Raw genomic sequence first — 144,179 nt, forward strand, 5'->3', positions numbered from 1 at the left:
ATCATCCTCTGGAAGTTAATCTTCTGAATTGCAAACTGCATATATTGCATACGTACAAGGTATTAAAGCTGTAGCAAGCCTCTTTTAAAAGTGTCAAACATTTTCGAAAAAAAAAAATCGGCGAAGAGTCTGGGATTCGCTGAAGGCCCAAAGAAGCTATAGAAAAAAATGGCGCAAAATCGTGCATTATGCGCGTTTCCCCAGACGAATTTTGGAAGAATCTGGTGCCATCTCATACTTCAGAATAGCATTTATAAAATGGCTTTAAAAGATCTGCCAAGTTGTTTTCAATACATTGTAAGTCAAGTTATTTATTTTCAAACTACCACAGAACAAACCATTCATTTTTCTTATTATCAAGGCTGAGTTATTTATTTTCAAAATACTCCCCCCCCCCCCCCCCCCCCAGAATATCAAATGGTCGTCCCTTAATAGAAACCATAGTAAACATAGGAGTAGGAGCCTATAGCTACGTACATACTACCGTATCTGGACGAGGAAGACTGAATCACTGACTAGGTTCATCGGAAACTAGTTTCTTTTGATAACATAAAACCATTGATGTACAAAGATAGAGTATCCCGTTGTATAAAAATACGTCCCAGTTTCTCTGCTTTACAGTATAACTCCCCCACAAACGAAACGGGTCGCCCGTTGGCGAACAGCCACGTCCGATCGAAACTGAGACGTAAATCTGATGCCTCGTGTTAGGAAAGTACCACGCTCTCTGCAATTGGATCTATTTCTATTTGTTAACTAAATATTAAATTATGAAATAGTTGCCACTGGACGTAAAAAATATAACAGGCAGGTCATTGTTAATCAAAACCAAAATTATGAAATTAGTAGTTCTATAACAAATATAATTTGGATTCATTTTACAGCGATGAGCGACCGAATAACTGGACTGAACTTATGATTTTATGAGTGAGGAATATTCACCTTTTCGAAAATGGTTTGATTTATAATACTAACACTCTTTATTTCAAAGATATGGACTATTTCTTCCTTCGGGACATTCTTATTCATTTGTGTCACTGCGCATAATTTAGAAAATAGAGAGAGAGAGACTGATATCTGGTCTTCGAGTGGAGAGTAAACCCATAAATTATGCAACATTGAAGCAGAGGAAATTCATTTTTCTTCAGTATCCTGTTTTCGAAACAAAAGATCAGATTTCATTAATGTTAATGATAAAGAGGCGTATTTAAAGAGGGGAGTCTGGGGCTCGCACCCTTATGGAGCTACATACATGGTAAATGCATTGCCTTTTCACAAGCCCACTCCTTACGTGGGCCTCTGGATCCGTAACTGGGATATATAGTCACCAGAAACTTCGGACACCTCCGAAATAAATCAAAACTAGCACGGCTCACACTGCACAGCAAGCTATAAAGGGCCCCAAAAATTACTAGTGTAAAACCATTCAAACGGGAAAACCAACGGTCTAATCTATATAAAAAACGAGAAATGAGAAACACTTATGAACCACATCAACAAACGACAACTACTGAACATCAGATTCCTGACTTAGGACAGGTGCAAACAATTGCAGCGGGTTTAAACGTTTTAATGGTACCAAACTTATTTTTCAAGCTAATCAATATAAACAATATGTATAACAAGTTGCTTTCTTTAAAAAAAGGAATGCAATCGTGAACCTAAATGCCTGTTTGGTATATAAGATAATTGTTATATGAAGATGCATGGTTCACCTCTTTTCTTATATAAGATGTAGAAAAACTGACATGGATTCTTAATGATACTGCTGTTCAATGTTGGACATAATTTTCTTGTTAAAGAAATCATTTCTCTCTCTTCCGATAGATAACATTACAACATAGTAAATAGGAGGCAGCCACTGTATGTTCCATTCTGATGTGCTGTTTTGGAAATTAGAGGTAGCTTCCTGGCTAAAGTCTACATGTAAATGTGAAAACAGTCTTTGTTTTGAAGAAGTTTAATAAAATGAATCGTGATTATTTGTTTTTTTTTTGTAGTCAGTTGAAAATAGTTCAAAAGCCTAAGCTATATTCTTATTCGTTGATTAATCTCGAACTAAAACCGTGTTGGAAAATCAATTACACTGGTTTAAATGATTTTGTTCATTGGCGACCATATTCAAAATATGGTTGATCTCAATTTATTCATACTCAAGGCAGCAAACTCCAACAAGCTTTTAGAGTAGAAATAGTTTGAAACCTCAACTTTATACTTAAATCAGTTTGTTCAAACAAATCTCACTTTTTCATTTCATAACTCGTCCTTAGCCAAAATACAATGCAGTGGTTTATTTGTTGTTTTTATACGGTTGTGCGAAAGACAAAGGGAAGCAGAAATAGCAGTGCCCGAATACAGTATAGCTCATGTCCAGTATGCAATTAAAAAATCCTGTTTTTTTGCAATCGCATGTCCGTTGAATACTGATATTGATTTTGAGAAAGATAATTTATTACTAAGTTGTGCTATTTTTTGCTTATAAATACAAACGTTTTTGTATCGACTAATTTGTCTAGATATCGCTCTAGGCCTCTGATAACTAGACCCTCTAAATTCGCTTGCAGATTACCTCAACTCCTTGAAAACAAATTGACGGAATTCCCAGAAACTTGCACTGATTTTTCTTTAATTGGGACAAGAAGTTTTGCACATGCTACTTCAACTTTTAGTCTGATCTTGTGTGTGTGTAAAAAGGCCCCGAAATGACAAATTCAAAACAATTCATACGAGATAACTAACTGCCTGATGTCATCATGTTGCTTTTTATCATTGCTTTTGTTTCCTTATTTATATTTTGATAAACATGTAGAGCCTTAATTACTTAAATAGAAATTCATTATCTCTGACCATGTATTAAACTGGTCCGCCATTCCACCTAAATCTCCACTCCGAAGGTTAGTGTAGCAATAACTGAACACAACAGGTGTCAGTTTAACCCTATATTAGCATTTCACTACTGCTATTGTATATGCGTAATGAAATCCTGATGCATTGCGCAGAGGCGGATATAGGGGGGGGGGGGGGGGGGGGCAGGGGGCCCGGCCCCCTTTTGTGGGAAAAATTTGGTTGATTATATAGGGAATCACTGAAGCATGACTGGAGCGGGCCCCCTCTTAGGCAGTCAGTGGGTACCCTCTTATGAAGATTTCTGGATCCGCCACTGTTGCGCAATCGGGTGGTTTACTATTTCCTGTACAGATAATGTCCTGTAAATATCTCTTTTAACTTTGCATTCCGTGCAATTCTTTTAATTCACTGATACGGACTAAATAATAAGATATTTGAAGATTTTAACTGACCTATTTTGTCCGAAGGAACAAAATTTGCAGTCCCCGCATGCCCCATATGTGGCATTGGACATGGTGTTTGTGTGAAAATAAACGATGAGTATGCTTAACAGTTGCATGGATGTTCAAGAAACGCGAGAAATTTTTATGAAATTGCAGAATCTAAGGTTCCAACACCCTGGCAAAGTTGACCTTAAGTGGTTTTGGTTATTTTCCTATGTCCTTTTTCGGTCTTATAGCTTTCCAAGCATTATACATCCCTGGTTTTCAAATGTTTAGTTTTGAGCGCTCCTGATGAAAGTTAACACAGAAAAGCTCTTCGTATGCAAAACATTTAAATTCATGAAGAAACCTACTGGTGTGGGTTAAACCAATCTAAATAAGATTACACTCTTTCTCACATGTCGTTTTATGTGCGACATATCAGAAATGGGAGCGATTAAAGTAATTTGATTTCACCTGAGTTCACCCCGGTTTTTTTTATGGGGTTCGTGTTGCTCAATCTTTAGTTTTCTATGAAGTCCTTTGTGTCTTTTGTGGATTTACTTATATGGGAATACCTATTTTTAAAATAATTTAATGAGTATTTCTTTTCTCTTTTCTATTTTATATTTATTTCAGCCAAGATATGCTAAGTATATGCAATGGTTATACGATAGATTAGAAGATTATTTTATAATTAAAAGAAGACTGTGTCTGAGGACACGAATGCCCCCGCTCAAGCTTCAAACAAACAAAAATGGAACGGATGGATGGAAAGACGGAAAGATGGAAGGACGGAAATACGGAAGGACGGACGGTCAAGGGTAACATAATGTATCCGTCGCCTATACGTCGGGGACATACAAATGGCTCTATTCTGGATACTAAAACAAACAATCATACTCCAAACAAGTTTTGTTTAGTCAAGGATTGTATCCATATATATATATTTATAATATAATCCTTGGTTTATTTGACCGAGAGTAATTAACTTTCTATATACTTTCGGTAACCTTGTTGGTTTCTCCATAAGTAGTAAGATACCGTCTTGCAGCAGCTTTCTTGGTAAACTGATTGGATGTCATATTGAACGGTTTTGGTCCATAATTTGTTGCAGTAGCAGTATTTTGAGATTCAGAAATTTTCGGTTTTTGAAATCTTGAAATAGGAGATTTAGAATTCATTGAACTAGTGTTAGAATAACTGGTTCCTTGAAATATCTGAAATTTTGGTAAAGAGGCGACATCGGATTCAGTTTTGACGTCATCGTCTGCATTGCTGCGTAACGGGTTGTCATCAATATGGTCATTTGTCAAGTTCTCACTAGTTTCTTCTACATTTGAACTTATTGTAATAAGATTGTCCGTATCATCATATTTGGATAGGTTTGTTTCTTGGGTTTGTGTTTTTTCCTGACTACCGTCTATCGATATGTTGCCATCAGAAACATTTACGTGAGATGCCAACACTTTACTTCCCAAGTGACTATTACCTCGACTTTCAATATCATGAAGTTTAGGAACTTGAGTAGTCAAACGGGAATACCTACTTTTTGAAGAATAAATACTACTTCGTTTGTATTTGTCATTTGTTTTAGTTAATAAACGTTGATTGCTTACTGAAAGCGTTCCACGATGAGAATTCGCTATAGATATGTCAATGCTTTTGGCATCTGCAGTACTTTGATTTTCCTGAACACTTTGAGCAACTGAAGATTCGTTTTGCATATTTTCCTCCATAAGTGAATCAAGTTGTTCTATTTTTGATTGCATTTCAGTTGCTTGACTATAGGAGTCTCTAATTTCGAAACTCCCAGTTTCGGTTTTTGGAAAACTTTTATTTTTAAAGTGTGATAAAGATCTAACTTTGGCACCTGTCTTCCATTTTACTTCATATGTAGGGTATATCTTAGTACCACCCCCAGGTTCATAGTCCATATTTGAAAATGACTGCACTTTAGACGTTACATCTGCATATTTTCCCTTCCGTTTGATAGGTGGAAGGTATCGGACATTAAATTTTTCGCTTGGATCAAATGCAACCTTATCATAATAGCCCTGATCTTTCAGTGTATAATGAGGCTTCTGGTTGTGATAATGCGGGTTGAAAGAATTTTCGACATATTTTCTGTCCGTCGTTTTATTTTTCGTCTGTTTCTGCGTTCTCGGGTTAAACGACCTTTCAATATAATGACCGCTAGCTCTTGGTGTGTATACATATTTTTCATTGTACGACTTTTCAGCAAAACGAACTTCTGCTTTTCCTGGTGCATATGATGGATTGCCGCCAAATTTGACTTTTATGTCTTTTTTAACATTATCATCGTTTTGACTTAATTTCAATGCGTCAACAAATCTACCGTGCCAGTTTTTATTTATACCTCTTGAAATGGGATCACCTTTAAATGAAAGTTTCCAATCATCTCTTGAAACAGGAGAGTGGAAGTCAAGAACACCGAGAACACGTTCTTCCTTTTCTCTGAGATGTTCTATCGTCGGTTTGTCAGTGCCATACATTTCGAATGGCGATTTTTCTTCTAAAACCATGTGATTGGACCCAAACTTTGGATGGCTGGACAGAACCGGATATCTGATATCGGCCATAAACGGTGACCTCGAATCCATGTTTCCAAATGTTGCTTTATGGTGTTTTGGAATAAAGGGGAAAGGTTTATCTTTTGGTCTTGCGCCCTCCGATCTGTCCATAGTCATGATGTAATTTTTCTTTGGTGGTAGCTTTGGAAGGAAGTTGCTTCCACAAGATGTAGTTTCTTCGGCACATGCATGCCTCTTATGAGGATATGGATTTTTTTCATTCTCTTTTAATATCACAATAAAATCACGTTTTAAAAAATCCTGTTTAGCCGTACCCATTTTCTATAATTCTTAAGTCGTTTGTATACTATATGCTATATTTTATCATCACGTTTGAATGGACAAGCTGGTGGATTGGTGAACGTGTAATTGCACAAACTGCTGCAAATAGTATGCAGGTCCATTAAACACTTTAGAAATCACAATTTTAAAAGTTCTACCACATTTTCCCCTTTTTATCGTTGATTCAACACACATCAGTTTATATATCCTGTATTGACTATGGTTAATAAACTCCTTTCAAACTAACAACACGTTTAATAAATAAACATGTAAGAAATTTAAAAGTCAAACTAATATCTAAAATTAAACAATGTTACTAATTGTTATTACAAAGGATTTATGTACCGTGAATTATTTAAAATGTGCAGTATCAAATAACATTCAGGTGAAATTGTTAACATTTATTTTTGTAAATAATCAATTTCTGACGATTAATTAAGAACCGTGTGTTACTTACTATCTTGCCATTATTTTTAAACTTCAATGTGAAAAACAGACGATGTGGGGGTAAAGGTCAACAAGACAGCAACCCAATAGCAAAGAGCCCAAAAAAGATATCTTAACGGAGCAACAGATAGTCTTCAAAAATGGACAAGTGTCCATACTTTAGAGAATAAAGCAAGTCTTAAAAAGTTTCACATAAATTTAGCGAAGACTATCAAATATCTGTCATCAACGCTACAAAATTCCTACAATAAAAAAAAACTATTTTAAAATATGAAAAAAAAAACAACCACTGAAGAGGTTAATGATTTGGACTAGAAACACGATTGTCTGGGTGGGGTAATTCATTTCTGTAGTCTTTATCTTTTAGGCAATTTTCTCTGTTCTTTATATTTTTGTCCATTATTCACTTCTTTATATTTTAGCACCCCAGTATTCTCTATTATTAATTTTTGGGGCCTATATTTCTCTACTCTTTATTCTTTTAGCCAATTTTTCTGTGGTATTGGCCCATTATCCTAAATTCTGAAAACCCCATCCAGACCCTCATACATGACCTTTTTTGGCAATGGAGTGTTGGTTTTCACAATCTAATCCGACTGTTGGGAGGTTCACAGGAGAGGTACTTAAACTATTTGTTTATAATCACACTAGCATTTTGGCTGTGGTGATGGTATAAGGGGTGGTTCTTAAACCTTTGGTTTACAATACACTGGGCACTTTAATTGGCTGTGGTGATGGTATAAGGGGTGGTTCTTCAACCTTTGGTTTACAATACACTGGGCATTTTGGTTGTGGTGATGGTATAAGGGGTGGTTCTTAAACCTTTGGTTTACAATACACTGGGCACTTTAATTGGCTGTGGTGATGGTATAAGGGGTGGTTCTTCAACCTTTGGTTTACAATACACTGGGCATTTTGGCTGTGGTGATGGTATAAGGGGTGGTTCTTACACCTTTGGTTTACAATACACTGGGCATTTTGGTTGTGGTGATGGTATAAGGGGTGGTTCTTTGGTTTACAATTTTGTCTGAGGTGATGGTATAAGGGATGGTTCTTAGTTGGTTTGCAAAACACTATAGTTATGCCACTTATTTTAGATATGACTGATTCTGAAAAATATTAGGACATCATTATTGGTTACAACTGGCTTATTAACTAAAGTGAAGATTCTCCAATAAAATTTCCTTCGAGGTGTTTGTAATACTAATCGAAGGTGAATTTCTGAATCAAAGGTTACAATTTTGAAGGATTATGAATTCAGATGTAGATTAAATCCCTAGAAGAATCGAAAAAAGACATTGAAATTTAGATTTTGCTGCTCTCATTCTAAGCATATACCATTTAGAAGTAAGAGCACAGATGTCTCAGTGACTGGTGAAATGTCATCTTGCAGACTATAACATTATGATTTTTGTACCATAGATTTAGAACAACACAAAGTTCTTATTCATTTCAAATTCAGTAAATGGTAACATAATAGAAAAACAGAGGATATGGGGTATCCATCCATAACACAAAATTAATTACATGCACAGCAAAAAAACATACAAAAAGCAAAGGAACATGCAGCTCTTTTATTGCTGTTCTTCATCTCAAAGTTACAGCGAGGCCTTCAACATGGAGAAAAATAAATGGAGACTGTGTCTATGGGCCACAGATGCCACCGCTTGTAAATATGCATGAGTCAACTTCCACATACAGATGCAGGATTCACATAAGCATTGTGTATAAGTTTCATAACATTTGGTTGAGGCAAACTAAAGTAAGAGAACGGAAATGTAAAATTTTTCCATTTATAATGGGCCATAACTCAAGAACGGTAAAAGTGACGCCACCCAATTTCAAATTTGATCTGTGTTTTGTGGTAACATGCATTGTGTATAAGTTTTATAACATTTGGTTGAGTCAAACTAAAGTAAGGGAACATGCAGAAACGAAAAATTAAGAAATGTTTATGTTTATAAAGGGGCATCTCATGAACAGTAAAAGTGACGCCACCAAATTTCGAACTTGATCTGTGTTTTGTGGTAATAAGCATTGTATACAAGTTTTATAACATTTGGTTGAAGCAAACTCAATTTAGAGAATGGAATGAATAAACTGCTTCGCTGAGCGCAGCTAGGTACGCCCGCAGAGGTCCAACCCTGAACAGCTGGGGCAAAAATGGACACAATATTCAAGCTTGATTCAGGTCTGAATTTGGATTGTAATTAAATATTTGACATATAGGTTTCTGAATAAATGTAGTCAAAGAACTTGAAATTGGTTATATGAATTGAATTTATATTCAATTAAAGATTTCTTGCTGTTGTGCAATACTTAGTAATTCTGTTGTCAGACTGTAAACAAATAAAGTTCAATTAATTCTCAATGTCATATTAGAAATTTATGAAAATAAAAAGGGAGCTTACATCAATAGATATAAACAATTCACCAAAGTTTCATGAGAATTGGTGACAGCATTTTTGAGTCCGAAAACTGGAAAATCACCCCTTTTTTTAATGAATAAAACCCCACAACTCAGAAATGTAAAATGTAAAATTTATATAAAATTCTAAAGGGAGCTTACATCAATACATACAAACAATTCACCAAAGTTTCATAGGAATTGCTGAAAGCATTTTTGAGATTTTGTCCGAAAACTGGAAAATCCCCCCTTTTTTTATGAATAAAACCCTGTAACTCGGAAACATAAAATCTAAAATTTATAAAAATTTAAAGGGAGCTCATGTCAATAGATAAAAACAATTCACCACAATTTCTTGCAAGTTGGTGAAAGCATTCTTGACTTATTGTCCGAAAACTGGAAAATCCCCCTTTTTTTAATGAATAAAACCCCACAACTCAGAAACGTAAAATCTAAATTTTATAAAAAACGAAAGGGAGCTCACGTCAATAGATATAAACAATTCACCAAAGTTTTATGCAAATTGGTTAAAGCAGTTTTGAGTTAATGTCCGACATGTTGACGACGGACAGACGGACGGACGGACGGACAGAGGAATACCATAATACGTCCCGTAAACGGGCGTATAAAAATTCAGCAATTTTTTATGTTTATAAAGGGGCATAACTCTTGAATGGTAAAAGTGACGCCACCCAATTTCGAACTTAATAATGGTAATAAGCATTGTGTATAAGTTTATAACGTTTGGTTGAGGCAAACTAAAGTTAGAGAACGGAAACCAATTTTGGGGACGTACATGACGAACGGACAGGACAAGGGTAACACTTAATGCCCCCTCCGTTACGGTCGGGGCATAAAAAACTCTTACCTCACTGCAAGTTAAAGATGACCCCTAGCACTGGTTTGAGTGGAATTCTTTGCAAAATAATTTGGGTCGACTTTTTTAATATGTTTTGGCGTCTTGAACATGCATGAAATATTTGCCACCGGAAGTAAAGCAACCAACAATTAATTAATCAGAATATAGTTGAAAAGCTCTAAATTGACGACTCGTGTGAATTTGTAGTTTTGTAAGGATTTATGGCTTGTTGCAATTTGTATAACCTTTTGTGAAACAGGCCTGTACATTCCTAAATCTATTTTATTCCTGCCAAAGTAGGACAATGTCAAACAGACCTAAACAATTACACACAGTTACAACATGCCCTTTTCACATTGGGGTAACACATGTATTATTGTTCTTTACATTTTACATTTGAAAAAAAAACCACCTAAAACTTTAAACCCATACCTTCTTGCATTTATTCACACAAACAATGCAATAATTCCACTAGAAAGCAGTTTCTGGAATAATAAGTAACTAAGCAATTCCAATCAACATACGTGTGTACTGTATAGGTTGAAAATGACTGACCAATGAATTTTAAAGTAAAAACTTCTTTCTTTAACTGGCATAGGTAAGTAAGTATGGTACCTGCAGATAACAGCCTGTTAATATATAATGAACTGACAGTAAAATGTCTGTGAACAAGTGGTTAATAGATTTTCTGAGGGTAAGAATTTTACTTAGATTTTGATTGATCGATTTTTATTTGCTAAAGGATAATGTATCCTTTTGTGGTTTCAATGCTAAACATATTGAAAATCCACAGCCTTCCCCCTTGTACTCCCATATTTGACAATACAGTGCTTAATAGATAAATATAATAAAAGAAGAATGTGTCTGAGGGCACAAATACCCCCTCTCAAGCTTTGAAATTTTCCAAGTTAAAAAGGGCCATAACTCTTGGACGGTGACTCATTGTCCAAATTTGAACTCTCTCTCTGTGAGTTTTGGTTCTTAGCATTGTGTAGGAGTTTCATAAAATTTGGAGGAGGAAAACTTACTGGTAAGTAAGGGTGCAGAAACAAAAAGATTTGCAAATTTCAAAGTTATAAAGGGGCATAACTCTAGAATGATAAATGACTCACTGCCCAAATTCGAACTTTGTTTGCAAGTTTTGGTTTTTAACATTGCGAGTTTCATAAAGTTTGCATAAGGAAAACTTGAGTTAAGAGTGCTTAAACGAAAATGGGACGGACGGACGGAAAGACAGGACAGAAGGTCAAGGGTAACACTTAATGCCCCCATTGCCTACGGTGGGGGCATAAAAAAGATATCGATTATTATAAAATTGTACTTATTCAAGTACTCCTTCTAGGGTGCGCTCGACTTTAGTGGCTCAGCATGAGGTTGTTTGGATTGTAAAGGTTGTTTAGGACTTTTTGTTAACAATAATTGTAGCACATCATGGACAAGCAAGAGAGTAGTCTATTTTTACCATTTTATAACGAAAATCTCTGTAATAAAGTCTTGGCTTGATTTGCCACCAAATTCCTATTTTCTATTAAACGCAAAGAAACATTTAACAGTATTGCATTGAACATACATGTACAAAAAGGCACAACACTTCTTATTCTGTATTTTTACTGTTTTGATATTGTAGCACTTTGAAAATTTTGTAATACACAGGCCTACAGAAGGGGTCATCAACCTTAATATACAGTGGCAGGTATTTCATGCATCAACCTTAATATACAGTGGCAAGTATTTCATGCATCAACCTTAATATACAGTGGCAAGTATTTCATGCATCAACCTTAATATACAGTGTTTCATGCATCAACCTTAAGATACAGTGGCAAGTATTTCATGCATCAACCTTAATATACAGTGGCAAGTATTTCATGCCTCAACCTTAATATCCAGTGGCAAGTATTTCATGCATGTTAAGGACAAGAACTAACAAAACAATTAATTTAAAAAAAAAAACAGTTTATTAAAAAGAACAAAAAAACTTTTAAAAGTTGCCATTGGATTGGAAGTTTTGTTCATCGTAAAAGTGGCAACTTCAACTTGATAGGGAGTTTGACTGGAATTAAAAGACTTGAGGTGTAAATAATTAAACAACTTTTTTCTCTCTGTATATATAACATTTTATTTATATAGATTTGTAATACTACTAAAAAACAAAGTAGATGTAAATAAGTTCAAACATATAACAGTAACATACAACCCTGCAAAAAATATGTAACAAAAAGTGTTAATTTACAGCCCATGTAAGCCTCTTGTTACCAAGAAAATGTCTTATTAATAACCAAGTTAGGTTTCCTTTTGAAAAAAATCATTAAAGGTGTAAATTATGCTTATAGAACATGTTGGCCGCTGCCAGGGAGAAAATGTGTAGATTATGTGGTCAAAATGCTGCTTGTATAAAACAATGATGTCAATAGATTAAGGTAAGCCTCTTGTTGAAAGGGAGATAATTTGATATGCAAGTGAAAAATAAAAACAGAATTTTTCTTCACAAGATAATGGTTGGATAACATTTTTAACTTATTTAAGTAGTTTTTTCATAAAATTTGTTCATCATTACCTCTAAACAAATTTATTATGCATTTTGTTTTTTATTTTTAACTAGATGAATAAAATGCCTACTTGTGCTATTTTTCAGATCTGCTGTTTTTAAAGATAACATTGCTGGAATGTTGAAATTATTAATTGCATATGGATACATAATGCATATCTGGAATGTTCTGTTAAAAAAGCATTGTTAAGCTGTATGCACTTGTTAAAAAAAAATTATTTTAATACAAAGTGCCCATACTAAGATAAAATACATGTGAAAAATACTTTACTTTGTTCTTTTCTCTTATAACGGTCTATTTACGTAGCAAATTAAGCATAGCACAAAAAATAGGATTCGTATGTAACCTTCACATCTTAGTAATAAAAAATGCAATACTTGTGCAGCTATTTTTTCAATGCTGGTTAAAGCGTAAGCATGGAATGACACATTTATAGCATCAAACACCCTTTGTCTAAAATACCTCGTTACACATCATAATAATTCAACTTGTAAATCATTTAAATGCTTCAGTGGCTATATTTCTGTAAACCAACTCATTGTAGGAGATTCTTTTTTCACTTTTAGTCCTTTCTAGCGAATTTCACTACAATTTATTTTCAGATTTTCTAACTTAGTTGATGTATTGATATGAGATAAGATCAGATTTTCACATATTTGTGACAATTTATTTTCGCAAAAGTCTTGAAAATTTGTTAAACTACAGTATGTCATTTCTCACTTTCTTCTTTTCTTATAAAATATCTACTCTCAAGAATCTTTATTTGTCAATTTCTTCCTTTCTGAGCTTTCATATAAAATATCTACTCTCAAGATTCTTTATTTGTCAATTTCTTCCTTTCATTTAAAATCTACACTCAAGAATTCAGCTGAAGCATTGATACATATATCTAAAAAAATGTGTACATACACTTAAATGTGCGCACATAAAACAAACATGTTTGATTTTGACGTTTGGAATGTAATAATTGTTATTGCACAAAATGATATGATTGTAATGAAAACGTAATGCTCTTAAATTTAAAGATATGTTTGAGATTCCAGATAACTACAGCTGTCAGTTTCTTTACAAGTAAAAGAGGGCATTGACCACTTAGTGACCAAATACTGATTCTAAGTACAATGTGGCAGAAGTGAAAGTTTGGATATAGATCTACTTTCTAGGAAAAGCGCTAAACGATTCATTTACCAATAGTAGCAAAATACCCTGTTTAAACTTATTGTTTAATAAATGCATTATTTTTCAAAGTAATGAATACTAATTTTCATCAAATTACTAGCAGGCATGAGGCTTATGAAATATGTCATTTGTAAATTATTTCCCAACTTCATTCAGGAGAAAAAGTGGTCAGAATTGGGAGAAAAACCAATAATTTATGCATGTAATCTAATTTCAGGATTTTATTTCAATATGTAATTTCATAAAAATCTTTATCACTTTTGATATAATTGCTCAACAAATATTTAATTGCAAAACAAGTTTAATTTAACTTCAATACCATATTGCTAAAATCTTCAAAATTATTTTTCCCCATTTTATTATTTTGTCAAAAAATATATAAAAACAACATTCTTAGAAAGACTTAGTTACATAGAATAATAAGATATTTTGTTATTTAAATATTTGCATATATGTTGTATATATATATATAACATTCAACAGAAATAACAATTCATAAAAAGATGTACTATAGAAAAGTAACAAAAACATCACAAGTTTGAAAAATAAATTTAGATATGTAATATAAAGCAGACAAAAAGTCCTTTTTCCCTTAAAAACCACATAAATCTATTATTAGTACTTCTTCATAAATTAAGGTATATAATAAAACTTGAATATGATATGAAAATACAAATCAAATTTTGTAATGTCAAAAAATATGGACACATTCATAAAAAAAAACACCACTAAAGCACTTTTATTTCTACCTTGCATTGATACAAGTAAAAAGCAATTGTGTACGCTGTATAATCAATAATACTAATCCATTCCTTCACATAGTTATCTAACCTGAAGTCAGACCTGCCATCTTTCCCACTTTATGGGGGATATCCCCCATGAGAGGTGTTGACCTGACCCCTTATAAAACTCAAATATTTAGACTAAATACTTTAAAAAAGGCATTCAGAGGAGTAAAAAATACATTTTTAACACCTGTATACTCATTCAAAACCATAGATGTTCTAATTTATGTATAGGTATGCATTAGGTCCTTTTGTGCCTTAAAATCCCCCATGGCGATTTTGAGAAGTTGGCAGGTATGTGAAGTGTGAATCCTATATAACACTGTTTAAACCTTCATAAACTATGCTTTCACTATTATGGAACAATTTCAGTCCACTGGATCCCTGTTCTGCTTCTTGTCGATAGGGCCAGGGATGGTAGAATTCACATGACCAGCTTTCAGATCTAAAAGGACTTTAGTTATTGCATGAAAGCCTGGAACACTTTTATTTGGGCTATAATTTCGGCCATAAAGCTTACAAGCTTTAGCTATGTTTTGCTTCAGTCGTATCTATTATAAAACTTGCATTTAAAGAACTCTGTCTAAGTTATCTGTGCTTAACTTTCTTGATGAATTAAATTTCTGAAAGCTGAGTTTTTTATAGGTCTTACTGGAAGCTTAAGTTTCAAAAGGAATTATCTAAAGCGCCTGTTATTTTAACCAAAGTTAGGTATTCATCTTAACTGAGGGGCAGTAGGAGGGGAGTGTGATCCTGAATTCCTGAAAAATTAAAACATCCTCTCCCGGATCTTTCATTCCCGAGTCACAATAGAAGGCCCAATCCTGACGTCCTGAAAAAGGGCCTTAACTGTAGGAAACAAATAAAAGGTTGCATAAAAATAAGATCTGCATTTTAATACAGAAAAACTACTTCATAAGTACTAAGTGATTTAACATTATTGCTATCCAGATACTGAATTATGGGTAATGAACAAATTTGAAAACATGATTAGGTTGGTTGAATTTGTCACATGACCAATGAAAAACATGATAACAATCTGGATTACAGTCAGTAAACAATATCCCATAATCCCAAGCAGTTCCTGGAAAATTTGAGTGAGCATGATAATTTAAAAAATTCCAAATTTCTTCTTTAATTCTTGTTGCTTCCATTGTGGTTTTGTAACAAAATCTTGGTATTTCATTTTAAATAGTCTATCAAAGTCTTCTGGACTTAAGTGGATCTGAAATAAACAAAACATTTTAAAAAAATATAATGAAATATTTCTTAAGTCAACACGTTAAATATTTTCTCAGCACACTTGAGATTCAATAGACAAAGTATACGTAATTGGGGGATCATTTGGATTTTGATGAAATTTTGTATGCATTTAGAACTTGTTAATCTGCATCTGAATATTTACAAATAATATGATTTGTTTAGCCTTTACCATGTTTATAATTCCAAAGATACCGTAAATTTAAATTTGTGAAAAAGGTTTATAAATGTATAGAATGTATGTAAAAAAAAAGAGAAACTGCGAGCTACTGCTCACTGATGATACCCCCAGCCCAAATACTTGACGGTAAACAGGAAGTTGTTTAGTGATGAATCTGAAAACGCATCACATGGTATAGCCGACTTATATAAACACTGAAACCAAATTTCAGAAATCCTTGTAATGTAGTTCCTGAGAAAAATGTGAAAATTTTCAACTTTGATGTCACGTGTAAAATGATATTAATGTAGGTAAACAGGAAGTTGTTAAGTGATGAATCTGAAAACTCATCACACAGTATAGCTGACTCATATAACCCCGGAATCCAAATTTCAGAAATCCTTGTAATGTAGTTCCTGAGAAAGATGCAACGAAAAATATTCATTGGACAGATGGACAGACAGACAAACAGAGGTAAAACAGTATACCCCCCTTTTTTAAAGCGGGGGGTATAATTATACATATACATTTTTTCAATTTAAATTGCATTTGTCAAAAATTATTCATATGCATTTTTTCAATTCAAATTGCATTTGTCAAAAATCTGAAACAGTAAAACAAGTAAAGTTCTAGATGCATACAAAATTTCATCAAAATCCAAAATTATGTTTCCTTTGCCTTAAAGATATTACTGGCATTCCTGGCCTTAGTTTTCTATATTGGTATCTAGTCGTATGTATATTCACAATGATCCTATACAGAAATACTGTAAACCAATTTATTTTTGATGATACCTACATGTATCTTTACATTTAGTCCTCTCTAGCTGACTTTGCAGCCATTCATTTTCACAATTTTCTTTTTTTCTTCATGAATGTATATAGGAAAGATCCAAGTGTACATATTAGCGACGATTTATAATCATGTTATTTTTCTACTCACAAAAGTTGCCAAAAAAAAAATCCCTCACGAAAATTAGTTGGTTTACAGCAGTTTTGAATATCTTTTATATCATGGGAACAACACTATTGAAAACATTTCTGTTTAGATAAAACATCATTTCAGAGGACACTGAGGTTACAGAATGTTATTGATGTTGAATTTATGAATTGGCCCATTTAACAACTAAAACATTATTAACAAATCTATTTATAGACACATACCTCTTTACATGAAGGGTCCACACCATTTGGAAGTTCTTCTGCTGACACAGCTAATTGTTCTAGGGGGTATTTAGGTACAGAATCATAACTAAATTCTCCGTTGACATCAGCCTGAAACAAGAAGATCAAACATGCTAAACTTAACTACATATCACAGCAGTATAATAGGGTCTGGTTCTGGGCTCTTCAATTTCTGTATTCTTTAATTTTTAGGCCACTTTTCTCCACTTTGTTTTTGCCCATCATTCTCTATTCTTCATTTTGATTGCCCATCATTCTCTATTCCTTACTTTTTTTGCCAATTATTCCTTATTCTTTATTTTTTTTGTCAGTTATTCTCTATTCTGTATATCCCATTCAGACCCTCATATTAGTACTGATATTCTTACAGGTCAAACAAGTGAATTTGTGAGCTACTGCTCATTAATGATACCCCTGCCCGCTAAAAGTATAAGGTAAACAGGAAGTTGAGTGATGAATCTGAAAACGCATCACTAATATAAACCCTGAAAACAAATTTCAGAAATCCTTGTAATGTAGTTCCTGAGAAAGATACGACGAAAAATATTCATGGGATGGATGGACGGACTGACGGACAGACAGAGGTAAAACAGTATACCCCACTTTTTTGAAGCGGGGTATAATAACAGAAGTAAATATAAAATATTTTTGTCTATTTTCCTTTAAAGGTTTTCATATCAGGCCTAAAAAAGTATATACTTGTTTCCTACCTCCTGACAGAAGATAAAATAGGGAAGGTAGGTCCTACCTCCTGGCAGAAGATAAAATAGGGAAGGTAGGTCCTACCTCCTAGCAGAAGATAAAATAGGGAAGATAGGTCTAGGAGTTTAAATGATTATATTCTTAGATATTTTACAAAGATTATAAAGGGAAATGTTCTGAACTTCAAAAGAGTTTGATAAATCCAAAGTTTCTTTGCAAATAGCATTTTACCAATTGTGTAATTTGTTGTGACAATCTGCAATTTTACATTCGTTTGATGTGTTTGAGCTTTTGATTTTGACATTTGATAAGAACTTTCCATATTGAATTTTGCTTGGAGTTTAGTATTTTTGTTATTTTTCTTTTTACTGCATTCATCAATGAATTTTTTCAGTGGACAACATCAAAAGAGGCTCTGTAAGGTATTATTTATATATAGAAAGAGGGTCTTAATGGGACTACTTACTGCTTTCACTAATGTCAAGGCTTCATTTCCATCTCCTAAATGTTGCATTAATTCTTGGTATGATTGTCCTTTCTGAAAGAGAAATTGAATTAAATAAACTTTGATTTCTAATTCTAGCAAATTCATTACAAGGGCTGTTGAAGTGAGCTCATATGGACCTATCTTCTACAGGAGTACATTGATTATATATCTATATATCCTGATATGTCTGATTTACTGCTTAAAATTTCAATGTTTTAAAGTATTAAGCTGCAAAATATGATACTAGAATGTGTGTTGTCTCATTTCCCATCTTCGCATTATTTGTGGCCCCTCATGGGGGTGTCCAAGTAATCACATAATCACATTTTTTTGCCAATATAATCACATAATCATTAATCATTTTTTAAAACAAGATAATCAAATAATCAAAAATAGTCCTATATAATATCAAATACTCAAATAATCATGAAATGTTTGGTCTGGTAATCAAATAATCACTATAAAAACGGCCAAGTAATCACATAATCAAAAACCCCATGAGGAGGCTCTTATTTGCATGCAGCATTTCCTAGAATTATAATACAGCTCCAATGTTCAACAATAGCAATAATAAATACAAGCAAAATTTCTGAATTTACAGTATGGGTATTTGATGATATACTGTAAATTCAGAAATTATTCCTAGGTTTTTATTGTAGCCAAAAATGTGATTGGGTGAGTATCACAATAATAAACATCTATTCATGTGAAGTATAAATACATTATCTCATCATCAATTTGTTTTTAAATAAAAATATCTGATATTTTTGTTACTGTGAAAATAAATCAAGCAAATCGTATCATCAGATCTGCCAACCTTCATGATTTCTGGGGATTTCCCCATGAGAGGTGTTGACCTGAATTTTGAAAAGCTTGATTTTATAAATTGTACACCTCAAAACAGGCATTCAAATTAGGTAAAAGGGTATTTAAGCACATACATACTCATTCAAACAATATAGTAGTAGATCAAAAATACTTATGGCAATATAAGAACAGCATTTGGTCCTCTTGTGTTTAAAATCCCTCATGGAGATTTTGAAAAGTGGGCAGGTATGTATAATATGATGAATACTTACACTCCACATATCTCTGTCCCATAATCCAAAAAATCCTGTAAAAGTGGGTGGTTCCATTCCTTGTTTCACCATATACATAGGTGTGTCTGGGTCCCTTCCTGCTGGATCTGTATCTATATATTCCTGAAAAAGGTACCAGATTTAAATGGATGATACCACTTATTTGATCTTGGGAGTATATATGGATTTTATAATTTTTATACGCCAGTAACTATGTTTGGAACATTTTACTTCAAACTATACACTGTTGTTAGGATCAATAAAAGTAAACTTGCCTTTGACTTCAGAAATTCTCTAATTTGTTTTTCCAGAGTTGTAAGACTTTTGGAATGTCACTTTAAGGCAACTTTTATACACCTAACGATATCTTCCTGCAAGTTTTTCTTATTAAACTGGAACTGTCCGCATAGTGGGACTAATAAATCTTGACCTTCATACCTGTGCTAGTCTTGCCGCCTCTTTCTTCTCTTGTTGATTGGCACCACTTCCAATCCAGATATAAACACTATCCCACACATCTAATATCATTACATCATCTTCAACTAAATCTGGCTGTAAATACAACAAAATACATTACATCATATTCAAAATTGTCCTAATTTCTTAAAATCCAATAAAAATCAACTATATATAATTTTAAAATATTTTTACTGGTAAGAGTTCAATGATTAATGAACATGACTATTGACAATAAACAATGGAAGTTGATAAATTATGAAAATGAAAACACATATCACAGTAAAGCATGCTCACATGAAGTCGGTATAATATTTCAGGATGCTCTTATTTGTAGTTGCGTAGAAAAGTGTGACTCAATTTCATTAGAGGATAGACAGACAGAAATCATTATACCCCTCCTTTCAGCAAAAGGGGGGGGGGGAATTAAATTGAAAATGATAAATAAAATAAAATAGGAGGGCATCAATTTTGAGTTGCAGATAAGGATGAAGATATTGTTTTAAATAGACTCTGACATCAGAAAACAAAATAATGTTCTATCAATTTGTTAACTTAAGACAAACAGATTTTGATCCATAGTGTTATTTCTTACCTGTGCAAAATCTGGTATTTCATCACAGGTAAATTTACCTGCTGCATTTGACAATTGAAATAATCTAGCAGGATGTCCACTGTCAGGTTCCTGAAACAGACAACAGTGTAATTTTGACACTAAAATATTTTGATTTAATAACTTTCAGTAAAACTGGTTAAAAAATTAAATACATCAAAAACCAGATGAAGTGATATTTTGACAGCAGATATTGAAAAATTGGAAATTTTTGCAATGTTCTTATTACTGCTAAAATTTTCAAGGGATAGGTTAAATTTGTAAAAAAACAAAAACTAACATTTTAAAATTTTGTTAATGTAAATCGTGCAATAGCCCCCTCAACCCCACCCACCCATTCAGTATGGGTTAGTGTAGGATGGGAGAAGTCCAGTGACTGTATTCCTGTACTGTTTGTGCTGTCAAATCACACTATAAAGTGATGTGACTATAACTCGTTATTTAATGAGTAGGAACTAATTTATTTTCTCTTACACTTAAACTTATACAAAATTTCTCTGTAAAGGTACAAGCTTTGTAATTCACTCAAGCATAACTCTATTATTAAAGTAGATACCAGCTTAGAGGTTTGTCTAGTTTTCTAGTCCAGCAATAAACATTTTACACAGTGATTCTAAAAATCATTCAAAAATGAAAGAAATGTGAAGGTGGCTTTATGATCCCCTGTTATATATGTACCTGTAATCTTTTATCACTAGAGTATGGTTTTTTTCCTCCCAAACAGTTCCAGAAGTCCTCCTTCTCTTGACCCTCAAATACCATTGTAGGATTTCTAAATAATAAATCACATATTTATAAACAACAGTCAAATTCACCATTCATAGTTGTTGTCTAATCCTAAATCAATGGTATTTAATAGCATCTGCTTAAATTACATAGTAAATTGGTACAAGTGTATGGAGATACATTTTGACTAGTAGTGACTAATCAGTGACAGTGTAAATCAGTCTTTTGAGCAGCTGCACAATTGTTTTTTCCTGCAATGTGTAAACTACTGTAAACTAACTAATTTTCGTGAGCAATTTATTTTTGCGACTAGTTAAATAACGTGAATAAAAATTGTTGCAAATCTGTAAAAGTTATATCTTCCCTTATATAAATGCATCGAGTCAATCTAAAAATGGCAAAATTAAAACCCTGCAAAATGGGCTAGAAAGGGCTAAACGCGAAAATAAAGTTAGTTTACAGTATTTCTAAATCTTTCGTTCATCATGAAATGGCTATTTTACTTCTTGTTTGTCCATTCACATATACCCCTCTTTTGACTTCGGTTGTTTATTTATCATAAGGAGTACTAAATTAAGAAGCTTTGTCATACCTTGGAGAAGCACTTGCTATTCTCTTAGCCATCTCTCTCTCATCTCCTGTACTACCCTACAAGATTAGGTAAAATAATATTCAGAACTTAAACTAATTAAAATTTTCCCTAAAAAAATACTTGCTCTATATATTAATTATCTGCATGGCAGCTAGTGAATTGGAACCTATTTTTTAATATGAATTTCTTTAATGGGGTCCAAATTCTAATTTGGCGTATAATTTAATTAGCTGACATCATAATGAACATATATTAATAATTTTATTAACCAATCAATGTGCCTTTGAAGGGCAGATTAATTACAATGTAATCATTCATGATATAAGAAACAAACAAAACAGTAAATTACTATGACAATAATGGATTTTTGAAATAATAATTATATTGATTGTAAAATCATAAAATAGAAATGTCAACATTAATGTATCCATAAATTATTTTTTATTGTTGTTCAGTGGTTGTCGTTTGTTGGTGTGGTTCTTAGGTGTTTCTCGTTTTTTATATAGATTAGACCATTGGTTTTCCTGTTTGAATTGTTTTACACTAGTCATTTTGGAGCCCTTTATCGCTTGCTGTTCGGTGTGAGCCAAGGCTCCGTGTTGAAGGCCGTACTTTGACTATAATTGTTAACTTTTTATAAATTGTGACTTGGATGAAGAGTTGTCTCATTGGCACTCATACCAAATCTTCTTATTTATATAAGTTTCAAGTTGATGTGACCTCAACTTCATGGTAAACTACCTTAACCTTAAACTTTAACTTGATATGGGACAACATATAAACAGCAGGATGCACAGACCAGACAACATAATGCCCTTCTACTATTGTAGGCAGGGCATAAACATTTCACTATAGTAAACTTACCTTTCCTGACCAGATATATATAGCTTTCTTAGAGAATATTACAAAAACATCATTAGAGTTGAGTGATTCTGCATCTAAGTCAACTTGAACTGCTTTTGTGTTCAGTGGATTTGTACCTCGTACTTGTAACATGTACGTGTCACCAGGACCGTTCGTGCTCTTTTCTCCATTTTCCCAACCAGCTTTTCCTCCCTGAAATTGAAATGAAAAATAAAAGGTATTTTTATATAAATTTGGCGTTGCAGTCATAAAAGTTTTGAGTACGATTATCGTACTTAATTTGTTGTATTGTCTGTCATACAAGTTGGAAGTTTGGAGTGCAGTAAAACCTTATTCCAACAATCACCTTCCATTTGCAATGTGCTTGTAGCTGTTAATTACTGTGTCATGTGGTCTCTTGTGAAGAGTTGTCTCATTGGCTATCATACCACATCTTCTTTTTTATTTGTACTAGGTCAGCAATACTGTAAATTGGTTTATTTTTCACAGAGATTAAAATTAAATATCAAGATTTCAAAGACCCAACTTGTTCACCAGGTTTTATTTTGTGTTTTTCTTCTTCCATTAAGATCTGCTGTTGCAGTGTAAAGCAAACCTTACTTAATTAATAAAATCTTTTAAGATCAAATTACGTGACAAAATATTTCCACAATTTGATCTTTTTTTTTTACAAAATTATCAATATATTTACAGTATGACAGTCTATAAACAGATTTTCCCCAGAATTGGCCCAAATACAATATATTATGTTATTTTGCTTCAAGTTTTGCTCAGTTTAGGCCTTAGATTAATTAATTGATTGGTGTTCAACTTTACCTTCAGCACTATTTGCTTTTTATATGGGGAGGAAGCCGCAGTGTACAGACAGAAACCACTGACCTTCAGCAGGAAAACTGACAATCCTGGTCAATAAAGGTTTTGGCCTTAGAAGGGGCAGGTGAATCTTCGCAGCACTCATATTATACATTTCATCACCTTGTACAATACATCTTAATGGACAGTCAGATATTTTTTTGTCTTGTGCCAAAAATGCATAGCGCAATCATTGCAAAAATTTTACTGTTATACTGAATAATGGGCCTTGATCTTTGGAATATAACATTTAGTAGGAATAACTGACACCCCCTATTCTTAAAGAATGATGTTTTATTTATCTAACACTTTACAATTGTAATGATAATTACCATTTATAAATGTCTTACCTCAAAGATTATCATTTTGCCGTCAAATATAGCCATAAAATGTATAGGTTCTTTCCCTTGTACTACTCGTACCTGGAAACAGAAGTCAAAGGTCAATAATAAAATATCAGTTAAAGCATTATAACAACACAAACTGATGGTAGCAAATATTTTTTCTTCAAAGGCTATTCCATGCAGAATAAGGATATTGTCCGAAAACTGGAAAATCCCCCTTTTTTTAATGAATAAAACCCCATAATTAGTTAACATAAAATCTGAAATTTATAAAAACAAAAAGGAGCTTACATAATTAAATATAAACAATTTGCCAAAGTTTCATGAAAACTGCTGAAAGCATTTTTTAGTTATTGTCCGAAAACTGGAAAATCACCCCTTTTTTAATGAATAAAACCCCATAACTAGTAAACGTAAATCTGAAATTTATAAAAATCAAAAGGGAGCTTAAGTCAATATATATAAACAATTCACCATAGTTTAAGGAAAACTGCTCAAAGCATTTTTGAGTTATTGTCCGAAAACTGGAAAATCCCCCTTTTTGTAATGAAAAAAAAAACCCATAACTCGGAAACATAAAATCTAAAAATTTATAAAAGTCCAAAAGGAGCTCATGTCAATATATATAAACAATTCACCAAAGTTTCTTGCAAATTGGTGAAATTGTTTTTAAGTTATTGTTCGAAAACTGGAAAATCCCCCTTTTTGTAATGAATAAAACCCCAAAACTCGGAAACGTCAAATCTAAAATTTATAAAAAACTAAAGGGAGCTCACGTCAATAGATATAAACAATTCACCAAAGTTTTATGCAAATTGGTTAAAGCGTTTTTGAGTTAATGTCCGACATGTTGACGACGGATGGACATCGGTATACCATAATACGTCCCATAAACGGGCGTATAAAAATCATTGGAGGGCAGCTAGAACACAAGGAAAAAAATTATCATCTACTGTTTTAGTTACTCTAGGTACCCAGGGGGTATGTTTCCTATTTATAATATAGAAATGTAGCATTGCATGCCTTTTTCTGTGCTATGAAAAATATCAAAAATCAATTAAAACTAATTCTACCACAAAATATTTTCAGCTTTTAATCAGTTATGTATAAATAGAAAAAATATTGTTCTGCACATGTACATATTTGAAAAAAAAATTCAAAGTAGTAGATAAATAAACCAGAGATATGTCACATCTATCGGCATAAAATTCAGAAAAACACAATCTGATGGACAGCAACATTGCTTATGAATTCAGTCAGAGATATTCCATTAAAATGTATGTGGAAGAGTAGGAAGGGACTTTCAAAATATCCCTACAACCAAGAACCATTTTTTGGATAATTTTGCATAATGGTAATAGATGCATACTGAAAAAAGACCCATGAGCCACATTCAATAATTAAACTTCCCTTCCTATCCTCCCACATACATTTTGATGGAATAGCCCTCACTGGACCATGATCTTGTGGACAGGGCCTGCAAATGGTCAACAAACTGAGATTTTTGTAATATTGTCAGTAGTTCCAATTAAACTGACTTAAGTAGAAAACTTAACACTAAAAATTGCTTATTAATTGAAAGTGGCTGGACCATGACCTAGGGGCAGAGCCTTGAAATAATCATCAAACTGATAGTGATCTATCATAAGTAGATCCTATCAAACTAACTTAAGCAGAAAACTTAACATTGAAAATTGCTAATTAATTCAAAGCCACTGGACCATGACCTAGGGGGCAGGGCCTTAAAATAGTTGTCAAACTGATATGTACTGATAGTAATGCAACTTTATATCAAATATCAATGATCTATCACAAGTAGATCCTATCAAACTAACTAAAGCAGAAAACTTAACATTGAAAATTGCTAATCAATTCAGTCATTGGATCATGACCTAGGGGGCAGGGCCTCAAAATAGTCATCAAACTGATATGTACTGATAGTAATACAACCTTATAGAAAATATCATTGATCTATCACAAGTAGTTCCTATCAAACTGACTTGAGCAGAAAACTTAACAATTGTAGCCACCACCGGAAACGCAATCCCTATGTTGATGTGGCCAAAGTGAAAAAATACAGAATGAAGTTTTCACTATAATCTTGAACTTTATACTTAAGTAACATGTGATACATGTACATACCTGCACAGCTGCTCCACCTAAAGCATCATCCATTTCTACAGCTTTCAATGCTGATGTACCTCTCTCGTCTGTTGTTGATTTTGCTCCCTAAAAGAATCAATAAAAATTTAAAGCTATTAGGTGAAATTAAAGAAATTTATTTTTCATGTTTTCATTTGTTATTTTAAAATTATAAGGATTTAGAAATTTATACAAATAAATTAAATCCTTTTTATATAAATTTGTACTAGCTAAAATTTCTAAAACTATCTATTTATAAAATTGTGACAATTTCTGGCTTTTAATACAAATTTTTTACATGAAATTAAATGAACTAAAATAGTGTAACTTTTGACTTTCCATCTTTAAAGCCATTAGTTATGATGAACAGTAAATGCAAACATAGATATCTTTCAAGAATTATATAATTTATGTGAATCAATTGAATCCTGCCTGTAACTGCCTGTAAAATTGATGTACTTTATGCATACATAACATAACAATCTTTATGGAGGGCCATACCTGCCAATAATACATGACATAATTTTTGTTGTCTGGATGTGAACATGTGTATGGAAGGCCTAATACCTGCCAATAATATAGATGACATGATTTTTGTTGTCAGAATGTGGATGAGTATTGGAGCTTTATGGAGGGCTTTACCTGCCAATAGTACATGACATGGATGAAAACAGGAGTATAGAAGGCCTTACCTGCCAATAATAGACGACATAATTTTGTTGTATGACGGTGGATAGGTGTATGGAGGGCCTTACCTGCCAATAATAGATGACATGATTTTTGTTGTCTGGATGAGGACAGCAGTATGGAGGGCCTTACCTGCCAATAATAGATGACATGAACTTTGTCGTCTAGATGTGGATAGGAGTATGGAGGGCCTTACCTGCCAATAATAGATGACATAATTTTATTGTCTGGATGAGGACATGAGTAAGGAGGACCTTACCTGCCAAAAATAGATGACATGATTTTTGTTGTTGTCTGAATGTGAACATGTGTACGGACGACCTTACCTGCCAATAATAGATGACATGATTTTTGTTGTCTGGATGTGGATAGGAGTATGGAAGGCCTTACCTGCCAATAATAGATGACATGATTTTTGTTGTCTGGATGTGGATAGGAGTATGGAGGGCCTTACCTACCAATAATAGATTACATGATTTTTGTAATCTGGATGAGGACAGGAGTATGGAGGGCCTTACATGCCAATAATAGATGACATGATTTTTGTTGTCTGGATGAGGATAGGAGTATGGAGGTCCTTACCTGCCAATAATAGATGACATGATTTTTGTTGTCTGGATGTAGATATGAGTATGGAGGGCCTTACCTGCCCATAATAAATGACATGATTTTTGTTGTCTGAAAGAGGACAGGAGTATGGAGGGCCTTACCTGCCAATAATAAATGACATGATTTTTGTTGTCTGGATGTGGATATGAGTATTGGATAACATAACAATCTCCTCCAAAGAATTTTCCCATGTGATGTTTCTCTTGTGGAACCAAATCAAAGTTTTCTACTCTCCAAACCTAAAAATATATAAAGATTTTGGTTGATTGTAAAGTTGTGTTGTTACACCACTGTCACAGGTTAGAGTATGTATAAGTGCTCACAAACATGATTATTTTTGTTTTATGTTTTAGTATAAAAAAGGCTTTCGTTTTTCTATAATGAATTGTTTCACATATTGCCATCCTAAGGCCTTTATAGCTTACTATATGTTATGGGTTTTGCTCATTGTTGAAAGCCATATGGTAACATGTAATTGTTCACTGTTTGTCCTATAGTCTTTAACTGCTAGATGTCTCATTGGTAATCATACCACATCCTGAGAAAAAGCTTACAAGATTACAAGAATTTATCTTGATAAATGATACTTAATTGATTTGAACTACAAGTAATAACAAAAGCAATTATCCAAAACAATTAATTTTGTTAAAAATATACAGGTTTGCTGCTGAAAAAATCCATGAAAAAAACCTTTTCAGAAATTCTTTTCTTTGAAGAAAGCTTAAACTCCAGACATATATTACCTCAGCTCTTCCTGAACCATCATCAAACATTTGTGTCTCTGCAGCTAGTTGTCTGTTTTCATGAAGTGTTGTTGCATCAAACTTTGTCTGAATTGTTTTAGCTGAAAAGAAACACATGCATATGTTATCAAAGACAACTAATGTATAGGATTTATTATTCTGCTACAAGACATTACCACATAATCTTATTATACAGAAATACCGCCTCGGTGGTCTCATGGTAGAGTGTGTGCCTCGAGTGCAGGAGGTCATGGGTTTGAAACCTGGCTGGGTCAAACCAAAGACTTTAAAATTGGAATTTGCTGCTTCTCCACTAAGAACCAGGCATTAAGTAGTAAGAGCAAAAGACTGGTTGGCTCAGAGTCAGAATAATGTGTCCGGGTAAGGTAACATGTCTTCCTGCGGACTGTTTAATTTGTTACCTTGTGAACTAGCATGTTAAAATTCCCGCTCAGCGTGTCGGTCTAGTACAAAGCAGGGTAAAACTTCCGAAACAGTATAGAAAGGTTGTCAGGGTACGGACCACTTAGAAAATGTCACATTCAAAGATGGAAAAAATATTACAGACAATCTCAAACATCAGGAAAGCAAGAATTTTTTGAAAAATAAATTTGCAAATATGTTTCCAATCATTGTAAATTTTGTAACACAGTTATTTAGCAAACTCACCAACTCTATTTCTACTATAGACTTTTCCTTCTACTTTTGGCTGTGGCCAGTCTCTAAATAAACATTTAAAATCTGTAGGTTCTCCATCTTCTACAACTCTGGTAACACTAGTATTGGGATCTAACCCCTTCTTATTTATAAAACCCTAAAAAATAAACAACATATAAGTGTGGACACACAAACAAGTCTCATCATTCTCTAACACTTTTGTTGCAGGTATTAGTGTTTAATCCATTCTCATTTATATAAGGCCAAAAATAAAATTTTAATTATTTGATGTTGCCTACCTACCCATCTAAAACCGTGAAAAAGCAGCCTACCCTAAGAATGTTATGACACAAAGTTTGAATTCTTTTTTTACATAGTTTTCTTGTCTAAAACATGTAACTTATGTTGTTGGCCAAAAAAAAAGTAAAATTCCTACCTAACTACCCAATCCTACAAGACATGGGTAGGGCAACATCAAACAAGGAATTTTTTAATGGTGGCCTAACACTTTAGATGTTCAAAATATAAAAACTACAACTGAAAGTTACAATCTTCTAGAGTCTGAAAATTTCTTGTCAATCTGAATTAAACTTCAAAAATGTATACCGGGTAACTGTTGACTTGATTTCATAACTGTTCAATAGATTATATAAGGTTGAATGAAATAGCAGCATGCTGAAATTTCTGAATATTCAGTATTGCTTTACCTTCAAATTTATAACGCTGAACAATATATATTTTTTTTAAAGAGAAAATCAATCAAATTGCAAGTCATTAAACAAAGTTCCATTCATAAAAACCAAAAACAACATACTATTGCATTTCTCATAGCTTCTGATCTTTCTTTCTTAGATGAGCCTTTACCAATCCAGGTCCATAAACCTTGGCTACCATTGTCTATAATGTAGGAGTCCTGAAACACAATAATAACAAAATATTGGAATTAAGGTGGTACCTAACACTACAGGGAGATAACTCTGTAAAAATCAGCTAAACGTTTTAATTACGTTGTATTCTTAAGGAAATGTTAAGCTTATCAATGATCAAAATTAGTGTTTGTCAAACTGCTATATAACCAATGAATTTTTTCTGGTAAAATGGCTGGTTCAAATTTTTTGGAATTTTTATATTTTTGTCAAAGGGTCAAAGTAAACATTTTGTCAAAATTTTATGAAAATTAAACGAGCCAAATTAATATTAGTCAAAGTGTTGGGTACCACCTTAAAATTTATATCTCTCATCCTATTTCTATTGCTTGAAGATATCAGATAGTTTCAGCTATAGACATTGTATGATTAATTTCAAAGCACTCCCAGCAAGTCCTTCCGCACTGAAAATGCTTTTGTATTTTCTTATTAAATTTAAAATGAACTGTACAATTTTTCAGTTGCAATGGGAAATTCATAAGAAATCAAGAAAATTTGGCGTCATAATTAAATTTCGACCAATCAATTGCCGAGAACAAAGTTTTCTCTAGAGATGAGAAATATTTTTCTCACACTGGTCGTAAAATGTGAAAAAAGCATTAAAATTAGAGAGTCCTTATTATCATTGCAATCATTCTGTAAGAATAAAACACAGTTTTGAGTTAAATCACAAGATCTTTAAGTCAAACTTTGATCTTAATATACATGACTGCTTGGACATCATCTGGAAGTCTTCACAATAATCTGTTGCAGCCACAGGCTTGACACTTCTATTTGTTGAAAATTTTACATAGATTCGATTGAAGCATAGAAGAAATTCTTACAGCCCCGATAGTTTTACAAGCAAGGGCTGGTGGGCCTGTGGCTGAGGGTGAAGACTGTCCTGATCAACAGTCAGTCAATTAATCCAATATACATGATTGTTGGTTTTTTATGGTGCTGGCTAACGATGTTTCAAATAAATTTGTGTAAATAATTTCAAAATCAAGACGTAAACAATTCATCGGACTGAAAAGGTAAAAACAAAGTCAAAATATTTGTTATAGTTTTGAATAAATTTACTCATCAAAGTGGATGAATAGTTATGATCAACTACACAATTTTATTTGAAACACTTAATTCAGCAAATGTTTTTCTAAAAAAGAATTATTGTAATGCCTTCTTTTTTTTATTTCAATACTATAAATTAATTCAGTTATCTGTACTTCTTACCCCAGGATTCATATCTTTCCTAGAAAGTGGACCATATTTAACCTCTGATACTTACCCCAGTATGCATATCTTTCCTAAAAAGTGGACCAGATTTAACCTCTGATACTTACCCCAGTATGCATATCTTTCCTAGAAAGTGGACCAGATTTAACCTCAGATACTTTGAGTGTACCTTCATCTTCAGAACACCTGTAAAATTTAACAATAAAACTTATTTAGAAGTGTATCATAATTTTTATCCCTCAATGATTCTTCTTAATTCATGTTATTAAATACATCCCACAATATTCCTAACGCAATTGCAAGAAGTACCTCATTCAGATTGAAGCCAGTTGAAGTAGAATGTCCACTGAGGTGTTGTCCATTTTGGAAAATATACTGACAATTCATTATTAACTTTTACTTTCACTTTCATTTTAACTTTAACAAACCTATTTGTGACGTGATGTCTTGTTAACCTTTGTGTAACCCCATATGAACCTCATTTTATGTACTTCAGCATTTGTTTCTTACATGTGTACTTAAACATATAAATTAATGACTAGTGTACTAACACATATAATTTGATGCCGAGTGTTCTTACACATATAATTTGATGACTAAGTGTTCTTACGCATATAATTTAAAGATGAGTGTACTTACACATATAATTTGATGACTAAGTGTTCTTACACACATAATTTAACGATGAGTGTACTTACACATATAATTTGATGACTAAGTGTTCTTACACATATAATTTAACGATGAGTGTACTTACACATATAATTTGATGACTAAGTGTTCTTACACATATAATTTAACGATGAGTGTACTTACACATATAATTTGACGATGAGTGTACTTACACATATAAATTGATGACGAGTGTACTTACACATATATAATTTGGTGTGTACTAACACATATAATTTGATGCCAAGTGCAGGACTTACGCATATAATTAGATGACGAGTGTTCTTACACATATAATTTGTGGATGAGTGTACTTACACATATAATTTGACAATGTGTTCTTACACATATAATTTGATAACAAGTGCAGGACTTACACATATAATTTGATGACTAGTGTTCTTACACATATAATTTGAAGACGAGTGGACTTACACATATAAAATGATGACGAGAGTACTTAAACATATTTGATGACGAGTGTTCTTACACATATAAATTGATGATGAGTGTACTTACACACAATAATAATTAGAATAAATTTCTTAATTTAACGAGGAAAACTCAATTAATACTGACATGTTAATCTTCCCTGTGGCCTTCAAAAACTTTTAATACAAAAAGAGAACAACAAAAAAAAATAATACAAACAAAATAAAAAGCATAATGACTAGTGTACTTACACATATAATTTGATGACGAGTGTACTTACACATATAAATTGATGACGAGTGTACTTACACATATAATTTGATGACGAGTGTACTTACACATATAAATTGATGACGAGTGTACTTACACATATAATTTGATGACGAGTGTACTTACACATATAATTTGATGACGAGTGTACTTACACATATTAATTGATGATGAGTGTACTTACACATATAATTTGATGACATGTTTCCTATCCACTTTGTCATCTTGTCCTCCAGCTTCTTTTGATTGAATTTCATTTCTCTCATTTAATGGAAGGTGTTGTGAGAACATCTGAAGTTATAAACAATCATTCATGTAGAACCTCTTACAGGTTTGTATACTGTATATCTGGAAATTTTCACGATAGACTTTTACTGCGAAATATACTGTTTTCTTTCACTGTCCATTCAAATATATTGAACAAGGTTGTAAAACATAAATAATGAATACAATCATGTCAGGGCCTTTTATAGCCGACTATATGGTATGAGTTTTCTCATTGTTAAGGGTCGTACGGTTGCCTATATTAATTGCTTACATCCACTTTATTTGAACTTAGGTGAATAGTTGTCTCGTTGGCACATCTCCTTATTTTTTATACAGCATACATTTGTTAAACCCTTTATGGTCAAAACTGTGCAAAAACCCAGACGTGAAAATAAACAGATATATACAGTATTTGAACCTTTGAAATTTCTTTATTGCCTTTGATTTAGACTCACAAATCCTACATATTTTCATTTAAACACTTACAACTTTAAGTTTTTAGCGATCTCAATAATCACATTCTTTAGAAATAAGAATAATTTATAGGTAAGCTATCAGGTACACTACATATAACATGGATTTTGCCATTTTCACCAGTCCATTGTGAGAGTTGGCATAGTTGTTAGATGTCCCATCTGTCAACCCATTAGAGTGGACATACTATTTTCCACTCGCCCATGGTGGGAGTTGGCATAACTTTTAGATGTCTCTTGTGCCCACCAATTAGAGTAGACATGCCATGTCTTTTTTTAAATAATAAGAATTAATCATACAATATCTTGTAAAAATAACATACGGTATTGTATTGAAAGTTCTCACAAAACATGTTTAACTCCGCCGCATTTTTGCGCCTGTCCCAAGTCAGGAACCTCTGGCCTTTGTTAGTCTTGTATGTTTTTAATTGTAGTTTATTTATATGTTTCAGAGTTTAGTGTGACGTCCATTTTCATTAAACTAGTACTCATTTTTGTTTAGGGGCGAGCTGAAGCCTGCCTCTGGGTGCAGGATTTTCTCGCTGTGTTGAAGACCCATTGGTTGCCTTCGGCTATTTTCTGCTCTTTGGTCTTTAATCATGTAATAATTTGATAGGAATTGTCCCAGCAGGCAGTTTGAAAAAGTTAAATCCACCTGAACTGTGGTGTATACTAAGAAAAAAAAAATGATATTTTCATTCATTTTGAAAAATTTATCAGATTTAATGATCTTCTTTTACTTAAGGGGTCCCAACCCATATGGCTAATAATAAACTAAAACAAACATCTTACCTAACCCTAACCGTGAATGAACTCAATTAGACCGTCACATGTCAAACATGTGACAATAATATATATGTAAGAAGTCATTCCCTATACAAATATTAACTGCCAATGAGAATCTCATATAAATTAAATTACTTTTAATTCCTCTGGGTCCATTTTGTCTTCTGTTCCATCTTCCACGATAATAATGTTAGTTTTCATTTTACCTGCTCTCTCGTCTCGTAAACTGCTTGCATGCATACATCCCTAAAAATAAATATTTTAAAAGGTTAGATGTACATAAAATATAACAGAATCATGATGTAAGAAAACAAGAATATGTCTAGATACTATCACATTACCATGCTCAGTGTACCGCGAAATCAGAAGTATAGATTCCACCACTGCATCAAGTGTATTATGATATTTCTCCACTTGAGACACTTAAATATTAAAATTCAAAACGCGAGGCTCCACTAGATTAAAGAAATATCGTAATACACGAGATACAGTGATGGAATCTGTTTCTCTGATGATTTAAAGACGATATCTAAACAAGTTTATCCTTCCTTTTCAAAGATTTGCAGAAAATTGTGTTTTTATATGTGACGTCACCAGACATGGTCGCCTTTTTACATAACATCACAATAGGAATTCCCAAGAAATCAAGAAAATTTGACATCATAATAGAAATTTTGACCAATCATTTGCAGAGAACAGAAATTTCACTAGTGAACATTTTTTTCACAATCGGTTGGGGAATGTGTGAAACAGTGAACAAATTGGAGAGCCCTAATTCACATTTTAATGAACATGTGTTCTAAGTTTCAAAATGATGTGAATACAACTTCATGATATATGGTGAAACTATTTTTCTTAGTGGGTATCAATTTTTGTGGATTGTGAAACCATAGTTGTTTTGTTTTAAACTTGTGGTTTTAAGATTAACACTTTCAGACTCCATGGAAAATATGTATTTCTTTGAGTAATTAATCATTGGAGGGACAAAAAATGACAAGGAAAATGGTACCCTACTATCAAAAATACTTTTAATTTAATATGACAAATATTTTTTTACATACATCATATTGTCAAGCCAATCTAATCGATGCATAAAGAATTTGTTGGCAAAAAAACTAAAATAAAACTGATACAAACACAAACCGTACGGTGACCTATCATAAGTTGTTAATCTCTGTGTCATTTGGTCTCTTGTGGAGAGTTGTCTCATTGGCAATAATACCACATCTTCCTTTTATATTATTATCTTTATAGTTATTATACATACCATTCGTTTTTCTGTGACACTAGCCTCTTTCCCATTCCATACAAACAACACACGACCCAAATCAAGAATGAACACATCCCCATGATTCATGGCCGACCACTGCATACCTGCTGCCTAAAAATACAAATTAAAAACAGGTAAAGAAACTATGAAATTTTTTCTCCCTATTAAACCCAATACATCTAGATACATTTGTATTTGGACATCTTATTTGAATGATAAGGGAAATAACCACATATACAAAACCTTGACAAAATTGAACAACTAATCTGACGGAATCAAGAGTTATAGTATAGTACTCTATGTAGTACTGAAAACTTTTTCCTAGTAATTTTATTCTATTTTTTAAAATTCTCATAAATTTCATTCATTTTAACCCTTTTAAATCTCAATTTCATAAATTTTACATGGCAAATGCTATATATGACTTATCTAACCTTTTCCTATTTAAAGATTTGATGATTTGTTTAATATTTTCAAATTAAAAAACTCATTCATTTATATAATTTCACCAAAATGTTTAAACATATTAATTAAGCAGTTTTGGAAATATTAACATCTACTTGAAGTAAAAAAGAAAAAAAGGATTCCAATGTAAACTATGTAACACTACCAGTAGTATTCTAGCAAAACTCAAATAGTCAAAGCAAAGCAAAATTTTGGGAATTTCTCACATTTTCAATTTTCCTTAATTTGTAAGAAAGTTATCAACAATACAACAACATCAACAATGTAAGGATTGAAAAAGTTCTTTAAATTCATATTTCAAAATGGTATACAAATAAAATCTTTAACAAATTTAAACAAACTAGAAACAATTTTTTTTTTTTGTTTACTGTCAAATAGTGAAAATTCTTGTGTAAGCTGAAAGCCATTCAGTTTTATAAAGTTTTGTCATAAATTATTTTATGTACTGATACATTAAAAAAAAAATAGTAATCTTTGTTATGGTAAGTTTTCATTATAGCAAAGCTTTCAAAAGTAATTCAACATTTTAAAAAAAAACTGCAATAAAACATACATGTATATTGACTTTCATATGCACACAAATATAAATAAAAGGCATGGCCTTGAAAATTATTCCATTCCCCAGTAAATAGTCCGGAAACATTTCCTTTTATCATGTCTGCACAAAGCTATAGCCTCTCCAGAGAAAATAGTCCTGAAACATTTCTTTTTATCATGTCTGCACAAAGCTATAGCATCTCCAGAGAAAATAGAAAAATTAAGCAAGAAAAGAAGCCATTCTTCTGAATAAATATCAATTCCAAAATAGATCTATTCTTTTAATAGTCATTTTGCATAAGAATAAAAATGCCACTGGCAAAGTTTTCCATGACTCAACAAACAGTTAATACTATTTTCTTGGCCTAGAAGCCTAGCTGGTTGTGAAACAAAGTCTGATTTATTATTACATGAGTAAGGCCAATACTAAATAAATATGTGAGTTGAGGGTTTCCATATTATTTGAAATGCCTCAAAATGCCCACTCTCAATTTTTAATTAGTGCTTTTGGAAGTGAAAAGTGAATTTTAACAGTACTGCAGGTCTCCCCATATACTCTAGTTACAAAACTAGAGGCTCTCAAGAGCCTGTGTCGCTCACCTGACTCTACTTTGGTTTTAGAAATCATGTAAAGATAGATAAAAATCATAACAGATACCCAAATAATGATTGAGGCCTAATTTTGATTAATATTGGTCCCGTTATTTAATAAAATATCCTGGTGGCCATCTTGAACAGTAAATCGGCAACAAAGTAGCAACACTTGGTCAGCACTTCATAAGGAACATTCATGCCATGTTTGGTTTCATTCCATTCAGTGGTTCTCTAAAAGAAGACAATTGTATGTATTTCCCATAGGGTCCTATGTTAAACTAAGTCCCCCGCTGTCGGCCATCTTGGATGATGGATCGGCTGCAAAGTAACAACACTTGGTCAACATCTCATAAGGAACATTCATGCCATGTTTGGTTTCATTCCATTCAGTGGTTCTCTAAAAGAAGACATTTTTATGTATTTCCCAAAGGGTCCTATGTAAAACTAATTCCCCCGCTGGCGGCCATCTTGGATGATGGATCGGCTACAAAGTAACAACACTTGGTCAGCATCTCATAAGGAAGATTCATGCCATGTTTGGTTTCATTCCATTCAGTGGTTCTCTAAAAGAAGACATTTGTATGTATTTCCCATAGGTCCTTTGTTAAACTAAGTCCCCTGCTGTCGGCCATCTTGGATGATGGACCGACTGCAAAGTAACAACACTTGGTCAGCACCTCATAAGGAACATTCATGCCATGTTTGGTTTCATTCCATTCAGTGGTTCTCTAAAAGAAGACATTTGTATGTATTTCCCATAGGGTCCTATGTTAAACTAAGTCCCCCACTGGCGGCCATCTTGGATGATGGATCGGCTACAAAGTAACAACACTTGGCCAGAACCTCATAAGGAACATTCATGCCATGTTTGGTTTCATTCCATTCAATAGTTCTCTAAAAGAAGACATTTGTATGTATTTCCCATAGGGGCCTATGTTAAATTAAGTCCCCCGCTGGCGGCCATCTTGGATGATGGACCAACTGCAAAGTAACAACACTTGGTCAGCATCTCATAAGGAACATTCATGCCATGTTTGGTTCCATTCCATTCAGTGGTTCTCTAAAAGAAGACATTTGTATGTATTTCCCATAGGGTCCTATGTTAAACTAAGTCCCCTGCTGGCGGCCATCTTGGATGATGGATCTGCTACAAAGTAACAACACTTGGTCAGCACCTCATAAGGAACATTCATGCCATGTTTGGTTTCATTCCATTCAGTGGTTCTCTAAAAGAAGACATTTGTATGTATTTCCCGTAGGGTCCTATGTTAAACTAAGTCCCCCGCTGGCGGCCATCTTGGATGATGGACCGACTGCAAAGTAACAACACTTGGTCAGCATCTCATAAGGAACATTCATGCCATGTTTGGTTCCATTCCATTCAGTGGTTCTCTAAAAGAAGACATTTTTATGTATTTCCCATAGGGTCCTATGTTAAACTAAGTCCCCCCGCTGGCGGCCATCTTGGATGATGGATCGGCTACAAAGTAACAACACTTGGTCAGCACCTCATAAGGAACATTCATGCCATGTTTGGTTTCATTCCATTCAGTGGTTCTCTAAAAGAAGACATTTTTATGTATTTCCCATAGGGTCCTATGTTAAACTAAGTCCCCCGCTGGCGGCCATCTTGGATGATGGATCGGCTACAAAGTAACAACACTTGGTCAGCATCTCATAAGGAAGATTCATGCCATGTTTGGTTTCATTCCATTCAGTGGTTCTCTAGAAGAAGACATTTGTATGTATTTCCCATAGGGTCCTATGTTAAACTAAGTTCCCCGATGGCGGCCATCTTGGATGATGGACCGACTGCAAAGTAACAACACTTGGTCAGTATCTCATAAGGAACATTCATGCCATGCTTGGTTTTATTCCATTCAGTGGTTCTCTAAAAGAAGTCATTTGTATGCATTTCCCATAGGGTCCTATGTTAAACTAAGTCCCCCGCTGGCGGCCATCTTGGATGATGGATCGGCTACAAAGTAACAACACTTGGTCAGCACCTCATAAGGAACATTCATGCCATGTTTGGTTTCATTCCATTCAGTGGTTCTCTAGAAGAAGTTCAAAATGTAATAAAATGCTTCGCTGGGCGCAGCTTGATACGACCGCAGAGGTCGAACCCTGAACAGTTGGGGCAAGTATGGACACAACATTCAAGCTTGATACAGCTCTGAATTTGGATTGTGATTAAATATTTGACACAGCATAGGTTTCTGACACAGAAAGAATGTGGTCTAAGAACTTCAATTTTTTTAATTTACCTATTATGGTCCAATGTCCAAAATCAAAATACATGGTTAGATTCAGCATATCAAAGAACCCCATATATTCAATTTTTGTTGAAATCAAACAAAGTTTAATTTTGGACCCCAACTTGGACAAACTTGAAAACTGGTCCCATAATCAAAAATCTAAACACATGTTTAGATTCAGCATATCAAAGTACCCCAAGAATTCAATTTTTGTTAAAATCAAACTAAGTTTAATTTTGGACCCTTTGGACCTTAATGTAGACCAATTTAAAAAACGGGACCCAAAATTAAAAATCTAAAAACACAGTTAGATTTGGCATATCAAAGAACCCCAATAATTCAATTTTTGATGAAATCAAACAAAGTTTAATTTTGGACCCTTTTGACCTCAATATGAACCAATTTGATAGCGGGCCCACAAATAAAAAATCTAAATACATGGTAAGATTCAGCATATCAAAGAACCCCATATATTCAATTTTTGTTGAAATCAAACAAAGTTTAATTTTGGACCCCAATTTGGACCAACTTGAAAACTGGGCCAAAAATCTAAAATCTAAATACATGTATAGATTCAGCATATCAAAGAACCCCATATATTCAATTTTTGTTGAAATCAAACAAAGTTTAATTTTGGACCCCAACTTGGACCAACTTGAAAACTGGGCCCATAATAAAAAATCTAAACACATGTTTAGATTCAGCATATCAAAGAACCCCAAAAATTCAATTTTTGTTAAAATCAAACTAAGTTTAATTTTGGACCCTTTGGACCTTAATGTAGACCAATTTAAAAAAAGGGACCCAAAATTAAAAATCTAAATACACGGTTAGATTTGGCATATCAAAGAACCCCAATAATTAAATTTTTGATGAAATCAAACAAAGTTTAATTTTGGACCCTTTTGACCTCAATATGAACCAATTTGATAGCGGGCTCACAAATAAAAAATCTAAATACATGGTAAGATTCAGCATATCAAAGAACCCCATATATTCAATTTTTGTTGAAATCAAACAAAGTTTAATTTTGGACCCCAGTTTGGACCAACTTGAAAACTGGGCCAAAAATCTAAAATCTAAATACATGTTTAGATTCAGCATATCAAAGAACCCCATATATTCAATTTTTGTTGAAATCAAACAAAGTTTTATTTTGGACCCCAACTTGGACCAACTTGAAAACTGGGCCCATTATCAAAAATCTAAACACATGTTTAGATTCAGCATATCAAAGAAGCCCAAGAATTCATTTTTTGTTAAAATCAAACTAAGTTTAATTTTGGACCCTTTGGACCTTAATGTAGACCAATTTAAAAAACGGGACCCAAAATTAAAAATCTAAATACACGGTTAGATTTGGCATATCAAAGAACCCCAATAATTCAATTTTTGATGAAATCAAACAAAGTTTAATTTTGGACCCTTTTGACCTCAATATGAACCAATTTGATAGCGGGGTCCACAAATAAAAAATCTAAATACATGGTTAGATTCAGCATATCAAAGAACCCCATATATTCAATTTTTGTTGAAATCAAACAAAGTTTAATTTTGGACCCCAATTTGGACCAACTTGAAAACTGGGCCAAAAATCAAAAATCTAAATACATGTTTAGATTCAGCATATCAAAGAACCCCATATATTCAATTTTTGTTAAAATCAAACAAAGTTTAATTTTGGACCCTTTGGACCTTAATGTAGACCAATTTGAAAACTGGATCCAAAATTAAAAATCTAAATACACGGTTAGATTCGGCATAACAAATAAATAAATGTGGTCAAAGATTTTACAAATCTAATGCGCCATACTGTGCAATTAAAGATGACTTCTTGAAATTTTTCAATATTTGAAATTTGAAAAAAAAAAAATATTTGAAGAATAATTCTTTTTAATTTCTGAAATCTGAAATGAGAAAAAATTGACCCCCCACAATTTCCTTTTACCCCCCCCCCTCTTTTTCCCCCAAAACCATAATTACCCATTTAAATTTACCATAGTGCTAACTTAATCTATTTTATAATAGAATTTAAAATATAGTGTCAAATCTTTCATATGGATTTTTTGGTAAAAAAAAAAGATGCAACATTTGCAGATATTTTTACTGGTCTTCCTTTATAAATATGCATTTCTTTAAACATAATTTAAAAGCAGTGTAAGGGAAGTAACCAAAACGTTGTATTTGGATTACCTCCCTTACACTGTTTTAAATTATCTTAATTGTTCATTAACCATTACTTTATACATAATTTAAAAGCAGTGTAAGGGAGATAATTTCAATGATGTATTTGATTTATCTCCCTTACACTGCTTTAAATTATGTTTTGTACGAAAGTATTTGTCCATTAACCAGGACAACCTTGTTTTTCCCCCTTTTTTGCCCCTAATTCTTAAACGGTTTGAGCCATAACCCCCCAAAGCAAATCCTAACCATCCCTTTGTGGTATGGAAACTTGTAGTATAATTTCAGAGAGATCCATACACCGTTCCACAGTTATTGTCTGGAAACTAGAAAATGCTTATTTTTGGCCCCTTTTTGGCCCCTAATTCCTTAACTGTTGGTACCATAACCCCCAAAATCAATCCCCACCTTCCTTTTGTTGTATTGAACCTTATGGTAAAATTTCATAGAGATCCATTCACTTAAACTAAAGTTAGAGTGCGAAAACTAATGCGTATTCGGACGACGACGACGACGACGCCAACGTCATACCAATATACGACCACAAAAATTTTTTTGCGGTCGTATAAAAAGTTAACGCCGACGCCGGACGACGGACGCCAAGTGATGAGAAAAGCTCACTTGGCCCTTTGGGCCAGGTGAGCTAAAAATGAGCAGATATTAAAAAATCCAATCTACCCACCCAATTTTTATCAGAAAGAAAGCCTGAACACAAATTTTATTTGACTGGCCTAATGGATCATCTTTTTTCTGAAGCTTTGCACAAACAATCTTCACCTAAAGTTTTTGACATCAGTTAGGGCCATGTCACACAACACCTGAACAGGTAGGATTCCGTGGGATACTTTTCTCATGCAACAAGGAATGTCTTAAATCACATGCATATCAATGTGTAATGTATTTCATATCTGACCCTCAAAGTTACTTTTTATTAAATTATTTACAATATTTACATCATCATATTAAACAGGTCTGGTATATCCACATTATGAGCTTATATAGCTGGATTATAGGCTATATAAGCTCAATGAGCTCATATAGCTGGATTATGGGCTATATAAGCTCGATGAGCTCTAGATTAAAAATTATCTTATTTTGGAGTTTTCTATTCAAATTAAATTTTGGCAATTATCATGATAATCATGATAATACTTAAAAATGCAATCTTAAAAGTTTTTAACTTTCATCATGACTTTTTTTTAGGAATATTTCTCACAATAATGATAAAAATTTACTGCAAAATCATATTCAGAGTATTCTTGATTTTGTCAGCAAAATATTAAATTCCACTTCAAAATAATAAGTGAGAAATTGAAATTATACATAATAAAACAAATATGAGATAGTTTTTTTAGCCCTGTTGATCTATTTTATTCAGACCAACCTATACTAGCTCAAATTGCAGAAATACAGAACCTGTACAAAGGATACACGAATATAATGAATGCTTTGTGTTACAACACCTGACCTTCCAATAACATCTAGTACAATCAAGTCTGATATATATATATGTGATGCATGTACCCTGAAAACTGCACCTGTCTATATTGCCTGCAGTAAACTGTAGGTATATATCAACTCTACCCTTAACGATTTAATACTGCCACAGATTTCAGTGTGAGATACATCCAAGAACTTGGACAAAATCAGACGTTTTTTTTTTTCATTTAATTTCGTGTGGGGAAGTTCCAAATCTAGAAGCTTAATGTTTAAATGAATATAAAAATAGCATTCTAATAAACTAAAAACATCACTATAATATTGTCATTAATCACTCCTAGCATGATATTTGCAATTCTTTTATGTCATTATTTTTTTTTTCTTTCAATTTTTTCCATTTTATTTGAACAAATTTGTTTCCCATTCTTAATGGACAAACTTGATTGAATAGGATCGAGAATAAAAAACAGTTTGTTTAAAGCTTTCAGTAAACTTATTCTTTTTCTAGCAAATACAAAGAGCAATGATATAGAACAATGAAATCTTAATTTTAACAAAGAAAATGTTAGGAGATTGGAATTAATCTCATCTTAAAATTTACAGATTAAAATCAATCATGTTACATTGCCCCTTTGAAAAATTAAGGAAAATAATATGGTTCTTTAATATAAGAAAAATAGCTTTAATACTAAAACATAACTCCCTTCTTCTACCCAATACAGTGATAATAATTCACTGTTTTACATAAAGAGGTGGGGGACATATCAAAGGATTAAAGGTTGTCTCCCCTTCATAACAGGGTAAAGGGAGATAACTCTCTTTATGAAAACTTTTCCTTTCTGTATCCCAAACTAAGCCATAACATCAAAGTGACCGGTAGCATGCATGATTTAGCCAATCTGTGTATACAACAAAATGATAACTTACTTCCAGCTGGTAATAAAAGTTTTAACAAAATATATATACAATGTAAATATGTAGAATCATTATGTCAGTAAATACATGTGAAACAATATTGTGGACACAGATATATAGCTTGCCTGCTTATTTGTAGGTGATAAACATTTTAATAAAATATATACAATGAAAATATATAGTATTAAGCCAGAAAGCACATATGATATAAAATTGTGTGCAGCAAATAAAAAAATCAGTAACTTCCACTTTGTATGAATATAAAGAGGATCGGATAAACCTTATTCAGTACTTTTTACTAATGAATTTTTAAAGGACAATTCTTACTCACTCAAGAATATTTTTGAACTTATTGCACACAGCTAAAAATTCTATGGAGTCCTCTGCATGGTTTTGTGTTAAATCAATGAAGTTGACAATGCTGAATCCCTCTGTGTTGTATGCAATTTATTGTATTCTCTTCATTATAATTTCTGGTGTTCTCTAAGTTATTATTTCTGGTGTTCTTTTAGTTAGAATTTCTGGTGTTCTCTTAGTTATAATTTTAGGTGTCCTCTAAGTTATTATTTCTGGTGTTCTTTTAGTTATAATTTCTGGTGTTCTCTTACTTATAATTTCTGGGGTTCTTTTAGTTATAATTTCTGGTGTTCTTTAAGTCAAAATTTCTGGTGTTCTTTAAGTCAAAATTTATGGTGTTCTTTTAGCTATGATTTCCAGTGTTCTCTTATTTAATCATTGGTTACAAACAAAACATTTGTTAATTTTGTATTATAAATGGAAATTTAACTTGAAGAAAATCACCAAAACTTTCAATTCTAAAAACTTGTACTTAAGTATGATACAGATATGAACGCCTCCTCAATTAACAATTGCTTTTAAGGTGTGAAAAATAAATGCAATAAAAGTTATCAGAAGTTATATCTCTCACTTTCAAAATAATTTCTAAGGTCTATTCCATTAAAATTGATGTGGGAGTGTAGGAATGAAAGTTTTATTTTAGGACTTGGGCAATTAAAGGTGGTAAGTCCATTCAATGTTTGCTGAATTACACACAGAAAGATTTTTGGTTGTTTAGGACTTTGGAAGTCTGTTCCTACACTCTCCTATCCATTTAAATGGAATAGTCCTAAAGGTTGTTTGAAAATCTTTATAGTAAGCATACAACTACATACCTCTGTCACTCTAACATGGTGCTTTCCTTTAACATGTAATAATCTCTGTCGGAATTTATGTTCCACATGATTGAATCCTGAGGCATGGCCACCTTCAAGATATCTAAAAAAATAAATAAGGCTACTGTAAATTCAGAAATTTTAGAGTCCACTTAATATTGCAAATGTTGGAAAATAAGACTAAATTCATGTGAAATTATTGCAATTTATGAATCCTGTATAAAAGATAATGCTATCAAAATTTAAAATATGAGTTTTTTTTTTACGAAACCTTTTTCATCACAATTTTCACAATGAAAAGTTCCAAAGGTTTCACATATATATAAAAAAAAATTTTGGTTACATGTCCTAGTTTGTATGATTTAATGAAAATATGGTGCATAAAATGTACTGAAGGCGAGCAGATTACGATATCAAAATTAAAAACAAACATTAAAAACACAAAACAAAACAAAAAGTAAAGAAAAAAAGGGGTCGGGGATCCATTCCCCAAGCCCCAAGAAACTAATATTCATGAAAATAAAATTTTCCTTAATTCACAAAAATAAATGATTCCTCAGTAATACTGATATCTACTAAGTGAAATATCAGTATGTACAAGCTTACTTAATGCCTCCTTTTGGTTTGAAATAATTCATAAACAATTTAGATTCATGTCCTTCGACTTCTCTGTGTTGAACTGGTCCCCCTCCCATATAATCATCCAGTTCAACTGTCTTGTAGGCTGCTACACCAGCCTCATCCTGAAATATAAATGTCAGCAGTTCAATCAAATACTTCAAAAGTATAATTTTGCAAAAATTCTATAAAAGATGTGTGTCTGAACATAAAACTACAAAAGTAAATTCTACATGACAAAACTTTCATAATCAATGTTATCTATGTTGAATTTATAAACAACTCTAGTAGAAAGAAGGGTGTATTCTGAAGTCTTTGACATGTCATTGTCATGAATATGCATGTATATTTTGTGCCTATATGAAGTCAGGTTATCTGAACCATGTGTTTCCCACTGTTGTTATCTTAGTTTGTCTGTCGGTTTTTTTAAGAGAGTCGGGAATGGGTGGTAGATGTGTTCAGTTTTACTGTGCTGTATTTCTGGCAATTCCTGTTATCGCTTTTTAAGTAATATTTGATGCTTGAAATCAAGCAGCTATCAATCGATATAAAGCTGAAATGATATTTGGTGCTTTTACAAATGTTTCAGCCTTCACTAGCTAATTTTAACCGCAAATTAATTTATCTATAGATAACTGACACACTGATTCAAATTTTAGTTGTGCTATATCTCACAAGGTTTAAGTTTGTAGGAGGACTCTTCTGAGACACGTTATTGTATTTCCTAGCCAACTGGTCTAAGGTTGTATTTAAAAATGCTGCCTGCTTGGCAGAGAAGCAGCAAATACTATTTTTAAAGTCTATTTTACCAAGCTGGGGATTAACTCAACAATTTCATACTCAAAGTAAGCATTCTACCACAAGATCACAGAATCATTTTTTTCAGCATGAAAGTTTGATGGTCATTTTTAAAAATTAAAATTGTATACAAACATGAAACTTTTATGGACAGGGTAGGACATTGGGATAGAACGTCTGGAACCTTTTTACAAACAGGAAGACATTATCCCCTGTAGTATTAATGGTTGAATATCAAGAGAGATATATTATATTATCACGACTTTTGTGAGTAGAAAATAAAGTAAATATAAATCATCAGGAAGATGTAAAATGTAAATCTTTCCTTATTTAACTACATAAAGTAAATTTTAAAATAGCAAAATCAAATTGCAGCTAATTCACAGGGCTAGAAAGGGCTAAACACGAAATAAATTATCCACCAAAATAAGAAGGGTTACATTATATATGTTAATTACCTGAGTAGTATCAGAACCTAACCAGAAATGTATATGAACATCCATACGGCCTTTTATTTCTTTCATCTGGAATGAAAACATATCTTATTAATACACTCAGTCTGAAGTAACCATATATATATTACACTCAGTCTGAGGAACCATATATCTTATCAATACACTCAGTCTGCAGTAACCATATATCTAATATACTCAGTCTGAAGTAACCATATATCTAATACAACACTCAGTCTAAAGTAACCATATATCTAATACACTCAGTCTGAGGTAACCATATATATATAATACACTCAGTCTGAAGTAACCATAAATCTAATACACTCAGTCTAAAGTAACCATACAATTTATACACTCAGCCTGAAGTAACCATACGAATAAATTTGAGTGTTTTCAAATTAATTATTTAGTTTACATAAATTAACAGGTTCAGTCACATGGGCATGAAAGAACTAATTTTGTAATATCATTTCTTGAAAATAAAAAGTACAGTCTGGTATGGTTTGTACAATTTTACTTTAATAATTAAAGCCTTGAATATACTGGAATATGGATATATATAGAATAATGGCATTTTTGTTTTTGATACTGACTTTATCAGCGAGAATATCAAGAAAGACTGCTAGGGCAAGATGATATTTGATATCAAAAAATAAAATGCCATTATTCTTTTTATCAGCAATTTGTCTTAACAAAATGTTTTTTGCTTGAGAATATGAAATAAAATGAATTAGTAAAACTACTTTTATGCATTCAAAACGTTGTGATAGTTGTTTGTTGTATGAATGCAGTCACATGCATTTCATTGATAAATTGAAATGAATGGACATGAACACCCAACAATACTGCACTGATATGTGATGTCATTGCCTAATATTTTTTTAGTATCAAGTCCTGTCCATAATCTTAACAAATGTTCTAAGGCAGTAAGATCAAAAGAAAAGTTTACAAATTGACGATAAAAATCTATATCCTAAATTTGTAATCTGGAAAAATCTGGCAAGCTTGTATTCTGAGCCTTAGAATTTTTGGACCAGCACACATTACAAAAATCTGCATTAGCCACACACAAACACACAATAAAGAAATAAAGGGAATTAAATCTTTGGACTCCTTTCCAATTTCTTCAAAATTATTAGGAGGTAAACTTGCTACAAAGTCTTTTTCATGAATCATAAATCTGAAGACCGTTTTTACAAAAATAATTGTAAACCACAAACTGTTAAAATTTTAAGTCTGTGTTAATATGATGCTTGAATTTGACAATGACATTAAAACATTCTATTGAGTTATCTCCCTTCAGTGTTATGAAGCCTCTAAACAATGACTTTGATATGAAAAACAGCAATGAAAGTTCATTTGCTATAAGTTTTTTCAAGTGTGTGTGTAGGGATTTCCTGCTATCAACTAATACACTATATCATTTCTTTTTAATTATAAGCAATAAAATATATCAATAGTTAGTATTACTCCAACAGACAAATCTATGAAAACCAGAACTGTTATACTGTGGTTTGATTTATCTTTGTGGATACCAATCTTCGTGGATCGAGGAAAACTTGTATTTTCATGGATATTTGATTTCATTGATTTGACAATAAGTCTGTAAACAAGCCTTAAGAAAATATATACTGGCAGTCTGCACCATTAGCCACTAGTTCGATGCCCCAGGCTAGTAAAATTTTATTCGGAATAGTTATTATTTGCAAAACATTGTTTAGACACATAAGAAAAATGTCGGAATATTGGTCTTCGGACTAGTAGTTGGAAAAGATTTTGATGCAGACTGGTACTGGCGTTGCAGATTTAAATTTATGGTTAACCTATACCGAAAAAATCCACGAAAATTTGTATCCCATGAAAAATAATGTATCCACAGTAGTATAATAACATTGTCCCATTAGTCTACAGCTTAAAGCTGGGAAACTTATAAAACAAAGAAATTTAAACTTCAGTACTTAAGCACATGTACATTTTTTAGTACTTTGACTCAGAGATACTGAAAAATGACCCTATAACCTTTGTAACACTGTATTAGTACTTTCAAATTATTGGTGTTCTATTTCAGTTCCATTATTTTACAGTAATAGAAAATGAATATTTGTAGAAAATGAATATTTGTAGCGACCAGCGAAGTCTAGAGTACTAATTTTGTACTTTTGGTTAGAAATCATGGTTATGTTTAACATGTACTATATAAGTACAAACATATATATCTGACATAAATGTTGTAGTTGTTTTGATCTTTTTTAAGTAGAGTAAATTCTTATTTGAAATTTATCCGGAAATTACAATAATCAAAGTACTTGAAAAGTACAAAAAAATTAACTGAGAATGTAATATATCAAATGAATTAAAATACAAAATGGTTACTTAAAAATTATAGGAGTAATGTAGTAGTATTATACTTCACATTAAAATGCCAGATTTTTATTGGCTAATACGAGGGAGATAATTTACTCTATCCCATGGCTCAGCGGGAGACAATTTTTTGAATGTCACCCTCTCGTACAGACCAATCAAAATCGATAATTTAAAGGACAATGAATTGAATTTACATCAATAGTTTTAAAGACAAGACTCAAGTTCAACTTTTTGGCCTCAGAACATGTGATATTCATAGACTTTCAAAATAAAAGATACATCTTGCTTTACTTTTGTTGTTTTTCTAATAACTTAACAGTGTTATGTACATGACGTCATAGTTAATAACTTTCAATTCAAAATTTAAAAAACAATAATGACAGAACATTCAGTATAATAAGTTAAATAATGCATAGCTGAGAGGGTGATAGAGCAGATTGTTACCCCTCCAATAAACATTGTCAATCTTGGCTTCACCTCGGTTGACAATGTTTTCTCAGGGTAACAATCTGCTCTATCACCCTCTCAGCTATGTGCTATTTATATAATGTAAAATTAAGGTATTAAAATAGTACAATAATTTGGAAGTACTAAAACAGGACTTCACTATTCAGGAATATTTTCAGTACATCAAATATATAATACTAAAAAAGTGCACATGCAAAAGTATCTGTGAATACCTTGTAAAAGGAATTACGGTTGACTGCCACTCTATAAAAAGCTTTTTTGTAACAAGATGAGCTTAAAAAATAGATTCCCGTCCAAAAGCATATATACTACTAGAAAAGATAATGGGATGAACTGGTGATCCAAAATATATAAAATCAAACAATAGATGCATAAGCTGTTGTTTTTTTTTTCATTTTATCTCACAGTAGAGTGAATTGATGCATTTCATCTGGTCATAAAGAACGTGTTGGAAAAAAATAGTGAATAGAAGTGATGATATGTGGAGATACTAATTCAGTAATAGTATTCTTTGAAAACATTCTTCTGTGTAAACCAATGACATAAAGTGACATAACAATTCCTTAGAAAACTTGGCTTGATAAATTAGGGTTCACATTTAAAAAAAAATGTTTCAGGAACCTCTAAGGTAGAATCCAAAGAACCATTTCAAAATCATTATTTTTAGATTTGTTGCATTCAGCTGGAAAAAAGCCATATTAGAATTAGAAATTATCAACATCAATCAACTAATTTACTACCACAAACACTTTTTTACAACCTACTGAGGACACTTTTAAACTCTGTTTGTGACACTAAAATATATGACTGTTGTTTGCAAAATCAGTTCTCTAAATTCAAAAATAAGTATAAAAGATGGTTTGAGCTATATTGGTGGAAGCTTCTAATCAAATATATATATGAAAGCCTGGAAAATGTCATCTATCATTATATTATTAACCACTGTCCTAAATGCAACTTCTTGAAACTCAGAAAAGCTGTGAAGCAAAACAAAACTGTTGCAGTAAAATGACTGATTGATCATGTGGCAAAAAAAAAGCTATACCTTCACATTACAACCTCTCTCGTCTCCCTCCTCAGCGACCTAATATTGGAAAATAGCATGCATTTCATAATGAGATAATAGGGTTTATTTAATTCTTTTTAAGTGCACATGTAGTAGCATCTGTACTGAACTGCAAATTGATTTTTCAAATGGATTTCAGTATTTTCATCTCATGTGACCACAACAACGGCAAAATGTGTATTTTTTTTTGTTCTAAGAAATCCATAATAATTCGTACACCAGAATATCACTGATATGAATAAAAGGAGATGTCTTTGATTTACTATACTATATGGACATATATCATTCACCTAGTGAATTTATCATAAAATAGTCACTTTATTGCATCAAAACTATAGAAATCAATCTTTAAAGAATACAAGTATATTTATTTAGTTATCAGCGAAACAAATATATGCTGGGATAAAACAATTCTGTACAGTATATATATACATATCAATATAAATTGATATGATGCAAATAAGCTTAGAAACACAGTTGAATGTTAAAACGATACAATTTCAAGGAAAACTTGCATATTGAACAGACATACAATGAATATATATGAAAACTCTATAGCCTGTATATTATGGACGATTCTTAGATGGCTCTTTTGTTGTCCATAATACACAGGTATGACCTATACTTACAGACAATACTATGTATGAATCTCCTTTGTAGAAATTACCATACTGTTCCTTGGGTACAGACACCACATTCATTTTCTACAATATATAAAATTGTTTATGATTGTGAAATTAACACTTTATGAATTTGGTACCATGGAAGCACTTTTCATGATGTTCCAAAAAATATATTTGAAAGTCAGGAATGTGTAAATACTATATGACCAAAAAGTGACCTTGAAAGCAAAGAGCCAAAACCATCTAAGGTCAACTTACAGTAAAACCTTATATTTCTGAATAGTTTCTAAATTCATCAATGGAAAACAAGAAATGACGATGTTATAAAATAAACATCAGTAGGGATGCACAGACTACTTAGCTAATGATACCCTCAGGACTAACAGTCCACCTACCAGCAGCAGTATCAACTCAGTATCAGAAAATAAGATTAACACATTATTAATTTGTTGCTTACAAAGCACTTTTCTGGATTTACCTTCATCAGGAATGCTCTAAACTAAAGGTTTTACAATTGTTGATTGCACTGACACCACAAATACCAACGCTGAAAACAGTATGCCTAAGTCTCACTTTGTGGCAGTCGAGACAATAAAACAGATTAATGACTTTTTTCCACTATACATTTTGTACTAGTATTGTTTAATTTTTTGACACATAATCCTTCCTTTATGTAAGTATAAATAAAACTGCATTGATAATTCTGTGGGGAATAACTTAGCTCATCAATAACACATTAACCCTGACATTATCATCATCATTATGCCATCCCCCATTGATAAAACCATAAATAGTCTCTTAGCTTATATTTATGTGAAAAAAATAAGGTGTGTATAAAGTTTTATGTATTTCCAATGCCTCTGGTGTCTTTCCGACAATTTGAGGTAACGTTACTGATCAAAGCTGTTCAGGAAGGAGTAATGGACCAGTCAATGATTGGTAAAGCTAACGAGTTTGCTTGGTTATGTGTAAAAAAAGAAGGTCATTATAAAATTGATTTATTTTTAATGTTTCTTTTGTACTTCAAACATAATCAAGGTAACTAAAAAAAAAAACAGTAGGAAACGAAGATTGGAGTATGAGAAACTGTTGATAATATCCATTACAATTCTTTTACTTTAGGCTGACGGTAGAAAAAAAAGTAAAGTAATTACAAATTTTGTATCTATTTTTTATAAACTGCCCACACTATCACCATATCCTGCTGTACTTTATGATTCGCTGGATAAGGTCCCTATTTTAAGCTCTATAATATTTGATAAGGGCTAGAACTTAAGATAAAATATATCAAAGTTGCTGATTCTGAGTGGTCCTTCCGAGGATGTAACCTAAATTTCTTGGTAAACTACCTCAAACAAAAACTTTAACCAGATTTAGTAATGCACTATCACTGTGAGATCAAAAGATTGCTTCCTCTTTTTCTTCATTTGCTGTAGGGGGGTGCATAAAGCAAGAGAAGAAAGGAGGAATAAAGCTTTAGAAAACATAGAAGGTACTTAGGTAACTCTGACCAATAGATTTCACAAAAAAATTACTGCACTACATATTCAAATCACTGAAAATTTACTTTTTGATTTCCTTTCTGGTTATGTTGTGATGCCATGATACTGTCCTCCAAAAGGTCCACTTCTTTTATTATTTACATGAAAAGGCTAAGAGATATAGTAAATAACAGCTTGACTTGTCATTGCAAGTATTGAGGGGAGAACAGAGTAAGCTGGGAAGGATACCAAACTAATTGATGGATTTACACTACAGCTCAGCTGGTTTTTGACCTTTCGTAACCTTCCTACCATGGACAGTCCACTCATATTTAGCAATATATTTTGTGGAATATTTGAAAACAAAAAGGCTATAAAACTGAATTTTCATAGAAATGTTTGCTCAATTCTAATAATGGAAGAAAAGAATTTGTGTGTCAACTCCATATGGTGGACCCAGGGTACCAGCTTGAAGTTTTGTTTTCTCTGTACATGTCTAACAATGGACAACTGGAAAAGATATGACTTTAATATAGTTTAATGGGGACATCATTTTATATCAAATATTTTGGTGATTCCAGTCTCAAGGTGTGATGTTTTTTGAAAAAAAGTATAATCATTCTGCCAAAAAGCCCTGGAAAGTTGAAAATAAATCAACTGTACCATATAATATCTTTCATCTGATTGCCTTAAACCTACATGTGTAAATTTTACCCTAAAAATTGCAAGCAAACTTTATATGCATAAATTTGTTTATCATTAAACTTAGCACTTCTAACAATTCTGAACCAGAAAATGTGTTTCATTATAAATTAGTTCAATCGATAAACATTGAAATTTAATTTTCATTTTTAAATATCTTAATCATACAAAAGAATAATGAATAGATTGAAATATTTTGTTAGCTTATAGTTTCTCCTTGAATGTGTCTGATTCAAACAGACCATCCTTTATAATTTAAAATATATCAGATATTCAATGCATTCCAAAACGATTAAATGTAAAGGGGAAAATAACTTCGGTAGAGTTGATTTAATTTAAAGGCCTCTAAATCAAATATAAAAGTCCACTTCTCTAAAATAAAACTTTTTTGATGAAAAATAATGTCCCTTTATATACTTTTCTTACATGCTGGATCAGTGTAAGCTGATTTTTAATCATAAAACCTCAAAATGTCATAAAAAAGCAGATTCTTTATCAAGTTATAAGTTGCATTATCAATCAGCTGTTGGTTTATATTTTCACTTAGTGTGCCAAATTAAGCCATTCCCTTTTAAGATTATTTTAACATATATATGTTAAGAAAAATTCCAGCATAAAGCCATAATGTTCAAACAAGAATGTGTCCATAGTACACGGATGCCCTACTCGCACTATCATTTTCTATGTTCAGTGGACCGTGAAATTGGGGTCAAAATTAGAAAGATCATATCATAGGGAACATGTGTACTAAGTTTCAAGTTGATTGGACTTCAACTTCACCAAAAACTACCTTGACCAAAAACTTTAAACCTGAAAAACTTTAACCTGAAGCGGGACAGACAGACGGACGGACAAATGGACGCACAGACCGAAAAACATAATGCCCCTAGGTAGGGCATAAAAAATTGGCATTGTTGACAGATCTATGATAGTCTGCTAAATTTGTACACAGCTTTCTCTCGACATGGACCAATTAAGAACTTGACATATTGTTTAAACACTTGGGGGCTCTAGTCCAGTGCACCCCCCTTTTAGGTCACAAGGTCATGTTTAAAATTTGCCTGAGGTCACCAGGTCACTTTTTAGCAATCAAAACATTCAAATAAAACTGTTTTGAACATTTTTATGGTCATATATCCTTTTAAATGTGACATAAAGTTGCAAGGTCTCCCCTCAAAACCCCCAAGGTCACAGGTCGGATTTGATCATGTATGAACCATACACTTGTTTATTGTTTGAAATGGTATACTATAAGTACAGAAATTGTTGCCTGCATTTATTACTGCTATTTTTGAAAAATGAACCAAATGCGAGATTAATTATTGTGATTTCAGAAAAATCTGCATAAAAGATATAAATGTATCAGATCTCAGAATGCGAGTTCTTATGATTGCGATTCTTACCCAGTCACATTATTTGCATTAATAAAAATCTGGCAATAATTTCTGAATCTTAACAGTATTGACCTCTTTCTGAATCTAACAGTATTGACCTCTAGATGTGTCGTAGTCTATTGTACATCTTTTGGTTGAGTGTCTCGTTGTTGTATACCCCACATCTATGTATATTCAAATCCAAACATATTTATATTTCCTTTTACTATATTAGGTAACAAGTATTTTTAACACACAGAAATGTCGACTAAACAGAAATTTAAATGACTTCAACTTGCACCCAGTTATACTCAAGCGTTTCAAATTTGATCAGCCCACAGACCTGAGTTAATGAAAATGAAATTTCTGTCTAATAGATTGAGGTTATGGCCTGATTTTCAGACAGTGGTTATTCTAAACCTATGGTTCTTATTTTTGAGATGTAAGATGTCTTGAAAATTGTTTATCATTAAAGATAACAGCAAATATTCATGATACAATCTGCACATTTTATTCTTTTGGCCTTATGTAATGAACCTTTACCCCTCTGGAATATCACAATGAATTAATGCTTACCAATTCCTATTACAATACTTTACTATACTAATACTGAGAAGTACTGCTAGAATTAGCTTAAGTACTTAGTACTGATCGCAAAAACTCTTTGAGGGGTATATAGCTGACCTGTTGCAAGGCAAATTTTCTGACCCTATTCAATATACACTATTTTCCCAATGGCTTTCAAATTTCCAACCCTAAAACATCCCAGTCAACCCACTTTCCAGAACCTATAAACTGCAGTAATTGTTCTTGTCATGAATATACCTGAAATATTTGTCACTGGATTTTACACAAACAACAACAATCAACCAATTATGAAGTGTTGTTTCTGAAGTCTCACTTTTTCTCATAATACATTTATAATACTTGAGAACAGTATTTAAAGGGTTACTTAGAAATACATCTGACTTCTTTTATTCCAAGGGGACCTGATAAAAACCATCTAGGGTGACATCCATTTAATCAGCTGTCAACAGTGCCCCCTACCTAGTTCTATCCTATCCTTATCCTAACCTACTGAACCCCAAAAATACCTCCTTCTAAAGAAAAAGGCAAGGGGACCTGATATAGACCATCTAGGACTACATGCATTCATAAACTGTCAACTACCCCCCTAGTTCTATCTTACCCTTACTATCTGAACCCCAAAAATACTGTCCCGCCCTAGAAAAAGAAAAGAAAAAGCTAGGGAACCTGAAGAAAACCCATCTAGGACTACATGCTATTTATAAACTGTCACACTCTAATTTTATTGTATCTTTACCCTAACCAACTGAGCCCTATAGATACTGACCCCCTTACAGAAAAAGCCCTATATACATGATATGCATCCTATATATGTCTTAAATCAAAGGTAATCCTGATTCAAGATATACAAGGCCTTAATGAACCTATGATTTACTTATCATTTCACTTTTCATTATCAATTTTGATGACCTGTCCCCATGCAAGATATTCAAGGCCTTTATGAACCTATGATTTACTTAATATTACACTTTTCATAATCAATTTTGATGACCTGTCCCCACGCATTTTACAATATAAATTGTGTAGTCTATTTAAAAAAGTTCAGAAATTAATGGCATTCGAAGGTAGTGAGTAAATATGAAACACTTAATCAAATAGCCTATGTAATGTATTTATTTAAATTTTATAAAAACCTGTTTATTAAAATCCATTGACCCCACCTTTGACAATTACCACTGAAAAATAAGATTTGTAATGCAACTTTGATATGTAATAATCAATGCCACGCCTCTATATTTCAACTTACCGACACAAATATTTTTACAAATTAATTCACACTAAAGCTTTTTTAATTGAAAGACTAACATAAAAACTGTACCTCTATTCTCCATATATGAAACACTGACTTTTTACTCCGAGGGTCAATTACACGGAAGGCTGCATCAACGTTAGCCATTTTTCTAAAGTTCTTCTATATTCCAATTCTACAAAATAGTAAATGTAATAATCATAAACTACCGGTCAAAGGCGTAAATATTTTCGTAGGTGAATGAATTATAAATAGATTGTGTTCAATGAAGCATGGTGTTACAGAAAACCACCTTGTATTACAAGAAACACTTGTATTTACCTGTGCGTACAGGTATTTAAGGTAAACGATTGACTTAACCAATCATGCAATTAAGACTATATAAGGAATGTGTAAAGATGAATCGTCAGATAAACAGTGGTATTTAGATTTTTCACTGACCGTTGGTCAAACAGTTGATTATGTCATTAGGTCATAATTTAAATACAAACTTAATGAAATATCCTTGGGTTATTGAACTAAGTGTTGACTAAAGTGAAGATATCGGTCTATCTCCCAAGAAAAGCTCAGTTTGATATCAATTCATTAAATATTTTAACTCATATGTTCATGAATGAAAGCGAAATCAATAAAATAATTAGCATGCCTGCAGCTTCTATACAGTATAACTTAATATGGCTTTGGATAAAACATGCTTATGTTGGCACTGTGGGTTTCCCTGAGAGCATGAAGTATTGTACAGCCATGGCCAACACCTTGTTTTTTTTCCCATAATTAATAAAAAATAATTGAGAATTCAATTTAAATCAATTTTAATGCCTAATGATTTTTTCAAAAATTTGTATGGAAAAACTGCATGAACTAGCTATTAGGCAGAAAAAATGAGATTCAAATTGACCTTTTAATATCTTATCAGTCAGTCTATGGCTGTTGAAAATACTTGACACAAGTACATGTATAAAGCATTAAAATCTTTACCACCTACATCATGTACATAAACAGCTAATTAAACTTTTCTAGACTCTGGTCAAAGTATAGCTAAACATGTTGTATAGAGACTTAAGTCTATTGTTGAAGATTGGTACATGTAACAAATGATTTAGTAAAAGCTTTGTGATGTATTTATATACCTGTAAAATATTAAAGCATGTGGTAGAATTTGTATTGCATTGAACATAGAACTCGCATTTTATATTCCGAGTGCATTATTTGAGTACCGTCGTGTTTTCTGAAATCAGTAATCATCCCTTTTCAAATCATGTGTGCATATATACTGATTTGACCAACATCTTCATTAAATAAGCAAACACAATCATTTCTGAATTTACCGTAATAAAAAAGGCCTCTTGTAATAATTTAAGTGCATGTTATTCAATAACTTCTACAGCATTTGGTCTCCAGGCCTTTAATATGTTGTTTCATTGACAATCATACCATCATCTTCTTATTCTTATTTGTAATTCAAAAATAATTGTTAAACATTTTTTTTCAAAAGGTCAACAACATTTAAACAATACTGTGATGACCTTTCACACCTGACGACAGGTAGATTATCTACATTATAAATAATTAGTTATGTCTTCAGGCCTAATGTGACATTTTGATGGGACTTTTATGACCTGTGATGTCTGGCCTAGTTAGTCTCGGTTTATATGTTTATGTTGGTCCAGAGTTAATATTAAAACTCCTGTAAAAAGTAGCAATGGCTTTTTCGTTCTCATTTTAAGTTTACCATAACAGCTGTACATACATCGTAGATGAGACAAGATCTCTTTTTGAATTACCCTTCATAAAAATCTCTTCTTAATTAAATTATTCTGTGAACAGATTTAGACAAAGAGTTTCAAGAGGATTTCTTTCCAAAAAAGGCTTTTTTCATTTAAGAAGAACAGTATTTACAGTTCAAACTTAATAATGTTCATCTAATGTTCTCTAGTAATACTACGAAGTTTTTCATTAGATTTATAGCATTTACTTTTAGAAAAACATCAAATTTCTACTGATTTATGTCACTACAGAACAGTTGGGTAGTTCAAATTCCATCATCTCGCCAAGGGTTTTAACCCACGTAAATTGGACCTTAAATTTTGTAGAAAATATATATTGTATGCAAGTTTAGAACTATGATGAACCAGAATTAAGGACAGACACACTCCACTTAATGGTGGGCCAAGGAAACTATCTAAAAAATTCTCCCACTCTGACCTCGGAAAATTATATTTTTTAAAATTCCCAAAATATATCATGATTTATTCCTAGACGACAAATTTATGAATTTTATCAGATTTTGGTGAAAATGTTTTCTCCTAAATCAATATTCATATGACATTATAACATGGTCGTTTACAGCTCAATTTCTTTTCTATATTGTTACACACATTTTAAGAAGTAATGTATACATGTATACTAGAGCCTAAAAATCCTCTTATTACAATTCTAAAGATTATATATATTATTACAGTAATTATGACGTCTTACATCATATATAATGAATGAATTACCAAAGGGGTTAAAATCTAGTATGATCTTAACAAATGTTAAAAGAGATATCCAATGAAATATACACTGATATAAAAAATATGTTCTATTATTACAGGATTTAAACTTGTTTAAATAATGGTCCATTCATGTACACTTTTAATGTAAATGAGCAGCCAGTTGGAACAAAATGGCCTCAGGACTTTTTTCATATTTGTTTTTCATTTTTGTCAACGCAAACATTGAATCAAATGCTTGTTTTTTAAACAATATATGTACTACATGTAACATACATTAGATTGAAACATACTAACACACCCATGCACTATAATAGGTCCAGTAAAATTGTGACAAATGGATAAAAAAATCCTCTATTCCATTTACATAAATGTACATGTACCAATGTCAGTCTAATTTAGGTCTCAAGCATGCTTTATTAGTACATTTACTTACAGTACTATGCACAAAACACTGAGCATAATAAATATAATAAGATGTGGTATGAGTGCCAATGAGGCAACTATCCATCCAAGTCACAATTTGTAAAAGTAAACCATTATAGGTCAAAGTACAGCCTTCAACACAGAGCCTTGGCTCACACCGAACAGCAAGCTATAAAGGTCCCCAAAAATGACTCGTGTAAAACCATTCAAACAGGAAAACCAACAGTCTTATCTACAATGTATATAATAAACGAGAAACGAGAAACACATCTACAAACGACAACCACTGAACATCAGGTTCCTGACTTAGGACAGGTGCAAACAAATGCAGCGGGTTTTAACGTTTTAATAGGCGAGCATGCTTTATTGGTACATTTACTTATAGTACTATGTACAAAACACTGAGCATAATAGCTTATATATAAAGGATCATGTTTGAGGCATGCTTTAAGCTTGCTTTCATTAAAATGACCCCTAAAAGTTTGGTAAATGCTACTGCTCATGTGCTGACAAATTGGTTGGAAATTCCAAACTTTTATTTATATATACCATATTCAAAGAGTCTTGTTTAAAGCTTCAAGCATGCTCTAAGTCTATTGTACTCTCATTATATGTACATGACACTGATAATGTACTGATAACAGATGCTTTAGGCTTGCTTTCAATAATAATTATATACATTTGTGCATTTACATATATTTTATCATGTGATCTGAAATACTGATTCTCATGAACCATGAAAATGAGCTCAAGGTCAAGTTAACTATGTACAATGTTTCGTTAATAAGACTAAATTATTATCTTATAAAATATGAGACAAGAGTTACCGTAGAGGAATTTAAAAGTCCATATTATTTTCATAATATTTCCTTTTTAGTAATCAGATACACATATTTGCCAGAAATCGTTAGCTCCAAATTGGGTAGGAATTTGTAAATTTTTAAAAGTACTACATGTATTTGAAAAAGTTTGAATTGGAAAAAACTGGTACCAGATGGCATTGAATGTGAGGTAAAGGGTAGGGATCCCTACTAGCACGGTTAGAGAGACTTAGTGCATCTCGCAATGATCATAGTTGGCCTTTTTGACTTATAAGAATCTGAGATAAATGTGGATAGTGTCCACATGTGGACACAGATGATGCCCCCGCTTGCATATCATATAGTTATAAAGGGACATAACTGAAGAACGGTAAAAGTGACGCTACCCAAATTTGAACTTGATCTGAGTTTTGTGGTAATGAATATTGTGTATAGGTTTCATAATGTTTGGTTGGGGCAAACTTAAGTTATAGAATGGAAACTAAAAATTTTGCAATCTTTCAATTTATAAAGGGGCATAACTCAATAATGGTTAAAGTGACACTACCCAAATTCAACTTGATCTGTGTTTTATCAGTGGAGTCAAAATTAAACATTGCATTGTATAAAGTATTAATTGTAGTTAATTCAACTTTAATCATGGACAAAGGAAGATAACTCCAATTTTAATAAAAATTACTTGATATTTAGAAGAAAATAAAAATTTTGCAATTTTTCCATTTATAAAGGGGCATAACTTCAGAACGGTTAAAGTGACGCCACCAATATTCAAACTTGATCTGTGTTTTGTGATAATAAGCATTGTGTATAAGTTGCATAAAATTTGGTTGAGGCAAACTCAAGTTAGAGAACGGAAACCAATTTTGAACGTACGGACGGACGTACAGACGGACAAGGGTAAAACTTAATACCCCCTCCGCTACGGCGGGGGCATAAAAATGACTCAATCATAAATTAATATGTCTTTATTGTCAGATTTAGTCATAATACCGTCAGATTCAGTCATAATACATTCAAATTTAGTCATAATATGGTCAGATGGTCTTTTCAGACTCAATACCTTAATTGATTGTAAAGACTTAATAAATATACATGGTGTTTTCCGTAAAGATATTACCTTAATACTGTGATAAGGTACTTATTTTTATTCAAATGTTCACAAATCTAAAGGCAGAGTTGTTTCAGTCATTGAACCATGAAACTGAGGTCAAGGCCATCTGTCTTATTTGAAATCTTCAGATCAAAAGACATTTCACACAAAATATTGATTGCCTATTGACTAGTATAAAAATAAAGAGATGTGATATGATTGCCAATGAGACAACTATCCATCATAGTTCAAATGAAGTGGATGTAAGCAATTAAAGCAACTGTACGGCCTTCAACAATAGGTCTTCTACACTCAAGCTCGAAAACAATGTGTCTTCAGAGGTAAGACAAAAATGTTGGTCAACACTTTAAAAAAAAGTCAAAATAATAAAACAATCAAAAAGTTAACTTTTGAAAATATTCAGCTTCTGATATAAAATTAACTTGTTCTTTTGACACATTTAGTCTAGATCTGTTGCATGCTGCAATGCATTACATTACAAAGTAAAGTATGCTCTTTTTGGGAATTTCTACACGAAAACAAACAATTTCAACCAATTATCAATTATAATGACCAGACCAAAGACCAATGATAACATGTACTTTAAAACGGAGATATGTATCCTCCTGAAATATTTCTATCACAATGAGATCTGACTAACATAACCACAATTTCCTTATATGGTCATCTTAACGATCTTATGATTAATTTTTGTATGAATCCAACTATCTAATCGACAACAAGAAAATTACCATCGGTTTTTTGTTCCAAAAGCTAATAAACAAGCCATGAAACAGGTAAATCAAACAAAAACACCAAGTATTGACGTCCCCTGTATGATTTCTCCCATCTTTAACAAGTTTTTGCAATCTCATTAGCTTTCCATATTTACATGTGAAACATCTAATGTCATCCATCTAAAATATCAAATTAGTCTGTCATAAATGATATATAAATATCATCAATATATGGCTGAGTCAATCAACTGATTCTATTGATACAATTGTAAAACTAACGGTTTTAATTATGCCAAATTAATAGGATGAATAAGTTATGATAGGGCCGTGGGTTAAAACAACAGAAGGAAAAACACATAATTGTTTGATGACTGTATTGTTTTAAGACTTAATGAATTACAAAAATGTTACAATAATTTGCTTATAGAGATGGGTTTGAATTTAAAAAAAAAAAAACATTTGTTCAAACTTCAAACATATATTACCATGGATTATGTTTTAATTGTCATATCCACAAATAATTTGTTTGATAGAAATGATAGAATGAAAAAATGTGAAATTTTGTAGAGATACCCAAGGCCAAAAATAAAATTTAAATTGTTTGATGTTGCCTACCTACCCACCTAAAAAGCAGCCTCACCAAAAAAATTTTATGACACAAATCGTTTCAATTTTTTTTTTAAAGATTTTTTTCTGCTCTAACATCGTTTTCTTGTCAGAAACATGTGACTTATGTTGTTGGCTAAAAAAAAAACGAAATCCCTACCGTAACCTACCTAACCCTATGAGGCATGGGTAGGCAACTTCAAACAAATTATTTTTAAGGGTGGCCTAATATGCAAATAAGTTGAATGAAACCTTTTCAAAAATATAGATAATATATCTTCATCAACTCAAAGTAAAATAATTTCAATCATAATTGCAAAATTGTGGAGGCCATCTAAAATACAGATGGGTTAGGGTCACTGATTGGTTGATTGATTGATAGAGCCCTGTTTAATGTTCAAAGATAAATATTACATGAATACTCAGAAAAATTTCATTGAAATGCATGCCCCTTCTTTAATGTACTCGACACGTGCAGTTTTTAAATTGTAGTCAACTTTGTAACATTCAATAGCATATATGTTTTTTCTATCCACAAACTTTACTATGATTGATTGTTTCTTGCTTAATGTCCAGTGGCAAATATTTCAAACATTTTCAGGACAAGAACAACTCATTATAATAGGTCAGCACTCACCCTACAAGAGGCATTTAAATTATAATTCTGACTGTGGATAATACTGCAACTTATTACAGTCTTAATGTACACACAACTACAAATGTGAACTTTACATATATACACACTGATATTATGTAAACTGTGTATAATTTTTGTACCCTATATATATTTTTCTGAACTACACTGTTGTAAATATTTTGACTGATTGATTGATTCAGGTGTTTAATTCAACTTTTAACGCTTATTGCTATTTTGTGGCGATCAGTTTTTGTTGGTGGAGGAATGGGGAGTGCCCAGGGAGAACCACTGACCTTTGGCAAGAAAACGGACAATCATAGTCATTTAAGATTGGAGTCGAACTCCCAATCTCAGTGTTGACAGGCTAGTGATAGAACAGTAGTTGGACTTAACAGTTACATGACTTAGACCACTTGGCCACATAAATATTTTGAACCCTGCATATCTTCATTTAACCTTTTATTATATATACATTTGTATGTCAATAATTCACAACTGAATATCAATTTATTACCACAACAAATTCTATCTATCTTTTCAACATCCCTCTCTTTTTTAAATCCCTAAAGACAATCACACATACACAGACATTTAGTTTCTGGCTATAAATATTTTGTTAATAATCTTAATGGTTTTAGGATGGATCAACTTGTCAACAAACCGTCAATCATATAGAAATTATCATATAGAATTATGATAAAATAAACAAAATTTTGTTGACAAATTGATAGCAAAGGTGATTATGTACAATAAATGTTTTTACACTGTCTGTTTACAATATGGATATAGAATAGGTGTAAATACTTGTACATATCTAGTATTACTATGCTTGACATGCTTTTAATGGTAGTATATTTACACGTCGTATCAATGTGCTATCTATTCATTTATTTTTCATGGGTATCAATTATCGTGGATCGAGGACAACCTGTATTCTGGTGGATCAAGGAAATCTTGTATTTTCGTGGATATGTTTCATTTTGTGTTTTTTCCAAAGTCTGTGCATACAAGCCTATAAAAAATATCTACTTCATTGAACATTATATAATTAACACATAGCTGAGAGGGTGACATAGAGCAGATTGTTACCCCGAGAAATATCTACTTCATTGAACATTTAAATTTGTTGTTTACCTATACCCACAAAATCCACAAAAACTGGTACCCCAAAAATAATAATAAATCCACAAAAACTGGTACCCCACAAATATAATAATAAATCCACAGTATTTTTTAAAGATAAGGTTTTTACAGAGGGCTAGGGGATGAATGTCAAAGGACAACAAAACCAGCTGGGAACCAGCAATTACCATTCATATTGTTTCTAAATGTAGATATATGTATTCTATCTTAATTGCTGAATTTTTATAACATTTCTTAAATGTTGTTATTTTGTTATTCGGAAACAGTTATAAGGCTACAAAGATCAACTTCGACAAAAATAGAATAGAAGGTGTACATCCTGTAGCTTAATAAGATGCCATTTGGAGGCAAAGACTCTCTCAAAGTTGTAGTGAAATCTTGTTAATTGGTTTAGATGTATCAGTTGCAAATTACAAGGCAACAGTCAGTATACATTATACCCAGTTTACCAATCTTTACTAAGCAGGTTATAATAAGCTCAAGCAAGCATATTTTGGCATTGCACACAAGGTCATTTTTGTCCTAGGCCAGTTACAAAATGTATGAAGTCTTTACACTAAACCATTGGATATGTAATGATTGATATCTTAGTTTGGGAACCATAATTTATCTATTAGTTGTAAATGACTTTGAACTACATGTAGCTTTCAGTAAGAGTGAATACTGTTAAAAAGAAACTATGTCTCTTGAATCTTTTTGTCAGTTTTTTTTTGTGATTTGTGTCTATCTGATTAGTCAATTAAGTCTTTTTTAACTAAATTTTATAGTTTGTCCAACTATTGTGCTATTACACGAGTGATTTTTATATAAGTGCATGTAATGTCAATAAAAGGACTTCAGGGGTAAACATCAATGAGACAGTAATCCAACAACAAATGTACACCAAACATAAGACATTATGTAGTATTTGTATCATAGGTTCACTTCTTTCCTATGTGACAACCCCTTCCTTTATCCTCCATACTCTTAAACGAAATTTAAATGAATTAAACAGAGCAACATTCCAATGTAATCAACAAGTTTCCACAAATAAAAAAACAAAACAAAATAAACCACATATCATGTGACAAAAACAACAATGTCTCTTACAATTAAATACATGTTAGAATGAGGCAAGCCATGTGTTTAACAAGTTTACAATACACGTATCTCTCCAGTGCCATCATAGGTCAAGATAAAATTTAAAAACAAATATTAACATACAAAATAGAAACACTGCACAGGAATTATACAGAAAAAAATTGACCGACTTTCATTGAGCATAAATGAAAACTCATATACATTGTAACATGCATAAATTCCCTGCCACAAGCTAAAATCATTTGCATAATCTTTCATAAAGAAAAGTTTTCGCTTAAGTATTTACGATCATGGTGTAATATATGCAAAAAACTTTTCATGTTCAGAATCTGTAAATCAATTTATCTTTATACAAATCCTTACCTGTCAGTAAAAACCTCTTGACCACCAAATCACTCTAATGATCTAGATGACCCTGAATTACAAATCTGACAGCTAGAATTTACCTGAGGTAGGACTTGCTAACTACCCCACCTGACAATGAAGGCATGCAGAGAGGTGTTCTAATTGTAACTGTTTTCATCGTAGCTTTAAGAACTTTCCCACAATCTTAATATACAATTCATCAAAAGGCTATTCCAAACATTAAAAGAAGATTTCGACATTAATGCATCATTTGTACATGTACATGTCTAGTTGGGAAGGGTCCTGAACCTTATCACCTACATCTATGCACAACATGTACTGGTAAATATAGAAATAAGGTCAATATAAGGAGATGTGGCATGATTGCCAATAAGACAACTATCCACAAGAGTTCAAATGACACAGATATAAGCAACTACAGATCAACATCCAACCTTCAACAATGAGCAAAACCCATACTGTATACATGGTCTAATCAGCTTTAGAAGGCCCCAACATGATAAGATCTGAAAAAATTAAAATGAGAAAACCAACAGCCTGATTCAAGAAAAACAATAAACAAACAAATACATGCATGTATCATAATCACGGACAGCAATCAATGACAAGCAATGAATTACAGGTTCCTGACCTAAAACAGACACATGTATAAAGAATGTATCTTACACTGTCTATCATCAAAAACCTCCAGGAAATCCCTATAACGCTAAAGTATAATGGAAATAAATGGAGAACCCGCTTGCATACAACATTATAAAGGGATATAACTCAAGAACAATAAAGTGTATTATGTATAGGTTTCATAATGTTTGGTTGGGGCAAACTTAAGTTACAGAATGGAAACTAAAAATTTTGCAACTTTTCGATTTATAAATGGGCATAACTCTATAATGGTTAAAGTGACACCACCAAAATTCAACTTGATCTGTGTTTTGTGGTAATAAGCATTGTGTATAAGTTTCATAACATTTGGTTGAGGCAACTTAAGTTAGAGAAAGGAAACTAAAAATTTTGCTTTTTTTTTCCATTTATAAAGGGGCATAACTCTAGAACGGTTAAAGTGACGCCACCAAAATTCAAATTTGATCGTTGTTTTGTGGTAATAAGCATTGTGTATAAGTTTCATAACATTTGGTTGAGGCAAACTCAAGTTAGAGAACGAAAAACCAATTTTGGGACGTACGGACGTACGTACAGACGGACAAGGGTAAAACTTAATGCCCCCTCCGCTACGGCGGGTGCCGAAAAAAAATACAAATTTGCATAGTTGCATCATGCAGAGTTTCAAAGATGACAAGAAATGATTGTAACAGGATGCTGTTAGGAAGTCTCCCAAACGAAGCTCACATAATTCGTAATTCCCAGGGTCGCCTGACATTGGGCAACGTCCAGTGAAAATTGGTTTGGTCCAGTAAAGTTATATGCATTAGTGATGCCTGGGGACTAACCTTGTATATCATTCAAATCATCTTGGCATGACAAACCAGAATATATATGGTTTAGGGGTGGGGATCTCGACCATTTACAAGATACTAGAATATTGGGGGTGGGGAGGAACCCCTGGGGACTGGCCCTATACGTCATTCAAATGTTCATTACATGACGAACAGGAATATATATGGTTTAGGGGTGGGGATCTCAACCATTTACAAGATATTAGAACATTGGGGGTGGGGGGTGCTCTGGGGACTGACCGTATACGTCATTCAAATGTTCTAGACATGACAAATAGGAATATATATGGTTTAGGGGTGGGGATCTCAACCATTTACAAGATATTAGAACTTTCTCAAATGGCAGGGGGTCGGGATGACCCCTGGGGACTAACCCTGTATATCATTCAAACCATCTTAGCATGACAAACCAGAATATATATGGTTTAGGGGTGGGGATCTTGACCACTTACAAGATATTAGAACTTTCTTAAATGGCAGGGGGTGGGGGTGAACCCTGGGGACTAACCCTGTATTTCATTTGATGTGCTTTATCATGACAAACCAGAATATATATGGTTTAGGGGTGGGGATCTCGACCATTTACTAGATATTAGAACTTTCTCAAATGGCAGGGGGTCGGGATGACCCCTAGGGACTAACCCTGTATATCATTCAAACCATCTTAGCATGACAAACCAGAATATATATGGTTTAGGGGTGGGGATCTTGACCGCTTACAAGATATTAGAACTTTCTTAAATGGCAGGGGGTTGGGATGACCCCTGGGGACTAACCCTGTATATCATTCAAACCATCTTTGCATGACAAACCAGAATATATACAGTTTAGGGGTGGGGATCTTGACCACTTAAAAGATATTAGAACTTTCTTAACTGGCAGGGGGTGGGTTGACCCCTGGGGCCTAACCCTGTATTTCATTTGATGTGCTTTATCATGACAAACCAGAATATATATGGTTTAGGGGTGGGGATCTCTACCATTTACAAGATATTAGAACTTTCTCAAATGGCAGGGGGTCGGGATGACCCCTGGGGACTAACCCTGTATATCATTCAAACCATCTTCGCATGACAAACCAGAATATATATGGTTTAGGGGTGGGGATCTTGACCACTAAGAAGATATTAGAACTTTCTTAAATGGCAGGGGGTGGGGGTGACCCCTGGGGACTAACCCTGTATTTCATTTGATGTGCTTTATCATGACAAACCAGAATATATATGGTTTAGGGGTGGGGATCTCAACCATTTACAAGATATTAGGACTTTCTCAAATGGTAGGGGGTCGGGATGACCCCTGGGGACTAACCCTGTATATCATTCAAACCATCTTAGCATGATAAACCAGAATATATATGGTTTAGGGGTTGGGATCTTGACCACTTACAAGATATTAGAACTTTCTTAAATGGCAGGGGGTGGGGGTGACCCCTGGGGACTAACCCTGTATTTCATTTGATGTGCTTTATCGTGAAAAACCAGAATATATATGGTTTAGGGGTGGGGATCTCGACCATTTACAAGATATTAGAACTTTCTCAAATGGCAGGGGGTCAGGATGACCCCTGGGGACTAACCCTGTATATCATTCAAACCATCTTAGCATAACAAACCAAAATATATATGGTTTAGGGGTGGGGATCTTGACCACTTACAAGGTATTAGAACTTTCTTAAATGGCAGGGGGTGGGGGTGACCCCTGGGGACTAACCCTGTATTTCATTTAATGGGCTTTATCATTTAGAACATTTTCAATCAAAAAGATTGTGTCTATCACAAACGGTTTTCAATTTATAATCATTTGAAAATTTAAAACTAGAGGCTCTAAAGAGCCTGTGTCGCTCACCTTGGTCTATGTGAATATTAAACAAAGGACGCAGATGGATTCATGACAAAATTGTGTTTTGGTGATGGTGATGTGTTTGTACATCTTAATTTACTGAACATTTTTCCTGCTTACAATTATCTCTATCTATAATTAACTTGGCCCAGTAGTTTCAGAGGAGTAGATTTTTGTAAAAGATTACTAAGATTTACGAAAAAATGGTTAAAAATTGACTATAAAGGGCAATAACTCCTAAAGGGGTCAACTGACAATTTCGGTCATGTTGACTTATTTGTAGATCTTACTTTGCCGACATTTATTGTTTTTTACAGTTTATCTCTATCTATAATAATATTCAAGATAATAACCAAAAACAGCAAAATCACCTTAAAATTACCAATTCAGGGGCAGCAACCCAACAACGGGTTGTCCGATTCATCTGAAAATTTCAGGGCAGATAGATCTTGACCTGATAAACAATTTTACTTCATGTCAGATTTGCTTTAAATGCTTTGGTTTTTGAGTTAAAAGCCAAAAACTGAATTTTACCCCTATGTTCTATTTTTAGCCGTGGCGGCCATCTTGGTTGGTTGACCAGGTCACGCCACACATTTTCAAAACTAGATAACCAAATGATGATTGTGGCCAAGTTTGGTTTAATTTGGCCCAGTTGTTTCAGAGGAGAAGATTTTTGTAAAAGATTACTAAGATTTACGAAAAATGGTTAAAAATTGACTATAAAGGGCAATTACTCCTAAAGGGGTCAACTGACCATTTCGGTTATATTGACTTATTTGTAAATCTTACTTTGCTGAACATTATTGCTGTTTACAGTTTATCTCTATCTATAATAATATTCAAGATAATAACCAAAAACAGCAAAATTTCCTTAAAATTACCAATTCAGGGGCAGCAACCCAATAACGGGTTGTCCGATTCATCTGAAAATTTCAGGGCAGATAGATCTTGACCTGATAAACAATTTTACTTCATGTCAGATTTGCTTTAAATGCTTTGGTTTTTGAGTTAAAAGCCAAAAACTGCATTTTACCCCTATGTTCTATTTTTAGCCGTGGCGGCCATCTTGGTTGGTTGACCAGGTCACGCCACACATTTTTAAAACTAGATAACCAAATGATGATTGTGGCCAAGTTTGGTTTAATTTGGCCACGGAGTTTCAGAGGAGAAGATTTTTGTAAAAGATTACTAAGATTTACGAAAAATTGTTAAAAATTGACTATAAAGGGCAATAACTCCTAAAGGGGTCAACTGACCATTTCAGTCATGTTGACTTATTTGTTAATCTTACTTTGCTGAACATTATTGCTGTTTACAGTTTATCTCTATCTATAATAATATTCAAGATAATAACCAAAAACAGCAAAATTTCCTTAAAATTACCAATTCAGGGGCAGCAACCCAACAACAGGTTGTTCGATTCATCTGAAAATTTCAGGGCAGATAGATCTTGACCTGATAAACAATTTTACTTCATGTCAGATTTGCTCTAAATGCTTTGGTTTTTGAGTTATAAGCCAAAAACTGCATTTTACCCCTATGTTTTATTTTTAGCTGTGGCGGCCATCTTGGTTGGTTGGCCGGGTCACGCCACACATTTTTTAAACTAGATACCCCAATGATGATTGTGGCCAAGTGTGGGTTAATTTGGCCCAGTTGTTTCAGAGGAGAAGATTTTTGTAAAAGATTACTAAGATTTACGAAAAATGGTTAAAAATTGACTATAAAGGGCAATTACTCCTAAAGGGGTCAACTGACCATTTCGGTTATATTGACTTATTTGTAAATCTTACTTTGCTGAACATTATTGCTGTTTACAGTTTATCTCTATCTATAATAATATTCAAGATAATAACCAAAAACAGCAAAATTTCCTTAAAATTACCAATTCAGGGGCAGCAACCCAATAACGGGTTGTCCGATTCATCTGAAAATTTTAAGCCAGATAGATCTTGACCTGATGAACAATTTTACCCCATGTCAGATTTGCTCTTAATGCTTTGGTTTTTGAGTTATAAGCTAAAAACTGCATTTTACCCCTATGTTCTATTTTTAGCCGTGGCGGCCATCTTGGTTGGTTGACCAGGTCACGCCACACATTTTTAAAACTAGATAACCAAATGATGATTGTGGCCAAGTTTGGTTTAATTTGGCCACGGAGTTTCAGAGGAGAAGATTTTTGTAAAAGATTACTAAGATTTACGAAAAATTGTTAAAAATTGACTATAAAGGGCAATAACTCCTAAAGGGGTCAACTGACCATTTCAGTCATGTTGACTTATTTGTTAATCTTACTTTGCTGAACATTATTGCTGTTTACAGTTTATCTCTATCTATAATAATATTCAAGATAATAACCAAAAACAGCAAAATTTCCTTAAAATTACCAATTCAGGGGCAGCAACCCAACAACAGGTTGTTCGATTCATCTGAAAATTTCAGGGCAGATAGATCTTGACCTGATAAACAATTTTACTTCATGTCAGATTTGCTCTAAATGCTTTGGTTTTTGAGTTATAAGCCAAAAACTGCATTTTACCCCTATGTTTTATTTTTAGCTGTGGCGGCCATCTTGGTTGGTTGGCCGGGTCACGCCACACATTTTTTAAACTAGATACCCCAATGATGATTGTGGCCAAGTGTGGGTTAATTTGGCCCAGTTGTTTCAGAGGAGAAGATTTTTGTAAAAGATTACTAAGATTTACGAAAAATGGTTAAAAATTGACTATAAAGGGCAATTACTCCTAAAGGGGTCAACTGACCATTTCGGTTATATTGACTTATTTGTAAATCTTACTTTGCTGAACATTATTGCTGTTTACAGTTTATCTCTATCTATAATAATATTCAAGATAATAACCAAAAACAGCAAAATTTCCTTAAAATTACCAATTCAGGGGCAGCAACCCAATAACGGGTTGTCCGATTCATCTGAAAATTTAAAGCCAGATAGATCTTGACCTGATGAACAATTTTACCCCATGTCAGATTTGCTCTTAATGCTTTGGTTTTTGAGTTATAAGCTAAAAACTGCATTTTACCCCTATGTTCTATTTTTAGCCGTGGCGGCCATCTTGGTTGGTTGACCTGGTCACGCCACACATTTTTAAAACTAGATACCCCAATGATGATTGTGGCCAAGTTTGGTTAAATTTGGCCCAGTAGTTTCAGAGGAGAAGATTTTTGTAAAAGTTTACGGACGACGGACGACGGACGACGGACGCAAAGTGATGAGAAAAGCTCACTTGACCTTTCAGGTCAGGTGAGCTAAAAATAAAATCCCATAGGGTTCTATAGTAAAACCCTCTTTTCTTTTTGCCCCTCAAAGTACCCCTTTATAAACCCCATTGCACAAACAAAACCCTGGTTGCACCACTAGACATGTTAGTCTAGCATATTGTAAAACCCTAAGTTAATCTGACAAGCGGTTTTGGAGAACGGGTGCGGACAAGTTCAAATTTAAAAGCGGCGGAAGAGGAAGAAGAAGAAGAAGAAGAAGAATAATAATAATAATAAGAACTGAGCAAAAACAATAAGTCTTCCCAAACTTCGTTTGGGAGACTTAATTATTAGCCAAGTTCACAATAATTGCTGTGCAATAGGTATCAAACTTATCATTCACTTCTGTCTACAATATAATAATAGAAACAATTAAAGAACAAATGTAAGATGTATCACAATATCTTTTGGTTTGATTTATGATGTTTTTAACCTGTATTTTGAAATTGTTTTGATCCAGATAAGGAAAGTATTTTATCATACTCCTGTCAGTCATTCAATTGAATTTTGTTTTATATAACTTTCATGAAGTCAGTTGTTTGATCAATTTTCAACAAAACTTTCACCATCTGTATTCCTAAATTTTCAATACATCTACTCAAATTTTCTGTTGATAAGCCGCAAAATTGAATTTAAATGCTTAGGTACCTTATATGCAATTTGACTACTTTGTGCAGCATGTAGGGGTGGAATCTTTTTGTTTTAATTAAGAAAAAAACGTATCAAACGTTTACAGCCCAACCATAACCCTTGTTTTGAAAATCAAACCCTATCGTTTTGTAAGTTTAGCTATTGGCATCCAGTGCACTAAGTAAAATAAGAGCCATTGGCTTCCAGTACACTAAGTAAAGTAAGTTTAGTCCTTGACAGTAATACAGTTTACTGACCCATTTATTGCTGTGGTGATGGCAAATTGCCACCACATCCCTGCAACGTAATTCTAAACTTTTAGTGTATAATTAAAGGCTAAGTGGGATTCAGGGGATGAAGTTTACAGCAATTTTTACTGGATACATTTGTACATATTGGTTTTCACAATAAACAATGATAAATATGTACAGTGAAATAAGAACTATTGTAACTAATCGCTCAGACAATTACATGAATTATGAAACAATTTGGTCAATAACATTGTTAACTTGCCCCTAGCTATCATTTTAGTTTACTTTGAGTAAAGGACACGTTCCTTCAATCATTTCAATATACATAGGATTATAGATACATGTATCATGTGTACATATATATATAGTAAACTAATTGTATTTTAAATGAAATATAAATGTATTCTATAAATTTTCAGTCTCCATGATGCAAAATAAAGGATTTACTTTTGAATAAACTTCCTACTAGATCATAAACATTTAATTGACTTGTATATAAATTGTTAAACACTTCTTAAGATATCTCTCTTTTGAACATCTTTTTTTTATCAACCGACTTTTGACTCCGGAGTTTATATTTTTTATTTACCTACATGTACTCTGTGGTTGGACATCCTGGTACTAGGTCAAGCTTAAAATCTGTACAATTTTGGGTGAAATTACTGGTTTAAAGATTTTTTATACAAGACAAAATCATCTGAAAACAGTAAACTTTCCCCTCAAATTGCACTGATTATGTGTTCGATTTTTCTTCTTTTGGTCGCTCTTACTTGACTGAGTGTCAAAATGTCCCACTGCAGAGTAGGTAACCTGTTGAAAAATTATATAATCTGCAGTCAAAAGTCGGTAATATGAAAAAAGTCTATTCAATACAAACATAACATATGGGACGTCAGTTCAGAAATTTTTTTTTCAAGTGTCCAAGCCTTATATTAGAGGAAAACAGTAATTCATTAGACCCATAAGATTCATCCATTTCTTTTTTTATATTAAACAAGACCCATTCAGTTTTTCAAAGTTGAGTACATTAAGTCCCATGTGCAGAGAGGTAAACGGACAGAAAGTCACAGGACAAAAAGTCACAAATATTTTTTTGAAATTGTTTGAATATATAAGAGAAAGTTCATGAAATAATTTCTTTTTACTACATATATTCTTTTTACAGTTAAGGAAATCGTACATAAGCTTTGATAAATGAAGATTTATCAAATTTCAAACATTCAAAGGATAATATATCTTGATACCATGAAGCCATTTAAGTACCAAGCCACATTGACAAATTGTTTTCTTAACAATTATATTTTTTTTTTTCAGAATAAATTTTGTTTAGAAAGTTGCTTTATATATAATAATTCAATAAAAATACAATTCATGTTTTTAAAAATAAGAATTTTCTTATTCAAAGAAAAATAATCTCAAAACTGGATTGTGACTTTTTGTCCTGTGACTTTCTGTCCTAAATTCGTGCAGAGACCAGTGCCTACTATAAAAGGTGTTTGGACTATCTTTGGAGGGTGAATTCTTTATCGAGTCTCGTTACAAGGAACAAAAACACGTCTAGTTTATTTATTTTTTCTTTGTTGATATTGAGGATAATAAGGAATAACTTTTATCAGTTGTACTTCATATGCAAATGATTTACTAATTACAAGAATATACATGCGATTTATTTAATTTATATGAATACAATCGTAGAGACTGACTCAATCCTATAACCCTGGCAATTAAGAGTTTGACATATGTATACATGTTTATATTTTAACATGTTTAAGGACAACTTTTAACATCATTAATTGTTGAAGACCCTGTTCTTGTGGGTTTTTTTTAGTTTTGGAGTTTCTGTAGCATTGCCAAATACCCAACATCTCCGTTAATATTCAAATATGTGAATAATCAAAAGTGTTATCTGCGAAATATTTACATATAAATTAAAGATTCAAAAGAATTTACTGATTAAATATTGACATTGTTGTCATTCTTCTGACCAGTGATTTCTCCTAGGCAGACAAATTCAGATATCATCTTATCATTTAATCAAAAGTCACAAGAAAATGTTTCTTTTATTATGGACTTGTTCATCACATATTGCACAAGTATCTCATGTTTTTCTTTTTTTTTCAAATTTATTTCATTTTTTTTACTTGCTGTTAGGCAAAATTACTAAGTCCATATCCATGTAATCCCAAAGTAAACCCCAGGATTCCTTCAGGTGAAAAACAAAATAGGAGGTGGAAAAGAACATCATGCAAATAAGATTCTGTGAAATAATCACAATTTAAAAAAAAATTCTGTCAAGCTGTCAAAGAGCAGTTGTGGAAACAAAAGTGTGACACGCCAAGGACAAAGAAATGAGTGTAAGTACTCCCCATTCACTTTAAACTGTCCGCTTAAAAAAAGGGATATAATAAATGATATATTATATTTTTTCTGTCAATACCAAACTGGTCCTCACAATTTATCACCGATTAGCAGTTTTTGTTTGTTATCCCTGTTGATTTAAAGATAATATTGGGTTCATATAAATATAACAATTATTAATGGTCCTACGCTTTTAATGATTTTTATATAAAATAACTCAATTATAAAGCTTGTAAAGTTTGTAAATTAAAGTAACACAATGATTTCTATTTACTTTTCCAATATGAATGATTGCGCTTCACTACAGCTAACTAGTATTTTACCAGTACTTCCCAAGGGAAATAATTTGTTTTCAATTGTAATTTTAAAATCAGAGGCTGGCTTTCAGAAGTGAGTAGAAGTCCTACATGTATATTTGTACAAGTTTTTTTTTTTATATTTGAAGGTTTAATACATATATTTACATGTATAAATAAATTTGTCAGATACATTATAAAATTTCTTTATATGGTAAGAATTATCTCCTTAAGGCTTCTCCAAAAACTAAAGTCGTAATGTACAAGTAAATTGGTTACAACACAGGAAATGTTCGAGTTTGAGAAGTCAAAACATGTCTGTAATATTTTCTCTGGTTTCCAATAAATTCATTAATTAGAGTCTAATTTTTTTATCTTAAGAATTGTATAATGAAAGCTAATGGGATCAATTAATGTTAAGTAACTGCAATGGCCTTCAAAAATTGCTTTCTAGAGGCTTGTAAATACACGTTAATAAGCAACATTTTGAAAATAACAGATAAATGAGATTTTTAAATTTTCATTGTCTATGAAATTGTAGTTCAATGAATAGTAAAGATAACTTTCATAGATAGCCAATCAAAATCTGTATGAAAGCAAAGTAGTCCAGAGAAATTCATGAGAGAAGAAAATATGACATTTTTAACTATACATGTAAACCAATCTGGAAGGCCAAGGGAGGTAACCCTACCACAAAATATATATTTACCTGTACCATTTAAAAATGTATTACTCCCGACTGTAGTAAAAAGTTTCTTGGATAGGAGAAAGGTTTCACTATCAGGGAGATATTTGAATAAAACATTCTCATAAAGACAATTATCGCTATTTTGTGTACTTTTCCTTTGATCTTTTTTTTTGTGATCATTTTTTCTATCATTCTACTCGCTTGAGATAGAAAATTATCGTCAGAAATTAAGGGTGCACCTGACAATGTCAACATAAACATCAAAGACGTCATAGGCAAAATAGCGATAAACAGATTATCAAAGGTCTTTCAAGCTCCAGGATGTTTCTAGGCCTCAGCTCATTTCAGTGCTGCGGGTAATCTATAATTACAATATACTAGTACATAATAATAATATGTTTACGTGTATATATCATACTTGATATGAATCCCCTGATACAAATGACATGTTGCTTGTGCACATGTTAATCACAGTGAAACAGGATGAAAATTTGATTGCTTGTGACATAAAGGGTGGTTTACACCCAGACATATCTTTTTCAATTAGAATACTACATGGAGTATACCTCCATCTACAGGATCATTATCAATGACTCTAACGGAATCATCTTGTGTGTACACTGTTCATCAGGTCAAATCAAATACAAATAAAATTTATATGTAACTACCAAAAATGACTGCCATGGTGACATTTACAGTCTTCCATCATAGAGTCATCATGGTTTGTCACTCTGGCAAACGATGGAAATGTTTCAATTTCAATGCTACAATGAGCCTGAATGAGGTGAAAATCCAATATCCATACTGCTAGGTCAACTGTACAAAGAATGGATTTTTTATCCCTCGTCAAGAGCCCCATTTTCACTATTGGTAGAATCAAATGAGTCCAACAATATTGTCGCAATTTGTCACAAAATGTTTTATTAGCTGCTGTCAGTAGTCATAAAACAGAGAAAAATATAAATTTGGTTAATTATTTCAACAAAAATTAAACTGTAAATTGTCTTTACCATCATCATACACAACTTGTAAAAAAGAAGAAGACATTGATATCTGAAATTCTTTGATAACTTATTTTTTTTAAATCTCCATAGATGCGAAACCTTTAACAACTATTTGGGAGCAGAAAAGTGATTTGTACAGGCTGACAACATTTCCAGATCCATTAAGAAACCATGTTTAGGCAAATGAGAGTTATGTACTGATTTAAGGTATGTGTGCTCCCCTGAATTATCCACCCTGGTCATGTAATATACATGTATACTACATTTCTAGAAATTTCTAGGTACATGTACCTTAACTTTTTTACATCGGATGACCATGAGGGCATTCCGGTGTATTGTTGCCACAGAGATTTCTACTCACGTTACTTTCATTTTTGACTGGTTAACCCATCATATAAATACGCAGACATTATCAAGTGCAAAATAGCATTCCTTATCGCTTGTAGTTTTATCAATAAAATAATTTTTAAGTACATAGATAAATGATATGAAAATGTTTTTTCGTGAGAACAAAAATCAAGAATACAGAAAAATTGTGCGCATGTGGAAGAATTTCTCAAGAATGTTTTGCAACAAACGCGGGAAAATATGAATGCCTACTCAAATACAATGTTAGAAAAACAAATTATAATTACAGAAGAGTGTCCACCAGGGGCGTAGCTACCTTCTTAATGAAGTGGAATCACAAACTATAGGGCGAGGGGTCTGGGGGCCACCCAAGGCCCCCAGTAGGTCCAGGGCAAAGCCCTGGTAGGGGGGCCAGGGGGGCAAAGCCCCCCCGGAAGCTCCCCATATATAACGTTTCAAAACAATCAGAACCGAAATAAAACTTGGACATTTTTGTTGTGGTTTTTTGGTAAACTATTTGTTTAACTTCGAGTCGAATGAAGACTTAACATTGTCGCTTGCATTTTTGTACGTGAAAGCTTTTAAAATCACGGAGATTTGTTCCATATGCTAGTATTTGTATTGAGCAAAGTAGATTTAAAAAAACAAACAATAAACATAAACACAATACTATATGTGGAGTTTCTGTTAGCATAAACATCATTGGATACCAAATACTTGCGGACACATTCTCATATATTTTGCTTACAATGTATTTAGATGTTTAAAAATTTTGTGGGTAAACTCTACAAGAGAGATGGGAATTTCGAATTTTACGTAGTTAGGAATATTCGAAGTTGAAATTAATGAACTTTTTCAGAGTAAATGGTACTTTGATCACGATCTTTTTCATGATCTGCGTTTTTAATTTGCCAGCTAATTAACAAATGCATATGCATTCGACCAGTTGTATGGCAATATCTAGATGATAACAGTGAAGATACGTGTAAAAAAAGTTTGGTGTATCTTTCGAACAAGAATCAGCAGTTTAGTGTCCTACTCGGACAGACAGTTCTTTTTAAAATTGAATGACCTAATAGTCCAGTAAAACGAGTTAGAATTAACAATGTATTTAAATGGTTTTACAATCAACCATTCGTATAGCCGGCCCATATAGAAAAAAGTAAAATCACAAAAATACTGAACTCCGAGGAAAATTCAATCGGAAAGTCCCTAATCACATGGCAAAATCAAATGACAAAACACATCAAACGAATGGACAACAACTGTCATATTCCTGACTTGGTACAGGCATTTTCAAATGTAGAAAATGGTGGATTGAACCTGGTTTCATAGCGCTAAACCTCTCACTTGTACGACAGTCTTATCAAATTCCGTTATATTTACAACGATGCGTGAACAAAACAGACATTATAAATAAAATAGTCAAAATATGGGTACAGCAGTCATCACTGTGTTACAATATCAAAACAAACAATTATTTACAAAAAAAGCACAAAAGCATCTATCAAGTTAAAAACCACATTCATTGCTTCGCGTGTCTGACGTCAGAAAATGTAAACGTCACATAAGAAAAAAGTTTGTCATTCAATGTTTATTCAAAACAATTTTATAATTTCACATGGGGAATGTTGGTATACAGGGTTAAAAAATCAAAAGTTATGTTAGAATTAATTTCAGAAATAGACCGAGATTTAAAATTGTCCAAAAGTTCTTTAGATTTTTTAAGAATCCACATATGGTAAATACCACTACGCGAGTAAAATAAATTTGTCGTTTGTCGTTCAAAGTATTTTCAAATTTACAATAGAAGAATAACATAATGACATATAATAGAACAATAACATAATGACGGGATCTTTTAAAGTACAGAGTCATGTTATAAGAACCACAGAAACACAAAAAGTCGCATATACAAAACACACCAGCAAAAATGAAAGATAATACAAACACATTGACGGGATGTATAAGTACCTAGCCACGTCAAATGGATATCACAGAAAACAAACCAAACAGTAAAAGTAATATTAATAATAGAACAAAGACAAATGAAAGAACAATATTACACGTTGTTAAGATGATAAACAACGTCAGTATGCAGAATCTATACTTCAAGACCATCATGTATTATTTGTGAAGTTGATACGGAATATTTATCAACAAGGTCTTGGTACCTTCCGATGAACTTTTTTAGAAAAAGGACGAGACATTCTTTGACATACCCCTGGTTCATCAACTTTCTGCTCAGACACTGGTGACGTTTTACAAAGTCTGAGTAGGAGCTGCAAGCTCTTGAATATCGAATAAGTTGGGAAATGTATATCCCATATGCAGGTGAAGTTGGTATATTGCTACTAAGGTGGGGGAAATTTATAATTTTAAAATTAAAATCGTCTCGTTTGTCATAGATTCTGGTACTGAGATGACTGTGTATGTCAAATTCGAGATATAAGTCTAAAAATTCATAAGGGTTCCGCGGAACCCAGTGTCTCGCCTACTTTTTGCTGTTAATCACAGGCTCAGCAAAAATGAGGAAAAAAATTAATAAAAATATTCCTCTCTATACTATCTTTTGATTGTAAGTAGCTTCTGTCCAAGTTTGGTAAAAATCCAGGATAGTTTATGAATCTAATAAATGTTTTAAAAACTTAAACTGCAGACTGTATGTAATGTTAACTGGAAGAAAAACTAAGTCCATTTATAAGTAAAATACGGAAAAAATGGATTTTTTTTTTTACAAAATTTACTTCTGGATACTAGCTTTTAATCATAAACAAGCTTCTGTCCAAGTTTGGTAAAAATCCAGGATAGTTTAAGAAAGTTGTTAAAATTTTAAAATCTTTAACCACAGAGTGAATGTAATGTTAACTGGCAGAAAAACTAAGTCCATTTATAAGTAAAATACGGAAAAAATGGAATTTTTTTTTTACAAAATTTACTTTTGAATATTATCTTATGATCATAAACAAGCTTCTGTCCAAGTTTGGTAGAAATCCAGGATAGTTTAAGAAAGTTATCAAAATTTCAAAAACTTTAACCACAGAGTGAATATTTGTGGACGCCGCCGCCGCCGACGGAATGTAGGATCGCTATGTCTCGCTTTTTCGACAAAAGTCGAAGGCTCGACAAAAATGAGGCGGAGGAAGCTGTGTCTGTTGTTTCTTTAATTTCTAGTTCTGGGGGATATATTAATGGAACCCAATCAGAAAAGTTCGGATTGTTAATGGAAAGAACATCCTCAATATATCTAAAAGTGAAATTAAATAATCTGGCTTCTTTGATCTTCTTGTTTTTGACAAGTGTCTGAAGGAACTCCGATTCATATGAAAATAAGAAGAGGTCGGCAAGGAGAGGCACACAGTTCGTTCCCATAGGAATGCCGACAATTTGTTGAAAAAGTCTGCCTCCAAATTATCGAATCTATATAAAAGATTTTTTTGGTAAAATAAATAAAAACGTAAAACATGTACTGGAAAATGTGTACTTTTTTTTTACAATAACAGCAGTTCCAACTTCTCATCTACTAGTATACGGAAACTATTGATTGATTGAATGGTTATTAATGTCCGGTAGCAAATATTACATGCACACAGGACGAGATACGTTGACGTGATGTGAAAATGAACTATTCGTATTGTCAAGACCTACATACTAAGTCAATATTGAACTAGTTCACACGGTAACAGTCATTATTCCCGGATCGATACGAGTTGAAGAGTCTTCATTCTAGTAAGATGTGTGCTTTGGGGCGAAGCGGAAAATAATAATTTTCATGTTTTTTTGTTAACCTTAAAGGAATTATGGTTTTTTTTTGCACTCAAAGCGAGTATACGGTATGGTTGTGGTACCAACAACTATGTAGCTGGTATTTTCTAAACAATGCCCGTAATATAAAAAGTTCCTCTAAGTTTACACCAGTTGTATTAATTAATCGTACACATACATGTCTTACAGGATTAAAAATTCCGCTGCATGTGTATTCCTCTTGCTTTTATTCTTTGTGCAGTTTTAAAATGCATACATAGAAAGACCAATTCCTATATGATAACTTTGTCCCTCACTCTCTCTCTCTCTCTATATTTTTTTTTGTGAAAACGACGTGGATGCACGTGCTGCCGTGCCTCCGGGTAGCTACGCCCCTGTCCACCATGCACTGCACTATCATTAGAATAGTAGAATAGAATACTATACAAATGGATGCAAATTATATTTAACTGTTATACAAATATTAATATAATATATAACAACAAACCAGAGTATACTGATAACAAATGATTGTACCACTACAATATAATCATGATAATAGTTATTACGGTGAGGTTGAATTCCCTGTTATTTATTCATCATCCACACAGGAACTTGTCTCAGAAAAAATATATCTATGTACCTTAATCTAACTTTCAGGTATAAGAGATGTGATTTTTTTTTCTGAGACAAGTGCTTGTGACCATCCACCAGAACTTGCAGTCATCCGATGTTCAGTACTTTGGTTTATTGTTACTAGCCCTATTATCTGTTTGGCCTTTTGATGATATAACATGTACCAATGACATAATTCTTACAACTCTGCAACTTTCAAATTATCTGATCATCAGACAGTATAATTTATGATCGCCTAGTTCAGGTGATCCCAGAGATTCATTGAATGATCGACAATTCACCATGATATCATTGACATGATGCTATCAAATATATAAAAACAATCTTATCTGCATTACATGAATTATGTGCAGCTAGTGGGCTTGTCACGAGCACGGGAAATAATTTGCAAATTAGCCTTAAATGATTTATTAACATGTTGGGAAGTTTACTGCGAAGAAATGGAAATAAAATGTATTTTGTCTTGCTGAATCGACAATAAATGCAAATATGAGGTTAATGTGAAAGTCAACTTATACACACCTGTATGTACCTTTCTATCAAACTTGCTCACCTTGCGAAACAACAGGTAAAATTTACCTACCCTGATTGTCTCCCCTTATCCGTGCGGAATGATATCAAACGAAATAGTCCAACAATTTGTAGACATTCTAAACTGATTGAAATATCCTTAAAGTGAGCCTTTTCTGTAAAAGATAACGTAATTTATCCACCACTGCTTAAAAATAACAATCATAATGAGAAGCATGCACCTGCTAAACCTAAAGTATTTCCCCTGAGTTATCTTTCTTAGATCTAAAAAACCAAATTAAGCTTCAAGATCGATCTAATTGCGATGTTCAGTATAAATTTGTTATTAAGGGAAGGAGTGTTGTCTGCGAATCAGCATTATAACCGAACAATTTATAAAAAAATATATCTGTAGAGTTCATGTCAGTAACTTTACTGATACTTTAGTAAGGGTGAAACTTTGTACTGATGATAATTGTAGGAGTTTTACTTGAAAGGGGCATTAGCTACGAGATATAGGCTAATAGGATTTTTTTTGTGGTAGTGAAATAATAATTCGCTTTAAGCAGGCAGTTTGTTTCAATTTTCTCAAAATAAGATAAGAAACATCGCTGATAAATTATTCACTTGCAAGTGAATAATCATCGACCTCATTGAATCCGTATTCATGTGACCTTCAATTATTTAACCCCTTAGCTTAGAGATGGGTTACGCATAAACCAGTCATGTTCAGCTATTAAAAGGAAAAGAATGTCAACATTGAAAGTGAAACAAGAATAAATCATTTGGTTGACTGATTCAATCCACAATTTTCATTCTTATACAGGTAAAAACAATGAATAACAATTGTTTAACCTATAATATGAAATCAAACAGACCTAGAAAAATCCAGTTGCACGTGTTTGCTATTAATCTATATCTATATGTATGTTTATATCGAGTAATATGACCGTCGGCAGTCTTCAGAGGTCACATCGATGGTTAATTAGATGGCGTCTAGACTTAACTAAACACGAAATGCTGATACATATTATCGAGTCCATGCATCGTAAATTGTTTATTTTATAATTTTTATAATTTGGATATACGTTTCAGCAGAGTATATATGTCTTTGGTTTCAGTATGTCATTAAATAGATAAGATAATTTGAGTCAAATCGGTGAACATAAATTTAACAGATAATGTCCCTTTAGGCTGAAACGGGATTTCTTAATGACATATATAAAGTTTTTATAGAAATCTGACAAAAAGTCACTTGATTCCTATTTAAATAAATATTCGAATATCACATTTCGAAAATAATTTAGGAATAAATATAAAAGAGTAAATAATACGCCCATTTTTATGATTAAAAACAAAATTCAAGTACTCGCAAAGCGTTTTGTGTTCGTACCGGCCGACAAAGCAGCCAACACTGTGGTGGGGGTATGACGTAAATACTACACGGAAGTCCTTAAGATTGAAATTATACATTCAACTACATGCAAGGCCCTGCGCTCCACAGAGAGTCGCCATAGAGTAAATAATCATGTCACTACCACAGCTCAGCTTAAGGCCTCCTCTGAACATTTGAAGGTCCTCACTATGTATTGGTTACCTAAAATTCACAAAAAACCCCGTAAAATATCGTTTCATCTCGGCCTCTAGTAAGTGTTCTACTACTTATCTTTAAGTGTTTTGAACGAGTTACTTAACTACTATCAAAGAATTTACCATTAATTTTGTAATTAAATATATGAAAATAGTGGAATTAACCATTTTAGAAGTGTAAAAAAACTTTGGATATTTTAGATTAATTACGTGCTTTTAGTTGTCCTTTTGATTCGGTTGACAGTTTTGTCTTTTCCACTCTTTATACTACACTTCCACACAATCTTATCCACCAAAAGTTTTCCTATTTAATTAAAAGATTGTTTGGTAAATCTGATTGCAAATTAAGCTCATGTAAATTAAGCCCTTTTCTCACGCAAATGACGAAGGTAAATATGCTAGATATACTTACTGGAGGTGTGATGAGATGATCTAAGCCGTAAATTTTCTCCTTGACAACATTTATATACGTTTCGGCAATAAAGTTTATCGACAGATTGTAGTTATTCCTATTGGCACCAATTGTGCCCCTTTAATAGCTGACTTGTTCCTGTACTGTTACGAATAACAGTTTATGGCCAAACTCGTCTAAATTCCATTTAGTTGATAAATCCAACAACATTTACCGTTGTCTTGACGATGTTTTTTTTGTTAAATACTCAAGAATTCTCTATACATATTGCCGAAATTTACCCAAAGGAACTTACCTTAAATAAATCAAATATTAACAGCAATAACTGTCCTTTCCTAGATTTGGACATTTCAGTTTTACACCTGAAACTCTACTCAAAAACTTACGACACAAGGGGTGTTTTTTCTTTCCCTATTGTTAATTTTCCTTTTTTTGGACGGCGATGTTCCTTTGGCACCGTCTTACGATGTTTATATATCACAACTCGTTCGCTATGCCCGTGTCTGTAGTGACATTTTGGATTTCAATGAGCGCGATCTATGTATTACTGGTAAATTATTAAGTCAGGGATTTCGTTATCACATTTTACTTAAAACCTTTACTAAATTCTTCCATAGATAAAAGGTTCCCAATTCAGCACTGTAATTAGATCTTTGAATATTGTTTTTATTGATATAAATATTGATTTTATCAGTAAATTAAAACCATACTAGATAATATTGTTATACACATAATTGGCTTTGGACTATCTGTCAGTAACTGGGAGTACTCTCAGATCTGTAAGTTATGTGTCTTTTTTGTTGTTAGGGATGTATAAATACCCTGCCACGTCCGGTCTGTGTTTTTGTAAGATGTTTTTCTGCTTTATATCGATCTGATGAGTTAAGCCCTTTTCCTTTTCAACTGAATTTTACAGTTTGGTCTTATTTTGTGCTGTAACACTACTGTCTCGGGTTAGGGGAGGGTTGAGTGCTCACAAAAATGTTCAACCCGGCCAAATTCTTTATGTGTCTGTCCCAAGTCAGGAGCCTGTAAATCAGTGGTTGTCGTTGGTTCATGTCTGTCATATTTGTTTTTCGTAAATTGTTTTGTTATAACTTAGATTGTTAGTTTTCTCAATTGAATAATTTCAGTTTTTTTCAAATGGGCGGTTTTTAACATTTGTATAGAGGCTGTTCATATGTAGTTACATTCCGTCAAATTAATATTTACAGAAAAAAATATTCGTAACACATAAAAAAGCTGTCAGTTTAAAGTTAATGTGTATGAAAACAAAGACGTTTATAGTTACATACATTAAACACAAAAGTTCAATCAAGCAGCGACAAATACACACATATTGAAGAATGGACTAGTGGGGTAAATACCCAAAAGCAAAAGTAACATGGTGTCAAACATAAAAAAACCATAGAGATTAGTTAAATAAATGAAATAAGCAAAAAAAGGCAACGCACTATACGTTAACAAACTGGTCATGCTTTGCCATGCTCAAAATAAATTATTAACTTGACTAAAGACAAAGAACAGGACCTGGGGTTTCAAGCGCAACATTAGCATGAGCTGCCAGTCCAAACATTTATCAAGTTTTTGAATTGATTGAAAGATGATGCGTAACGGAAGCTCATCTAACAGCTCAATCCAAAGTTTAGCACCCGCATACCTTATTAATTGCATAGGTCATATGCTGTTGTTCTCACGTGTGGTAGTCAGTCTACTGTATTCTGGTATCTAAAAGAGAAAGAAATTTCCGAAGGCCTTTAAGTGCAACAAATCATGAAGATAAACATGACATTGAATTCTTATCAATACATTCTGCTGTTTGGATGCTTTTTTTTACGTATTATATAGTTCACTTTTATGAATAAAGTAGAAAATATCTTTTAAGAAAATATTAAATAGTGTTGGTCCCAATATAGACCCTTGTGGCCAATAGCAGTCTTTTAATATATTTTCTACCAATATCATTTTCTACATATAAAAATAAAATTATACTCGTCTTCAATGAACATATCGTTACATGAGCAACACGACGGGTGCCACATGTGGAGCAGGATCTGCTTACCCTTCCGGAGCACCTGAGATCACCCCAAGGTTTTGCTCAGTCTTTGGTTTTCTATGTTGTGTTTTGTGTATTGCTGTTTGCCTGTTTGTCTTTTCTTTTCAGCCATGGCGTTGTCAGTTTATTACACCCCTAGAGCTGTATACTACATCATCGATCCATCTGTAGCTAGAGTACACACCGCACGATTCCTTGAACATCAACATACAGGCACTTTCCACAACTTTTGATGGATAGTACCTCCCTAGATGCTTTCAAGCGGAGGAAACAGAGCTGCAATAATCCATAATCGCAACATCAGACTGCCCTTATATATAACTTGCGTATGCAAATATTTTCTTGCACCTTTGTTCTCACACCCAGCATGGGTAAAAGCGCGAACATATCTTTGGTGAACCAGTTTTTATAATACTCATTTAGAGGATAGCAATGTATTGAAAGAAGAAGAAAACAAGATTTATGCTAAAGACTAATAATTTTTCGATTAAAAAAAGGCGAGCGTTCGCCCTCTACGTCCCTTAATCCCCATCTAGTACGACGTTTTTAGTACTGATATGTATCGTAAAGATATAATTTCCGATTTATAAGGTGTCTTAATTTTTTTAATTTTTTAATTGGAGATTACTTATCTCCGGATGTACATTGTAAGTGACGTTAAGTATATACCACCACATCTCCTTTCATATATCCATTTAGTGTCGTAACAGTATTTGAAGGTAATATATAATCATCAAACACTGTTCTACAAGAGGCTATAGTATATTTTACAAACATCACAACTAAAGGTTTTTAAAGGATTATTTCTAACTTTTTTTTTTAAACTTTATTTTTATATGTTTTATATTGATTTGAATCATTGTAAACGTTTTTGGTGATTTTTTTTTTTGTATTTGTTAGATCAATTGCAAATTCGCAATAGCGACAGGGGAGATTACTCATTCTATTATTTGTTTGGGCGCACGAAATATTCATTTTACTTGTTGCTAGGCCGTTCTATTTATTTTTCACTTTGATAACAAATAATTTCCTGCATTTTGTGAGCAGAACATATTCATTTTCATCCTGTCTTGGGAACGTTTTTTCACTGAGTTCTTACCAGGCCAGGATATAAATTTTCAGGCAAAACCGAATACTATGATAATATATAGATACCCAACAAGCCCGCCCCCAACCGACCAATGGTCTTATTTAGTCTCCGTGTAACATGCACTACAAAGCAGTAAAAGTCTGAATTGGGCAGTATTTGCATTCGACTGTATTGATTTTTACTCGACCATTCTGAATAGGTCTGAAATTTACTCGATATTACTCAACTTTTGTCTGAACCATACTAAACAGTCTGAACTTGTACTCGACCAGTTGATAAACCATTTTAAAGAGTCTGAACCATACTTGACCCAATTCTGAACCATTCTCGACCAAGTCTGAACCTTACTCGACCAAGGATGAACCATACTATCCAAATCTGAACCGTATTTGACCAAGTTTTAACAATCCTCGACCTATCCTTTATCTATGATCTCTCTTATTTTTACTTTTTAGAGTCTAATTTAAAAAAAAGATTTGTTTCCCATGGCAAGAAATTTGACCAAGAGATACTATATAATAAAGTGAATTGTCAGATAAAGAAACATAAATAAAAAATAAGTGATTTATTGTTGATTAAATCATAGTTATAATTTCAAGATTGAAAAAGTAGAGATTTATTGGTCAAATAAGATTCAGACTTTGGTCGATTATGGTTCGGGTTTTGGTAGAGCATGGTTCAGACTTTGGTCGAGTATTGTTCAGACCTCACACTCCTTTTTTCAAGTATATTGTTAAGACATTGAAAACAGGTCGAGAACTGGTTAAGTATATATGGAGTACATGTCGGGAATGGGTCGAGACTGTTTCAGCCTGGTCGAGTAAGAGTTCAGACTTTGCAGTATGGTCAAAATAATGGTCGGGTACAAATTCACACTGTTTAGTATGGCTCAGACTACAGTCGAGTAATATCGAAACCAATTCAGAATGGTCGAGTGAAAATCGAACAATCATACAAAAAAAGCCCATTTCAGACTTTTACTGGTTTGTAGTGATGCTTTACAAAAAAAAAAAAAAAACAAGAGTGTACACGCTGAAATCTTTCGCCTGCTTTACTGATCATGATAGAACTTACATTGGAGGACTTTGAGAAAAAGGTTGTACAACACGTATTTCATAAAATTAACATTATCAAAGATCCATATAAATTAGGTCAAGGTCAGATGACACTGCCAGATAGACATGCACACTTTGCAATCATTTCATACACAAAGTATAGTTGACCTTACGCTTATAGCACTCGAGAAACAGACCTTACCACTAAACTTAACATTGAGCAACGAATCATGAATATGAGATCAAGGTCAGATGAACTCTACAAGTCAGAGATGTATACATACAACTTGCAACCATTCCATACACTAAATATAGTATACTTATTGCTTATAATATCTGAGAAACGGACTTAACCATAAAAATGAACCATGATAATGAGTTCAAGGTCAGATAAACCTGCCACACATACTTGTACTCCTTACGACCATTCAATGCACCAAATATAGTTGACCTATAGCTTACAGTATCTGAGAAATGGACTAAAACACAAAAAGTTAACATTGACCAATGAATCATGAAAATGAGGTCAAGGTCAAATGAAACCTGCCAGACAGACACGAACACCTTAATATCATTCTTTACACCAAATGAAGTTGCCCTACCGCCTGAAATATCTGATAAACAGACAAAACCATTGACCAATCAACGATGAAAATGAGGTCCAGGTAATTCCATACACCAAATGTATTGATCATTGTGTCTAAGAAATAGACCAAACCACTAAAACTAAACATTGTCAAATAAACCATGAAAAAAGGTCAATGTCAGATGAAACCTGTACACCTTACTATCATTCCATACGCCATATATAGCTGACCTATTACTTAAATTATCTGAGATACGGACTTGACCACGAAAACTTAACCTTGATCATTGATCCATAAAATGAACCCTGTCTGACGGGCATGTAGACATTGCAAGGATGCCATATACCAAATATAGATATCCATAATAAGTGAGTATCTCACATGACTAAAAAAATGTATTTTTTATGCATTCGCTGAACCACGAAAATGATGTCAATGACAATGGACATATGCCAGACGGAAACTATAGTTCATAAGGTATCCGCATACAATGTATGCCAGAAGCAACCATGTCGGTCTTCTATATATATATATATATAGCGCCTGGTCCGCTTTTTATTCGATATTCAATATTCAACCGGCTACTTGCAATTGGTTTGATTTATACAAAATGTCTTAGTAAAAAGTAATACAAATTTATATATCCTATAGTGTCAAAAATGATAGTCATAGTCAAAAGAAGTAAAATGATAGTCATAGTCAAAAGAAGTAAAATGATAGTCATAGTCAAAAGAAGTAAAATGATAGTCATAGTCAAAAGAAGTAAAAAGAGATGTAAGAATTCATTTTATGACTCCAAATCATCCCCGGTTTTTCGTGTTGCTCAGTCTTTAGTTTTCTGTGTTGTGTTTTTGGTACTCTTGTCTTTTCGTCGTTTTTCGGGTTTTTTTTTTGCCATGGCAATGTCAGTTTGTCGTGTTTTCGACTTATATCTTGTCTTTATATTTCATACATGTTCGAAGATCTTCATCATGCAATACTGCTAGAAATTGACAACTTAAATGCATATATTTCTTGTCATTTTAATTATAATGATAATAATAATAATTTATTTTATCAAAATTTCACATATATTTGTATACAAAGTTGTATACAAATTATATATTAACATACATGATCGTACAGTTATAAAATAAGACAAATACCCAGCCAAAGTTGACTTATGAGACACTATATTATGCATTTTCTACACTTAAAAAAAACTAAAATACAAATTGTGGAACCTAGTAAAAAGTCAACATGAATGGTTAATTATCAGAATTTTGCTACATAGAAAAAGTAATAATTCAAATAAAATAGACACAATTGAGTATGGTGTAAAAAATAAAGAAATACAATTAATATAAAAGAGGTTGTTTTCCAGCAAATTCTAATAATTTGAGAAATAGGAAATGGGAACTACGATCTCAAGTAAAAAAATAATGGCACTGTGATCAGTTTCACAAAAAATCCTACGATTAAAGTTGATCGTAAGTCGTGAACAATTCAGTATACTTACAATCAACTTTAATTGTAAGATTTTTTGTAAACATTCGTAAGGGTTCCGTGGAACCAGTGTCTCGTTTTCTTTTGCTGTTAGTCACAGGCTCAACAAAAAAAGGGAAACAATCATTAAAAATTTTCCTATTGATACTATCTTTTGATTGTAAGAAGCTTCTGTCCAAGTGTGGTAAAAATCCAGAATGGTTTATGAATCTAATAAATGTTTTAAAAACTTTAACTACAGACTGTATGTAATGTCATCTTGCAAAAAAAAACTAAGTCCATTTATAAGTAATATACGGAAAAACAGGAAACAAATTTTAACAAAATTTCCTTCTAGATACTAGCTTTTGATCATAAACAAGCTTCTGTCCAAGTTGGGTACAAATCCAGGATAGTTTAAGAAAGTTATTAAAATTTTGAAAACTTTAACCACAGAGTGAATGTAATGTTAACTGGAAGAAAAACTAAGTCCATTTATAAGTAATTCCGGGAAAACAGGAAATATATTTTTGCAAAATTTCCTTCTAGATACTAGCTTTAGATCATAAACAAGCTTCTGTCCAAGTTTGGTACAAATCCAGGATAGTTTAAGAAAGTTATTAAAATTTCAAAACTTTAACCACAGAGTGAATTTAATGTTAACTGGAAGAAAAACTAAGTCCATTTATAAGTAAAATACGGATAAATAGGATTTTTTTTTACAAAATTTACTTCTGGATACTATCTTATGATCACAAACAAGCTTCTGTCCAAGTTTGGTAGAAATCCAGGATATTTTAAGAAAGTTATTAAAATTTCAAAAACTTTATCCACATAGTGAATGTAATATTAACTGGCAGAAAAACTAAGTCCATTTATAAGTAAAATACGGAAAAACAGGATTTTATTTTACAAAATTTACTTCTGGATACTATCTTAATATGATCATAAATAAGCTTCTGTCCAAGTTTGGTAGAAATCTAGGATATTTTAAGAAAGTTATTAAAATTTGAAAAACTTTAACCACAGAGTGAATATTTGTGGACGCCACCGCCGCCGACGACGACGACGCCGACGACGGAATGTAGGATCGCTATGTCTCGCTTTTGCGACAAAAGTCGCAGGCTCGACAAAAAGGATCACTGGGTCTCAAATTAGACAATTTTAGGCAAACAATCACAATCAATCAACAATTTAACCAAATAAGACAAAATCAACTCGTAATTGTCTCGATGAAGCAAAATAGTTCCAACTAGATATTAAATTATCAATATTTTGCAAATATATGCAGTTTTTGACGAGCTAAGTTTATCTGTTCAAATTCAGTTACCAATCCGCATAAACATGATGGTAATATAGTATTCGAATAAAAGAACGCCTTTTATGAAATTGTTCATTCATTCTGTCTACCTGTCAGGCTGGTCTCATTTTTTTCTGGTACACTTTTGCGGAACCAGTTCTGTTGACAATTACCATCAACTTTGTTGTTTTATCAAAATGTACTGTGTAAGGTTTGTCTAAATCATTTAAAATTTCTTTCCCAATTTGTCCATCGGATGAGATAGCAAAGACGTTATTTGATTTTTCTCCTACTACAAGGACATATCCGTTTTCGTCCACGGTTACATAACGCGGGGTTTATAATTTCGGATCCAGAAATTGCCAAGCCGGATCGCCATTTGTCTTGTAACATAAAACTGAGTGATTTGTACAATTTGCAGAAATAATACAGTCTTCTGATGCACAACAATGTGCTTTTTATTTCCCCTTTAAGAGTAGTCGTTATAAAGGATCCAGTTATCCGTATTGTTAACAGCTCATTTAGAAACCTTAAACCATAACACGTGTCACCTATAGAGAAACTGGACAATTCTTTTCCAGTTATCAGTTCAATCAGACATACTTTTTTAGAAGACTGACATGTCACACCTATAGTCGAATTATTAATATAGGTAATATCTCTAGGTGTAAACGATAAACATATGTCTCGCTTAAACGTTCCATCTCCATCACATATTATTAAACGGTTGTTTTTACTATCAGTAAATATTAACAGTCCTCCAGGCAATACGGTACAACCTAATATCTTAATATCCCAATATCGTTCTCCCCAATTGGTAACTGAAACTGCGCCTTCTCAGAAAATTTAATATTCGACATGTCATTGACAGATGGCAGCAAAAGTTGAGCTTGTCCCTTCTTTCTTACATCCAATTCTAAGTCATGACGTTTTCTAGACTGTGAAATTACACCAGAGGATTCGCTACCTTCAGATATTGCTCTCATTATAGAAGATAAATAAAGCACGAGATGAACTTCATCCATTGCTTTGTTTGTTTTGAGTTTTTCCAAATATGAAAATTCTTCCTCTACTTTAACTTCTAACGGCTTCAGCCCTAAGAAGATTTGAAGATCAGTAACGATACTAAGAGCAGCTTCAAGTTCCTCCTGCAGAGCGCTAATTTGCCTTTTATGGACATTTAATTCCTGTGAAAGATTATCAAAATCCAAACCAAATTCTTCTACGTTCGATGACATCGTATCTTTCAAACTTTTTTCCATTTCATCCAACCTGTTGTTTATCAATTTGCGAACATTCTGAATTTTTTCCATACATGCTAATTTCTGTGCATTTATTCTAGTTTTGTTCTCCTGTCTGTTTTTAATTAAAGAATCCAAATTGGTCATTATAAACTTCAAATCTTTTTCAATATCTTCTAGCAAAAGAGAGGTCTTTACATTTTTTACAACATCTTTTATTGTTTCCAGTTTTTCACACAATGAACATGTGATTCTATTAAACACACAGTACAACACAACTGTCGATGGCTACAACAATACAATTCACATTTATGGTCATGATCTGTGCAGCAGACACTGGTGTTTTTGATAAAAGACGGTAATTTGTCGAATTCTGTTAGTAATATAGTTCAGTGAAATTTCACGATTTTTAAAGAATCATGATGATCCTTACATTCCGAACAAAATGCTTCGTCGCAATCTGGACACCACGTGACTGCAGCGGTTGAAATATGACGATGTTCACAATTATCACACAACCTACCTGATGAAGATTCTATGAGGAGTTTTATTCTGAAATGTGAAAAATAGGAAAGTAATAACATAAACATAATATTGTAAATTCCTTACAGTGGAGTCCGGACTAACCTGTAAGAGAAGCATGGACACATCATTTGTATTTCAATCACATTGGAGTCCCAACATGGGTCTAACCTAGCACTTTTGAATTATAAAGTGAAATTTTTTTTTTCTCTACAAAAACCCTTCATATTATTGAAATACGTTCCTGTTGTTGAAATGGTCTATGTTGATTTTTTTTTGTGTTGTTGGGTTGCTTTCTCGTTTTATTTTACCTCACATCTCCTTTTATTCATAGACATATATACGAAAAACAAGTACTGCCTTGTGACGATGTTTTTTGTTCAAAATATGCAGTACATTAAGTTCAGCTTGTACACATTGAAAAGACACGTAGAGCAATTAACATTATACACAGTTTTTTCACCATTATACATGGTGCTTAACACAAACAATACTAGACTCAAGCTGTCAGCCACTTTTAGCAGCCAATCGAGCCAGCAGCCATTGTTTTCATGATATAGATATAAGAAGATGTGGTATGAGTGCCAATGAGACAACTCTCCATCCAAGTCAAAATTTATCAAAGTAAATAAAAATAGCAGGCGTGGATGAGTATTTATACATCCAAACACCATAATATATAATTAACACTTAAGAACAAAGATATAATAAACATGTGAAAGCTCTCTCACAGGCAAACAACCCATAATTGAAAAATATAAGGGTATACACCACAAGCACGGTATGTCTAAAAACAAAAATAAAAACAGTATAAGACTCAACGAAAAAAATATTTTAAAGTGAACAATTGTGTTGTACTAAATAAATGGTAGCCTCCGAAACTGGAGGCTCTAAAGAGCCTGTGTCGCTCACCTGATTCTACTTTGGTTTTGGAAATCATGTAAAAATAGATACCCTAATAATGATTGAGGCCAACTTTTGTTTAATATTGGCCCCGTAATTTAATCAAAAGCAAAAGACTTTTGTAAAGTTTACAGAAATTACCAATAAATTAATTGAAATTGTAGAAAATTACTTTATAAGGACAATAACTCAAACAAGATGTCAATTGACAATTTTGCTCATGTTGATGTATGTGTAGATCTTCTTTTCTTGATATTTTTGCAGTTTACAGTATATCTCAATCTATAAAGACACATGTATTAAGGTCTTCATCTGCACCCCATGAGGAACATTTATGTCATGTTTGGTTTCATTCCATTCAGTGCTCCTCTAGAAGAATCATAGTATGTATTTCCCATAGGGTCTTATCTTAAACTAATTCCCCTGCTGGCGGTTATCTTGGATGATGGTTCGGCTACACATTAACAATACTGTCCCAGCACCTCATTAGGAACATTCATGCCATGTTTGGTTTTATTTTTTTAAGTGGTTCTCTAGAAGGAAACATTTGTATGTATTGCCCATAGGGTCCCATGTTAAACTTACTCCCTCTGCTGGCAGCCATCTTGGATGACAAATTAGCTACAAAGTAACAACACTTGGTCTGCACCTCAAAAGAAACATTCATACCAAGTTTGGTTTCAATCCATTAAGCGTTTTTCTAGAAGAAGATATTTGTATATATTTCTCATAGAGTCCTTTGTTACACTAAGTCCCCGGTTGACAGCCATCTTGGTTGATGAATTTGCTACAAAGTAACAGCACTTGGCCAGCACCTCATTAGGAACATTCATGTCATGTTTGGTTTCATTCCATTCAGTGGTTCTTCAAAAGAAGACTTTTGTATGTATTTCATATAGGGTCCTTTGTTAAACTAAGTTCCCCGCTGGCAGCCATCTTGGATGATTGATTGGTTACAAAGTTACAACACTGGTCAGCACCTTATAAGAAACATTCATGCCATGTTTTATTTCATTCCATTTAGTGGTTCTCTGAAAGAAGACATTTGTATGTATTTCCCATAGGGTCCTATGTTAAACTAAGTCCCTAGCTGGCGGCCATCTTGGATGACGGATCGGCTTCAAAGTAACAACACTTGGTCAGCACTTCATAAGGAACATTCATGCCATGTTTGGTTTCATTCCATTCAGTGGTTCTCTAAAAGAAAACATTTGTATGTATTGTCCATAGGGTCATATGTTAAACGAAGTTCCCCGCTGGCGTTCATCTTGGATAATTGATCGCCTACAAAGTTACAACACTTGGTCAGCACCTCATAAGGAACATTCATGCCATGTTTAATTCATTCCATTTAGTGGTTCTCTAAAAGAAGACATTTATATGTATTTCCCATAGGGTCCTATGTTAAACTAAGTCCCCCTTCTGGCGGCCATCTTGGGTGATGGATCGGCTTCTAAGTAACAACACTTGGTCAGCACCTCATAAGAAACATTCACGCCATGTTTGGTTTAATTCCATTTAAAGGTTCTCTAAAAGAAGACATTTGTATGTATTGTCCATAGGGTCCTATGTTAAACAAAGTCCCCTGCCGGCGACCATCTTGGATGATGGATCAGCTACAAAGTAACAACACTTGGTCAGCACCTCATAAGGAACATTCATGCCATGTTTACTTTCATTCCATTCAGTGGTTCTCTAGAAGAAGTTCAAAATGTAAAAAGTTAACGATGACGACGACGACGGACGACGTACGCCAATAATGAGAAAAGCTCACTTGGCCCTCCGGGCCAGTTGAGCTAAAAAGTGTCTGTTTGTATTATTGGTAAATAAAACGGGAAGCCAGCTTAAGAAAAACACGACAAGACGTAAAAATGACGAAATCCGCTGTCACAAGAGGTGCTATTAAAGAAAGCAAAGATTTTGAGACTTTGGAACATTTGATTCCTATGTTGTTTTTTTTGGTTATTGGGCATATCATAAAAATTGCCTGCTGAAATAATCACGATCATTTTGGCGTAATCATGGTAATATGAAGTACGTGTTAATTTTTTATTATACGTGGTGCTTCATTACAACACCATGCACAATCATCATTAGACAATGCTCTCCTTATAGTATGCAGTGGATCTATGTTATCCAAAAAGGGGCATATTAAAAATTTTCCGCATAGGACAGTAGCGACTGTTATATAAAATTATAAGGAAAATGTGCCAAATGGACACAACTTTTTTTCTCTCAAAAAAAAGTGCACACTTTGAGATGTCTTGCCTGCCTTATTAAGACCCATGAAAATAATGTCTTGGTGTCATACGAATCCTGCCAGACGGGCATGTACATCTTACATTCTTAATTCACTTCACCAAACATAGTTGAATTTCATGGTTTATAGGATGAAATGTGAAGAAAAAAAAGGCAGAACAGGAGTTTTGAGAAAATAAATGCAGGATGAGCAACTTTGCAAAAAAAAAGGCAGGATGACAATTTATGTAAATAAAGTCAGGATAAATAAATTTTTAAAAAAGCAGTACCGAATACAGTGAAAAATAAAAAGGCAGGACAGAGATTACAACTATAAAAAATGGAGGACAATAGTTATCAAAGGAACCAGGTTTATAATTTTGATACGCTAGACGCGCGTTTCGTCTTCATAAGACTCAATGATCAGTGACGCTCAGATCAAAATAATTGAAAAGCCAAACAAGTACAAAATGTTTCATCCTAGCCCCCCCTCCCCAGTAGAAATCAAATGGTAGCTCCATAATACTTATATATGAAAAAAAAAAAAACAGTGAACCTTGAAAATGAGGTCGACATGGTCAGATTTATTCTGCCAGACGGATATCATGCATCTATACAATCATTTCATTCCGTGCACCTAATATAGTTGACCTACTACTTATAGTATCTGACAAATGAACCTCATAATGAAAACTTAACGGGATATGGACAGCATACAAACTTTCCATACACGAAATAAGTTGACCTTTCGATTAAATTATTTGAGAAATGGTTACACGTTACAATACGATGACCTAAGCCATTTATATTGGTCTGGACTGTTCCCAAATTCTGATCAGTTTTTAAAATGTTAGTTAAAAGTAAAACAAAATAATTTACTTACTTTACTTCAAATCGATTATCAGCTGGTCCGTAATTGTTTGCAGTGAGTAGACTAGTACAAAATCAAGGTTACATTTACACACTTTAACATTGATTAATCAGTATATTATCTAATTACAGTTAGAATATAGCAAAGTACTCTCGACCAATGAAATTGTAGGATTGGATGCCTCTTAATTGTGAAGAATAAATGTAAATCATGTTCTTAGTAAGGGATTATCCTATTATTTGGGTCTATTTACAGTTCAAAACAAAGAGTTTCTATAAATGAGTTACAACTGCCCTGAAGCACATTTATCAGATTGAAAGAATTTATCACAGAGTGATTGAAACTGACTAAAAGTTGAATTGTGAAACAAACAAAAATCTCAAAATAAGTTGAAGTTCACTGGTGCAGTAAAATTGGTACCGTGAATGTTATTATGAAAATATTAATAACTTCAAATTACTATAAAATTAAACAATACCAAAGCAATGCAAAAAAAAAAAGGAAAAAAATCTTTCAGATAAAAAATAACCTTAATCTTTAGCTTTCCAAAACTTTGATTACTTGATCAGCGGTTGGGGAGAATAGTTATTTCCAATACATGTATTCCGATAAAAAAAAAACAGGAATTTAGTTTTGAACATATTAAAAACTTTTAAGGACATTATTTTTGAACATTTCCCTGACATAATGAAACAGTATTTGATGTAAAAAGCCGGACCAAATTATTGGCTGTGAAATAAAATTTAGTTGTAACTCAAATGTATTAATTGATTTAAACTGTAAATAAAAAAAGGATAATTCCTCACTAAAATATTACATGATTTACATTCATACTCACAATCAGAAAACATACAATTCCTACCTTTTCTTTCTACTGTTGTGTCACCAAATATCTATAACGCATTTTTTTTTTTAAATATTTCCCAAATGATAAGAAAGTCCTCACATCACTAAAACTAATCCATAAATGACATGCCGAAAAAGGAAGTCATGTATCAATTATAAACATTGCAGTGACAATGAAACTAATTGATAGATCATTTGAGCCTTGAGCACTTTACAATATTCTAAGTTTGTAAGAGAATGATAATCCCTTACTTCATGATAAGTACTCGCCAACGCTCGTACTTATTCATGAAGAAAGGGATTATCATTCTCTTGTACGACTTTGCCCCCAGCAGAGCTATAGAAAAGCAGTACATTAACGGGTGTTACACGGACACTTTTTAGATGATACACGGACACTTTTTAGTTGTTACACGGACACTTTTTATGAATAGAATCACTCGTGCATGATCAGTGAGTTCATGGGCACTTTAAATTTCAATTAGATTTGAACTTTTTGTTTCACCGACATATTTCCTGTCTTTTTAATGAAAATATTTACGTTAGCATCAATAACTATATTTTTTTCAAACAATTCCAGTAACTATTCATATTAGTACACTAAGCGATTGACCATTTAACTTCAAAAGGTGGGTTATGGTTTTTTCCTAAAAAAAACATTTTGATCCCCAATTTTATGAGAAAAAATATATAATATATTATATAGTTGAAAAACTAAATAATTTTCTTACTCAGAAAACAACACACCCCCTTTTGAAGCTAAATGGTCGGTCCGTAAATGATTTTTTTTTCAATATATGGACATGAATATTATTCTGGACAATGCTGAAAGAAATGCTGGTACCAACGTTTATACTTCAATAAAAAAGACAGGAAATATATATAAAAAAATCAAATCTAATCAAAAGATAAAATTCCTATCAACTCACCAATGCACGATTGATCCTATAAATAAAAAGTGTCCGTGTAATACATGTTCAAATAGGCAGCAAATCTGGAAGAAAATCATTCAACTTATGTCATCAATTTTGGACGGTAAGCTCTGATGGGATCATATAATGACACGTGTTTAATCCTGATCAACACTATCCGAGACATATAAAAACCTATAAGCATGAACATTTTTTTTTTAATCCAAAATATATGCCTATATGTGTCTAATAACAAGACAAAATCCATTTTTTCATAACATTTCATTCACTAATGAGATAGGAAATTCATTCTTTTGATACACTTATATTGTTATTGAATTCATATATTTGGCGGCAAAAGTACGATTTTTACGAATTGGGGGGGGGATCCTGCATTCTTTCAACAAAAAAATCCTGTTTATTTTAAATTTATTTTAACCCCCCCCCCCCCTTTTCCCCCAATAAAAATCAAATGGTAGCTTGCTTACCTCTGAAATCTTTTTTTATACATTACTTACTTGCGAAGTTGCATTTCAAAAATTCTCAAATGTGTATAACATTCACCTTTAACTTGAAATGGTTCTTTTTATAAAGTTATTAGATTCTTGATTTTTTTGAGAAAAAAACTCTCGGCTGAAGAGAAGTGAGAAAAAAAAATGAGTTTAAACTGTAACTTACATTAACTGGTATATGGCCATTTAAGTTTCTAATATCTTTAGTTTTGCTACCTCTTCTAAATGCAAAACATACTTCTTCCTTCTTGAAACGTCGTACAAGTCAGATACAAAACAAAGGTAACTAAAAACACGCCGGAAACAACCTGCCGTATAGTTTGTCTGCACTTGTAGTCAGGTCAAGGTCCTCGGCGATCGCCTCGGACCTTGACCTGACTACTCGTGCAGAAAAACTATCCGGCAACGGTTGTTACCGGCCTGTTTCTTTGTTACCTTTGTATTGTATCTAATACTTACATATACATAGTCCGGTCGGAATAGTGACCCTAGATTTGATGAGTGGTTATCATTTTTTAGCTCACTTGACCCAAAGGGTCAAGTGAGCTTTTACAAAAGTCTTCCCCTCTGAAACTACTTGGCCAAATTTTAAGGGGCATTAGCTGTCAAATTCATGATCATGATCGTAATTTGACTTAAGTTCTCATATCTGATTCATAACATACTAAAACGTAAATCCCAAAAACAAAAAGTATAAAAAAAAAATTAACAATGCATGGACTCGTTATAATGCACAAGCATTTCGTGTGTATTTTAGACTAGACAGCATCTAATTAACCATCGAGATTAACCCCGAAGACGGCCGATAATCATTCGACCCGATATAAACATAAATATAAATATGAATAGACTGAGAAGCACGTGTAGTTTGTAATTATGATTTTTCCAGGCCTGTTTGATTTCATGTCATAGGTTTATAAAATGTAAATCATCGTTTTACTTGGATATGAATGATTTCTTGTGAGATAAATCAGTCAAAGAAATGTGTTTTTTTTTCATGGTGGTTCCCTTGTTTCACTTTTCAATGTTGACATTCTTTTCTTTTTAATAACTGAACACGCTTAGGGCATGCGTAACCCATCTTCAGCTAAAGGTCAAGTTGGGGTTTTGTGAATACGGGTTCAACTGAGGTTGAATAATTATTGACTTGCAAGTCAATAATACATTAGCGATGTTTTGATCTTATTTTGAACAAATTGAACCTAACTGACTGCTAATAGCGAAGTATTATTTCATTATTCTGCTTCTATAATAATTGTTTGAAACAAAAAAAATCGATTTAGGGTATACTAAAATCATTTTAGGATATTTAACCAAACTTGGTCACAATCATCATTGAGGTATTTAGTTTAACAATTGTGTCCGATGACCCCGCCTACCAACCAACATGGCCGACATGTCTTAAAATAGAACATGGGGGAAAATGCAAGTCTTGTCTATTAACCCGAAAACCGCTATAGGTATAGAGAAAATCTGCGGCCAGAAATGTTCAAAATGTTGAGATCTACCTACTGTCCTTCAACATAAAAATTATCAGACGACTTCTGATAGGAGTTATTGGCCTTAAATGACAAATTTTACAAAAGTTTTTCATTTACAATTTTATTATCTTTTACAGAGTAATCTCGTAAAGACGAGAACAAAGACATAACCATAATGGTAAAACCACATAACGTACACAAGGGCTGATCCAGGGTTCCGGTGGCAGCAAAAGTTGAGCTTGTCCCTTCTTTCTTACATCCAATTCTAAGTCATGACGTTTTCTAGACTGTGAAATTACACCAGAGGATTCGCTACCTTCAGATATTGCTCTCATTATAGAAGATAAATAAAGCACGAGATGAACTTCATCCATTGCTTTGTTTGTTTTGAGTTTTTCCAAATATGAAAATTCTTCCTCTACTTTAACTTCTAACGGCTTCAGCCCTAAGAAGATTTGAAGATCAGTAACGATACTAAGAGCAGCTTCAAGTTCCTCCTGCAGAGCGCTAATTTGCCTTTTATGGACATTTAATTCCTGTGAAAGATTATCAAAATCCAAACCAAATTCTTCTACGTTCGATGACATCGTATCTTTCAAACTTTTTTCCATTTCATCCAACCTGTTGTTTATCAATTTGCGAACATTCTGAATTTTTTCCATACATGCTAATTTCTGTGCATTTATTCTAGTTTTGTTCTCCTGTCTGTTTTTAATTAAAGAATCCAAATTGGTCATTATAAACTTCAAATCTTTTTCAATATCTTCTAGCAAAAGAGAGGTCTTTACATTTTTTACAACATCTTTTATTGTTTCCAGTTTTTCACACAATGAACATGTGATTCTATTAAACACACAGTACAACACAACTGTCGATGGCTACAACAATACAATTCACATTTATGGTCATGATCTGTGCAGCAGACACTGGTGTTTTTGATAAAAGACGGTAATTTGTCGAATTCTGTTAGTAATATAGTTCAGTGAAATTTCACGATTTTTAAAGAATCATGATGATCCTTACATTCCGAACAAAATGCTTCGTCGCAATCTGGACACCACGTGACTGCAGCGGTTGAAATATGACGATGTTCACAATTATCACACAACCTACCTGATGAAGATTCTATGAGGAGTTTTATTCTGAAATGTGAAAAATAGGAAAGTAATAACATAAACATAATATTGTAAATTCCTTACAGTGGAGTCCGGACTAACCTGTAAGAGAAGCATGGACACATCATTTGTATTTCAATCACATTGGAGTCCCAACATGGGTCTAACCTAGCACTTTTGAATTATAAAGTGAAATTTTTTTTTTCTCTACAAAAACCCTTCATATTATTGAAATACGTTCCTGTTGTTGAAATGGTCTATGTTGATTTTTTTTTGTGTTGTTGGGTTGCTTTCTCGTTTTATTTTACCTCACATCTCCTTTTATTCATAGACATATATACGAAAAACAAGTACTGCCTTGTGACGATGTTTTTTGTTCAAAATATGCAGTACATTAAGTTCAGCTTGTACACATTGAAAAGACACGTAGAGCAATTAACATTATACACAGTTTTTTCACCATTATACATGGTGCTTAACACAAACAATACTAGACTCAAGCTGTCAGCCACTTTTAGCAGCCAATCGAGCCAGCAGCCATTGTTTTCATGATATAGATATAAGAAGATGTGGTATGAGTGCCAATGAGACAACTCTCCATCCAAGTCAAAATTTATCAAAGTAAATAAAAATAGCAGGCGTGGATGAGTATTTATACATCCAAACACCATAATATATAATTAACACTTAAGAACAAAGATATAATAAACATGTGAAAGCTCTCTCACAGGCAAACAACCCATAATTGAAAAATATAAGGGTATACACCACAAGCACGGTATGTCTAAAAACAAAAATAAAAACAGTATAAGACTCAACGAAAAAAATATTTTAAAGTGAACAATTGTGTTGTACTAAATAAATGGTAGCCTCCGAAACTGGAGGCTCTAAAGAGCCTGTGTCGCTCACCTGATTCTACTTTGGTTTTGGAAATCATGTAAAAATAGATACCCTAATAATGATTGAGGCCAACTTTTGTTTAATATTGGCCCCGTAATTTAATCAAAAGCAAAAGACTTTTGTAAAGTTTACAGAAATTACCAATAAATTAATTGAAATTGTAGAAAATTACTTTATAAGGACAATAACTCAAACAAGATGTCAATTGACAATTTTGCTCATGTTGATGTATGTGTAGATCTTCTTTTCTTGATATTTTTGCAGTTTACAGTATATCTCAATCTATAAAGACACATGTATTAAGGTCTTCATCTGCACCCCATGAGGAACATTTATGTCATGTTTGGTTTCATTCCATTCAGTGCTCCTCTAGAAGAATCATAGTATGTATTTCCCATAGGGTCTTATCTTAAACTAATTCCCCTGCTGGCGGTTATCTTGGATGATGGTTCGGCTACACATTAACAATACTGTCCCAGCACCTCATTAGGAACATTCATGCCATGTTTGGTTTTATTTTTTTAAGTGGTTCTCTAGAAGGAAACATTTGTATGTATTGCCCATAGGGTCCCATGTTAAACTTACTCCCTCTGCTGGCAGCCATCTTGGATGACAAATTAGCTACAAAGTAACAACACTTGGTCTGCACCTCAAAAGAAACATTCATACCAAGTTTGGTTTCAATCCATTAAGCGTTTTTCTAGAAGAAGATATTTGTATATATTTCTCATAGAGTCCTTTGTTACACTAAGTCCCCGGTTGACAGCCATCTTGGTTGATGAATTTGCTACAAAGTAACAGCACTTGGCCAGCACCTCATTAGGAACATTCATGTCATGTTTGGTTTCATTCCATTCAGTGGTTCTTCAAAAGAAGACTTTTGTATGTATTTCATATAGGGTCCTTTGTTAAACTAAGTTCCCCGCTGGCAGCCATCTTGGATGATTGATTGGTTACAAAGTTACAACACTGGTCAGCACCTTATAAGAAACATTCATGCCATGTTTTATTTCATTCCATTTAGTGGTTCTCTGAAAGAAGACATTTGTATGTATTTCCCATAGGGTCCTATGTTAAACTAAGTCCCTAGCTGGCGGCCATCTTGGATGACGGATCGGCTTCAAAGTAACAACACTTGGTCAGCACTTCATAAGGAACATTCATGCCATGTTTGGTTTCATTCCATTCAGTGGTTCTCTAAAAGAAAACATTTGTATGTATTGTCCATAGGGTCATATGTTAAACGAAGTTCCCCGCTGGCGTTCATCTTGGATAATTGATCGCCTACAAAGTTACAACACTTGGTCAGCACCTCATAAGGAACATTCATGCCATGTTTAATTCATTCCATTTAGTGGTTCTCTAAAAGAAGACATTTATATGTATTTCCCATAGGGTCCTATGTTAAACTAAGTCCCCCTTCTGGCGGCCATCTTGGGTGATGGATCGGCTTCTAAGTAACAACACTTGGTCAGCACCTCATAAGAAACATTCACGCCATGTTTGGTTTAATTCCATTTAAAGGTTCTCTAAAAGAAGACATTTGTATGTATTGTCCATAGGGTCCTATGTTAAACAAAGTCCCCTGCCGGCGACCATCTTGGATGATGGATCAGCTACAAAGTAACAACACTTGGTCAGCACCTCATAAGGAACATTCATGCCATGTTTACTTTCATTCCATTCAGTGGTTCTCTAGAAGAAGTTCAAAATGTAAAAAGTTAACGATGACGACGACGACGGACGACGTACGCCAATAATGAGAAAAGCTCACTTGGCCCTCCGGGCCAGTTGAGCTAAAAAGTGTCTGTTTGTATTATTGGTAAATAAAACGGGAAGCCAGCTTAAGAAAAACACGACAAGACGTAAAAATGACGAAATCCGCTGTCACAAGAGGTGCTATTAAAGAAAGCAAAGATTTTGAGACTTTGGAACATTTGATTCCTATGTTGTTTTTTTTGGTTATTGGGCATATCATAAAAATTGCCTGCTGAAATAATCACGATCATTTTGGCGTAATCATGGTAATATGAAGTACGTGTTAATTTTTTATTATACGTGGTGCTTCATTACAACACCATGCACAATCATCATTAGACAATGCTCTCCTTATAGTATGCAGTGGATCTATGTTATCCAAAAAGGGGCATATTAAAAATTTTCCGCATAGGACAGTAGCGACTGTTATATAAAATTATAAGGAAAATGTGCCAAATGGACACAACTTTTTTTCTCTCAAAAAAAAGTGCACACTTTGAGATGTCTTGCCTGCCTTATTAAGACCCATGAAAATAATGTCTTGGTGTCATACGAATCCTGCCAGACGGGCATGTACATCTTACATTCTTAATTCACTTCACCAAACATAGTTGAATTTCATGGTTTATAGGATGAAATGTGAAGAAAAAAAAGGCAGAACAGGAGTTTTGAGAAAATAAATGCAGGATGAGCAACTTTGCAAAAAAAAAGGCAGGATGACAATTTATGTAAATAAAGTCAGGATAAATAAATTTTTAAAAAAGCAGTACCGAATACAGTGAAAAATAAAAAGGCAGGACAGAGATTACAACTATAAAAAATGGAGGACAATAGTTATCAAAGGAACCAGGTTTATAATTTTGATACGCTAGACGCGCGTTTCGTCTTCATAAGACTCAATGATCAGTGACGCTCAGATCAAAATAATTGAAAAGCCAAACAAGTACAAAATGTTTCATCCTAGCCCCCCCTCCCCAGTAGAAATCAAATGGTAGCTCCATAATACTTATATATGAAAAAAAAAAAAACAGTGAACCTTGAAAATGAGGTCGACATGGTCAGATTTATTCTGCCAGACGGATATCATGCATCTATACAATCATTTCATTCCGTGCACCTAATATAGTTGACCTACTACTTATAGTATCTGACAAATGAACCTCATAATGAAAACTTAACGGGATATGGACAGCATACAAACTTTCCATACACGAAATAAGTTGACCTTTCGATTAAATTATTTGAGAAATGGTTACACGTTACAATACGATGACCTAAGCCATTTATATTGGTCTGGACTGTTCCCAAATTCTGATCAGTTTTTAAAATGTTAGTTAAAAGTAAAACAAAATAATTTACTTACTTTACTTCAAATCGATTATCAGCTGGTCCGTAATTGTTTGCAGTGAGTAGACTAGTACAAAATCAAGGTTACATTTACACACTTTAACATTGATTAATCAGTATATTATCTAATTACAGTTAGAATATAGCAAAGTACTCTCGACCAATGAAATTGTAGGATTGGATGCCTCTTAATTGTGAAGAATAAATGTAAATCATGTTCTTAGTAAGGGATTATCCTATTATTTGGGTCTATTTACAGTTCAAAACAAAGAGTTTCTATAAATGAGTTACAACTGCCCTGAAGCACATTTATCAGATTGAAAGAATTTATCACAGAGTGATTGAAACTGACTAAAAGTTGAATTGTGAAACAAACAAAAATCTCAAAATAAGTTGAAGTTCACTGGTGCAGTAAAATTGGTACCGTGAATGTTATTATGAAAATATTAATAACTTCAAATTACTATAAAATTAAACAATACCAAAGCAATGCAAAAAAAAAAAGGAAAAAAATCTTTCAGATAAAAAATAACCTTAATCTTTAGCTTTCCAAAACTTTGATTACTTGATCAGCGGTTGGGGAGAATAGTTATTTCCAATACATGTATTCCGATAAAAAAAAAACAGGAATTTAGTTTTGAACATATTAAAAACTTTTAAGGACATTATTTTTGAACATTTCCCTGACATAATGAAACAGTATTTGATGTAAAAAGCCGGACCAAATTATTGGCTGTGAAATAAAATTTAGTTGTAACTCAAATGTATTAATTGATTTAAACTGTAAATAAAAAAAGGATAATTCCTCACTAAAATATTACATGATTTACATTCATACTCACAATCAGAAAACATACAATTCCTACCTTTTCTTTCTACTGTTGTGTCACCAAATATCTATAACGCATTTTTTTTTTTAAATATTTCCCAAATGATAAGAAAGTCCTCACATCACTAAAACTAATCCATAAATGACATGCCGAAAAAGGAAGTCATGTATCAATTATAAACATTGCAGTGACAATGAAACTAATTGATAGATCATTTGAGCCTTGAGCACTTTACAATATTCTAAGTTTGTAAGAGAATGATAATCCCTTACTTCATGATAAGTACTCGCCAACGCTCGTACTTATTCATGAAGAAAGGGATTATCATTCTCTTGTACGACTTTGCCCCCAGCAGAGCTATAGAAAAGCAGTACATTAACGGGTGTTACACGGACACTTTTTAGATGATACACGGACACTTTTTAGTTGTTACACGGACACTTTTTATGAATAGAATCACTCGTGCATGATCAGTGAGTTCATGGGCACTTTAAATTTCAATTAGATTTGAACTTTTTGTTTCACCGACATATTTCCTGTCTTTTTAATGAAAATATTTACGTTAGCATCAATAACTATATTTTTTTCAAACAATTCCAGTAACTATTCATATTAGTACACTAAGCGATTGACCATTTAACTTCAAAAGGTGGGTTATGGTTTTTTCCTAAAAAAAACATTTTGATCCCCAATTTTATGAGAAAAAATATATAATATATTATATAGTTGAAAAACTAAATAATTTTCTTACTCAGAAAACAACACACCCCCTTTTGAAGCTAAATGGTCGGTCCGTAAATGATTTTTTTTTCAATATATGGACATGAATATTATTCTGGACAATGCTGAAAGAAATGCTGGTACCAACGTTTATACTTCAATAAAAAAGACAGGAAATATATATAAAAAAATCAAATCTAATCAAAAGATAAAATTCCTATCAACTCACCAATGCACGATTGATCCTATAAATAAAAAGTGTCCGTGTAATACATGTTCAAATAGGCAGCAAATCTGGAAGAAAATCATTCAACTTATGTCATCAATTTTGGACGGTAAGCTCTGATGGGATCATATAATGACACGTGTTTAATCCTGATCAACACTATCCGAGACATATAAAAACCTATAAGCATGAACATTTTTTTTTTAATCCAAAATATATGCCTATATGTGTCTAATAACAAGACAAAATCCATTTTTTCATAACATTTCATTCACTAATGAGATAGGAAATTCATTCTTTTGATACACTTATATTGTTATTGAATTCATATATTTGGCGGCAAAAGTACGATTTTTACGAATTGGGGGGGGGATCCTGCATTCTTTCAACAAAAAAATCCTGTTTATTTTAAATTTATTTTAACCCCCCCCCCCCCCCCTTTTCCCCCAATAAAAATCAAATGGTAGCTTGCTTACCTCTGAAATCTTTTTTTATACATTACTTACTTGCGAAGTTGCATTTCAAAAATTCTCAAATGTGTATAACATTCACCTTTAACTTGAAATGGTTCTTTTTATAAAGTTATTAGATTCTTGATTTTTTTGAGAAAAAAACTCTCGGCTGAAGAGAAGTGAGAAAAAAAAATGAGTTTAAACTGTAACTTACATTAACTGGTATATGGCCATTTAAGTTTCTAATATCTTTAGTTTTGCTACCTCTTCTAAATGCAAAACATACTTCTTCCTTCTTGAAACGTCGTACAAGTCAGATACAAAACAAAGGTAACTAAAAACACGCCGGAAACAACCTGCCGTATAGTTTGTCTGCACTTGTAGTCAGGTCAAGGTCCTCGGCGATCGCCTCGGACCTTGACCTGACTACTCGTGCAGAAAAACTATCCGGCAACGGTTGTTACCGGCCTGTTTCTTTGTTACCTTTGTATTGTATCTAATACTTACATATACATAGTCCGGTCGGAATAGTGACCCTAGATTTGATGAGTGGTTATCATTTTTTAGCTCACTTGACCCAAAGGGTCAAGTGAGCTTTTACAAAAGTCTTCCCCTCTGAAACTACTTGGCCAAATTTTAAGGGGCATTAGCTGTCAAATTCATGATCATGATCGTAATTTGACTTAAGTTCTCATATCTGATTCATAACATACTAAAACGTAAATCCCAAAAACAAAAAGTATAAAAAAAAAATTAACAATGCATGGACTCGTTATAATGCACAAGCATTTCGTGTGTATTTTAGACTAGACAGCATCTAATTAACCATCGAGATTAACCCCGAAGACGGCCGATAATCATTCGACCCGATATAAACATAAATATAAATATGAATAGACTGAGAAGCACGTGTAGTTTGTAATTATGATTTTTCCAGGCCTGTTTGATTTCATGTCATAGGTTTATAAAATGTAAATCATCGTTTTACTTGGATATGAATGATTTCTTGTGAGATAAATCAGTCAAAGAAATGTGTTTTTTTTTCATGGTGGTTCCCTTGTTTCACTTTTCAATGTTGACATTCTTTTCTTTTTAATAACTGAACACGCTTAGGGCATGCGTAACCCATCTTCAGCTAAAGGTCAAGTTGGGGTTTTGTGAATACGGGTTCAACTGAGGTTGAATAATTATTGACTTGCAAGTCAATAATACATTAGCGATGTTTTGATCTTATTTTGAACAAATTGAACCTAACTGACTGCTAATAGCGAAGTATTATTTCATTATTCTGCTTCTATAATAATTGTTTGAAACAAAAAAAATCGATTTAGGGTATACTAAAATCATTTTAGGATATTTAACCAAACTTGGTCACAATCATCATTGAGGTATTTAGTTTAACAATTGTGTCCGATGACCCCGCCTACCAACCAACATGGCCGACATGTCTTAAAATAGAACATGGGGGAAAATGCAAGTCTTGTCTATTAACCCGAAAACCGCTATAGGTATAGAGAAAATCTGCGGCCAGAAATGTTCAAAATGTTGAGATCTACCTACTGTCCTTCAACATAAAAATTATCAGACGACTTCTGATAGGAGTTATTGGCCTTAAATGACAAATTTTACAAAAGTTTTTCATTTACAATTTTATTATCTTTTACAGAGTAATCTCGTAAAGACGAGAACAAAGACATAACCATAATGGTAAAACCACATAACGTACACAAGGGCTGATCCAGGGTTCCGGGAAAGGGGCGTAATTTTCCCTCATGGTAAAAATAATACTCAGTGTGGAGAGGTGATATTTTTTGGATGATTTAATGCCAAAATATAGATTTTTCCCCGTTAAAAATAAGGGGAATAAGCTCTCTATGCCACAAAATCCACTACTGGTAAATTCCACAAGAGATTTAAAAATAGTATATACGACGCCAAAAGGTAGCCATGGCGTTGCATCGACAAGTAATGCAATATGTCTCGACTGTATTCGATTTTATTGATTTTGAAATGGAGATTGCTTATCTCCAGCTTGCAAACTAGAGTGGCGATCGTTCAATACAACCACATCTCCTTACTTCACATGAAATATTGAAGTAATAGTATTTGAAAGTAACCTATAATTATAAAACAGTGTTCTACAAAAGGACATCTTTTACAAACATCACAACTGAATGTTCTTCAGGATTCTTTCTCATTTTTTTAAAACTTCTATTTATATTTCATGTATAATAATATTAAATTGACTCATTATAAACTTTTCTGGTGTATTGTTTTGTATTTGTTCAATCAATTATAAATTCGAAATAAGGAAAGGGGAGACAACTCACTCAACGACCACGAGCAACTTCAAAGCAAGGACCAAAGCTCATAAACGCGTCAATCAAAGCAGGACTTTGTGAAAATTCAAAGAGCCGATGACCTTGCTTCGAAAGTTGTACCACGATCTGAGCCAGATGTTTATGATATATACAATGACACCCGTTAAGACAGATTTACTCACTGGCAAACTCTCCTAACCTAATTTGCCACATGATTGGCAGAGAAGCAAACAAAACCAATCTGACTCGAGACCAGATAGATAGTTCAGACTAATTATGAATAGAACACATACTTATAACCAACATTTGCTTATTTGCTTAAGGTCCAGTGACAAATATTTCCTGCATATTCAGGAAAGGGACAAGAACAAATTAACAATACAGCCAAGAAGAAAATTATGCTCACTGGGTTGACATTTACATTTAGTCTCCAACTTTGACAATGGACCCCTGAAAAAGACATTTTTAAAAGCATAAGTGTAAAATCTGATAGTAGGAACAGATTCAGTGGTATCATTACTAGTTCAACCTTATTTTTTCCTCTCCTAAGGAATTAATGCATTCAACAATTTTGAAAAGTCAAACTTAAAAAGGTTTTTCTTGGGGGAATCAATGAAAAAAGTGAAGCTAGTTTTTTTTTAGGGAGATGTAATTTAAAACATAATGTAATACATTAATATTTTTTATTTGGAGGAAAAGCACTTTCGTTTTCCCCTCATTTTAAAGACACTACTGTTTTTACTTTGAATAACATACATTAGTTTTTTTTTAGTAGGATACAAAACACTAGTATTTATAATGTGATATACATACGACTCATGGATTTTTCTGCAAGAATACACTGAGCTGGATTTTATGTTGATATCAGTACTGATACCTCAAAAGACAGTTCGGGTCAATCGGTCAGTACTCTTAAGCTATGTGCCACATTCTTCGACGGAGAACAATAAAAAACCAAAGTTGGTGTTTTTGGTTGAATATTTTTTTGCAGCTTGTAATATTATAATATATGTTTATTATAAATGAAAAATCATTTTAAGTTAATCTTCTTGCATATTATTTGCATATATCTTTTATAGCCGACAATGCGGTATGGGTTTTGCTCAATGCCGAAGGCGTTACGGTACGGTGACCTATAGTTGTTAACTTCTACGTCATTTGGTCTCATGTGGATATTTGTCTCAATGGCAAATTCTGAAGAAATTGACTTACTTATTATTTTGCAATTAAGTATGAATAAAAACAAGATGTGAAGTACATGTCTATGAGACAGAAAGTCAAAGCACTGGTCCGACATGCATCTTAATACCATTCACTGCTTTTTCCCCATTTCTAATACCGCCATTTTTGATTAAGCTGTGTACCGTATAAAGCTAAAGTACCTCTGTAAAAAGAAAGAAAGATCAAGGAAGAATTCCCTTTGTCTTTTTTTTGGGGGGGGGGGGGGGGGGGTTATAGATATATCTGAAAACCGGCTGTTAGCCGAGTCGCTGCTAACTTGAATTTAGGTGTGTATTACTGAATGTATCTTAGTAGTTGGTGAAAACGTTTTAGTCAGATAGAATCATTTTGTACTTCTTAATTATCAATGGTACACGAAAAGATTTAAGGTTATGGACATTCAACAAACTTGACTTTTCAATCAAATTTCAATGATTGTAAGACCAAATAATATGACTTTGTGTATTTTACATGCACAACAGAAATGATCACACGTGTATGCAAATTTAAGCAAAATTATTATGTATAGTGATGATATAAATATCATCGTTAATCTACTTATACATAAGAATTAGAGATTGCTTTTCTCCATGTTTCAAAAGTAATACGAATTGTTATTCTGTTCAAATACTGTTCTACTACTGTTCGCTCATAACTTAATAGTAATCGAAATTAACATTTAAAAATAAAAGACGGTCTACAAAAGGACAATTTTTACAAACAACTGAAATAAATTATGATTCTTTCTCAAAATATTACGCTTTTTATTTGTAGGTTATGTATATGAAAATCACTATTGAATACGGACACTGTTCAAAATCTTATATTTACCTCTCGTGATTTTGCCGCGGTAGAATTTCCTATGCTTTTAGCAAATGAGAAAACAGAAATTGTAAAGTCATATAGTCAAATACCTCCATCTTTTAATAATACAGAACCACCTATTATTTCGTATTTTTATAAAAAAAAAAAACCAGCAGAAGTTTGGATTTTAAATATACGTCAGGTACAGTAGACGTCAATATAGAAAATAATACTCCTTCCACTTGAGACTGTGAAACATCTAGTTTTAGATATGTTCCGTATGGTCATGTCATTACAGGAGACTTTAACATCGTCGAAGACCGTGAGGTCAAAACTTTTCTTAAGAAAGGACATAAATATCGTCCTCCATCTATAATAGATTGGAAACAGTGTCGTCAGGTCATTAAAGACGCTTTGTCTACCTACTGTAAAAAATGGTGTAAACGTGAAAAATCTAGACAGTTATTTGAATAAAATTATGAATACTGTTGATATTCGTATATTTCATTTTGAAAACAATTCTGAAATTGATAATAGGGTCCATGATATACCCATTTCTAGAATAAAAAATAAACTCCAAGTACTCGCAAAGCGGTTTGTGTTCGTACCGGCAGACAAAGCAGCCAATAATGTAGCGGTGGAGTGACGCACATACTACACGGAAGTTCTCCAAAACGAAATTATCAATTTGTCTACATTCAGGTCCGTACGCTCCACAGAGATTCAAATTGTAAACAAGCATATCACTACCAATACCCAGCTAAAAGCATCTTCCGAACATTTGAAAGTCCCGACTATGTACTGGTTACCTAAATTACACAAACAACCATTTATATTCCGTTTCATCTCCGCATCTAGTAAGTGTTCTACTACTAATCTGTCAGTGCTTCTAACTACATCCCTTACTACTATCAAAGAAATTGTTATTAACTTTTGTAATAAAGCTTATGAAAATAATGGTATTAATTATTTTTGGAGTGTTAAAAATTCATTAGAGGTTTTAGATAAAATACGTGCTTTTAATGGTCCTTTTAATTCTGTTGACAGTTATGACTTTTCTAGTATCTACACTACACTTCCACACAATCTTATCAAGAAAAAGTTTTCATATTCAATTAAATGGTCTTTTGAAAAATCTCATTGCAAATGTTTTGCTGTAACTCGATTAAAGTCTTTTTCTTTAACGAAAAAGGAAAGTATGCTAGATACACTTACTGGAAATGTGAAGATATGATTGAAGCTTTAAATTTTTTCCTGGACAACATATACATGTATGTACGTTTCGGCGATAAAATGTATCAACAGGTAGTAGGTATTCCTATGGGCACTAACTGCGCCCCTTTAATAGCAGATTTATTCCTGTATTGCTATGAATCACAGTTTATGACCAAATTCAGTAAAGACACGTCATTCTTACATTTGGTTGATACATTCAACAATACCTTCCGTTATCTTGAAGATAATTTTTCGTTAAATAAACCAGAGTTCTCTAAATATACTACCGAAATTTACCCAAAGGAACTTACTTTAAATAAATCTAACATAAACAGCAGTGGTTGTCCTTTTCTAGATTAAGACATTTCATGTTTAAAAGGGAAACTCAATACTAAAATTTACGACAAAAGAGACGATTTTTCATTCCCCATTGTTAATTTTCCCTTTTTAGACGGCGATGTTCCTTTGGCTCCATCATACGGTGTTTTTATATCCCAACTCGTTCATTATGCCCGTGTGTGTAGAGATGTCATAGATTTTAATGAAAGTAATCAATGCATCACTGGTAAATTATTAAGTCAGGGATTTCGTTACCATAAATTGCTTAAATCTTTTACTAAATTCTTTCATAGATACAAAGATTTGATTAGTAAATTTGGCTGTACCTTATGCCAAAAAACTTATTAAAAACGGTATTTCACATCCTAAATTTTACGGTAATATTGTATTTAAAGCGCGGAAATCACTATGTGATCCGTGTAAACTCATCCAACCTTTAAACAAACTTAGTAAATGTTATCTTACCAATGTTGTAATTATAGATCTTTGAATATAGTTTACTTTGTCATCAGCAAATTAAAACATAACTAAATTTGTATTCTTTGATACTTTTATTTTGGCATTGCACAAGTAATGTCTTCTTTAACTGTCCATGATGTTAAATCACTAAATCCATGGGATGTGTTTTAGTTGATTTTAGTCTCTGATGCATGATTTTTTATTATTAATTTGTTTTTGGCTTTTAACTAGCTTTCAGTAACTGCGAGTACTCTCAAATCGTACTTTCGTGTTAATTTGACCTGTTCATACAACTTGTAATGTATTTTTGTTATTTAAAATGTTTACTTATTCGGTGTTATATCTAGTCTCACTATTTCAAATTGATACCACCTTTGATAAGTGTTTAGTATGACGATACATTTTAACTTTTGTTCTCGTACTAGGAACAACAAAATTATTCATTTTGTAAAAATGATTTCCGTATTCCATGTATACCTTACAACAACATTATTTTTATTTAACTGTGTACGTTATTTTATTTGGCGGCATTTTGTCCAAGGTTATGGTTGTCTTTCTGATATTGTTTTACATCTTACCCCCTTGTTTTATTAATTTTGTATTTACATTGTGTCATTGTTATTCGTTTAGTGTATGTTCACTTGTTTTTGTTAATATGTCTTTTGATTGAGTTAAGCCATTTCAATTGATATTTTATAGTGTGTCTTTCTATATTGTGATGTTATACTATTGTTTCCGGTAGGGTAAAGGTTGGCGCCTATTAAAATGTTTAAACCCGCTGCATTTGTTTGCACCTGTCCTAAGTCAGGAACCTGATGTTCAGTTTGTTGATGTGGTTCATAAGTGTTTCTCGTTTCTCGTTTTTTATATAGATTAGACCGTTGGTTTTCCTGTTTGAATGGTTTTACACTAGTAATTTTTGGGACCCTTTATAGCTTGCTGTTCGGTGTGAGCCAAGGCTCCGTGTTGAAGGTCGTACTTTGAACTATAATGTTTTACTTTTACAAATTTTGACTTGGATGGAGAGTTGTCTCATTGGCACTCATACCACATCTTCTTATATCTATATAATAATATTATTTGTGTCCCTTTTTAATTATATGAGACCACGACAAGAATTCGGTTTTATCGATACAAATTTGTGTATGTATCGCACGGATAAATCATGAAATAATTAAGACGCCAACTTTCAACATGTTAACTGCTCGGCGGTCGAAGCGTGCTCGCATCAAGTACTAGAGATCGATGGTTCGATCCCCGGATTGGTCAAACTAAAGACTATACAATTGGTATTTGCTGCTTCTCCGCTAACACGTGGCATTAAGAAGTTAGAGCAACGACCAGTCGGCTAAGAGTCAGAATAATATGTCCGGTAGGGTGATATTTCTACTGTAGACTTATCTTTTGAACAAGTATGTTAAAAATACAACTCGGCTAAGAGTCGGAATAATATGTCCGGTAGGGTGACATTTCTACTGTAGACTGTTATCTTTTGAACAAGTATGTTAAAAATACAAATCAGCCTGTCAATATGGTTCAAAGTACTTTGCATTGTTCATTATCATATCGCATTACATGTAACATTTGTCTCGCCCTGCATAAGCATTTAATTTGCCAATGGACGCTCAACAACCTTTCATCATCGTGCTTAAAATGTATTTCTGTAAAAAAAAAATGCAAATAAGACAACTAGAAGCTACATGCATATATATATATATATATATATAGGATTTCGTCTTCAAAAAATGGAAAAAACCAGGTGGAGAGAGGGCGCATGCGTGGGGAAAGAAGGTCGATCTTTTTGGAGCTGAAATTTTTCTGAAATTACTGTGAATCGTGCCTTCATTATTACCATATTTTCATTTGTATCATCAAATTTGATGATTAACTGTAAATGTACACTACATTGTAAAAAATTTATTCACTTAAACATTTTTGAAATTTTTTCTTAAAATTCATTCATAGACGCTAGCAACACATAAACATCCGGTTTTCTGAACTTCCGGTCTAAATTACGAACCAAAACTATTACTATCTTCTGACTAACAGGCTATCTATTCCTTCATTACCTGCGACCCTGTGGAGCCCAGGGTACGAAGATTAACATGTCATAACAGCTTATAGGTAACAATATATATAATATTATAATAAACCTATTTATATAGATAACATTTATATAGATAACATTTGAATCAACCAAAATAAGACCATGGCCTTCGCATGTCCACTAACTCTCTATACCCTGGTGACTGGTTTGATACTCCTGAAGTTATGCAGTCAGCCTATACAAACAAATAACCAGGCAACCAGTCCAATAAACACCATTGGTAACTTACATGCAATAAAATCAGTAAACTTCTCAAACTTTAGAGAAATTGTACAACACCTTAAATCAAAAAATGTGAAAGCATCAAACCAATACTTATCCCTTATGTTATTAGCTCTTTCTGGCGACACAGAGCTAAACCCAGGACCAAGAACACCTAAATGGCCCTGTGGTACATGTAAAAAAGCAGTCACTTGGAGCCAAAAAGCTATCTGTTGTGATACATGTAACATCTGGTACCATGCAACCTGCCAAGGCATGCCATCCCTAAACTACAAATGTTTGGACTCATCAAACATATCTTGGCATTGTATACAATGTGGAATGCCAAACTTTTCATCATCAATAATCGACTTATCATCACTCGAAACATCAAATTCATTTGATCCCCTAGACGACCAATCAGTGGGAAACTTCAACTTACAACCTACTGCATCTTCAACACCGAAAAAACAGGTGAACAAGCAAACTCAGTGTAAAAAAAGAAACACCCCTGAAAATTTTAAACATCAACTTTCAGTCACTTAAAAATAAAAGACAAGAATTACAAGAAATCTTGATATCAACTAAACCTGACATCATCATAGGTACTGAAACCTGGCTCAACAAAGACATATTATCATCTGAATTTTTCCCAATGATAGACTATACTGTATATAGGAAAGACCGACCTCTAAGCGATAAAAATCTTAGCTATGGGGGTGTACTTATTGCAGTAACAACAAACTTACTATCTGAAGAAATTAGAGATCTACAAACAGACTCAGAGTCTATTTGGGTACAAATAAATATGACAAATGCCAGAAAGTTAATTGTTGGAAGTTATTATCGACCTCCATCTGATAATGGCACATCAATTGAACAGCTTAAAATTTCACTAGATCGCATAAACCAAAATACAAAATCTACAATCATTCTTGGTGGCGACTTTAATCTTGGGCACATAAACTGGGATATTCCATGCACCATCCCGAGCAAACCAGACATCAAGCTACATGAACAACTTCTTAACCTTATGAATGAACATTCACTTGAGCAGATTGTAAAAAAACCCACAAGGGGAGATAGAACACTTGATCTCTTTTTCACCAACATACCAAGCATAGTGAACAAATTGGAAACTATGCCTCCTATCGGAAATGCAGACCATGATATCGTCTATGCAGAATGTGCACTATCTCTAAAACGCAACAAGAAAATGACAAGAAAAACTTACCAGTATAGAAAAGCTAACTGGGAAAACATCAAACAAGATGTGAACAAACTCACACAAGAAATCAAAGGTCATTATCATAGTTCATCTACCGATGATCTATGGAATACATTCACAGAAAGGCTACTTCAATCAGTCAAGAAAAACATCCCCCAGAAGACAATCACAAACAAGAAAAAACTACCCTGGGTTGATAACACCTTAAAAATCATGATACACAAAGTTAAAAGACTACATAAAAAGAGCAAAAACAGTCCAGATCAAATGAAAAAATACAAAAACTTAAAAAGAACATTACAAAAAGAAATGCGTAATGCCTACTGGAATTACATCGAAAAATGATATTTGACCTACCAGTAGAAGAACCAGACGACAACATCAGAAAAAAACAACCTAAAAACTTGTTTACATACATCAAAAGTATGAAAAATGACAATACAGGCATTGCTGCACTTAGAAAAGATGGTAAACTAACTGATAACACATCTGACAAAACTAACATCCTAAATAGTCAATTTCAAAAAGCATTTTCCGAAGAAACAACAAGTGAACCTATTCCGGATAAAGGGAAATCAAACTATCCAAAAATGAATAACATCACCATTTCCAAGAAGGGTGTAATAAAATTACTGGACAAGATCAATCCTAATAAAGCAACTGGTCCAGATCAAATTTGCGGAACAGTACTTAAAGAACTTAATAGTGACATTTCAACTGCAATCACCTACATCTTTCAAAAATCACTTGACACAGGAAAAATCCCAAAAGATTGGAAACATGCAAATGTCTGTCCTGTTTTTAAAAAAGGTGATAAACATAACGCAATAAACTATAGACCAATATCACTCACATGTATACTATGTAAGATCATGGAACACATTATAGCCAGTAGTATGATGGACCACCTAGAAAATAACAAAATCTTGTATGACCTTCAACACGGATTCCGAGCATCTAGATCATGTGAAACTCAACTAGTATCATTCATCCAAGAACTAGCAAAAAATAACAACAATAACATTCAAACTGACATAATTGTGATGGACTTTGCCAAAGCATTTGACAAAGTTCCTCACAAAAACCTTCTATACAAACTGAAATATTATGGCATAGAACACAACACCTTAAAATGGATAGAAGATTTCCTCACATCTCGCACACAAACAGTCATTATTGATGGTGTTCAGTCAGACAAAATTAACGTAACATCTGGTGTTCCCCAAGGAACAATTTTGGGCCCTATCCTGTTCCTTGTGTATATCAACGACTTTAATGAATACATCAAACACAGCACCCTAGGATTATTTGCAGATGACAGTATAATTTACAAAACAATACGAAACAAAGAAGACACACAAAAACTACAAGAGGACCTTACATCAGCAGCAAAATGGGAGAAGGACTGGCTCATGTCATTCCATCCAGACAAGTGCTCAGTCCTCCAGATAACAACCAAGAAAAACCCATTAAAATTTGACTATACTCTCCACCAACATGTACTGCAAAAAGAAACATCCACAAAATATCTGGGCATTACCATACAAACTGACCTAAAATGGAACAAGCATGTAAACAACATCACAGCTGCAGCCACACAAAAGCTGAACTTCATTAAAAGAAATTTAAAGGTAAATTCAAAAACCAGTTAAAGAAAAAGCATACATAGCACTAGTAAGACCAAAGCTAGAATACAGCAGCTGCGTCTGGGACCCACATACCAAATCACAAACACACCAACTTGAGATGGTCCAGCGCAGAGCAGCAAGGTACACATGCAACAGATACCATAACACCAGCTCAGTCACTGAAATGCTGCAAACACTAAATTGGGCAACTCTTGAGAAAAGGCGAATAAGAACACGCATCATCTTCTTCTACAAAATCATACATCATCTTGTAGCCATATACCCGACAGATCTACTCACACAATCCGATACAAGAACACGACAACATTCACATATTTATTCTTTCAGACCCATACAAACCACTAAAGACTCATACAAGTACTCATTCTACCCAAGAACAATCTTACAATGGAACCTTCTCCCAGTAACTGCAGTTCAATGTACTACTCTTGAAAGTTTCCGAGAACAGATTCCAATATCTGTTCTCAATAAACATCTAAACATTTAAATAAATTCTACAATGTATATAGTTTTAACCAAAATGTAAAGTACAAAAACAGAGGAAAAAGAAATTAAATTTTTATTTTTGTATATTATTCACTGTAAATAAAAATTAGATCCCACGCACGCGCGGCATAGTAAAATCAGTGCCCGGCACGTTATCATCAGTATGTTGATGGAGTGCTGAATTATAAAGAAGAAGAAGAAATAGTCTGACTCATCCGATTGGCATGAAGCGCAAAACAACTAACATAAAGACGAAAGACACAAAGTACCGATCTAAGAGTACTATGCTTAGTTTGAGCATCTAAAAGTACTGACAGTTACTGAAAAATAGCTCAAAACCAATAACAACTAATAAATAAATCATGTTTATGACTGAAGTATCAATCAATAAACATCAAAGAATTTAGTGTAAAAATATCACAATCAATCCGATAAAGACATGACCTTATACAATGCCAAATTATAAATACTTAACATCGACAGGATGGAGGACCGTACATTTTCATACCTGTATATCAATATCTATTTAGTTATTAGTAGTTTACTTCATTTAAGACAAAATCATACAGATTTTTAATGAGATAATATGAAAGCAATACACACTTTTCATCGTTTCTTATGAATGGAAAAGTAATAAAATCTTCGCAGTTACTAGAACTAAAAATTTGCAGCTCTTCAAAATGAAAAAAAAATATATATTTTAATAGTATGGTCATTAACATTTAAATCTGAAAAGTAAAACAATAATCATAAACATGAACGCCGTTTATGATTCATAATTAAAAATGTGTCATAGTCAAAATTGTTTATTTGTATAAAATGCTTAAAAACATCAAAAACATGGAGGTCGATTTTCAATCCGTTAATGTTGGTTCATATGTTTGAAAGTCTACATAATGTCAGTAAAAGAAAAACTGAAATAAATGTAATTCTTTTAAGAATTTCATTTTAATATTTCCGCAAATGTAATAGGAAAACATTGAAATATATGAAATGGTAATAAATTTTCAAGTAAGAAAGTATTGGTACTGAGTATCATGTTAAGCAATATTAACCAATCAATCAAATGAGACAAAATGCAATGGAAATTGACTCAAATTCGTTTCAAATGTCAGATAATCAGTTTTTCTGGTACACCCTGGCGAAACCATTTCTGCTGGCAAATACCATCAACTTAGACGTTTTATCAAAATGTATTGCATAAGGTTTATCTAAAGTTTTTAAAATTTCTCTCCCACTTTGTCCATCAGGTGAGATAGCAAAGAGGTTGTTTGATATTGATCCCGTTACGAGGATATAACCATCTTCGTCCACGGTTACATCACATGGGGCTTGTAATTTTGGATCTTGGAATTGCCAAGCAAGATCGCCGTTCGTTTTGTAGCATAAAACTGAATTATTTAAAGAATTTGAAGAAATGATACAATCATCTGTTGCACAACAGTGTGCTCTACAATCTGCTTTAAACTTTGATTTTATGTGACCTTCAAGAGTTGTCTTTATAAAGAATCCAGTTATACGTATTGTTAAAATCTCATTTAAAAAACTTAAACCAAAACACTTTTCACCTGTAGAAAAACTGGATAATTCTTTACTGGTATTCAGATCAACAAGAACCACCTTTCCTGGGAACTCGCATGTGACACCTACAGTTAAATTATTGATATAGGTAAGAAAGTTTGGGGAACAAGATAAGAGTATGTATCGCTTGAAAATACCATCACAGTCATATATAATCAAACGATTGTTCTCGCCATCAGTGAAGGCTAACAGTTCTCCGGGCAATACGGTACACCCTAATGTGCTGATACCATTCTTCCCAGTTGGTAACTGAAAATTTGCCTTCTCCGAAAATTTTATATTCGACAATGCATTAACAGCGGGTATTAAAAGTTGTGCTTGTTCCTTCTTTCTTACATCCAGTTCTAATCCATTACGTTTTCTGGACTGTGAAATTACACCAAATGATTCGCTTCCTTCAGATAATGCCCTAACAGACGAAGCTATATCAAGCACTAGCTCAACGTCATCCATTGCTTTGTTTGTTTTTAGTGTTTCCAAATATGAAAGTTCTTCCTCTACTCGATGTTCTAACGGTCTCATTCCTAAGAAGACTTGAAGATCAGTCGCGATACTAAGAGCAGCTGTCAGTTCCTCCCGAAGAGTGAGTGCTTATGAGCCTTTTATGGATATCTAAATCCTGTAAAAGATTATCCAAATCCAAACCAAGTTCTTCTACGTCCGATGCCATCGTATCTTTCAAACTTTTTTCCATTTCATCCAACTTGTCGTTTATCAATTTGCGAACATTTTGAATTTCCCCCATACAAGCTGATTTCTGTGCATGTATTCTAGTTTTGTTTTCCTGTCTGTTTTTAATCAAAGAATTCAAGTTTCCAATAATACACTTCAAATCGTCTTCAATATCTTCTATCACTGGAGAGGTCTTTACATTTTTTACGACATCTTGCATAGTGTCCAGCTTTTCACATTGAACATGTGATTCTTTTAAACACACATTACAACAACACTGTCGATGGCTACAACAATACAATTCACATTTCTGGTCATGGTCCGTGCAATAGACACTGGTATCTTTGATAAATAACGGTAATTTGTCGAATTCGGTGAGTAAAATAGTTTTGTGGAATTTCGCAATTTTCAAAGCATCATGATGAATAATACATTCCGAACAAAATGCTTCGTCGCAATCTGGACACAACGTGACTGCAGTGGTTGAAATATGACGATGCCCACAATTATCACACAATCTGTGTTCTGAAGATTCCATGATGAATACTTATATTCTGAAATGTGAAAAAAGTAATAACATAATATAGAACCAATATATAATGTACCAGACATACTAAATAATTTTGTCCTTACCAATCTGTAAGCAAAGCGTGGAAACAGGAATAGTATTTCATGAGTTACGAGTTTCTATTTTTAGACTCAAATTTTCCAATTCCATCAATGTCATTCAGACTCTCTCGGGATTTTACATATAAAATGAGATACATATTTTTAGATTTTATAGTATTAATCAAAGTACTGAAGTACTGAACATCGGATGACTGCAAGTTCTTGTGGATGGTCACAAGCACTTGTCTCAGAAATAAAAATCACATCTCTATACCCGAAAGTGAGGTTAATGTACAGATGTAATTCTTTTTTCGTGCGTGGATGATAAATAAATGACAGGGAATTCAACCTCACCGTAATAAATATGATATTGAAGTGATACAAATCAGTATACCTTGGTTTGTTGTTATATATTATATTAATATTTGTATATTACAGTTACATGTATATATAATTTCATCCAATTGTATATCATTCTATTCTACTATATTAATAATAGTGCAGTGCAAGTGCATGGTGGACACTCTTCTGTAATAATTCGATTTTTTCTAATAGATCGGATTTGAGTAGGCATTCATATTTTCCCGCCAAACTTTCAATCTCCCATGCAGAGTTATCGGTCCTTGAGAGGGCGAGGACCGATAACTCTGCATGGGAGATTGCAAACGTTCTTGAGATATTCTTCCGCATGTGTTAACACACATTTTCTGTACGTGTGCATAGATATTAAAGATTTTTTTACTTTTATATATATTTCTAACGACAAAACATTTTCATATTATTAATTTATGTTCTAAAAAAATATTTTTAAGAGTATCCATTGAAAAATGAATTCATAACAAGCGATAAGGAATGTTATTTTGCATTCGATAATGTCCGCGTATTTATCATGTTTATAGATCGGTTACAATCCCAACACGAAAGTTACGTAATGGAAATCTAGAAGACAGCAATACACCGGAATGCCCTAACGGTCATCCGATGTAAAAAGTGTTGGTACTGCTTAAACTGACATTAAGCCAGATTTTATCGCCAAGAATATGATGTAAATATTGTACAGTGATATTGGAAGAAGAAATTTTTATTCATGCTGTGAACCAGAATACTCAGAAGAGGTGTGCCTACATTGGCAGAATTTATATAACAGATTACAGATTACAGATAACTCCAAAATCGAAATATAACGGAAGTTCGCGACCGGGTGAAATTTTTCAAAAATGCGAGTTAAGTACCTTGTGTTATATTAAGGTATATAGGAATTTTTTTTCAGAGACAAGTGCCTGTGCTTTAAACATGGTGATCAATATACAATATTTGTACAGTGTAGAAAAATATAAAATTTATTTGACGAGCTTTAGAAACAGAGAGAATAGCGAGGTTCGCCGAGCTTTTCTCCTGTTTTGTAGCGAGTATAAAAAAATGCTTATTTTCCAACTCTGTACGAATATTGCTTTTATCCTGCAATTTGTCATTGAGCGTAAGGTAGATGGGGTGTCTTCTTCCATCTTGGATTGTTAAATAGCAGAAAATAATCGGTCTAGATCTTTAATGAAATGTGCAAATTTTGAGAGAAGAATGTAATACATTTGTTATAATGTTCATCTAAAGGAAAAGAAGAAAATTGTGTGTTTTTATCTTATTTTGATAACTGTTATAAAAAAACAGAATCTTTATGTTTGGTTTAATTTTTTTCAATTTTGCCATTTACGGGGAGATAACTCATATAATGTAACTTTTATAAGGGAGTATGATAGAAATTTACATGTTTTGTTTTGAAGCAAGAAAACGAGGGCAGTGACCCCAATTTTTTTTTATTTTCAGAAAGCACATTTTACGACTATTTTGATCTGAGCGTCACTGATGAGTCTTATGGAGACGAAACGCGCGTCTGGCGTATTAAATTATAATCCTGGTACCTTTGATAACTTTTTTACGAGCTATCTTCTCATATTTTACCTTAAAATTCTATGGTTTAGTTTTCTTTCTATCACACAAAATTGGGTTTTTCATGCACAGTCTATACAAAATCTGACAATTTTGGACAACCTGTATCTTGAAAAAGAAGCCACATGACCCATACTTTTTATCATATTTAAAAAAAAGCATGATATGAGCTACATTTTAGCAAATTATCAATAAAATTCTGTGGATTTTAATTTAGACCTTAAACGTATAGTTTTTTCCATTCAAGTCGTTGAATATGTTTTTGAATGAAATCTACATGACTTAAACGCTGACCGCAATGAAGACTCCAAATTGAACTGGGATACAGTAATTTGAACTACCATGTGCTCGCAACAGACGCAGGATACCAGGAGACTATTAACGTCTTGTATGCGTGTATCGTTTCGTGTTATCTACAACTGTATTTATTGCGTAAACCCTGAGGGTTTACGCAGTATATATTGGACGATGTCCGTAGTCTTTCGGAACACCGGATGTTATTCGGAATACATCTGTTTCTTTCTATGGCCACCTTTCATATACATGCGCAATAGCTTATTATTTGACCTGTTGAATCATTAGCATCTTAAAGTTGCTATAGAGATATGTTACATATGATGCGAAATTTATTATGACGCAAGCTACTTTAATAAGCATTTGAATACTAAGTCTTCCTTGCACGCAATTACAAGCTGCTAATATTTACCTTACATATACGCGTAGTTATTCTAATTAGAGTCAAACGTTGAAACCAGCTGTGTTTAGATATGAGATAAGATTTCACGTAAACAATGCGATTTATATTCGAAACGAGATTAGTTAAAACTAAAATCTATAAAAGAAGTATTACTAGCATTTCACGTAAGATTCCGAGTCTAGGGAAAATGTACATAATGTACGAAGCAGGCTATTTCATAATTTTCATACCTCAACGTCCTTGTGGGACTAACTAAAGGACAATACTGAAATTAAAATGAAGTCTTTCTTGCACTTTATTGAAATTTTACGTCTAGGATAGACCAAGGACGTATATAATCTAAATTGATATACGTCCTTGAATAGTTTTTATTTTCTTTAAAATTGCAATTTTCTTTGTTTAAATATTGCAACGTTATTTCCTTATCAAATGTCTATTAATTAATAGACACCGAGTGATGACAGATGCAGGCAGAGATAAGAAAAATTAATTTCTATTTATAGTTATTTTGGTCAGGGAACAGATTATCTAACTATATGTTCGGCCTGTAGTAATTAATGCTCTTCAAAATGTTCGTCAAAATAAAAATAAATAATTATTATTTCATAAAGACGATCAGATGATGAATTTTCGGTTTTAATATATTAAGTACGAAAATGTAAAATAGTGTAAGAAGATTTTGAGCCATCTCACTGATCAATAGGCTACACAGTGCCCCCAAATGACCAGTATAAAATTATCCAGCAAGAGAGAAAAAGGATAGCCGGGTCAATGTAAGAAACCTACTAGGCAACTTCAGTTCAATTTCAATATTTCGATTATTCTAATGGATTTGTCAAATGTCAGGGAATATCTTTTTAAATGTGGTAGGAAGACAACTCTCCATAAAAAAACAGTGTAGTCAAAATTCGCAATTATAGGTTATAATTCAGCCTTCAACACAAAAGCTTGACTCACATTGGACAGCATCTTACCGAGGGCCCCAAAACACTGTTATAAAACAATTTAAACAGGAAAAAAAGAAACAGATCTAATTTAACTTTAAACCAGAAACAAAAAGTAAATATGAACTGCACCAAAAAAAATAACAACCACTAAACAACATGCTTCGGACTTGGGAATTTACATACATACCATAAGACAGTAGTGTAATTTTACCATGTAAAAGACACCCTTTAATATTTAATGAAAAAAATCGTGTTCAGATAAAAAAAATCGTAAGGGTTCCGCGGAACCCAGTGTCTCGCCTACTTTTGCTGTAAATCGCAGGCTCAACAAAAATGAGGAAAAACATCAATAAAAATATTCCTCTCAATACCATTTTTTATTTTATTTTAAGAAGCTTCTGTCCAAGTTTGGGAAAAATCCAGGATAGTTTATAAATCTAAAAAATTTAACTTCAGACTGTATGTAATGTTAACTGGAAGAAAAACTAAGTCCATTTATAAGTAAAATACAGATAAACAGGTACAAAATTTTAACAAAAAATTTCCATCTAGATACTAGCTTTTAATCATTAACAAGCTTCTGTCCAAGTTTGGTACAAATCCAGGATAGTATAAGAAAGTTATTAAAATTAAAAAAAAACTTTAACCTCGGAGTGAATGTATTGTATCCCAGCAGAAAACTAAGTCCATTTATAAGTAAAATACGGAAAATGGAATTTTATTCTACAAAATTTACTTTTGGATACTATCTTATGATCATAAATAAGCTTCTGTCCAAGTTTGGTACAAATCCAGAATAGTTAAGAAAGTTATTAAAATTTCAAAAACTTTAACCACAGAGTGAATATTTGAGGACGCCACCGCCGACGACACCGACGGAATGTAGTATCGCTTTGTCTCGCTTTTTCGACTATAGTCGAAGGATCGACAAAAAGGAACACCTTACAACAGTTCATAAATGTGACCTTTAAACAAACTCATATTTAGGTGATGGGTATACCGATCAGTGGTAATTTCAGGTTTGACCATGTTAGTTTTTTTGTTGTTTTCAATTTTGTTTGTTTGTTTATAAGTACAAGGTGTAAGCTGTTTTGTCTAGGCTATAAATATCTTTTTTAATGAATTGCTTTCGGTCATCAAGGTGAAGAGGATACAGTGCGATTCAAATTGTATATATCTACAATTAAACATGCAGGCCTTTTTTCATGACCCACAAAAAAAAAGAAGAAAACATCAAAATAAAAAGGGACATCCGGAAAATATCTTCAAAGCGAGTTAAAGGTTTTAAAAGTGTTTGTTTTTAACAAAAAAGGTTTGTCATCTTAAACTTTTAAGATCATACACAAAGCACAGAACTTAAAATTGCCAATGCTTGCTATCCTAAGCATAAAAAACCTGGCAGAGCAGGTGTAAGGATCTTAATAATGATCAATATCAAGCCATTGTTCAAATAACCATGCACATATCTCAAATTCCAATAAAAACGGCTATTTTACAGGTTCACGTATTGCATTTCTTAAACACATATAATCATTAACTGATGAAATTTCTCCACATTTGCATTTGAACTCTATCCTAAAAACTTACTCTAATTTAAAAACAAAAACCAGCATCTTAGAATGGAACATCAAGTGGGTGACTTAACATGATGTCTTTCGGGAGAGAGGAGAGAAAAAAATATTCCTTTAACAAGAATATTTCACCCCACATTGAACAGTATTTACTTTAAGTAAACAGTCACTAGATATAAGAAGATGTGGTATGAGTGCCAATTTACAACTCTCCATCCAAGTCAAAATTTATAAAAGTAAACCATTATAGGTCACAGTACGGTCTTCAACACGGAGCCTTGGCTCACACCGAACAGTAAGCTATAAAGGGCCCCAAAAAATTACTAGTGCAAAACCATTCAAACGGGAAAACCAACGGTCTAATCTATATAAGAAACGAGAAACGAGAAACACTTATGAACCACATCAACAAACGACAACTACTGAACATCAGATTACTGACTTAGGACAGGTGCAAACAAATGCAGCGGGTTTAAACGTTTTAATGGTACCAAACCTTCACCCTTTTTCTGAAACAATAGTGTAACATCACAACATAGAAAGACACACTATAAAATATCAACTGAAATAGCTTAACTCAATCAAAGGACATATTAACACCATTGAACATACACTGTCAGTTTCTAATTCTTATATAACAAAAGTGAAAACAATAAATCTTTTTTTTTAAACAATTATCTTATATCTAATGCCAAGCAAGCATTTAGGTTTACGATTGCATTTCTTTTTTTAAAGAAAGCAACTTGTATTCATCCTTCAATCACCAACTATTGTACAAATAACAGTTATACAGATAAATTTATGCTTTATTCGTATTTGTACAAATAAAGTCTCCTGTTACCCCGCTTCCATTTTGAGCAAGTGATAACGTGGATATTTCGTTTTGAGTAACAGTTCATTTTGGGGTCCTCTTTGCGGTCTGCGTTTAAACTATGTCGATGTCTTTGAAAAATCAAGTACCGGGTGTAAATTGCTGGATAAAAACAATATATGTGCATTGTCGAAAATATAAAATGTATTTGTACTCGCTATGAAACTGGAGAAAAGATCAGCGAGCCTCGCTTTTCGTCCTGTTTCTAAAGTTCGTACAAATAAATTTTATATTTTCCGACAATGTACATATATTGTATATATATATATAATATAGTAGAAAGGCCGATTTCAGAATTAACTCAAACAATCCAGGCCCATTTGGCGTTTATACGAATCACGTTTGTCATTATTAAATTTGGTGCATTTTTACAATACCATGCATAAATATTATTAGACGATGCACTCTTTATAATATGCAGTGGATCTACGAAGAGGCATATTTTGATTGAATTGTATGTTGAAAGTTTTTAAGATCAAAGTTTTACTGCATATAACACAAAATCTTATTATTATCAAGATCCATTAAAAATAATGTCTTGAGGTCATTTGACACCTTCCGCTCGGACATGTGCACGTGGTGTCACATCTTACAATCATTCGGTATACTTAATTTAGTATCTGAGAAACAGAAATAATCATGAAAACTTAACATTATCCTGCTTGTTTGCCTTTTCAAACCTCAAAATTAAAAGTGCACTCTACATATAACTGATAATTTTGATTACTGATATTAAATTCTGATCAGTAATTCAGTTTTAAAATGGTAGTACAACGGGAAAAAGTAAAAGTAAAAAGCAGAGACATGTATACAATAATATACGTCTCTGGTAAAAGTACTATACTTTACTTACTTTATTTCAAAACGTTGATCAGCGATACACAATTGACTTCCTGGTCCGTTGTACAGGTGTGCAATTGTACAAAGTCAAGGTTACATATATATACAAACTTAACATTGATTAATAAGTATTATAAAATGAATAGTCTGGTTGGATTATATGTGATGAATCTGCGCGTTTATAAACAACACGTTGCAACAACTCTTTGATCATTCATTAGTGGACGACCACTTGATATTCTGGGGGGGGGGGGGGGGGGGGGGGGGGTGTAGAGGGGAGGGAGGAGCATTTTTGCGGATCGTCATGTTCATTTGTATTCTTTTTTACAATTGCTATATATTACCCATTATTGACTACTGTTGTACAGTATGGGGTCTTACCACAAACTGTAATCTGGAGAGGATTCATAAGCTCCAAAAACATGCTGCAAGATTAGTTTTATCTGTTTCTTTTGATTTTCCATCAACATTAATGTTTAAAAAGCTTGCATGGATGACAATATTTACGAGGATACAATATTTTCAAGCTGTGTTAATGGTTAAATGTATGAATGCTCTAGCACCAGTCCTGATTATCTATCTATTAAATTTACTGCTTGTACTGATCTTTATAATTATTGTCTCAGGTCGACCTCATCAGGAGTTCTTCATGTACCAAGACCTAATTCTGAACATTTAAATATTCTGGTCTTATTACCTGGAATAATTTACCAAATAATATTAAAGAATAAATAATTTAGATACATTTAAGATCAAATGTTCAAACTATTTTAATACTTTACAGAATGAAGATGCCCGATTCTAATGTATTTTTTCTTCTTCTATTGAATGCATATGTACTTATTCAATATTTAAGCTGCTATATATAACTGTACTATGTATTTTATTTTGTTTGTATTTTTGTCTTTTCTATTTGTATTAATAGTTTTTGAATGCCTCATAGAAGATTAACATGTCATTGTTAAATGTGTTACCTTCGTTAAATACAGTATTTTATTGTTATTTATTATTATTATTATCTGTTGCTACCTCGGCCGGGGGGGGGGGGGGGGTCTTCTTCTTCAATACTTAGGGACTTATCATTTTTTACCTGGGATGGGGGCTGGTCATTTTGAAATCAAACATATAAAATTTTCTTGACCCCCCCCATAATATTTCACTATTTTTATTTGATCCCCCCTGTAAAAACATTTAAAAAATGTGACCCCCCCCCTCTATTAAACATTAACATGCCAAAATTTTAACATGCAAAACACTTACCGAGTTATTTCACAGAAATATTGCAAACATGAAATAGTCTTTTCTAATTTCCTATATTGGGTTATTAAAGAAAACTTGTTCCTAGTAAGTAATTCTGTAAAAAATATACTATATAGCTAGTATATGTCCCTCTTTTGCGTAAACGTAAGTTTCACGTTAGTCCTTATAAAAACCTCCATTGAGTCGGTTAACTTTTATATGGAATAGTTCATGCTTTTAGCTTGAACAATTCAATTACTCATTTATTGTCTCGCCTTGACGGAGTCAAAAAGCGAGACATAGGTATGCTGTTTCTGGCGTCGGCGTCAACAATGTATTAGTTTGTGATTAGGTCTAGTTCATGGTGAACCACTAGTGGTAGGTCAATGATATTTGGTATGCAGTTGTATTAGCATTGGCACATCTCATTACCATAGAGATTATTTGGCCCAGCCCCCTCAGTCAAGGTCTATTGACTTTGAAACTTTTCATAGTTACCATGTATTAGTTTGTGATAAGGTCAATTTATGGGGAACCACAAGTGGTAGGTCAATGATATTTGGTACGCAGTTGTATAAGCATTGGCATATCTCATTTCCATGGAGATTATTTGGCTCCGCCCCCTTAGTCATGGTCTATAGACTTTGAAAATGTTGCTAAGTTAACATGTATTAGTTTGTGATTAGGTCAGTTCAAGGGGAACCATTAGTGGTAGGCCAATGTTAATTGGTGTTCAGTTGTATAAGCATTAGCACATCTCATTTCCATGGAGAATATTTGGCCCCGCCCCCTCAGTCATGGTCTATTTACTTTGAAACTTTTGATTAGTTTACATGTATTAGTTTGTGATTAGGTCAGTTTAAGATGAACTGCTAATGTTAAGGCAATGATATTTGATATGTAAATTTATTGGCATTTGCAAGTATCGTTTTCATGGAGATTATATAGCCCCACCCCTGATCATGGTTCATTGACTTTGAAACTTTTACATAGTTTACAAGTTAATGTTTGGGTTTAGGTTTGTTTAAAGGGAACGAATTATAATAAGTCAATGGTATTTGGTATGCAGTTGCATTAGCATTGGCACATCTCATTCCTTGGAGATTGTTTAGCCATGTACCTTCAGTCATGGTTCATCGACTTTGAATATTTGCATTACTTACATGTTAAAGTATTGCTATTTTAATTTCAACATTTGCATTATCAAAATTACAAAAAGGCGAGAAATATCTCTGTGATAACAGTTTATTGTTACATTTCATTCATAAATGTGTGATATATCATCATAGTAACCCCACAATTTTGTTTTATTAGCCTTAACAGTACAAATTTTGAGGGAATGAGAGGTCTAAATGCAGTGTTCTCCCCAGGATTTTAGGATAGCACCAGGGTAACGCGTGTGGACAGCTTGGTGAAATGATTCATACTATCAGTTGTGTCGCGTCGCATCGCTTAGCTATATTTCTAGTTACTGTAGTTTTTATGTCTCTTGTTTTGTTTTAATACTGTGGTACTGTATTACGTATAGACATTGAGTCAGAAAATTATTGGTAAAAAAGAAGTAAATCAAAAAACAGTTTGTTTACCTTAATATTTTTTTAAAAATAAATAAAACATTATTTATTACAAAATATTCATCTAAATTTAAAGTAATTAAATCTTTTATAAAATCCATGAGTAGTATAAAAATGCCGGTTCTGCCACAAAGTACTTTTTAGCACAAAAAGTAGGAGAAAATATGAAAAAAACCTCTTTAAAAATTGATAAATATCTACTTACCAACCTACAACATAAAAATTTTAAAAAATAAGAAAAACACTATAAAAGACTTTAATTATAGGGTAAGAAAAAAAAAATATGTCTATAAATAAAAATTTAAAAGACAACAAATTTATAAATGAAAATGTATTTGATGAAAAGGCTAAAGATCAAAGTTTAAAAATTATAAAATGGAAAGAACTTCCACTGGATGTGATTTATAAAATTATAAAAGTATTAGAAATAGATGGTAAATTTGGCAAAAGTAACATTTTAACTTTGATGGATAGAGAAGGTGAAATTTCTAAGGTGTGGGCTTGTAGTGGATTGAATAGAGAGAATGAACCTTTGGAAGGAGCTTTTGTAAAATGTACAGGTTTTAAAGTGAGTCAAAAAACTAAACAGGAGTACTTATCTTACAATCTTGTAAGACAGTAAAAAAAAAAATAAAAAAAAAATGGGTAAGTTGGGGGAAAAAATGGGGTAGCTGGAGTACAAAAAAAAATTTCTTTTAATCCAACAAATTTTTCTGCTGGATTGAAAAAAGTTTTTTTTATTTTTTTTTTATGCTTGAAACAGAGCATATCATGAAGTGAAGCGGAATGGAGCACATCGTGAAACGATGTGTGGAGTGAAGTGTAACGGAATGATGTGTGACGTTTTTACGGCGCATGCGCATTAAGGTCCTCACTAAAAGTGGTGGAAGGTTGTCGGAGCTTATCTTTTTCATCGTAGTAGTTTTTGAGGCAGGTGGTGATTTTCCCAAACTCAGCATCATCAATTTGTTCATCATCAGCCAAAGCAGTACTAATACATTGTTCAACCAAAAATTTTGTGGACTGTGCCAATTGCAAGGTGTCGCGGTGTTTTTTCTTCTTTTTCATGATACGCCTTGAGATTAGTGTGAGTACCATCACGCCAGTGGCACTCAAGCAAGCAAGGGATCCTAGGGGAAGGGAGGCTATAATACCTATACCGGTTAAAGCTGAACCCATGGTGCAGCTGGTTAACACCAAACTGCCCACAGAACAAACACCCAGTGCTACAGATACAACTTTGTCCAGACGTTTGTAGATCTTCAAGGTATGTTGATACTTATGTATATCTGCGTTGAGTTGATCTTCCATACATTCGACTCTGGTCTGTCGGTATCCAGAATCTAAATCATCCATTTATTTATAGGAGCATACCTAGGAGGGGAATATCTTTGAAGGGGCTGTTAGCACCTAAGATCAGACCAGCTCCGTCGTGGAATTGCTGACCACGCTTCAAGTAGAGTCCATCACCATAAGTGATCCGGGCGTTTGAGGGTTTGAGGTAGAGACCGTTGCCACTAGGTTTCACGGTGCAAACGCATCCACCACGTTTCAGGTACAATCCAGACCCTAAGGCCTTGTTGACGGCTACACCACCAAGACCACTCAAGGCTCCGACACCCAAGGCGGGTAGAATGGTTTTTGCTAACATGGGAAGTGCCCTCATTGCTAGCCCCGCCAACATGGGTAGGAAGCCACCAACCTTCTGCATGTTTTCCTTTAATTGGGTTGCACTCAACTCTAGAACCATGCCACCAGTACCCTTTTGTACAAGCTTGGCGATCTTTTGAACCTGGCGGGTGGTGAGCCACATCTTGTGTTCACCTTGCAGGTTTGCGTGGGACAAACGAATGGAGACCGGACATCCTTTTTTGGCCGCCCGTTGTAGTTTATCAGCTTGACCTTTTGTTAAGTTCAAACCTTGTTCGTGATAAGTCATTTATTTATACCTCACGAAGATGAAAGCGAATGGTGAGATGTTCACCCCTGAAATCGATGGGTCTACCATCTTGATCGGTGAGATACGTTTGCATGCGATTGATGGTTCGCAAGGTTACCGGCAAGTATACTAGATTTTTGGGGGTTTGAATGATCTTCATACCAGGACAGTCTGCGGGAAAGAAGCTGTAGATGGTAGACTGCTGTGTACCATTTACATAACTTCCATGGATGATATCACTATTCACCAGAATGCTGTTGATGCTGATGATATTCACAATGTGTTCCCCTTCCGTATAGCCGTTTGTGGTCATATCGTACGTGTAAATTTGTCGCTCGAATCCCAAGACGGTGTTGATGCTATTGACAACGTTGAAGTCTACTTGATAGTGTCTGGCAAGGGTCAGAGTTGCTCTTAGGGTTGCCCGGTTGGCATCGATGATGATCTTCGTTTTGTGTTTGTTGAGCCGTAGCCGCCGCTGGATCTCATTGTTGATGTCTTCTATGTCATAGGAACCTGTGCTTAGTGCGATCGGAAACCAGTTGGCACCATCGTCGGGGGAGTAGCGGAAGGAATTGTTACCTGTATGAATGTTGGGGATGGAGTTATAGGTTTCCAGGTTTACTAATGCCATTTCGTAGGTCTTAGATTCCTCGAGTTGTAGTGGGGGGTTGAACCGGGTAAGAATTTGACTATCGTTTCCAGAGACGATGAAGGAAAACTTATGCTTTGGGTTGGTATTATTGACAATTTGCTGCAACAATGTGTTATCCATTTATTTATGGTAGACCATTGTCACATATTTTTGCTTCCACTCTTCGATACCGTCATACTGCTCCTTGAGTTGTTTACTAGCCTTCACTACGATTGCATAGACTTCGGCGGGGCGACTGGCAAAGAGGAGTTGTAGGTGAATTATATCCATTTACTTTTTAGTACACAACGTTCATCTTCTGACCATCGGATTCAAACTGTAGGATTCTATCTGAAATGACAAGTGCAAACGCTTCGGTGTTGGCTGGAACATTACGGGCGAATTCTGCTCGGATCTGAATGTCTACAGTAGATTCTTTGAGACGCTCAGACTGATGACTCACATCAATCACAAACAAGGGGTACAAGTCGATGAAATCGGAGGGATTGATACCACCATTACTGAGGAGACTGTCCATGTTATGGAATTTCTTTCTGAAGTCGGAGGCCTCTTTGAACACTCTGGCGATCCTATTTTCGTTGAAAGCTGCATTATAGTCGACTGCTGGATAACGTTCAGCGTTGAGGGTGACATGGATATTTCGCAATCGACAGTGATCGAACACGGCAGCATTATGGGTTTGGTCACCACTTTTGTTGGTTTGGAAGGCAACAATGATATATCTAGGCTTTTCTCGACCACTCTTGGCAGCTAGGCGCCAGTTAAACTGTGAGGCTTGGGGAACGGTTATGGAATCACACTGTCTCATGCGAAATCCACAGTGGATTTTGGATTTACTCTGGATAGTTTTGTACAGTTGCATCTTATTTTCGTCTAAGGGGGTGACGTGAGGAACAAACCACGATAGTTTACTTAGGACAATCTTTGCCGGATCGTTGACGGCAGCTGCTCTCAAAATGGCATTAGCATTTGAATCGCGAACGAGTGAGAGTTCGTGCCTAAACCCGTACACTATTTTGTTGTAATCATCTGCGAATCCAAAAATATGTTTTAGGGGGATGGCAAACGAAAACGATCCTTTGTTGGTGGGCATGGTGATAATGTATCCATGGCGGGCTGCAAATCCAGTGTTCTCAGCCTCAGCATCGGCGGAAGAATCTTTATACCACAGTTGGTTGAGACCCTGCGATTTAGAAAAGTCGGGGTAGGTTAACATTCCCAGCATAGTCGTGGCGATGCCGGGGTCGTTAATATGTTCGATCTGCTGACCGGAAAGCCTGTAACTGATGCTCTTGAAAAGATACATGATACCATTATGGGTGAGCGACACAAGATCGCAATCGGCATATGCTGTGTCATCATTCTTGAGAAGTCGACCTTCTACCACGAGATAACTCTCGGCGGGGTGTAGGAACAAATCCTGGGTTTCGATGTTGATTCGGACTTCAGCACCAGCATTGTTCAGCTGGGCACCGGCTTGTGGTTCGTATTCTCGAACCTGATATTCCTGGAGACTTTCGTCGAAGGTCAACCCTTTGGTGATTGTAAGGATGTCAGACATAATGTATTTATTTATAGCGTTGGACGAAGTCGTGAATGGTTTTGATACCAGAGCCAGAGATTAGATTGTTCAACCGAACTTGCTCTGGCTTCTTGCGTTGAACACTAAGCTGTTGAGGGGTTTTAATACGTTTTCTGGGGTGGGTCACTTTATCAACCACATGGTCGACGGTTTTGGAAGCCCCCTTTTCAACACCTTTCAAGGCCGCATTGGTGGCAGCACTCACGGCCTTACTTCCTAGGGTTTGGGCGGCAGAGGAAGTAAACATGCGTCCAGCCAGACTGGCGATTGTGTCAAACAGTCCTTTACCACCGTAGGCGTACTTTCGAGCATAACCTTTCTTGATTTGCAACATTTATTTATAGGATACTACGATGAAGCGCCTTATATTCATCGATACTAATATGCCTACCCCTTTTCATAGCATCGATAATCGACACAATTTCGTTGCGCACACCATTATTTCCTGCTTGGTATGCTGCAGCACACAGTTCCAAGCGATCGAGAAGCTGTTTAAAGTTGGAAGGAAGAAATATGGTTTGCAGCCAACTACCAAACTTATCCTTCTTGTAGATGTGGGACACGATTTCCTTCCACTTGTAGCCCTTATTCGCCTTCAGGGTTCTCGAGAGGGTAAAATTGCCTTGATACATGGCACCGGAACTTTTCAGGATCTGTGCATAGTCCTCTAGGTCTTCGGGCTCGAACGAATCTGGATTCTTTTTTACCATGAGTTTCCAGAGGCCAAGGGTTCCTTTGTACCTCACACCATCTACGAAAATATCATCATCGTCAAAAGTAACTGGCGAGCTTCCGATGAAGATACCATCGTTTTCAGATCGCAATCTAAAGGCGTGGTCGGCGGAAGGAGTCATACTGAGCTGCAAATACTGCTGTGCTCGAGGTCCGAGGACGGTGTTTGTAGGTGGTGCGATGGGTAGTGGATCAGCAAACTCGGGCGGTGGAGGAGGGAGGGCTGGCACTGCTTGAGGTAAATCTTCGATTGTTTTGGTGATTTTTGAAGCTGCTTCCCGCTGAGCCTCAACCACAGGCTTGAACACCCTGGAAAGGTCTCGGCTGAGTCCAATCTTGTCGAGACGATGCTGCATATTACTGGCTTGAATCTTCCGCTTGGTGTCTTGCAACTCCCTGGCAAGTGCCTCACGCTGCTTAGGGTCGGTAATCTTGATAAACGTCATTTATTTATAGGAGCGAACGCTGTTGAACGCCCTTAAGCGTTGGTGTGAACGCCCTTAAGCGTTGGTGTGAACGCCCTTAAGCGTTGGTGTGAACGCCCTTAAGCGTTAGGAGAAACGCTCCCAAGCGCCTGGTGGAAGGTTCAGACGCCTTTCCCAATCGCTAGGGGTATCGACCGTATCCACTACGGTTCCCTTTTTTATTGCAAAATTAAAGTGTCTGCGGCATAGGTCTTTACCAGGGTGGCATGGGTGTGTGCACTGACGGTTTCGAATCGTCTTGGTAGGGCATTGGGGTTGGATAAATCGCTGCACCTTACCATACAGACGGCCAGAGTTCCACGCGTCGAAATCACCTCCACTACTATCGATCATGCGGGTGATCACGAGACCGCATTTAAAACATATACTCCTCTGTTCGACTGGATCCCACTCAAACTTACATTTTTCGCATGACAACCTACTCTTTGGCTTAATAGGATCCATAGGACCAAACTCCAGCTCCAGTTCCATCTCATTCTCCAAAATTTTAAAGAATTTTTCATACTGATCCATATTTATATCTACAATATTGGATGCCATCCCTTTAATATAATTAGTTTACATAAAACTCTTCTAATTTACATCGGTATTTTCCTGCTGACTTTGGGCTTGTGAGATCGATGGTTACAAATCCATAAGGTTGGGACCAGCAATGCTTACACAGAGCGTCAAATTGTTCCTTGGTAAGATCATTGCAGTGATCGCGTCGAATATGATCGAGATTCATAGCATCTTGCTGGAAGAGTCAGATAAAGTTTGCATTTTCTCGAATCGTTTGTCGAGGTAGTTTAAAGTAGTTCTGACACAGGTAGAAACAATCAACGTTGTTGTGACGACCGCGCACGTAGTAGTCTTCACATGTGTTCTGTTTGCTCAGCATTAAATCGTCGAACACCATGAGGTTTTTGCGACTGGGGTCGAGTTCTCGGGGGTCTGGTACATCGTTCCCTTGCTCGAAGAAAACAGTGTCGATACCACTCGGGTGTCGTGGTGGTGGTAAGGCGTCGACCACATCGATCAACGAGTAGGGTGAATTCCTCTTACACTGTAGGAGGTTTCGGATATCTTTCTTAGGGAAGCCTTTTCCCAGCGCTTGCTGCAACAGCTGGTAGATGGGCTGGTGAAGCGATTTTCCGAAGACGTATAATCGATCGTAGTCGAGCCATCCATCGCGCAGGAGTAGGTTGTTCAATAGCGTTGTCTTACCACAGTCCGACTTCCCAATGATCAACCCTCTGATCGACCGCTGCGGAAGGAGGTAGTGATTGCTCCTTTTGGGAGCATTGGCACTGTAGGAAATGTCTTCGACGTTCATTTATTTAAATAAAATAACGATGATCTTCTGCGTAAAATGTCGTAGGAAGACGGACACAGTTAACCCTGGCGAAACAATTACCAGCAACGGGCGACGTAGGAAGGTTGGCAACTGCAAGGTGTGCGGTGCCAAGAAGTCTCAGTTTGTTGCTACAACTGATGCAGGGTTTATGAACAAACTAATCAATCGATTACCCATGGAATTGCATCTACCTGGACACAACTTTACCGGGCCAGGAACTAAACTTAGCAAGCGACTACTTCCCGATGGCATCCCAAAGGCTTGGTCAAAACCCATTAATCGAGTGGACCAAGCTGTATATCACCACGATCTCTGTTATGCCCAGCATAAGGATACCACTTCACGCAACTCAATCTGTGACAAAGCTATGCTAGCCTCGCTTAACACCATTCCCAACCCTACTACTCGCGAACGCATGGACCGCAGCATCGTCGGACCCATCATCGGTACCAAAGCTCGATTTGGTCTGGGTATTAAAAAAAAAAAGTTCGCTGGATCGATGATTTAGCTGAGGAGTTGCACAAACCAGTTCAACGTAAGTTTCAGAAACGCCGTGTGGTAGTGGGTGGTGTGGATGAGACCTGGGCGGCCGACCTTGTTGATATGAGTGCCTTTTCTAGGGACAACAAGGGAAATAAGTTCATCCTGAGCATTATCGATATCTTCTCCAAATATGGCTGGTTGATACCACTCAAAAACAAGAAGGGGGTGACGATGCGGGATGCCTTTCAAGTGGTGTTCAAGGAGCGTATGCCCAAAAAGCTTTGGACAGACAAAGGCACTGAGTTTAACAACAAGGATGTAAATCAGCTGCTTCAAAAGCATAATATTGAGCTCTACTCCACCGAAAATGAGGAGAAGTCGAGTGTGGTTGAGCGCTGGAATCGTACCATGAAAGAGAAAATGTTCAAATATTTCTCAGCCAACTCTACACGCACCTACATCAATGTTTTGGATAATCTTGTTCGCCAGTACAATACCACCAAGCATCGATCCATCAAAATGACCCCTGTCGCCGCAAGTCACAAGGAGCATGAAAACAAGGTGTATTGGAACCTTTATGGCAGCATACCTCCCATGAAACCACCACGATTTCGTGCTGGCGATAAAGTCCGAATCACCAAGAAAAAAGGTACATTCGAAAAGGGATACACACCCCGCTGGACTGAGGAAGTATTTACCATTTCCCTAGTGTTAAACAATCAGCCGCCCACCTATCGCCTCAAGGATTTCAGTGGTGAGGAAATTCAGGGATCCTTCTATGAGCCCGAACTTCAAAAGACTGATCAGGACGTCTACCGCATAGAGAAGATCCTCCGCAGGCGAACCAAGAACGGAATTAATGAGGTGTTTGTGAAGTGGAAGGGTTATCCTAAGAATTTAACTCGTGGGTCCCGCAATCAGATCTACAATAATCCTCAACAACCTTTCCGGTCTCAACATTGAGACTGGAAAGATTTGGAAAACTAAGCATGCTTTAATTCGACAAAAACCCTCAATGCATCCAAATCCGACTGTAGACGATCGTAAAGGGCTTTGGTGATGGGTTCGTTGTCAGTTCGTGGGAGTGGGAGATTCAGCACGTGAAACTTTTGCATGTCCAAGTCTATTTTCATCTTACCACCGTTGGTTGAGACGCATTCTGACTTGTCGACTTTATCATTTTCTACGGCCATAAGCTTTTTGGTGAGTTCTTTGCTCGATGATTCAAAGTCCCTTTCCAGTCGCTTGATGGTCATCTGAATCTGTTTGCACACCGATTCTAGCTCGTCAAGATCTTTCATACCATCTTTTAACTGTTGGGTCACCCACCGTTTTGTCACAGCATCCGAGTTGTCCTTGGGTTGTCCTAAGCTAGTAATGCGATTGTCGTTCATATCCAAATCATGTAGCATCCACCAGACAGATTCGCGCTTTCTTGCATGAGATCCAAACTTATCCATTTATTTATAGAGTGAGTGAAAAGATTGTATCTTCCAGCGATTTTCCAGTCGCCAGCAATTTCAACACGAATAGGCAAAAGTGACCACACACCACCGAGCCTCGCTGCTGTAATTCATCGGTGCTATATCGAATTTCAGGCTGTAAGTAGTTCACCATTTCATCAGGCGGTGGCAATCCATAGGAGTCAAAGTAATACTTTACCAATCCATGTTTATACCAACAAGTCCAATGTGTTCCAGGACCTTTAAAACTATCATGATTTAAAATTCCACATTCAATGTGGTGTGGGTTGGGTGGCAAGGTATCTCTCATATACACACCTCTAAAGTTTAAAATTCCTAGTTTTTTAGCAGTCTTTTCAAGTTCACTGTTGGACAGGGGTTTGTTTGGAAGAATTACACCATGAATACTAATTTTATTCATTTATTTTGTAATGTCCATAGGATAGTGTGCTAATTCCATCCTGCAATATATATCTCTTGTCATCCTTAGCTGAGAGAGCAATCTTGTTGAATTCTTCAGTGAAAATATTGTGAAGCCTACTTCTAATAATGTTCATTGACTTATAAACTTCTTCTTGTGTGTCAAGACATTGCTTGTATTCATTAAAGTTAATACCATTCTTAATTACATTCTTTTTGACTCCTTTTGCCCTCTTTGTCACTTCCTCACCAACCTTAAATGCATACATCTTTGCTCTAAGACCTACAAATTCTGTCATTATTTTTCCACCACATTCTCTCCTTAAACATACCAACAATTTTCTTGTTTACACCTGTTGGAATTCCTGATGGATGTTCAGCTGGAAAATTGGATGTGTCAAATTTGTCCTGAACATATGGGGTAATATCCTTGTAAAAATCCTCTGTTTGAATTTCATAAGCCAAACTGTCAGTATCAGTAAACAAGAGTTTGACATTATCACCATATTTCTTTTTCATAAAATTGTAGTGAAAGTCATACATCAAGGTCTTTGACAAATCTAAGATGCAACTTCCTAAATATACTGGCTTGTTAAACATAAGCTTGGTCTTTTTCATGTGTATTGCAGCTAAATTTTCACTAAAAATAACCCTTCTATCATAATTGGGTTGGGATACAAGTTTTAAGGCTTGTTTTTCTGATGTTACAAGTTTAACATTAACCCTTTTTCTAATATTTTCCATGGTTTTACCAAATACTGAATTGTTCATTAGTTTGAAAAAATCCTTGTCAGAATCATTATTAGCTTTAGTTCTAAGGTTGGTGTTAAGATCTATATATTGTTTAAGCCAGGGAGATTGTTCAAACCCAATAATTCTATGAACTTTAGTTAATTTCATTCCTAATGATAGATATTGTTTAAGATTTCTATAATGAAGCACATATTTAGTTCTATTATTCAAAGATGGAATTAATTTAGGTACCTTGTTAATTATCATAATTTCAGGTGCTAATGGGTAATCATTATGCTCATTGTGTAATTCCTTAGGATACTCAAGATCACATTCAATCATGTAACCAGTCTTATCATCATCCCCATGGTTTAAAATCTTTTCAATTTCTTGGGGTTCAATCCACTCAAATTTTCCTGTAGGTAAAGGTTGTGACATGGCATACCCATATAAATTGTTAGCATCCAAATAAGACAAATATTTAGTTGCTTGTGTTTTGTCATAATCACTCATGTAGGGATTGTTAGCCTTGGCATGTCTGTGGGTTATCATAGTCACTCCTCCTCTAGTAGCCCCTCAAACATAAGTAACATGTCAGGGTCAGACAGCAATTCCAAGTTAACACCTGTCATTTTAAGTGCTGCATCATATGCTGATCCTGGAGATGTGTAATACCACATTGGATCCAGTTGGTAATTTTTCATACATACATCTCTA

At 33.7% G+C, this 144,179-nt stretch overlaps 1 protein-coding gene across 6 annotated transcripts; it reads right to left on the bottom strand.

Annotated features, from left to right (window-relative positions):
• Positions 1 to 11,950: 11,950 nt before the first annotated feature.
• Positions 11,951 to 82,787, bottom strand: LOC127717694 (advillin-like). Of its 6 annotated transcripts, none has more exons than XM_052223447.1 (26): positions 82,707 to 82,787; positions 56,259 to 56,364; positions 50,803 to 50,877; positions 50,153 to 50,191; positions 46,279 to 46,344; positions 45,011 to 45,147; positions 44,405 to 44,507; positions 34,837 to 34,950; positions 33,705 to 33,815; positions 32,228 to 32,334; positions 30,777 to 30,855; positions 29,343 to 29,441; positions 28,541 to 28,685; positions 27,872 to 27,972; positions 27,230 to 27,367; positions 25,833 to 25,919; positions 23,697 to 23,768; positions 22,495 to 22,686; positions 21,631 to 21,686; positions 20,991 to 21,084; positions 20,295 to 20,384; positions 19,682 to 19,795; positions 19,244 to 19,366; positions 18,144 to 18,215; positions 16,955 to 17,065; positions 11,951 to 15,596 (listed from the first exon to the last, which is right to left on the bottom strand). In XM_052223447.1, exons 2-26 carry the CDS (start codon positions 56,334 to 56,336, stop codon positions 15,483 to 15,485), a joined length of 2,517 nt encoding a protein of 838 aa, XP_052079407.1. In that variant the 5' UTR covers positions 56,337 to 56,364; positions 82,707 to 82,787; the 3' UTR covers positions 11,951 to 15,482. The 6 variants fall into 6 exon arrangements, with proteins under 6 accessions (XP_052079407.1, XP_052079404.1, XP_052079405.1 ...); XM_052223444.1 differs by having other exon boundaries at positions 82,646 to 82,739; XM_052223445.1 differs by having other exon boundaries at positions 82,656 to 82,724.
• Positions 82,788 to 144,179: the final 61,392 nt, after the last annotated feature.

Source organism: Mytilus californianus, unplaced genomic scaffold, assembly GCF_021869535.1.
Source record: "Mytilus californianus isolate M0D057914Y unplaced genomic scaffold, xbMytCali1.0.p SCAF_10, whole genome shotgun sequence".
Lineage (NCBI taxonomy): Eukaryota > Metazoa > Mollusca > Bivalvia > Mytilida > Mytilidae > Mytilus > Mytilus californianus.

What these genes read in the sequence shown, in the direction of transcription:
- LOC127717694 (XM_052223447.1), bottom strand. Translation starts at nt 56,336, where the DNA reads ATGGCTAACGTTGATGCAGCCTTCCGTGTAATTGACCCTCGGAGTAAA. An exon ending in AGAGAGGTTGTAATGTGAAG is followed by an intron (nt 46,345 to 50,152) that starts GTATAGCTTTTT and finishes TTTTCATTCCAG; the next exon opens with ATGAAAGAAATAAAAGGCCG. An exon ending in TGGACCCAGAGGAATTAAAA is followed by an intron (nt 32,335 to 33,704) that starts GTAATTTAATTT and finishes TTATAACTTCAG; the next exon opens with ATGTTCTCACAACACCTTCC.